The 120,213-nt window shown below is 36.2% G+C and overlaps 10 protein-coding genes, 1 non-coding gene and 1 pseudogene across 22 annotated transcripts; 5 read left to right on the top strand and 7 right to left on the bottom strand.

Annotated features, from left to right (window-relative positions):
- Positions 1-2,924: 2,924 nt before the first annotated feature.
- On the top strand, positions 2,925-3,008 carry TRNAL-CAA (transfer RNA leucine (anticodon CAA)). Its single transcript has one exon. It is a non-coding gene; the product is annotated as a tRNA-Leu (tRNA).
- Positions 3,009-14,501: 11,493 nt separating this feature from the next.
- IRX9-L (Nucleotide-diphospho-sugar transferases superfamily protein) lies at positions 14,502-17,563 on the top strand. The gene is given in 5 exon segments (XM_008220945.2): positions 14,502-15,084; positions 15,087-15,447; positions 16,376-16,625; positions 16,737-16,953; positions 17,168-17,563. Coding segments are annotated over 4 exon segments (1,230 nt in total). The 5' UTR covers positions 14,502-14,636; the 3' UTR covers positions 16,908-16,953; positions 17,168-17,563.
- Positions 17,564-18,844: 1,281 nt separating this feature from the next.
- Positions 18,845-39,875, bottom strand: LOC103319410 (symplekin). Of its 5 annotated transcripts, none has more exons than XM_008220946.3 (27): positions 39,415-39,875; positions 38,682-38,841; positions 37,843-37,935; positions 36,856-36,958; positions 36,463-36,634; positions 30,887-31,061; positions 29,485-29,613; positions 28,777-29,376; positions 28,028-28,660; positions 27,541-27,609; positions 26,860-26,973; positions 26,533-26,778; positions 25,547-25,594; positions 25,236-25,382; positions 24,519-24,671; positions 24,343-24,405; positions 23,239-23,349; positions 22,991-23,074; positions 22,848-22,895; positions 21,994-22,068; positions 21,474-21,569; positions 20,663-20,743; positions 20,524-20,595; positions 20,364-20,408; positions 20,138-20,221; positions 19,943-20,046; positions 18,845-19,459 (listed from the first exon to the last, which is right to left on the bottom strand). In XM_008220946.3, exons 1-27 carry the CDS (start codon positions 39,618-39,620, stop codon positions 19,342-19,344), a joined length of 4,029 nt encoding a protein of 1,342 aa, XP_008219168.3. In that variant the 5' UTR covers positions 39,621-39,875; the 3' UTR covers positions 18,845-19,341. The 5 variants fall into 5 exon arrangements, 3 of the variants coding, with proteins under 3 accessions (XP_008219168.3, XP_088900487.1, XP_088900488.1); XR_016123525.1 differs by having other exon boundaries at positions 19,120-19,459; positions 23,010-23,074; XR_016123524.1 differs by having other exon boundaries at positions 19,120-19,459; positions 21,994-22,117.
- A 157-nt stretch (positions 39,876-40,032) lies between these two features.
- Positions 40,033-48,186, top strand: LOC103319412 (MIF4G domain-containing protein / MA3 domain-containing protein). Its single transcript, XM_008220948.3, has 11 exons — positions 40,033-40,211; positions 40,344-40,423; positions 40,612-41,522; positions 42,524-42,623; positions 42,709-42,794; positions 43,340-43,422; positions 43,785-43,912; positions 43,992-44,093; positions 45,870-46,163; positions 46,258-46,380; positions 47,592-48,186. The coding sequence occupies exons 1-11, from the start codon at positions 40,208-40,210 to the stop codon at positions 47,970-47,972; spliced, it is 2,292 nt and encodes a 763-aa protein (XP_008219170.1). The 5' UTR covers positions 40,033-40,207; the 3' UTR covers positions 47,973-48,186.
- Positions 48,187-50,807: 2,621 nt separating this feature from the next.
- On the top strand, positions 50,808-52,358 carry LOC103319414 (ubiquitin-fold modifier-conjugating enzyme). The gene is made up of 3 exons (XM_008220949.3): positions 50,808-51,221; positions 51,336-51,397; positions 52,014-52,358. The coding sequence occupies exons 1-3, from the start codon at positions 50,889-50,891 to the stop codon at positions 52,141-52,143; spliced, it is 525 nt and encodes a 174-aa protein (XP_008219171.2). The 5' UTR covers positions 50,808-50,888; the 3' UTR covers positions 52,144-52,358.
- Positions 52,359-53,741: 1,383 nt separating this feature from the next.
- On the bottom strand, positions 53,742-58,039 carry LOC103319415 (putative disease resistance protein RGA3). The gene is made up of 2 exons (XM_008220950.3): positions 54,098-58,039; positions 53,742-53,984 (listed from the first exon to the last, which is right to left on the bottom strand). The coding sequence occupies exon 1, from the start codon at positions 57,794-57,796 to the stop codon at positions 54,098-54,100; it is 3,699 nt and encodes a 1,232-aa protein (XP_008219172.2). The 5' UTR covers positions 57,797-58,039; the 3' UTR covers positions 53,742-53,984.
- Positions 58,040-58,599: 560 nt separating this feature from the next.
- Positions 58,600-64,229, bottom strand: LOC103319416 (phosphoenolpyruvate carboxykinase (ATP) 1-like). 7 transcript variants are annotated; one of them, XM_008220952.3, is made up of 13 exons: positions 63,903-64,229; positions 63,385-63,679; positions 63,108-63,289; positions 62,138-62,291; positions 61,898-61,982; positions 60,947-61,047; positions 60,554-60,852; positions 60,251-60,424; positions 60,066-60,131; positions 59,617-59,795; positions 59,360-59,529; positions 59,007-59,175; positions 58,600-58,896 (listed from the first exon to the last, which is right to left on the bottom strand). In XM_008220952.3, the coding sequence occupies exons 2-13, from the start codon at positions 63,663-63,665 to the stop codon at positions 58,753-58,755; spliced, it is 2,004 nt and encodes a 667-aa protein (XP_008219174.2). In that variant the 5' UTR covers positions 63,666-63,679; positions 63,903-64,229; the 3' UTR covers positions 58,600-58,752. The 7 variants fall into 7 exon arrangements, with proteins under 7 accessions (XP_008219174.2, XP_008219173.2, XP_008219176.2 ...); XM_008220951.3 differs by having other exon boundaries at positions 63,906-64,042; XM_008220954.3 differs by having other exon boundaries at positions 63,774-63,915.
- A 3,651-nt stretch (positions 64,230-67,880) lies between these two features.
- On the top strand, positions 67,881-71,269 carry LOC103319417 (glutamyl-tRNA reductase 1, chloroplastic). Its single transcript, XM_008220956.2, has 3 exons — positions 67,881-68,446; positions 69,239-69,480; positions 69,757-71,269. The coding sequence occupies exons 1-3, from the start codon at positions 68,185-68,187 to the stop codon at positions 70,885-70,887; spliced, it is 1,635 nt and encodes a 544-aa protein (XP_008219178.1). The 5' UTR covers positions 67,881-68,184; the 3' UTR covers positions 70,888-71,269.
- A 4,099-nt stretch (positions 71,270-75,368) lies between these two features.
- Positions 75,369-78,370, bottom strand: LOC103319418 (Zinc finger (C3HC4-type RING finger) family protein). The gene is made up of 2 exons (XM_008220957.2): positions 77,493-78,370; positions 75,369-77,376 (listed from the first exon to the last, which is right to left on the bottom strand). The coding sequence occupies exons 1-2, from the start codon at positions 77,844-77,846 to the stop codon at positions 75,511-75,513; spliced, it is 2,220 nt and encodes a 739-aa protein (XP_008219179.2). The 5' UTR covers positions 77,847-78,370; the 3' UTR covers positions 75,369-75,510.
- A 10,401-nt stretch (positions 78,371-88,771) lies between these two features.
- Positions 88,772-94,433, bottom strand: LOC103319419 (auxin-responsive protein IAA8-like; annotated as a pseudogene). Its single transcript, XR_016123824.1, has 8 exons — positions 94,187-94,433; positions 93,965-94,028; positions 92,439-92,890; positions 92,122-92,345; positions 91,794-92,020; positions 91,509-91,646; positions 90,628-90,689; positions 88,772-89,156 (listed from the first exon to the last, which is right to left on the bottom strand). The product of XR_016123824.1 is annotated as an auxin-responsive protein IAA8-like (transcript).
- Positions 94,434-104,339: 9,906 nt separating this feature from the next.
- On the bottom strand, positions 104,340-105,434 carry LOC103319420 (uncharacterized protein At5g65660-like). The gene is made up of 3 exons (XM_089044703.1): positions 105,099-105,434; positions 104,678-104,943; positions 104,340-104,596 (listed from the first exon to the last, which is right to left on the bottom strand). The coding sequence occupies exons 2-3, from the start codon at positions 104,885-104,887 to the stop codon at positions 104,429-104,431; spliced, it is 378 nt and encodes a 125-aa protein (XP_088900829.1). The 5' UTR covers positions 104,888-104,943; positions 105,099-105,434; the 3' UTR covers positions 104,340-104,428.
- Positions 105,435-115,040: 9,606 nt separating this feature from the next.
- Positions 115,041-116,738, bottom strand: LOC103319421 (transcription factor bHLH93-like). The gene is made up of 4 exons (XM_008220962.2): positions 116,016-116,738; positions 115,753-115,920; positions 115,455-115,622; positions 115,041-115,310 (listed from the first exon to the last, which is right to left on the bottom strand). Exons 1-4 carry the CDS (start codon positions 116,655-116,657, stop codon positions 115,224-115,226), a joined length of 1,065 nt encoding a protein of 354 aa, XP_008219184.1. The 5' UTR covers positions 116,658-116,738; the 3' UTR covers positions 115,041-115,223.
- Between the last annotated feature and the right edge of the window lie 3,475 nt (positions 116,739-120,213).

The following is a 120,213-nucleotide window of genomic DNA, read 5'->3' on the forward strand; positions in this document are numbered from 1 at the left end:
ATTTATTGGTATACTTTTTCTTTTAAACAAAACATAAGCAGGGTCTTAAAATATTAGAATCTTTCAAAAAGGATTAAATGTATAAGTTAAATTTACAGTAATCTGATCTCATAATTCATTTTCTCTTGTTACAGTCTGCTTCAGATCATTTTTAGAACATGCAAAAATCTTTTCATGCATGCATCTTAATCTTTTATATATTTTTTGCTTCTTTGTTTGTTTGCTTTTTGTTTGTTTTGTTTTTTCTATTTTCAATTTAAAACACTCTCTATCATAAGTGATTGTAACTCAGCACCACTTTGCTTATAGCATCATTGTTTATGCCAAAAACTCAATCATCATGAAGAAATTACACAAAGGGTACAAGGAAACAAAAACCTTAGCATAACAGAGAGAGAGAGAGAGAGAGAGAGAGAGAGATGTAAAATGATGACAATAATTGGTAGTAGAGAAGTATGGGGTGCATTGGATGGGGTGTGGGGGGGCCCCAGATTCTAATTGAAGAAACAAAATCCAGCTATTATTGCCTGTGTCTACTTCTCAGATGACAAAAATTTGGTACAGTGGCTCTGCATTACCAGTTTCCCACTCCCCACAACCCATCATAATCCTGCCTAGCTACCTTCCTTCCATCTGCTTTTCAAAAAATAAAAACAAAAATCAAACAAGCTTGGAAACAAACATGGGGAATGCTAGCAATCTTCTCTCTAACCTTCTCCTTTGGACCTTCTCCCTTTTCCTCATGACATGTGTCACTTTCCTTCACTTAAAACGATGTAACTAATGCATCAAACAAACTAACATTTGTTTTCCAAGTTTACCCTTATTAAATGTTTTGTCATTCAATTTGTTCAAAAATAATTGTACAACTCTCTTACCATATGTAAACAATTAAATAATAAAAGATGTCAGTTAAAAAAAAAATGTCTATCTTTTTCAGAGATAAAAATTCTATTTTTTTAAACACAAAAGAATGACCTAAAAATACACTCAATAGAAAGATCACATTTTTATACAAAAAAAAGACTTCCTTCAAAAGGAAGTTCATTAATTGCATTTTTTTATACTACTAAATAAAGTTAAAGAGAATTTTCAGTGACAACTATATATATATATATATATATATATAACCCCAAATAATCAGATTCCATAGGAAGTTCATAGTTTTATTTATATTTTTTATATCCCTTGCTGCCTTTGGAGTTTGATTATTTGAAAAAAAAAATTCCTAAAATTCTAGCATACCAAATTTTAGATTAAACCAATGTCTCTCCTTACTTCCTTTGGAATCTTTCAGGCAACAAAAAATAAAAGTAACGTTTTTTCTTATTTAATTTTTAAGTCTTATTTGAATGTCTCATTGCCTTTAGAGTTTTTTTTTTAATAAAAAAAAACGTTTTTTCTTAATTAATTTTTAACAAGGTGGTAAGAAGTTTGTAAATTTTTTTGTGTGAATAAATTAAAGAAAACAGTAAAATCAATATATTTAATAAGGGTAAAATTGGAAAACTAATGATGGCTTGTTTGATGCATTAATTACATTATTTTAAGTGTAAGGAAATGGACACATGTCATGAAGAAAGTGAGAAGGTCCAAAAGAGAAGGTTGAAGAGAAGGTTGCTAGCATTCCCCAACAAACATTATGGATTAAGAACAATTCCAGTTAAATTGATTTCCATATTTTAATTCATGTCTTCAACATAGAAACATGCACGCAAAGACAAGGGAGAGATCTTGTGAGGACAGTATAGGGAAGGGAAAACCCCATTTGCTAATGATTAATTGGGATTAGAATCCTTACAAAAGCATCTTTATATTTATGAAATGAGCTTCTTCAAATCAAAATCGATTTTAGAACTCATTTGAGATTACTTTTATAGGAAGCACTTTTGTTCATAAGCGTTTTTTTTTTAAACTATAAAACGTTGAGAACTTTTTTTTACTATAAAACACTTGAAAGTACTTCCTGAAAAAAGCACATACTAAGTGCTTATTCAAAAAGCGCTTTTATGATCTATAAGCATTTTTATACTTTTTTGTCCTAAACCCTAAACCCTAAATCATGAACCACGAACAAAGCTTCCAGCAACGATCCCTTCCAACAACACCCCAATTTGCTAATGATTTGAAGTGGCGCACATAAGGCCATAAAAAATATTTGTTATCTTTTTGTCTAGGTTTTTGGTATGGCAATTTCCAGCAGCTAGTGCTTGCAGCCACTTCTCATCATCAGCTTTCCTCTTATCTTGTTTCTATAGAATAAACTTCTCTATCTATCTAGCCATCCTAGTATTACTCCACGAACATCATGCACTTTGTGGCAAGCACTTGTCTTTATAATGGGTGGTATATATATCTTAGATTTCGTAGTGGGAATTAATAACCCCCAAATTGGGTTGCAAATTACAGGTTGTGTTGCAAGCTGGAAAATCATATTCTGTCTTTTTCTTTATTTATTTTTTAAAAATTAATCTTTTAGGTCATTGTGAAACTTCATTTTCAGTACGTGCATCTTTGCTCAGATACCCACAAAATAAAACTTATTATTTTCCTGTTTTTGGGGAAGATACCGACATGATTTAACTTGGTAAAGTGTACTTTTATATGTATATTTGGCAACCACAATGCATGGTTTATTTAAACCTAACATGAAATAGTGGGATTAAAATAATGGAAAGTAATGACCAAAAACAGATCAAATTTGGACAAAATAAGTATTGATCATCCATGACGTTTGATTTCGTGGAACTTGATACTCCTAAAAAAATATGCTGATTGTGCCATTTTCATTTGTTCAAGTAAATTGGAAGAAAAGAAATAAAATCTGATAGCAATAGAAAACGAAAGTAGAATTTATGTTCGTCTGTTCCCAATCACTCGGTACTTGTACCAAAAGATGCGCAGATTATCACAAACATGACCTCGTCAGGATGGCCGAGTGGTCTAAGGCGCCAGACTCAAGTTCTGGTCCTCTAACGAGGGCGTGGGTTCAAATCCCACTTCTGACATTTCACTTGTATTTTTTGTGTTTTTTAATATACATATATTTTAGAAAGAAAAAGAGGAAAGATTAGATGGGTTCCAATCCAAGGGCATTATATCAATCATAAAATTTTACAAACAATAATGCAATAGTATTTAATTTAGGGTTTTTATCACAAATGGTCTTTAATATTTTTTACAAGTCCTTATTTGAGTTCTTTAACTTTCAAATTAATCAATATGATCCTTAATCAACTTTAAAGGGTACCCAAGACACAAAATAAAAGCTCACGCATTTTGCTTAACAAGGCTATTTGCTCTCGTTGATGGGACTCTAAATGTGAAGCCCTAAATGGAGATAATATGGTGTTATTGAGTAAAATATGTGTTGTATTTAAATGACAATATCTCTTTAAAGTTAGGATCACGTAATAATATGTAACCAATTTTATCAAAAATTTTGTCAGAATGCGATAATAAAGACTAAATTGATGTGTAGACCAAAAAATAAAATTGATTTAGAAGTTTGAAAATTAAAATGAAGACTTTTAAAAGTTCCAAGCACCACTTTGTGATAAAAATCCTTTAATTTATTCATATCTTCTCAATTAGTCTGTGTTTGAACCTCGTTGACCTTTCATGCATGTTTGTGTTATTTTATTTTATATTGATGTCAAAACTAATCAGCCGTGTTCAATTTGACTCGCATATACAATGAATAAGAACTTGAAAGTAAGTCTGCATTCTTTCTTAGTCGAGACAATATTTGATGACAGTATGAAAACATGTAAAATTTATCTGTATATAAACCACAAATTGTAAATGATGAATTCTTGACTCAGCACACATGTTATAATTTGTGTTGACTAAACATCGTGGCGCATAATAATTTATTATTCAGATGGTATGTCTAAATAAAATCATACATTTGTCAAAATCATAAGTAGCCACCTGGATGTCCAAGTAATATAATGAATAATAAAAGAATTTATATAATCCTAAGAGCATCTCAGGTAAGCCTAGGTCCATTATCTCTAGACTAGTTTTGAATTCACATTAAACATGATCCACAAAAATTATGGGTAGATAACAGAATCATAGTTTGACACATGTGTAAAATAATTTATTAAAAATAGAAAAAGAAAAATTCATGCACACATATCACACTGCTATTGACAAAAATGTATGAAGTTCTACTTACCTGATAAATAGAGAAATATTTTCTTTAAATTAATGGCTAGCTATTGGATAGCATGTCATTGACCTAAAAAAGCAGAGGCATTCCACTTCAAATAAGGCATGCATTCCACCTCGCTTTAGTGACACTTGTGGAAGGGCCTATATTATTAGGGTTTTCTTTACACTCTTAGCAGACATCTCACTGCTTGACCTTAGGGTGTTCTAGGCCTCGTTTTTAAAATGGAAGGGATTTGTAATTTAAGTGATCAAGAAGAATTCCAGATCACTTATGTAAAAAATTAAATAAAAATAAAGCCTCATTTTATAAATGTAGATTGCCAAATCAGCTCAACAAAGTTTTCAACCACATTAAGTACAATATCATTGTAGAAAACATAAGTGGGTTTTTGGCATTTGTTTTGTATTTATTTTATATAGTTGTGCTTTCCTTAAACATATATTATCTTCAATCAAAGCATGCATGGTGTTCCTCATCTTTTAAGCCTTATAAAAATGGTATTCTTTTTGCAAGGGAATCTCCTTACAAATTTATTGCTGGGATATATCAATCAAAACCATCATTGTCCAACCCATCATAGTGAAAATGGAAATTGGAATCGAACAAATTCAGGCCACGTACATTTCATAAATATATAATATGTATTTATTTTTTGGAGACCGTTGACAATTCGACACGTGTCGAGCATCTCAGACTACTTTTGTTAAGTTAAGTAGCCAATGGCATCACATTATGTGCCAAAAGAACAATTTTCCATGGATTAAGAAAAGGACTAATAAGAAACATGGCAAAATCAAACCGCCCCAATGAATTAGTGGTAGGGTTTTCATTGCATTGCACCAAAGGAATTAATTCAACAACAAAAGTTGGTTGTTTGCTTAATTAAAGAAGTTAATTGCTTAATGTGGCAAATTAAGAACATAAGTGTCTTATCAAAAACCACCCTCCCACAGAGAGAGAGAGAGAGAGAGAGAGAGAGAGAGAGAGAGAGAGAGGGCAGTTGGTGGTATAAGTGAAAGGAAATTAAAGGCTTTATTGGGGCAGTGGCCACTACATGAAATGCATGAATGCTTTTATCATAACAAGTATTGAGAGAATGAGGACCTTTTCTGCTCTAGGCAAAGAAAGGAAGGCATGCACAAGAATGGCTTTAATTTGTGTCAAACACCAATTCATATAGATTTAGGGATTCCCTTTTTTTCTTTTTTCTTTTTTCTTTTTTCTTTTTTTCTTGTAGGCCAAAATGCCCTAAACAAACAAATTATATAAAAAGGGTGTACATTTTGTACATCTCCATCGATGAGGGTAACCCACCGACTCTTCTGTTTATGCCTCCACCTGGAAAAAAAAAACTTCCCAAAAGTCGTGATTTACAGTAGAATTCTGACCTAGCTATGGCCTAATTCTTATCCATTGGCTTTGTAGCCGCAGCAACTTTTACCCTGTACTTGCATTCCTTGTCAATGTCATTGTCTTTGTTTTTGTTTTGTTTTTTTTTTTAGCTCCATCTTTTTTTTGTTAGGGTAAAATTACTGGCTTGTACTTTATTACATGGGTTTTACCCTTAATTCTGGTTAGAAAACCACTAAGCTCAAGTGTTTAATTTGTTTGGAAATGAGTTCGCAATTTACATCTTTGTGATAAATAGATGGATTGAGGAAGACAAACATATAAGGAGTGAGAAAATGGGGATCAATATTGACTCAAAAAACCTCTATTTCCTACTTCTTGACACAATGATGTAATCCACTCATTCGTATTCATTTCACTGTGGCCATTTTGAATATGTGCCCTTTGTTGTAATGATCAACATGTGGCAATATAGTGGTTTATTCTCGTGTTTCTAATAGTGATCATTAGTGGATGATTTAGAAATTTTTCAACGGAAGTGCAATATTTAAAAGGCTAAAAGCTCTAATATATATATATATATATATATATATATTTCAAATGCTCTTAATCTAACCAAAATCAAAACCAATTAATCTAATCAAAATGCATATCAAATTATCAATTAAACAGATCAATCATAATTAATCATACCTCGAGTCGTGTGTCGCACAACGTCTTCTTACTTAAACTTGCTACTGATTATACAAATACAGATAGCCTAATCAGGAAAATAACAATACAGAGAGCCTCTTGCCCGGGCTCAGCACACCAGCTGAGGGGCAATTTCCAGCTTCTTCAATAACTTTTCCGGCAAGAGGAGGTGCAAGTCCGCCATTGGTGACCATTAAAGAATGTACCAACAATGTAAGTCAAACTTATAAATAAATAATATTAATTTTATAAGAACTTTTAGAAAATATCAGCGTTTATGAAATACAATATTGTAGTCATCTATTTGCTGGAGTATAATTAGACGACTCTAAACATTATATTCATGGTATCCATATACTCTAATACCTTTACGACTGAAACCATTACATGACATATAATTGGACTGACATAGGACTTGTACCATTCGAAACATGCTCGATGTAGACACAACTAGGTGGAGCCCAATATCCAAACATCCAACAAAGAACTACCACTTGTCAACACACAACACAAAGAAAAGAACAAATTCAGTACTAGTTTGTCATTGACCAAAAAAAAAAGTATTGGTTTGTCAAAGATACATAACACCTCAGAGCAGTTCCAGCGGGAGGGCATAGCTCGGGCAAAGGCCCCCTAGGCCCCCAATCTCTTTTCCAGTGACCAAGGCTTTCCAAGGCAAGCGTTGGGTTTCACAAGTTTGGACAAGACCCAAGGCAAGACTTGTCTGAGCTACTACCTTAACAAGATGACTTAATATTGATGTCATTGTGATGTCAGCAGTCAATTTAAATAAAAATAAAAATTGAAAAAAAAAATCAAAAAATTCAGAATTTTTTTATATTATAAATACCTAGCCATATTCGTCACTTCTCACACCAAAACTCTAGACAAATTCATCTCTGTATATATCATGTGATATAATGGTTATCCTTGTGTTGCCATGGCAATGGGTGGAAAACTAACAAAAAAAATTGCTAGGGCATACACTATTGATGTGAATATTAACAACCCTTACCTCCCCTTATCTTTTGCCATGACAAATGGGTGGAAATGCTCTCACGGATCATCCTATACTCATATGATTTACATAATGGCCTCTTTTGGTCTTTAGTTTTGGTACTTTACAATTCTTCCATGTCTCTTGTGTATTTCCTCGTCCCTTTATAATAGCTCTCCATATGCGCAATCTTATAGCGAGGGCTTATAACTTTAGTAGTTAAAAGCATTTATACTTATATCTGATGTTCGAATCCTCATTTTCTAATGGACACATATATGAAAGAAGAAGGAAAGAAAAAGACCACTTACACAAGCATAAATGCATTCAAATGTATATATGTATAGCTTAAGTATTTCATTACTTAACCCCTAATTGTACATTAGTAGGAGGTGATATCTGTATAGAATTTCATGTTCATGAAATGGATATGTATATAACCATGTGGACGTCCGGATGTTATTATCATGCGGACATTATTATAAATAAGAAAGAAAACAAGGAGAGGAGAAGAAAATACATGACATTCGGTATGGTAATAACGTCCAAACGTCCTCATAAGAGAAAAATATATATATATATATGTTTGAAAAGTGAAAAATTATATAATGCATAAAGGGAAAAGCCATGGGAGCTCCAACCGTGCACTCCCCACTCTCTTGCTGCACCCACAAGCACAAACCCTATATAGCTTTCGACAGACTATACCATAATATATAGCATTGCCGTGCTGACCAGAAGCACCCTACTCAATATATAAAAATCCAAAAAACTTCGATCGTGCAACATTCAAAGATGCCAATCGTGTTTCTTTCAAGAACAGACTGCAGTGCCGTAATGGATTTTCCATAGGGGTCCCCTGCACGGTGCCCTGCTTTGCATGGACCATTTTAACTCTCTCTCTCTCTCTCTCTCTCTCTCTCTCTCTCTCTCTTACCTTCTTTTATCTATTATTATTTTCACTAAAACATCCACTAAGGGGCCTACACGTTGTAGGGTTTTTTAATTTTATAGTGGGGCATGGTACACTCAAAGGGAACAAACAGTCTTTTGTAGGGCAACGTGAGCTACAGAACCATCGAAGTTTGAAAATAAAATAAGGGGTGGGTGGGGAGGCTCTTTCTCCTTTGTCTCTTATAGATGATTATGTTTTCAGTTTCTCCAGATAAGAACCGACCCATCATCTTGGAATGTTTCAATAAACTACCAAAAATTGTTGGTCTTTGTTGGCCCACTTTGTGTTTCTCACTATAGCACACCATTTTATAATATCATGTCAATTTATAAAACGGTGATAAGAAGTTTAGTTGTGATAGAAGATGAGCCACGCACTTCTCTTTCCCACTATTCCCGATTAGGCCGTAATAAGGTCAAGTTTGGTGGATCGTATTGTTCCGAGTTTGATTATTTCAATTAAAACGAGAGGTTTTGAACTTATTAAATTAGACAATAATCTAACGTATTATGTTTTACAAGTCTTTTTTGAATAATAAGACTCATAAAAATTAGTTTGAACTTAACTGCAGTTCAGTACAAATCGAATCACCAAACTCGGTGAAATATTACCAAAAATAAATAAAGATATTGATCAAAATGTGAACAAGTAATCAAATACTACAAACCTCTTTTTTCTTTTCCCATTTATTTTTCCTTTCTAAATATATATATATAAACGCATGAATGGGAGGACACACAACATCACTGTGGCTTTGATGCACAACACGTGGATGATAGGGGGCTACAAAAAGCAGCTCAACCAAATGCCTCATAATGCTTCAAGATTGGAAAGTATCTTTGATATCTGAAATGAAAGGGAAGCAAATAATAGATGCCACTCTCTCTCTCCAACTTAATAGTGGGGTTGACATTTGTTTTTTTACCCATTTATGTGAATGTTTTTGCGGTTTGACTATTAGGGTTAGTTGGGCCTCTCCTCCAATTAAAATCGGTACGTAATTCTTAATTGAACAACGACTAATCGGGAAGTGAGAAGGGGGAGGTGGGAAAGAAGTCCAAGAAGCTATGAACTCTACGGAGTGGAGGCAAAGAGAATTTGAAACAAATAAAAAAACATTCTTTGTAATTCTTTTGGGAGAGGGTTTGCTGTGGTCAAACCCTAGCTTTTAGTGCATGAGTCAAAGCACAAAGCTTAGTCATATATATATTGTTTGTTCAAAAACGCTAACAATGTTGGGCATGCACAAGTTAGAAAATGACATGAATTGGTCTTGGCTATTTTTCACACGGAAGCATACCTCATTGGCAGTGGTGTAGCAAAATTGAGAGAGTTTGAATGGTAGAAGCCAGGAACATAAATATCTGTACGATCAGTTGGTCACGGTTGAATAACAAGAGGAATATGTAACGATCATCGCATATGCATTTTGAAAATCACATTTTTGTTTGTTTATGTGATGAACAACTTACAACGGCATATATTTGGGCATTTGTACTGCCAATTATAGAATTGGAATGAGGGAAATTAGCCAAAAACAGTACAAAAAGATGCTCGCTCTGACTTTTCAAGGGGTATAGGAGGAAATAAAGTTGCAAACACTTACTAAATGACAACAAATGCTTCATGCCATGCCAAAATACACCAATTAATAATTGGAATGAGGGAATTAGCCAAAAATAGTTTGTGGGTGGGAACTCATATCTGGGAATGGCTCTGACCAAGTCATCACAACGGATTTTTATTCACTAATCCAAAAGAAAAAAACAAATAGAAAAGAAAAGACGAGAAGAGAGGAGGGAACATAGAAGCATGCACCGAGGCACTTCTTCTTCCTCCTCTCTCTCTGTCAGCCTTTTTCTTTCGGACAAGAGAGTGGGTGATAATTGAACTCTTACCCTAGGTGTCAGATAATTGTTTTAGGATCCAAGTTATAAGTTCCCATCTCTTAAAATTCTTGATTTTGTAGCATGGTTGTACTCATACCTACTCAAACAGGAATGAACGAAATAACTTTGCAGCAAGAGAATTCATTGTGTTGAAGAATAGTGGGACAGAAGTTTATAAAAATTTATATGTGAAATAAGGATACTCACAAGCCCAGTGGCAGTTTAGCCCACTCGTAACTTGAAACTATGGGCTATGCTATGGGTTAAGAATTTTAGATGTTAGAGCTGGAATGGGCTTGTGTGAACTTTGGCCTAACCCATTTTTCAGTTGGGAGCTTGATGGACAATAAAATTAGATTTTGATAGTCATATTCCCTCAAAGCGAAATTCTGTAGTGAGAGGTGCCATATATAGACCCTTTATGTGGACTTTTATATTAGTCACATGATTATTTCATTAAACTTAAGTGAAGTTACTATTTAGATAAATCATGTGGCTAATATGAAGGTCCACATATGACACCCTTACCAAGTACTAAGAGAAAGCGAAAAGTGAGAGTACGAGAGAGCCAATGAAATTTTGTGAGGTTATTTCTACTATAATAAATATTAGCCCACCACCGTAACATATAAATATTAGGATATTAGCCCATGTGTGCATGTCTTTTCTTGTTTTAATATCAACACATTCACCTTGCCTGAAGGAGTAAATACTTCAAACCACTACACTAATGGGTCCTTTGCACAACATGAGATATTTAATGCAAAAGAAATGGTGGGAATTTCAATCAGGAAGGAATTAAAGTCAGCTTGGCTTCTATGTTCTTTTTTCTCTCTGCTACCATAACTCTACATTTTCATATTATTGAACTTGATAAGAAGGCAAGAGGAATCATAGGCTCTCCTTTCACTTCACTATTGTACATTTCATCTATTTTTTAAGAGAATGTGGAATCATTTTGCAAAAATTATGACATTGATATGCCATATATGAATGCTCGTTGTAAAATTGGATCCATACTTGCTTTGATATATTTATTTATTTAAAATTAGAGTTTATAATTGATCCCAACAAAAAATAAAATAAAATAGCCCACCCTTGTAAATATTCCTGGATCGCCATTGCCCATACCCACGATTCAAAATTCTACCTTGATTGTGTGTTGAATCTTCTCTGATTTGGTTAGATCTATCTCATAGCTTTGGGGTTCTACTTTCCTGAGGATTAGGGTTTACTTGTTGGAGGAGAAGCCAAGATTTGATTTTCACAGAGTTTGGGTGTTGGATTCCTATGACCCGTTTGATTCACGAACGGATTTGAGGGGAAATCACTTTCTATATCATTTCCCAAGGGATGAGAAATAGAAGATTTCATTTCTCACGTTTGGTAATGCCGAGAAAGTAACCGGGAGATTTCACTTTATTTCTTTTCCATATTTGTTTTGAGTATGAATGGAAAACAAAAGTTTGTATAATTTTCTAATTATACCTATATTAAATCAAATAAAAAAAGATTGCATTTAATGATATATTGTAATTCTAAATTGTTAATGGGGACAAAATGGTCATATAAAATATGTATTGAATGTTGGCTCATTTTTCCAAACTTTCCCATAAGGAGGGAAAATAAAACCCAATTTAGAAGGAGGACTTCACTTTCTCCCCTTACTTTTCCATGTGTCAGACAATCATTTCCTATGCCTGAACTCACCAAACATGGGAAAACAATTGATTTCTCATCCCCACGCCTCATTTCCTATAAACCAAACGAGGCCTAGTGGAAAGGAGATTGTACTGGATACTTCAGTATGGGAAGGAATTGAGTGGTATACTCTTTATCTCGTTTTAATAACGACATAGGTAATTTGCCGATTGCTAGGAGCCCTTTTTGATACCGATATTGATGATTATGCTTGCTCTATCTGGCTTTGGCTTCTAATGAAGCTCTCAAATCAAGAAATCGAACATGTAGTTTTCTCTTAGAGCATTGGCAGCAAGGGCCCAAGGGAAGGTTGGGGGAGGTAAACCCAAAATGTGGTTTCCAGCAACAAGAAGCTGCCAGGGCAAGCGGTGGGGCCCACATACGGCTGGCTCGAGCGAGCCCGCATGTTGCTAACGTCATCACGCCGGCTGGGTTTAAATTTTTTATAGCATTGCGAGCCAACTTTCAAAAAATTTGACGCTTCTGATGACCGCGGCTCTCTTTCACGTGTCTTCTCTGGGCCATCCGATCGACTTTTAAATATATCCAACAGCAGACATTTTTTCGCGAATAAAAAAATCGAAAAGCAACCCCAACGGCTCTCGCCACGTGGAAGCTTCGGCTCTCGATCCTTTTTTCCAAGTAATCCAACGGCATGCAATTTTTGCTCAATAAAAAATGAAAAAAATCAAATTTTTTTTTAAAAAAATACAAAAAAAAATACTGAATTTTTTTTTTCTTCTATAAATACCAACCAATACTCTTCACTTTTAACACAAACTCCTCATACATTTTCTTCTCCTTCTACTATTTTTCACTTTCTACTCAATTTTTTTTTCACTTTCAAGTTGTTTTTTCATTTATTATATTATGGGTTCTTCTAGTGAAACCGGAGGAGGGGCATGGAGCATGACGGAAGATATTAGCTTGTGTGAGGTTTGACTCCAAGTTAGTCATTGTCCCGTAACGGGCAATGAGATCAAATTCTGTCATATGTGGAAAAAAATTCATCAGGAATTTTGTGAAATGGTAATTGGTTCGACCCGTACGGATCATGCATTATCTAAGTAGGTGAAGAGATGGAGTAATTCTACCAAGAATACATCTAAATATTTGGAGGAGCTTTCAAAGATGCAAGCCATGAGAATTGAAATGGATATGAAACAACAAGAGCACGATAGGGCAATGGAAGTAGAATATGCAAAAGAAAGGGAGTATGTACGCCAAGGAAAGATCGAAAAAAATGATCGGGAAACCATGACTATGGATACAACCCATATGTCCCCCGAAACAAAACAATTTTGGAAGTTAGAACGAAGGGATGTTATGAGACGAAGACTTTTTCGTGACGATGGACCTAGCAACACGGATTGGTTAAATGATCAAAACCATTAAGTTAGTTTGCTTGCCTTTCATTTCATTGTACCATTAAGTTAGTTTGCTTGCCTTTCATTTCATTGTATTTTTTGTTTTATTTAAAAAGTAGTTGTAATTCATGTATTTTATTTTATGAGTTGTATTCATTTTTTTTTTAGTGAATGAAGAAAATATTTAACAACATTCCTTTTTATTCAAAACATTCCATGGCGGCTCTGATTTTCTCGTGAACCATGACGGCTCTGATTTTCTTCCTCCAGCAAAGCAACGGCCATACCAAGTTGCTCAACTAGTTCTCTATCGCCCTTTTGCTTGCAGTTCTTCTACGCATTCTTGCTCGCCTTTCTCATTATTGCCTCTCCAAAACCTCTTCCATGTCGTCTGACATTGAGAATGAAGAATGAAATCTAAAATCTGAGAAATGAAATCTAAAATATGATAAATGAAGATGTAGAGAAGATATGGTGTGAGAGGTATGAGCTGAGCCTCTGCTTTTATAGAAAAATTTAGGTAGATAGAGATGACACGTGTAATTTTAGAGGTGAAAATCTTATTCTGAAATTTGAAATTCATATGAAATTTGAAATTTGAAATTTATCTGAATTTGAATTTTGAAATGTATCAAATTTGAAACCAAAAATCGATTCGATATGAATAGTATTGACATGTAGGAACCAAAAATCTTATCAGAAAATATTATCCAAATTAATTGTTTAAGTAAATAAAGTTGTGAAAAAACAAAAAATGAATAGTATTTCTTTGGAAACACAATTTTTTTTTTTTTTTTTGGAGATAAGTAATGAAGTGGAAGTGCACTTAGAAAGCTCTCAAATCACCTGGGAAGAAGCCAAAGACTCTCAAGGAAAGCTCTCAAAAGCTCTTCTTTGTTACATTGGTAAAATTGGAAAGTTAGTTACTCCAGTTATACTTCAAAACCATCAGAACCCAAACATACGCAATAATTACCACATCATTACACCCTCTCTCCGACAGCAATTCAGATAAAAAGGTATATACACAAGTGCGTACGCCTTTGACCACAGCTGGGTACGTGTTGACTCCTCAATTGCGGCAGGCACCACACGTAGCTTAGAATAAAGAAACGGAGCTCCTCCCTCCTCCGCCAATCAAAACGCGCCAACACACAAACCCGTCCGCGGTAAAAAAGACCCACCCAAACCCAACTCCGCTGCTGCTCCTCGAAGTGATTAACCAAACCCACACACCCCCTGTTTCTGCAGTTTTTTTTTCAAAGCCTACAAATTCCACTGTCCTACAATCTTCTCAGTCCACCGCACCAGACCCGATTACCATTCCATTTCCATTTCCAAGCCCGACCCGACTTCATTTTCCCCAAACTTTTTTTTTCTTTCTAATTTTGTTTTTATTAATTTTTAATATTTTGGAGTTTTGAATCTGATTTAGTGGATTTGATAGAGGGATTTGGATTTCGACCATGTTACGCCTCTGAGGGTTTTTGTCGGAGATCGATCAATGGCGTCGATCCGGCGAACTCTATCGCCGGCGTTCAGAGACCGGCCGTACTTGAACGGCGTCGGGTCTCCATTTTCGGTACAATCGCCGTCGCCGAAGCTTCTGTCCAGCTCCAGATATTCACCGCCTTTTCCGTCGGCGATTCTCGCCTTCACCGTCACCATCCGGCGCTTCATTGCCGGAGTTCTTTTCCACCGACCTAATCGCAAAGGCCAGCAATGGCGTCGAGTGTTCTACAGGTGCTTGCTCTTCTTCTTCTTAGGGTTTTTGCTCGGTCTGTTACCGTTCGGCCACGTGGACGACGATGAAGAGATTCGAGGCCGGAGCTTCAATTTCGACATCAAGCCTTCGCACGTTAATGTGCAGTTCGACAACGACAACACTGATCGCGTCGTAAAACGGAGGGAGGATCTCGTCGTCGACGTGAGCCTCGGCGTGGTGGAGAGTAGAGGGAGTTGGTGCCGAGGAAGCAGCTGATTATTGTGACGCCGACGTACAACCGCGCACTGCAGGCCTATTTCTTGAACAGGTTGGGGCAGCTGCTGAGGCTTGTACCTCCGCCGCTGCTTTGGATTGTGGTAGAGAACAAAGCGGCGTCGTTTGAGACCGCCGAGATTTTGAGGAAGAGCAGCGTGATGTATAGGCATTTGGTGTGTAGCAACAACTTGACGAGCGCGAAGGACCGAGGCGTGTATCAGAGGAACACGGCGTTGGAGCACATTGAAAGGCATACACTTGATGGCATTGTGTACTTTGCTGATGATGACAATATATACTCGCTCGACTTGTTTGATCGCTTGAGAGACATTAGGTAGATATCTTCTAAATTGAGCTCATTTCACTCATTTTAATCACTTTTGCTTCTGTTTGGTGTTTGTGTTTGCTTCACTTGCTTGTTTTGGGATGGTGGTTTTCCTGGTTTCTCTGTTAAATTGGTCTGTTATTGCAATTTTAGCAATTGGAGCTATTTGGGTCTTTTTTTTTTCTTTCTATTTCATGGCTTTCTTGCAGCTCTGGTTCGAATATTTTTGTACTGAAGAATGGTAGCTGGTGCTACTCTTTCCCTTCACTAAACTTCATTTTGTTAGAATTTGCTTTAGTTGATAGATTTCATATAGCTTCCCACATTTCTTCATATCTACAAACGAACATGTACAATTTACCAGTACTATGATCGTTTAGGTAGTGGATTTTTATGATTGTGTCTTCTTGCTTTGGTCAATTTTATGATTTTTTTCCAAGGCCCTTCCCTGTTTTTTCTTCTTACCCTTCTTGTACCAATATTTTGATCTCTTTCACTAAATTAAATTGTTTATCTTGAGTAGGCTGTTGTTTGTTTGGGGTTCCTCCCCCTGGTTCATAAAAAAAAATTGTTTAGCTTGAGAGATGTGAATGTAGTTTTGTATATCACATGATTTTAATAGGCGAGTAAAGAAAGCCCACAAATTTTCTCTAAGCCCGCCTTGGTTGAAAGATGGGAAAAGTAAAGAGAGTTGCCTCTTTGGACCATTCTGTTCAAAGGAGAGTGAATACAACAACAGTTACTGAGTTACTTCTGTCTCTTGAGAAACCGTCACATATTGGTTTTCATGAGCACCATTTCTTTCATTCTACAAGTTGGCTTCTCTATGTGCTGTTAGTGTCTGAACGTGTTTGCAGAATGTTACAAATGCCAACTTCAATCTTGATGAATTTATGCTGCCCTGCCTGCCTAATTAATGCTTTGATCTGTTTTGAAGCCGTTTCGGAACTTGGCCAGTTGCTATGTTAGCACAAAGCAAAAACAAGGCTATATTAGAAGGTCCAGTATGCAATGGGACCCAAGTAATTGGATGGCACACCAATGAGAAAAGCAAGAGACTCCGTAGGTTTCATGTTGATATGTCCGGATTTGCTTTTAATAGCACAATATTGTGGGATCCAAAGAGATGGCACCGCCCCACTTATGTTCCAATTCGACAATTAGACACAGTGAAGGAGGGTTTCCAAGTACGGGTCATATCATCCCATTTGTTTGAGTAATTTGCGATGTCATCTTAATTTTTCTTGCTTCTCAATTATTTTTCATGCACTGACGTTGCTCTCCCTTTTCATCTTCAGGAAACCTCTTTTATAGAACAAGTTGTGGAAGATGAAAGACAAATGGAAGGTATGCCAACTGGTTGTTCAAAAGTAATGAACTGGCATCTGCATTTGCAAGCTCATAGTCCTGTTTATCCGAAAGGCTGGCAACTTCAGAAGAACCTAGATATCGTTCTCCCCATTAAATGATAGAACTCACTAACCGTGCAAGTTTGATTCCAATAGCGGGAGAAAGGTATGAAATTTTGATTCTCTAGAATTCAAAATTGAATTTTGAAAATAATGTACCTCATACTCAGACTCCCTTGTACCATATGTATGCAAGTAATTATCAGTAAACACAATCAATTAAATTTAAAAGGTTCATATGGTAGTTTTATCTTTACTGCCATAAACACCATTTAACCTTGTAGAATAAATGATATAATATAATTACATTTTTGTGACAGTTCTCGAATTTCATGTTGGTGGTTCTCTGCCCCTGAATGGATCATTGCTTGATTTTGGTACAATCAAAGCATTTAAGCAGCCTAGTAGAACCTGACCGGCAACGACAAACAAACAGAAGATTTACGGTTTTTGTTTGTAGATTTTTTTTTTCCTGCATGATATTCTTTTACAGAAACGAAATTTCGTTTTTGTTGTAGATTTCTTGGTGTTTGATATCGTTTCTTTGTTCTTTTCAAATTGCTTAATATTCAGAACAGTTCGTCCATCCCACCAAAATAGGGTAGGGGTTAGGTTTGTTATGGATCCCATACTTGTATTGTACCCAATCAAGCGAAAAGGCTTGTCCTAAAATAGGTTCACATAATCAAGTAAAAACCTTTCTGCTTTTGGCATTCTCTTTCCTGTTGGCATCTAAATTCAACTCTAGCATTTTGTTTGTTACTTCGTATGGGAACACAGTTATTATTTGAAGTTGATGGGTTGAATGAATCAACCGAACCTTCTTGCTTCCGGTCATTTAAAAAAAAAAAAAATGAAGTACGAGCGAGAACAAGTCCGGGTCTTACATAGTCAACATCTTGAATACATTCTGCTCACAATTGAAAAAAAAATTAATCACATGGTCTCTCTCTTTGATTTAAATTAAGTTTGTCAAACGAAGCTAATAACCCCATGTGAAATAATGGTGTGCCAAATCTCTGCTTTTTGGGTAACTTCAAAAATTCAGGTAAACAACAGTTATTGAATTAGAGTCTAATTTGCCAAATATTCAAGATAAACACAGCGCAAACCAAACATGATTAAGACAAACATGAAACAGGTCGTGTCCTGAGTGTGATAGACACGTATACAGGTACTATGCATTATTTTTCTTTAAGAAAAGGGAAAAGTTCTCTTTCAACGACCAAATTTGATTGATGGTCAAGCACGCATTAATGATAAAATGATTAATACACAATTTTTTCTTGAATTAAATTTTTTTAATAAATACATTAACGATAATAAAGCAAATCAAGAAATAATTAATAAAACAAATCAAAGTTTAATTCATTTTAATTCGACTGTAATACAGACACTTTCTAATGGTAAATATTAGTAAAAAGAATACTTTTTGTGACTTGAGTTTTAATTTTATTTTTATAAAATACAAACTAGCGCATAAAAGGATGTGGAAGAACTCAACCAACTGAGCTATGTCTAACTTATCTATTTTATTCTCATTAGGTGCCTCTCCTAAACCACCTAGTTGCAATTAATGAATCTTCACCATACACAAAACAACCTTACAGAGAACAAGCTCGGCCTCTCTCCTCTCTCACGATCTCTCTCCATTTCTTTCTCTACTCCCTTTTTCCTCCTTCTCCTTCATCTCCAACATCCACTGTGGATGACAAGGTCTCCGGCCAACAAGAGGGTCCAATGAGGAAGGGATGAGGGAGAAAAAAGAGATAGAGAGACAAAGGGAAGGGTATACGCAAACTAGCCCATATCAGCTTTGGATTAGAGGATAAGCAAGCTATCCGCTCTCCGAAAAAAAAAATATTAGTCTTATTAGTGGTGCTAGGAAGAAGGTGAATTTTTTTAGTGAGGAGGCTAAATCATTCCTTCCATTGCTTAATCCATTTTCAGTGCGCGTCTTATGGAAATAATTATGATTGGGAAAAGAAACGACAAAAGAAATCAAAAGAAATATGAACTAAAAAAAGCTCGAGGAAAATTCAACTATAATTTACAGGGACCTGTTAATGAGCTGGACCTTGCTTTCAGCAGCTAACCACCCAAAACAAAACTGTTAACTACATCTGCCCTCAGATTAGATTGGAACTTGGAAGAACCAAAATTTACAAGGACAAAATACAAATACATATAATTTTGAAAAATCAATTATGGTACATTTCACAGAGCAGTAGATGAGCGGTTAGGATGCATATCTTCAATGGCAATTCCTCTCTTTCTTTTTTTCTTTTTTCTTTTTTGCATGACTCGCAATTTCTGAAGAATTGATATTTCCATCTGCAGTCGGACTGAAACTTATCTTAGGTCACCAAACAACAGCCCCAAGCGATAAGCCGCGATGTGTGTGGCCGTTCGCACAATTATGGCTCTCTAATTATCAATGTCCCGATTTGTACTATACATAGCTGGTCAATTCCCAGAGTCCGAATGCTATTTATCACGTCGGAGTTGCTCCATGAACTGATGAATTCGTGTCTGTAGGGTGAAACGATGATGGCAAATGCGGTTGCTGTAAATGTGTTTCATTTGCAAGACCAAGAATTGCAAGTGTCGGTCTGCCAAAACACATGCAATAAGCTTTAAACAGAAGAAAGAAACTGCCATCCCCAGTGCATATGGAAAAGCAAAATAGAGGAGAACGGACTAAACAACAATTATGGTAAACACCGGAATAATACTGCAGTTAAAGTCAAAAGGGGAAGAAAAAAAAAAAGAGTGAATTCTACAGTCTAGAATGTTCTTCTCAAGAAGAAAAATACTATAAACCTGTTCAATCAAAATAATAACTCAGAAGCCTACGAATGCATTATGAATCACTGAAGCAATTGCAAATATTAAAGTCAAACAGATGTTTCACAGTTTCATAGTCAAACTTCACTTCCGACAATTTGTATAGACCGGACATGTCAGACAAAGGGGTTGAGTTTCAATGAAAAACCATAGACCATGCTCTTTCAAGTTTAATCTATAGTAGCCTAAAAAAAATTGAAAACAATCTCCGCAGAATAAAGTGGGTGGTCAATCAGATTGCACAATACCTAGGGAGTGAAGCTTTTACACTAGGCTGGCTAGCATAAGCAGCAATGGGACCTCTGAGGTTCGCATATTTGTTCAAAGCACTTTCAAGTTGTGGGGGTGGTAACTGCAAGGAAAAAACAGGCAAAGAAAGCTGTGACTAAAATCACCAACAGACAGCAAGGGAAAGTTCTCCATATAAATAGACAATGTGATACCTGTAACAATACACGGAAAGAATGTGGCTGTGTCTGAGATGCACATTTCAAGAAGCCAACCCACAGTTTTGGCATTCTCCACACCTGCAGTCAAGATTGCATATAAAATATCAGTTGTCCCCTAGCCATGCTAATTACGAGTACTGACACATCAACCTGAAAGATCACATACAAGCCAAAATAACACAGATACATAATGGTAATTCTAACCCCCCAGTACACATACCTGTTTACTCACAAGTTTGGAAAGTATTTCCATTACAAAATCAACCTGAATAGAACAAAGGCATGAAACCGTGTATTTACATAAATATGGAAATCAGGACAATAACGGAAAAAAGAAAAAAAGAATAAAACGAAAAGGAAAATGAAGGAAAGAAAGTTACCAGTGAAGGAAAAGCATCAATTGCCTGAATAACTGTCCGCATAAAGAGAAGAGGAAGAGGAGTTTGATCAACCTGAAAAACAAATCAGTTAACTAAATACTATATGAAGGACAAATATTGACAGATGATATATGCATACCATCTGATTCAGGGCCTTTGCCAAGACTTGCTGTGTGAAAACTGTGCGTTGCTCAAAACAAGCTGAGCAAGCATCTGTTATCTGCAAAAAAAAAGACAAGCATACAAAACTGTTAATAATGATACAAGGCGCATGATACAAAAGGAGCAACCATACTATCACCACCAAATCATGGCATAGCCACCAAAAAAGGCGATATAAAGTATTGTCAGGTAAAGTACATAAAAAAATTAAAAATGGAGGGTTCATTGAGTTGTGTAGAAGTACAATGAGATACGTGCCACAATAATAATATTATTTATTATTGAGTTGACAAGGCAGAAAATTAAACCCTGCCAGTGGGATGCACCTTGGCAAGACAAATTGAAGGGATGTGCCTTGATCAGAGTTATTGCAAAACTCAAGATTAGTTCAACCTCAATCTGATCCATCCCAATTTGTTTGAGCTTTTATTCCATCCGAGTTGTACTTATTACAAAAAAGTACATCCCCGATATACATTGCGAAGAAGATTAATATATAAAGTACAACATAAACCTATGTTTGGGCAGAGCTATTTTCCTAAGGTTGGAATGTGGGAAACAACAAATTGATCAAGGCCTGTATTTTCGTCCAAATTGATCAAAACGTACTACCGAATGACTATAACCATTATATTATGTGAATTTTGGGTATACAACTACTTGTGAAACATTGGATAGAATATAGGACCAGATGGCACATTGTAAGCAAATAAGTGGTAGTTCATAGATCATCCAACTGTCTACTCTATAACAGTTTATTGAACGGAAAATAATCAATAAGTGCGTGCCTTCTTAAGTGCGAGACCATCTTTCTCGGGAACAATTCCATGGATGGAAACCAAAACTTCCGCGGGTGTTAAAGCTGGACCTGTATGAGCTGAGCCCTGCAATTGATAGGATATAAACTTAGTAACTACACATACAAGTACTTCAGCAGTTCACGAAGTCAAGAGTATATGATTCTACCCATTGTTTGAATAGCTTTACTTCAGAATTTCTCAACATCCTACATATTTATATACACCTTGTATCCTTTGCAAATCTCAAATTCATAAGATAAAAAACTTAAGTCTGATTTTCCTTTATAACATCTGAATGTGATGTAATTTTTTTTTTTTATAAAAAAAATCTGAAATGTGAAAGGAAATCAATTTTTTATATATAGTTGTAGGTGTCCATATCAAGGACATATAAAACAGTGTTATACATTAATAAAAACAAAAAGTGTTATACATCTGTATATAAATACACAACACACACTGCGCAATTAGCATTTGTGTGAAATCAGACACTGAAAACTGCATGTACCTGTAGTATGTGAGCAAGTGCTGTCTGGAATTTTTCTAATGGAAGAGCGACAAGCCGAGGGAATATAGGTAAAACCTGGTCCCATTAAATGATTACACAGCCATAAGGATACATCTATATGAAACTAACATAACAGCATAAAATAATTCAGTACTGATGTTACCCTTTTTTATTTAACGCAAAATGCGTGATACCGTTTCATGGACTAATAAAACATGCTAAAGAAAGGAACACTATAACACAATAATAAAACTAGCTTCTCATGAATCAAAACAAAATTGGAATTCGTTTCTGTTTTTTTTATACTTCAGATCTTAGTAACATGCATTTTCCTCTCGCTTGTGCCACGAGGGCATAACTAAGGTTGAAATCATAATGAAGATAATATGTACCACTCTTTATATTAATAAAGTTTTTTCTTTTACTTTATCTAATTCATGTTTCTTAACTAACTTTTAATATTACGCAATGTAATTATCTTTTTAAGCATGCATACAACATGATGGAGAAAGCTTAATCTTTATTGTAACATGTTCTGTAGTGTGATGTGTTATGCATAAGTTTCTATGGTGTTAAAATGTTTTCTTCACGTTCAGGTTGGTTACTTCGTAATTTCTTCATACTTTGTTAAAAAGAAAAGGTAAAACATTAATCAATGAATGAGTCTGGGCATATATTTGGACACAATAAGTTAAAGGGTTGTCCATTGTGTTCGGGTTTAGGATAGTTTCACACAATACAAACATACTAAAACACAAAATGTTCCCCAGTTGAAACAGCTTAATTTTTGGGAACAGTGATAAAACAAGAACACTACATATCATTTGAGGAGTACTAGAGGAGGAGAAACAAACCTCATTTTTAGAAAGTGCAGACAGCATTGGAATAAGAATTGTGACATCCTACAAATATCCAACTCAGGTTTAATCATAAAAATGGTAATAAAAAAGAGATGTAACTACTGATCAAAAGAAGAAGCTTTAGTTATTTGGAAAACCTTTAATTTAGTTTCATACAAATGCTTAACGGTGGCTATCAGATCAGACGAAGGTGATGTCTCCTGGGTCAATATTTGCAGAACCTTGCCATATTAAGGAAAAAAAAAAAACATAAAAAACCATAAGCATTATATGTGGGCATCAAATCTATACATAAAAACAAAACCATATTAACAAGAAAAAAACAAACAAATAAAAGCTTCAAAATTAAAAACACTCGAAATAAAACAGGAAATACAGCACTCACCAGCATCAAAAGATTCTCACTTCCTTGCGGTGGATCAGATATAATATTTAACAATTCGGAATAAGATGACCCTAAGGCCCTTATAAGAATGGGAATATGGCGATGAAAAGCCTGCATCATTTCAAAGGTAAACAAAGGATTTAAATGCATGCCATTAGCAATTACACATGATTAGGAAACAGTTGCATGGAAAATCATTTCTCACATGAGGCATATTGTCATGGAATATAATTTCATCTACAATATGCAAGCACTTGGAAATCTAAAAAGGAAATTTAGCATGAGCTCAGGAAATTTAGCAAAGGAAAACCCAAAATCGCAGGAATACACCTCAAGTATATATTGGTTTGCATTTAGTACAAGACAGTACTGAATTGTTTATAGCTCCCAATAATTGGAAGGGCAGGCGCAGGAGCAATGATTGTATAACCTGAACATTGATTGTCTAACCTTAGTGGCATGGGATGTTCGCCTAAAAATGATTGACAACCTTAGAGGATCAACACAAGAACAAACCTAGTCCAAACACTGATATATATACTGCACAACTAATTTAATTTTTTAACCTAGAAATCAAACTACACTATTATTACAATGTATAGGTCTGCTTCTGTTAATTAACATAAGACTCAACTGAATCTGATGTAAGTCTGTAATATGTAAGGAATGGCAATGTTGCGTCCTTGCGTCAGCTTAGGGCAACATTGTTGGGCCAGAATTCTATCAACTTAAGCTTTTGAATGATCATTTCAGTCATATATACATCACATGCAGAGTTGGTTTATCTGAAGGTCTGACTCAAACCAGCCTGACTACAAGGACAATTGAAATATAATGACCCAAACCAGCACAAAGATACTAAATTCAATGACAGGTTCTTAGTTTGAATGACTGTCACACTTATTTCAGTATGGTAGACTCTTTTTACATGATAACCTCTCAGGAAGAAAATGTGGCTAACAGTTGCAGCGCCATCACAGAGTTCATGCATTAAGTAGTCCGCTTACATGGAAAGATACCATAATAGACAAAACATAACAACTCATCTAACATGCTATCAATTACTACAAATATATATGTCAACAGAATCAACGAAAGTTTCACCTGCTTTACAGCTTTCGGGGCATGTCCATAAGTATTAAATACAAGTTGAATAAGAATAGGTTTCTGCGAGTATAAAAAATAAAATAAAAAGAACCTAAGTTAGTGTCGCCTAAAAAAAAGAACCAATTATGAAAAGTCGCTAATTAATTACCAGTCATGAGAAATCAAAGGCAAACCTTTATACATAAAGCAAAAAACAAAGAAATGAGTCGTTGAACTTCAGGAAATGACATGGTTGATAGTGCTTGGTCCTTTCTTGAGGAATCATTTTCAGAATTTCCAGACTCCGAAACTTCAAAATCACTAATAGATGTTTCTTGACTTTCGAGCTGAAAATGATTGCGAAGGAGGAAGAGATGAGATTAAAGTAGATGTTAAATGCAGAAGCTATCCCCCATAAAATACTGTAGATGCTAATCTCAACTAATTCAAAAGGGTAACTTAAAAGGTGGACATTTAGTAAGGGAATCCCCATAAACTAAAGAGATAATAAAAGCAGCCATCAACTAACAAGTATAATCAGGAGAAGACCCTGCAGAAGTTACTATGTCAAGAATGCCATACAAATGAGTTACAAAGATGCCATTAGTCTTAGAAAACAAAGCCATAGAATTTGAGAGAAGACAACTCAGAAATTTTGGCATATCAGCTGACAAAATCATAAAATATTTAAGCTTAGAAGATTAAAGGACTTTCAAATGCAAAACTCTCACGATCTATCCAATTGATAAGCTGTTACTGCTATATTGCTGCTGGCATTTCCTAATGAATCATGGCCCACTAGATGAAAAGGAATTAAAAAAAAATTTATCTTCACCATGCAAGATTCTCATGGTTGGTTGCAATTGCATGGACAAGAAAGGAAATAGTAACAGCAACTGAAAGAAGCATACCATCCGTTCTGCTCTTTGCCCAGTGGGCCCCGATTGTGCATGCTCTGTACCAGATGGAGATTGTTCAACAGCAGACAGCAACATATTTGTAGCAAATTTCTCAATAATTTCTGATATGTAACTCAACTGGTAAAGTTTGTTTGCCACCTATAGAACACAAACAAAAGACCATGTATCAGAAAAATAACTGACTACAATTCTTGCTTTGCAAGACGGACTACAATTTAATTGAAAAAGGGAGCCCTGCCAACATCTTGAAATCAGTATATTAGCAAGACTTGGGGATTCTATTGAACAGTAATATCCCATACCAGCCGGATAGCTTTGGCTCTGATCTCATCTTGTGAATGAACAGCACACTGCCATGAGGAAATATTTGTTTGGGTTATGCATTTTTTAAAATGAAAGAAACACAGATTTGAGTTAAGTATTAAATAGCACAAGAAGCAGACTATAACTAGCAATAGTTTCCATACAACAGATAGGTACATCTACATAAGACTAAAAGCAAGACTGCCTAATTTCCTATTACTGTGAAAATTTTACTCATTTATGCATTAAGCTTGTGTAGTACATCCATGTGAGAATTAAGCTCAAAATTACAACACTCCAAAGAACCTCATTGTAAAACGTTACTTGGTTCTTCTACAGGAGCTACAGAGAAATAAATATTTTTTGGATCCAAATATCTCACTGTTTTTGCATATCTTTTAGTGGATAAGGATCCACAATGAAAATTGGCCATACTAGCTCCCTGCTTATGATTAATGCAGGAATCAATCGTAACTCCCTAATCTCTGGTATAACCCTCAACACTGCAAGCAGGCTAGCTAGAACCTTGAAATATTACCATTGCTGGTTTTACAAAGCAAAAGGCTAGCACATAACAGTCAGCTAGCAAATATCACTTTTACAATCTGTCTTCTTTAAACCTTCCTAGGCAGAATGCTAAATTGTCAAACATCCAACATTGTCAGCTCTACAGACAATCTAGCCTGTTCGCTTTTATTAAAGTCCTCATAATAATATTATAACCCTGTGAATGCAAGAAATGCTAGATCTGGTTCGTAAAATTCATTTGATAGCCATTAAACATCCATTCATGCAAACATGCAGAACAATTCCTCCTCCTCCTCGACGCCTGGATCAACAAAAATGAAGTTCTTTTTGGAGATTCTTAGCATTTCTATATTGCCTTGTATGTTAGAGAGAACCATATACAACAACAGATCACCATTACCTACAGATAGATCAAAGTATTTAACAATTTGATTGTTAAAAGTTCAGCCCAAGTTACCTTCAAAGTGATGTCTAAGCAGCTTTGTCGATAATGTGGCCTCCCCAAAATTAAACTCCAAACAGCACCAAGGCCCTGAGTGACACGCTCAACGTCACGAATATCTTTTCCATGTTTATCAATAACATCAGAATTGCATAGATCATCTAATAGTTTCAAAGTTGAGTCGGGCAGAATTGGAACTTCACCAAGAAGTCTACTAAACGACTTGTCTGAGGCTGGAAAGGACTCCAGCAAAGACTTAGCCTGCATTCAAAGATGTAATATATCCACTTCTTACAGAAACAAAAATAAAAACAAGGTACAAAGAGAAAAGCAGGTGCCTACCACTTCCAAGAGGAACTTCTCATATACAGCAGTAGCAAATGAACAGCTTTCAACTGAATCAGATATCCTCAAAGCATGCAGATGGTACAAGACATGCAATACTAGCTCATGGCCCTGAAATCAATTCTTACAAATCAGACTGAATAACATTAAATAACAAACTAAGCTGTTCAGTGTTAATCTGTTTTGTTTAACAGAACAGAGAATTTTGATAGTAATAAACCAGTACAATCAGAGGACAACAAATCCACCACAACACAACAGCAAGAGTTAATCTGTTTTTACCAAAGTGAATGGCTGGTAATACTGAAGAAGATCAGTATCTACAATAGGTTGAAAATGGTCTGCTGTTGAAAATAGTGATACAGACATACCTAGTTCAAAAGCATAATCGTTGAAAAAATTCTTGTGCACCCAAGACAATATGGGATGGACTAACAACGGGAATAATTTGCAAAACCAACTCTTCTTTTTTCAAATCAACGAACCAACATAAAGCTTGCTTTCATCATTATATTACTAACTACTTAGACTTACTAAAAATAATTTACCACACCATCTCAAATACCATATATCTAGCCCATAATAACAGCTATCATCCAGGTCTTACCCAGAGAAAAAACTTCAAGAAAGTAACTGGGAAAACAAACAAGATAACCTGCAATTTCAAGCAATAGATACCTTTTGCTGTTGGTAATCCACAAGGATATGCTTATGCAGCAGTACAACAATTTCATCATCCGCATCAATCTGTGAGATCAAAACATTTACAGATAATTCTGAATATGCTAAAGGTGCCAAACAAAAAAAAATTAACAGAATTCTGCACATGATAATTCAATAATTCAAAAACAGAAATCAATAATTGGAGAGTAGATCTTGGTGAACTGATGCTGAAAGAGTTCAAAGAAAATTTTGGATGATCTTCCAGTGCATTGTCTACTGGCTTAAGAGTTACAGGAAGTTGAATAGTTTTAGGACAATACTTGAAAAGAAATTTATGTGGGTGCTTATTTAGATATCAAAGCCACTCATATTGAGACAAAAAAAGTAAGGCAGTAATGCTAAGAACTCATCACTCAACAAGTATATTAATTTAATCTACTCTGAGAAGAAAACAATTACCAATTTTCATTTGAGTTCAAACAATCATAAGAGTGATCCCTACCTGAGCAACCAATCGAGCAAGTAATGCCAAGCGCATCTGACTGTAATCTGCACCATGCAAATACTTGTATGACTCAATAATTCGTTCAATTGCTAATTTTCCCACACTTCGTTCCTGTTCTTGGGTCAGCTCAACATAAATGGGAAGCTGAGGAAAATCTTGATAAGTATCTTCGGATGCAGATGTGTTTGAAAGAACTGGAGAATGCTGATCAGATTCTAAAAAGGATGAGGTATCAAGGTCCTCATCCTCATCTTTCCCTTCAATATCTGAAAGCTTCGTTGCAATCAGGTCCTCATCAACTGTTTGCACGGGAGAATCTGTGAGATCGGAAGATAAACCGAGCTTCGAAGCAGGGTCAATTTCAACAGGTCCATCCAGAACCTCCTCCTTAGGAGTTAGTTGGCCACTTCCAGAAACCAATTGGCTATCAAAAGTCTTTTCATCACTTTCCGTTTGGAGCATGGGAGTTGCTAAAGGAGTTTCGACAGTGGTCACATTGGGGAGCAGATTAAGCTTATTTAAAGACATTGAGCCATCAAAGTCAGACTGCATAGCAGTAGTATCCTCCATGAGTGTGGATGCCAGTCCAGCAGAAGCTGTTGCACTTCGTGGATCCAAGCGACGAGGATCCTGAAAATGCAACTGAGATTAATTTAAAGTATTTAAAATCCTCAAATTCTTGTAAACTGAATAATTCATAGTAGTAGATACAAGCAAATGAAGACTTGAGATTTATTGAAGTTTACCCTTCGCGGATCTCGCTTGGAATCAGTGGGAAGGCTATTCACATTGGACGCATCAGAAACTGTTAAACTGGTTACAGTTGCTGAAGAGAAAGGCACTTGTTCAGTGAGAACTGGAGACTGCACAGAAGATGTTGGGGAGCCTGCAACAACTTGTGCTGAACTACTTAAAGAACCTATCTGCCGTGGAACTGGAAAATTCCCGAGCCTTGTCAAGGGTGGGGGTATCTTAGGCAAGTGCCTCATATTAGTTATAACAATATCAGCCAACAGATCGGGATGGATATTTGAAATAAGAATTTCAAGTGATTCACCACCTCTTTCTCCCTCACCAAGCAAAGCGCCGATTACAGCAATCATTTGCTCCACAGGGGTCAACTCACCATCTAATACAGGAAGGTCAGAGGACACTCCATTGACAGAAGTGGTGTCCCGCCCAGAAGCATTCATTTGAACTGGCAAAGTTGAATAGGAGTCAGGACCATAACGAATTCGCTTGGAAGGCATCTCGTGATTATTACATGCCTCCTCATTATCCAGAGGAGTAAGTCTTCTCTTTAGCAGGTCCCCGGAAACAGGCAACTGGCTTGATTGTTGATCATCCTGATTATAGGAATTTCAATGAGGCAATGAAAAATAATAATAATATCAGTGATTGGATTCTAGACGTGAAGAATAAACAATAAGCTTTGCAACATGAAATTATTTTACCTTGCCCAACCGAGCATCACGTGAAACACGCTCAGCATTTCTTAACATTTTTTCAACTTGACGGATCACTTGATCAGCCGCATCACCAGCATTCATAGCTCGTAGAGCTCTAAGCAGTCTATCTCTTGACTGCAAATGTAACAGGGACAAACTTGTCATGCATCAGACCAGATAGAAAATACAAATACTTTAACACTTTTGCACTTTATCTTTTTTTTAACAGAATGTGACCATATCCATGCCCATTCTCGTCCTGTGCAAAAATTAACTTTCAAGATTGCAAAAGATCCACTTCCAAGGAAAAAGAAAACACGAAATTAAGGGAAGTTTTGATATTATATCAAGATATGATTTTGGCTTTATTGTGACATGATGACTAAAAAATTTAAGACGACATCAATATCACCTGTTAAATAGGCCCCAAAAGATGGTCTCCCAAAAAAAAAGGCCCAAAAGAAAGAAAACTGAAATTCACATTTACAATTTGTTTTGAAACTCTAGTTAGAAGAGATAATCTATGATATAAAAGAAGAGAAACTATGTGTAAGAAAATAAGAGAGGAGATCAATAATTTATCTCACTTTAGCTTTAGATGGATACAACAAAATGAAGGAAACGTAAATTAGAGATATTTTTAAGAGTATCCAAAAAACAAACTCCTAATTCTCATTTCTCTCCAAATCTCTCCCCTTTTGGAGTTGGAGAGAATGAAAGTGGGCAGGATAAAATACTAGGCTAAAAAATTATGTTCTCTTCTCTCTATGCTTGGCCATGTTATCTCTTCTTACCCAACCCAAACAAACTTTTCAACGGTTTTTTTATAATGTTAAGGGTGATGGGGTGATGAGATGATCAGTTATGGGATCGTATTAGGTTTTGGGCATCTACGTCTTCAGAGTTTAGGGAGTTTACCTTTTATTTAACACATTTGGATTGGAAAGCAGTAGTATCGTAGAGATAAAGTTTTTCATGTGAAATGTGGTAGGGCGGTGTCTTAGTTGTAAGGCTATGGTTGTTGTACATTTGGTGGATGTCTTGTTCACCGATTTGTGACTTGGTTCTAATTTCTCTATTTTGTTTTTAAGAATACAGAGTCGGGCTTTCTGGTTTTCTTGATAAAATTATGGTTTCTTACAAAAAAGAAAAACAAAGAAGCTATATCAATCAACTGAAACTAATTCTTTGCTGCATGATCTATAGGCTACATGATACACAAATGCAGAGCTAAAAGAATCAAATACTCCATAAATTGTAAGCCTGCAGTAATTCGTCTGGTTAAATCACACAATCCAGGATTAGAAATTCCATGGAGAAAGAAGGATCTGAAGGGACGCAATTACACTAATGACCGGTCAGAACCACAAAAACATACAAAATATTAAGAAATTATAAAAACTTTTACCTCTACAATGACTAGGTTAGTGCACCTAAGGAATCCCAAGAATGCAGTTCTTAAAGAATACTGGATGCTGGCAGCATGGCGTCCTTTCACAATCTCAAAGTTTGGATCAAAATCTAATAGTGCAGAAAGAATGGTATTGTAATGAACCGGCCTCTTCCTTGCAATGGCTGCAAGACTGTCAAGCAAAAGAAACATTTTAGAGGAAAAGCACTTACTAATAAGAAGTAAGAAGAAAAGTGACACTTTAAGCAGATCTAGACATGAAAGCTAAATAGCAAAACGCAACTAAAGGTCAGGTTGTAGAAAAATATATACATGTTTGTATATTATTTTATATTTTTATATATATTAAATATATATGTAATATACATGCGTTATACATAGGTCACCACAAGCAGAAGAAAATAAGGTTTGAGCTTGCACAAATAGCTAGACATGCTAACAAATTAGAAAACAAAAAGTTTTGCAGTAACAAATGCATGCTTTCACCAGAAAAACTAACCACTTCCAGGAAATGAACATGAAGACTAGCAAAGCTAACCCAGAAGGAGTCTTTACAAAAGCACTACAAATTATCTCAACCATGTGCATACAGAAACACAGAGAGAGAGAGAGAGACAGAGAGACAGAGGAGATGATCGAACAGGGAATGAAAAGCTGCAGTAGTGGGGGGAAGAAAACAAGGCAAAACCGGATTGTGAAGGATATAAGAGGCAAAAGATGCATTTTCTTGCTTTCTGAATGCATGTATAGTGTGGTGGACAATCATCAAGAGCAAGATACTCTGATGTCATCAGAGTGAGGTCCACAGGGTTGAGAGAAAGTAGTGCACCTATTCTTCACAGCTTAATAACAAACCAGATATCATAGAATTCTCTACACACGTAAGATGTCAATAGAAATTTTTTTCTGTACATCTAGTAACTTCCAGTGGTCCATCACGTCCTCGCTGACTTGATTGAACCATATGTCTTGATTCTACTTGTTTGCTTACAACCTACATAGATGACTTTGTTCAACCAAGGCATTGCTCCTAAAATGTCTTAAGCAGGTTAAATATGTTGTCTATTTTTTTGGTCTTACACATATAAATAAAACCTCAGTTTCCTGTGGCAATTAGATTAATGCAAACAATTGAAGCCAAAAACTTCATCTCTCATAGCATGAGGGTCATGCATACATCTGCCAGAAGCAAAATGCATCATCTAACAATCTGAAAGCTAAATGTGTGGGAATCACAGCAGACAAGAAGACTTCGTAAATGCTTGCCAGAGTAAATTAAGAACTACAGAGAAGGAAATGAAGGAAAAGCTAGGAAAAAAACTGCAACGGAACAATGAAGAACATGCAACTGAATAACTTATCAACCACACCATTAAGCCACATAATTAAGTTAGGTTCTAGATAAAAATAATACACAAGATTTTTCCATCCAGGATTAACCAAGAGGATGATACCTCTGCAGCACAGCTACCGAGAACGAAAGTATAGATTCTACTTTTGTCTTCAACAATCTATCATATGGACGTTCATAAACTTAGTTTAAATGCTAACTATGCAATGGGCATTCCACTCGTTATTCATTTTGCTTTCTATATAGGTGTCCCAGTTATATCCTTCTTACCATACTTTTGATATCATTTCCTCTTGTTAGCTTGGCAAGGGACTCCAAAAGACAGGTTCAGGTAACTTATGGGTGAAAAGCATACATAATACCAAAAGCTTCGGGCCACTTTATGAAACCAAGAAAGCATCTCCTTGGACACTCAGGGATATATAGCCCTACTAACTAAGCAAATAAGAAAAGTCGTGGACATGAAATGAGTACATATACTAGCGTAGATACACACCTTCATGATTAAGGATGAGAGGGTAAAATAGAACAAAATGTATCATGATTAAGATTCTTAGACCATATAAATTTTGTCCTTAAACATTGATCAACTGCAGCATAATACTTCATGAGCCTTTTCTGGAACAAGCAAAAACAAGTATAAATAACTGAGATTAACTAAATCTCTACTCCATGACCCCAAAAAAAAAAAAAAAAAAAAACCCTAAATCTCTACTCTTTTCACTTCATTTAGAAATCATCGTTGCTACATCAGAGGTCAATGTGATTAATTAAGTTTACACATCAGGCACACCTATTGAAGTATTTACAAGCATTGGAAAATTTATTCAACGATCCTAATTGAAGAAACGATAGCTTAACTAGGACAAGCAGCACGACAAACAAGGGCAAGCAGACACAACTCTCACTAAGTGGAACCCCTCAGCTCCACACATACTGTTGGCTAACCTAAAAGGAGACTTGGAGTGGCCCAAAAAGAAATTAGAGCAAGTCACATATGAAAGGAAAGATTGATTACTATGCATCATAATGCATCACCAAAACCAACCACCACTACCATCACTACTTCAGTCGCAACCACCTTGGCCACAAGTTGTAAGTAGTCGTGGTCTCGAGTTGACAACAGCCTCAGCTTAACTCATCCACCTAAATCTAAGTAAACAATTAGCAGATACAGCAGTACTGAGTCTTCAGGAAAAAAGTCTGGCACAAACATAAAGTCTACAATACAGCAGTACCACCATCCAGTTTCCGAATTAACAGCTACACTACTGGTAGATTAGCAAACAAATGTATTCTGATTCTAACCAAAACGGAAATATACATCCACATAGAACAATGCATCATATAAATATCTGATGATAATATCTCTATATATTTTGATGATGTTGCAATCGACGTTATTAACATGGTGTGATGTCCATAAAACTATACACTGAAACCAAGTACCACACAATAATACTACACATCATTAGATAAAACAAGTAGCACATAGGCAATCTCTCTTTAATGCTGTGTCGTAACTTGTAAGAAGGGTGAAGAAAAACAGTATCTCCAGATCACAATATGTACCAACATAGGCGTTGCTTCCTACATTTACACAGCATCCAAGAAGAGAAATTTTCATGGAGCAAAAATTCTGCAGCAATAGGCTGTTATATCACATCAACCTGACAAAAATTCTCACATTTCTATGTTAAAAAACTTTTAAGACCATCCACAAACACATGTTTGTTTGCATATTTTCTTAATACTCCCTTGTATGAGATAAACAAGTTTGTTTGAACTTTCTCATTGTCCTTAATCAGATCTCTTTTACGTGTAATAAGAACACGTTTCAAGCTATATATCCAAAACACCAACATTATTAGCACCTTACTTCCCAGACAAGATGACAACACAATATCACATCTAAGTCTAACAAATTTTTTGGCATACATGCTTCCAAGTGCAAAACCTGTCATCAAAGACATTCTTGGATTTTTCCATAGTTTTTATCTTTTGATGGCTCAAGGAATTCCACTATATAGCATGGAAACAGAAACATAACAAAATTCTCATCTATGTGATTCATGTCCCAGGTACTAAGATGATTAGAATAGACTTCATGAAAATGAATGAAAACAATCAACTGTTGAGGCTAAAGCTTGGTTGACAAAGACATGATATAGAAAATTATGGTTACCAGGATAATGATGATGAAAATCTTTTCTACACTGGATTATTTTTCCTTTTCAATATAACTGAAACTCATATGAAACGCCAACAACCAATGTCTCCACTCAACTTCAGAGGCATTTTATTGATTGTAACTGATAGGTATTACTATGAGTCGACAACTCACTCAACTTCCCTGAACTGCAACTCTAAATTGCTCAAATCCATAACCCTCAGCACAATGAAATTAACAAGCAATAAGTGAATAATCTCTGCTGTTTGACCCTTTCAGTCTTCACATATGAAATATATTGGTATTAGAACTGTTAATAAAATCATTTCAAGTTTCAAGTCTAATTAGATGGTCTAGGCGGACGTTTCAATATTAAGGAACCAGGTCCACATCACCTACATTTACAGAAACATGGGATATTACAACAATTTTTATTTGCAATACTCTAAGTAACATAATGTGTATGCATATAACTCCATGTATACAAACCAGTGTTACAAAGAACTCAATATGTGAGATGGAGAACAAACAAAAAAACATATTGAACAAGGTTAAAAAGAAATTTGGATTATTAAATGTGTTAAATGTGTACCAGCTGTTATAAAATAATCAATACATTTTTCAAATAGCTCACACATTATTAGCTGTATGTGCATACAGCCTAGAAACTTAAAACAATGGTAAAGTAAATGGTCTCCCTAACAGTTTACAAACATAAACTGCGTTGCTTGACCACCATGTTTCCCTCAGCACAAGAGATGATCATTTTATCCATCAGTTATCCAATCTTATCACTGATCAATGTTGCTCCAAAGTACCCAAAAAAATTGCAGTTTAACATGTCTAGCCCTGTAACTCCCATTATCTGAACCACCAATGCAGCAGTGTCCAATGCCATTACCTCCTCATAAGAGAGCTGGTCAGCATGCTGCAATAATATCACAAACAAGCAGTTGAACTTGTACTAAAGCTGTTCCCAAGATTCAGTGATCCCTCCATAAATTTAAAGATGGTTAAACTGATGACAAAAAGTATACCGTCTATGTGTTAAATATTTAAGGTCTTCATTCATCTGAAGATATTTAACGGAATCAGTAATGGTGAAGAAACATGATAGCATCACTTTGAATTACAACCAAATACATTCATGTTGCAACTTCTAGTGACTAGTCAACTCTTTGCATGGAAGGAAGATTTTTTTTGGGCCGCCTGGGAGAGGAGGGGAGGAGGAGAATTAAGGCTACAATGATAACCAAAGTGTGCCATTTGACGGAACAAACATATGTGTTTTATATGATTCTGTTTTAGTTTTGTTTCGGATATAAGAACTGCAAGCATGCTTGAAAACTTGGCACAAAATAGATGCATACAGTCATAATGGTAACTATGTTTGAAAAACTTATATGCATTTGTCTTCCTTTTCATCATCCAAAACTTATCGTGTTAAAACAATATATGCCTGATCCATACATTCAGTGACCCACAACCAATAGGCATACAAAAACATTGTAAATTTAAGTTGTATTCAGATAATATGTACTCCATAAACATGTATCCAGAACGAAAGATAGTACAAGCTTTTCATTCTCGATTTGCAAGGGAAATCTACAGAAAATGAAAACTAATGCAAACCCGCAGCTCTCTCATGTTACTGTGGTAAATAACACATAATAGATCCAATAAACTTGAACATTACCGCTTAGGATGAAGGTTTCAATATCCGAATGTTAATTTATTCCTACCTTGCTGATTAAGAATATGAGATTTGGCTACCAAAAGAATATAACAGGTCAAACGCAAAATCAGTCCATACACTGCACTCAATGTTCAACAATCTTTAGATGCCATAAAATTTTATCCTATTTTTTATAGGACATGTTTCATTCTACTTATTTCCCATGTATTTTTCCCTTTAAAGATCCACGTCCATGATAAGAACTCATAGAAGAGAGAAACAGATTTCCCAATCATGAGAATATTATGTAATCACAAAAAATACAGAGCAATAAACAAAATCAACAAAGAACTTACTACCAGCAAGTGAGCACTCACCAATTTACAATGGCAATTGTCACGCAACCAGGGAGGCTACCAGCCGACCGCAACAAATTTAATAGAATGCCAACAGTCCTATTTGCTTCTGACATGAGTATATATGGGTCAAGAATAGGGTGTCCACCAACCAGCCACGAAACATTAAAAGCCCTTTTACTTGCTGTTGTATCTACACAACCAAATTAACACTCAAACCAAACTTCAAAATACATGAAAGCTCAAATTCCATGAGACTGAAAAAGGCATTAGGTAAAAGACAATGCAACTTCCTAAAACCTACACTACACCATCTCAGCAAGACCGTTATTCTGGTGAGACAGTAAGACTGTTTCATGTTCAATTTATTTGAGAAAAGAAAAGAAAAAGGCCATCAAAGTTGGAATGCGGTACCTTCTACAACAGGTTTTTCAGAGCCATTGGCGTCAGAAGTGAATAGCAAAACATATGTTTCCAAGAATTTCAATGCAAGCAGCTTCGTCCCTACATAACCAGGCTACAAAATCAAATTAAAGCAAATTTCAGGTTAGAAAAATATATAGCCAAAAGTTTATTGCATTCAAAATACAAATGTTATACTTTCTTTAGCCGGCACCGATAAAGGAATGAAATGGAAATGCAAGCGGAGGTACAATTGAATTTAAATTTCAAACACATAATTCCTACTATTAAATTCATAGAGCAAAGACCACAAAAATTCAAACAGAAACGAAATCATAGATGTCTATTGTAGTAAAAGCCAGGTCTTCCGTGAGATCAACGAATATTATCCCCCTAAATGATAAACCGAGTAAGCAAATAGGCATGCTATAACAAAGGCCAAGAAGTAGACATTCAAATCCACCAATTCTAGGGCATCCTCCATCTTGGACCCCAACACAGTCACATGTCCTCTCCAGCAGTGCAGACTAGAATTCAGAACTAATCTAACATCTTGATGCACCAATTCATGAGGACTAAATTTTATGCATGATGTCCTTTCCATAAAAAACCACTAAAACATCCCTTAAAACAGCACTCCCATTCCTTCTCATGATCCATACTACCACCATATGATTAAAAGAGAATAAGAATAAGAAAAATTAACAAATAATCTAAATTTTCTTGTTCCATATGAATATTAATTCCAAACACGTAAATAAAATTTCCAGTACTTAAAGAATCTATAGCAGTGTTCTCCTTTTGAAGGTTTCTTCTACAGTAGGAGTCAAATAGAAGTATCATATAGGTTAATTCTATTTAGAGACACATATGACGATATGAGCATACTAAACTATGGTTTCTTTTATTATTCAAGCATGGATATGTGAAGGATACAGATGAGATTTTGTACATTATATTTCAGAATATGCAGACAAACATAAGCAAGTTACCACCTACCTCTAATGCAATAGTGAAAACCGCATCCTTAAACTTGGCCATCCACAACCAAAGTTCTTCAAGCCATATCTCGACTTTACCTCGCCGGTGAAACTAATTAAGACCCATAAGCATTCAAAAAATTTAGAATATGGTTCAAAAAAAGAAGAGCGAACTGTGAATTAAACTAGACTAAGAAATATACAATGCTTCCATCAGATAAGTATTTGAACATATAAAAATACGCTTAGTACGTTACAGATTACTTTTTACCTCTAGCATATAGCTAGAAGGTACTCGCAAACATGAACAATTCTTTTTATTCTAAAAGAATGCACAAAATCTGGGAAAAATTATTTCGTTAAATTTATTCTGGTAAAAATGAATTGCGTTATTTCAAAAGAGGCTTGCTCTTTGGAAGGTCTATCTCTTGTCTGGTATTAACTCGAACCTTTATGAGTGCTGAGCATCATTATCTAGGAGGAGGAAGCTCTTTTCTCTCATTATGTTTATGGAAAGTGGAATACTTTTCTTCTAATTATCAAGGGAAAGTAGGAGGGAAATTGCAAAATAAAAAAACTTATAAAAAGATTAATCAAAACGCACTTGTTCAGTATTACAACCATCTTCAATATAACATGTTAAGTACATACGTGTTTTTCTTTTCTTTTCTTTTCTTTTTTTTGGCTAATATCTGCATATGAGCTGTTGAGTCTGTTGACCTCAAAAAAAAAAAAAAAAAAGTGCATACGTCATTGCATGTTCTATGTTTGTATACGCCTGCAAATTTGTGCGCACATGTATGAGATGCGTGCGTACGGAGATGGACAAACAGACACAGAAAGAGAGAGAGAGGAGACCTGCAATGTCATCTCCTCCAAGACACTAACAAAGAAATTTGTTCCACTAACTATAGATTGCCGTGCAACAATAGAGTCATTGTCCTTCAAAAATTCCAATAAGACAGACATTAGTACAGAAGATTCCTCCATTGCTTTCAATCCAATCTCCTCAACGACCCTGCCAGTCACAAAGAATAATAGATTATAATTAAGCTTGACCTCAAAAAAGAAATTCTAGCCCTTACATATATGACAATCAAGTACGCATGCAACAAGCTTTAATAGCATAATCAGAGGCATAAACCCACAAAAATAATCATGGTGCATTGGCGCTAACAGTTCTAGTCTATTTCTTCTGAGTTATATGACCAACGCTTCTGTTGGAAAGACGACTAGTTAGCATCAGAATAAAAATACTTTGCATAATTCAATAAATTCATTGAGTAACAAAAGACAAACTAAGATTCCTCCTTAAAAAGAAAGAGGCCTATCAAATTTTGGTATAATTGAGCGAATTAACAAAATAAAGATCCAAACTTTAATTTCACTGAACTCGCACACCAAAAACTCCTAACATATAATTGTATCTGCAGAAGGTCACCTACGAAACCAAGTTCAACAGGATAAAACTTTAAATTCCATACAATTCAAGCAAAAAAAGGCCTACAAAGTCAAAAGCAACCATAACATGCTTTCGCAATCAATCGTATTGCACTTGCAAGTTGTAGAATATAGGGTTTCAAGAACTCACTCGATGAGAGATAACCGGACAAGGGTTTCGGGGGAGGACTGGAGCTCGATCAGGTAGGGGAAGAGCTCGGCAGCCACAGATGGATGGATGGATAATAAGATATCTTTGGCCTGCTTTAAAGACGAGAGCTTGACGGCCAAATCGCCATGATTGTTGACCGTGGCGAGGAGAGAAAGAGCTTGGTCGCTGGGAGATGCTCCGGCCATTCTTAGGTGACGACTGTTTAGACTTGAAGCCGGTGGTAAATCAATTTGGCGTCTTAGGGTTTTGAAAAGGGGAAGAGAGGGTTTTGGCGCGGTTGGGGTAGAGAGAGAGAGATAGAGAGAGAAAACTTACAGCCTCCACTCTACAAACAAACCCAAATTTGTGACCTAATCGACTATGGCTAATGGCTAAGCCACTCTGCAACTCCTACCTCATCAACAATGGCAGAACTCTGATACCGATTTTGAACGAGAGACGGCGAGAGGGGAAGGGAAGGGATAGAAAAAGGGGTTTGCTCCTCAAGACGGTGCGTTTCAACTTAAATGAAATAGAGAAGCCTAGTAAATCATACGACGTCGTAATAAAAAAGAAAATTAAAAATATAAATAAATAGATAAAACACGCGGGCTCTCAGACCTCGCGCAGCTGGGCCTCATAGAGACAGAAAGCGGCGCCTCACTGCGCGAACGTTAAGCGTGCGAACAGCGCGAAGGCCTCCGGAGATTTGCTGCCGCCTCGCATCGACGCGTGCTTGGAAGCTGAAATCTTAACTGGCAGTCAGTTTGTTGAGGAAATTCAGTGAGGAAGTATGGGTAAGTTTCATCTTTATCGTTATTGTTTTAATACATTCCTCATGCGTTTTCGTTTGTGTTCTAAGCCTATGGTTTGAGTATTTGAGGAAGATGGAGAAAAAAGAAGAAGATTAATTTATGCAAATTTAACAGAGAAGTCGAGACGAGAAAAGCGAAAAGAGGCTCGCTTGTCGAAGAATGCAAGAAATCATGAGTCGTGGCTCCAACATAAGGTACCGTGTAGCAGCAAAAATATGCTCTCTTTTTCTTCTGTTTTCTTTGGCAGCAAATTTTTCTTATGGATTTGTTTTTTTAGTTGAAAAGGTTGTTCTTTTGATGCTATGTTGTCAAAACTTTTTCCAGTTGAAACCTTAAGTTTGGGATCTTTTATATAAATATACTGTGAATTTAATGTGTGCAGAAAATTCAAAAGGATAAAGCTATTTTTGTCAAGTCAAAAACTGTACAGAAAACAAAAGATGAGCATACAGCTGAGGAAACAGAAGTTAAAGCCAGATCAGAGTCTCCGGAACAGAAGGATCATAAAGTATCGAAGGCGGTTGAAGAAGAAAAGGGGTCGAAGAGAACCCCAAAAACGAATTTTGAAAAGTATCTTGACATAGATAGGAATAGGGGGGAGGAGGATTTGGAATTAGAAAGGAAACTTGCTAAGAAACTCAAAGTGAAGGATGGAAAATTGAAGGGTGAAGATTTTGGTCTTAATGTGTTATTTGAAGGGATTTCAGCTGTTGATTCCCTAGGGGAAAAAGAAGCTACATATGTTGAGACATTACCTGCCAAACAATCTAAGAGTAGCTCTTCAGGCAAGAAATGTAAAAAGGATAAGCCATTGAAGGACAGGCTAGAAAATGAGCTACCTAGTGACTTAATGGTTGAAGTTCCTGAGGTGGCAGTAACTGATGGTGTTGAGGTGGAATCTGAAGATGTTTCTTCCAAGATATCATTGAGCAAGAAGCATAAGAAGAGAAAGTTGCTGGAGGGGACAGAAGAAGCCGGTGACATGTCTTTTGACGTATCTAAGAAAATGAAGTCATGTGCTACAGAGATGGCATTAGAAAAGGCTCCTGTGAAGGCACCTGAAAAATATGTTGCTCCTCACTTAAGGTCTCGTGCAGGCAATGAGCCAGAAGAGCATAGTCAGATCCGTAGACGAGTACGAGGTCTTCTGAATAGGCTGTCTGAATCTAACGTGGAATCTATTACAGGAGACCTGTCTGCTATATTCCGTTCCCTTCCTCGCAGCATCGCATCTCAGATGTTCAGTGAGGAGCTTTTAGCATCTTGTGCTGGCGGTCCTCGTGGAAATGAACAGTTAAGTTTTAATTGTTCTATTTCATGCTCATCTTTTTTCCCTTATGGTTGGGTCACATGAACTTACTAAAGCTTGATACTATCATACTGGTATCTTCAAGTGTAACTTGCTGCATGGAGATTTGTAGTTTCATTGTGTGGCTTGGAATTGGATTTGTTGAGCAGCATTATAAAATCTCCTCTTGCCAATGTGTTTTCTGGTGTAATATATGTTGGTCTTTAAATGAAAATTTTGTCGTCATTAAAATAGATTTCGTGTATGTCTTTCATAAGTTTTGCGAACGAGGACTTAAGTTGATCTGCATGTTTGCCCCTTCCTGTGTTCACAACAGGATCAAAAATTTACTTTGGGGCCGTAATGGTTAATAGAGATTATAGAAATTCCTAGGAGGAAATATATCATCCCCAGTGAATCATTGAAGAACTTTGGTTATTGGCTTTCCTGTGAAGGCAGTCAGATATGAAAGATAGATCTATAAATAAACTTTCCCAATTTATGGTATCTCTCAAATAATTTTTTTTGAATCCTTCTTTCTCAAGAGGTACTGTTGTATCCATTTATGTAAGTTATTAGTATTTCTCCTTTTTGTTGAAAGCTTTTCTTATACTGTCTGAAGAATTTTAGTAGATAAATTCTAACTATAGGAGAATCAGTTAGTTTTCCCTTCCCATTTTGCCTAACATGGAGCACAGCAAGTTATCATTACGGAGACAGCATATTTCATTTTAGTTTATTGATGAGAGCTTTTAGATTTTCACATATCAAAGTCAAACAGATTATAGCTGTCCATTGCTATTGTACATGATATACTGTTCCTTGTAAATTTGAAGATGATTGTTTATGTTTTGATCAGATCACTAAATTTTTTCCATCATAATTGGCTATAAAGCTAATCCTTTTTTCTATTATAAAAAATTTATATAAAAAAATAAAAATAAAAATAAAATTAGTGTTTCAATTTGTCCTTGTATTAACTTGTTTATGCGTTTTTGTTGTGAAGATATGCTGCTGTTTTTGCTGCTCTTGTTGCAGGCATGGCCTGTTCAGTAGGAATTGACTTCGGTGCAAAGCTTATGGCTTCACTTGCGAAAACTTTTGAGGTGGGTCAATAACTTCTTCGAGTCTAATGATCAATTATTTCAAAAGCTTTTGATTTAAAGTTATACATCTGGTTTTCTGTTTTAGGATGAATACCACAAAGAAGACAATATTTCCTTGAGAAATGTTACTCTTTTACTTTCTCATTTATGCATATTTGGAGTTTGCTCAAGGTAAGCCACATTTATCTCAAACATTTATTACAGTGATCTTTATTTGAGTTTATAAATTTTGGCAGGTTAGTTTCCACTCACTAAACCTTTCTAATGCCTAATAAAATGTTTGCTTTGATTGAAAAGGAGTCGATCTTGACGTTAGCATCGATAATTGTAGTCTAGTTCTTAAGTTCCTTTACAATCATTCATCATTTCCAGCTAGGTTTCAAACACGGCTGTGCATTACATCACAGTACAACTAAAAAGTGGCTTCTATTTACGTGAATCTAGGGGATTAACTGTCAATATAGCATGACACAGTTATATGCTTGGTTATTGATAGAAAAAAAGGGGAGAAATATTTGCAATAATTCTAGAAGCTAAATCTCTTACTGGAGCTACCCTATTAAAGACTTTTTTTTATCAAGACTATTAAAGACTTGTTCTTTGATTAGTAAATTACATTTTTCTCCAGAGTTCTGTTTCAATGAGTATATGTAACAATGTTTCCTGCGATGGAAAACCCCTTTTCTAATTGCTGTTCTTGTGGTGATGCTTTTCAGTGAATTGATATATGACTTTCTGATTGTTTTGAGCAAGCGGTTAACAGAGGTTGATGTCTCTACAATCTTGACAGTTTTACAATGTAAGCCTTTTTGAATTTCTACCATGAGCATCTATGTATGAGGCCTTGGCGTCCATATTTTTTTTTTTTACATTTTGACTTGGACATGTTAACTTTCATTGCTGACAACAAGAAGCCGGAGATGTGGCATAGTGTTATTAACTTCTTGGCAAAGAGTTGCATGTTAAGCCTGCATTCATATATGAAAATATAACTTCATATTTCTATCATGCTGTGTTTCTGCATTTTGTCTGTCTCTGTTCATGTTTTTAGTATTCTTTTGCAGAAGCATTATCTACTGTACTCTCAAATTAATTTGAAACGTCATTAAGGCTCGTGAAATTACAAATAATTTCTAACAGGAATTGTCATTAATCAAACAGGCTGTGGAATGAAAATAAGGGCTGATGATCCTCTTGCAATGAAAAATTTTATTCAGAGTGTTCAGAATAGAGTGAATGAGCTAAAAGCCTCCTGTGGAGATAACCAGGATAATACCAACAGCAAAAGAGTAAGCTGTACATCTTTACTGTGAGAACTGTTCTAAACGTTTGCATCAAAATCTGACAATTCTAATATGATACTTGCAGATGGAATTCATGCTTGAAACTATATGTGACATCAAGAACAACAAAAAAAGGTCTAAAGAAGATAATGCACAGCATACCAGGATAAAGAAATGGCTACAAAAGGTTTTAATTTCATTTACATTTTCTTTACTGTTGCTTCTTTATTTTAGCTTGGGATTGTTGTGCAAAATGTGATCGGGTGTTTTTTTTTACTAATCAAATTATATTGTGCACATAGGCTGAAGAGGCTTCTATCACAATTAAGTGCCGTGTGGAGAGAGGGTCAAAATGCTCCACCTTTGTTGATACAAAGTTTACAAACTGCAAGTTTAAGCTAGTTTAGAAACAAAGTATTCTGGCATAGCTATGGTAGTAGAGATTTTTCAGGAAAAGCATTTTGCATCAGTTGAGCGTTTTTAAGAAGTGATACCCAGAAGCTGCCCGTATCACCAAAAGCAAAGAACTCTGTTATTGTTAAAATTACAAGGCTAATATTGATTCGTTAAAATGATTCAACATAAGCTGTTCCTGGAAAAGCTGCAAATTGGTTCTTCTCCAAAAACCCATTTTCCAGCTTCCATGGGGATGGAAAAAGCAGCTTTTACAGTGCAAACAAACAGCTTAAAGAAACACACACAAAAAACAAACAAAAGAAATTATATTTCCACAAAAAGCACTCTTTGATAAGCTGTGCCAAACAAGCATTAATTAAACAATTTAGAGGTATAATCCAAATTCGGTGTTAGGGTCATTTGGATTCTTTAAGTCTAGTTAGTTGCTGGTTATGACAATTTCACTCTAAACCAGGTTATTGTAAACTTAAACCTAATCCCCTTTTTCAACTAACCTTAACCTAGTCTTTTGATACATTATACTAGTTTGTCTATGTCCTTGTGCTCTGTGATCATTCTGGCAGCAAATGTTCTCCTGATGCCAACCAATATTTTACCTAATTTAGTTTTGATGTAACCTTTCCTTTCTTTTACCAATAAACGTTGGACTTAACTGCCCTTCTTTACACCCTACAAGCTAATGAACTATGTGAGTTAGGTTGGTAATATCTACTTGACGATTGGTAGTTGTTAACCTGTGTATTCCTGTGCTTCAATCTGCACCACTCTTAGCCCATCTATATCTTTTAGGTTGTTCTAACACTCAAATTAGAGATTATATGTTTAGTTGTATAAAAAAGGTAGTTTAATTATATGAATAGCCAATGGAGAGAAAATGTGCAAAAAAATGCAAAAGCAGAGTAGTTATATTAAGTGATGTAAGGGTTATTGCCAAGCCCAACTGAGTCTCCCACCCCTTTCCATCCTGGTAAAGGTTAAATTTATTGTTATGCCCATGGTTCAAAACAAAGAGACTTTTAGCTGGCATCTTTGTCTGTCATGTGATTCTGGTAATTTAGAGAAATATGAGACAGTATTAATTACTAATTGCTGAGATATTAGGATGAGGAAAGCTATTATGAGGTTTCCCTTATCTGCTTTGGTTGTTGCCTCTCTCTTTCTCTCTCTCAGCCCTGGATATTCGTGAGGAATGTTGAAAATGTAAAACCAATTATGCATCCTTTTAGCAAAGCTTACTATAATTTCATTAGGAAAAGGTTAGAGCAAAGACCATGAACTTGATAAAGTACATTCCGGGCTAAGGTTGATGACTTTTCTTGGCCCAATGAAAATGCCAAAACTTTTATAAGCATGCCTAGATGACCTGACATAGTGCAGAGCTAATGCTCTCATGATAAGAAAAACTATGGTAGCCATGTCCTAGTGAGAGAGATATAAGTGCCATAATTTTGTTTGTTAGACACTGAACAAACATTAGTGTTAGACATTTTTGTGGCTTTCACCAGGTTTCATTGTCTTTACATTCGATAATTATTATTTTTTTCAGTTGAGGGTAGAAGACATTTTAATAAGAGGGCTCAAATGGAGCAAACTTCTTGATTCTAATAAGAAGGGCCAATGGTGGTTATCTGGGGATATGGCCTCATCAACAGACAACGTTGAAGAGGTTGCCAACACAATAGACAAAGAGGTTCTTGAAGCCCAGAAAATGCTGCAGCTTGCTGCTGAACAGAGAATGAACACCGATGCCAGAAAGGCAATCTTTTGTATAATTATGAGTGGGGAGGATTATATTGATGCATTTGAGAAGCTTCTAAGATTGGATTTGCAAGGAAAGCAGGTGGGTGCCATCTGATTTGGTTATTTATATACTCTCTTTTTTCTGTCATCTTCTATTGTCTTGAAAAATTAATTTTTCTATGTTCTATGTACAGGACAGAGAGATCATGCGAGTTATTGTGGAGTGCTGTTTGCAGGAGAAAGTGTTTAACAAGTATTACACCACCCTGGCTTCCAAATTCTGTGAGCATGACAAAAATCACAAGTTCACTTTACAGGTATTTTTTCTGTCCATTTCACAGTTAAGATAGCATATAATTGGGAATAAGGAAGATGTAGAAGGAAATTGATAGCGCTCCTGTTTAGTAATTCTGACTTATTCATAAGCCTATCACAATTTGATTGCCTTGCCAAGTATTCGTAATTTGTGTTCTATTTTACGTGGTCTTTATGTGACCAATTATTTTGGTTCTATTATCTGTAGTCTGTATGTCACTTAGCCTGCGTGTGGTATTGACCTTGCAAGGGTGAGTTTTGAATATTGCTTGTCAAGAAACTGATGTAGTGCGGATTGAGAACCTTATAACGTATCGTTGAGGGGTCCGGGTCGTAGAAGAAAACTTTATCTAAGGAGCAAAAGGGACTTGTTTTATATATTAAAAAAAACATGTGGTTGTTGGGACCTTCTGATAGCAGTGGAAAGCAACCTTTGAGGGCAGAGGTTGTGGAAACTATGTGAATAGGTTTTATTTGGGGAGCCAAGGGAAGAGAACTGAAGTTTAAAGAGCGGATCAAAATACAGGATTTGTGTAAGAACTGATTTAAATCTAAACTGTTTGAGACAAACTTTCACAACTGTTAACATGGGCAATCTCAAATGCATGTGGGCTCCACATCTAGTGCGTAATCATGGGAAAGAATATTTGTCAATGAGAATTGTAAGTAAGATTAGTTTAATGCTTTTCCTTTCTGAGTTCTCCTCTTTACTTGTCTAACAGGGTCACTCTCTACATGATTTGTGAGCACTTTTGTGGCTTATATGTAATTGTTGTGCATAAATGATTTGATGGTTAGTTCAAGTTGCATTGCCATTTTATTTCTGTTTCGTGTCACCATTTATGAGTTTTTATTTGATTTTAGAAACGTATCGATGATTGAAGCATTGAAGTAGTTGATATGTAGAGCTGCATTACTTTGTTTTGCAAATAGCAAAAACGCATATGTGGGCGCTAAAGTTCTAGAGTGGTCCACCAAGGGAAAGGAGAGTTCAAGCCTCGTGTCTCTCTTTTTCATTAGGAACCAAAATTGCGGATATGTCCTTGCAGTAAATGCTTAGTGAAAACTTTTTATTTAGACCTTAGATTGATTTTAATGTAAAATGCAGAATCCAGATTAAATATTAGCCTTCTATTATTTATAAAATTCTGAAAATTTCTGGTTTTTTAGCTTTCATCTTCTAATACTTCCTTTATCTGTTATTTCTCCACAGTTTTGCCTTTGGGACCATTTCAAAGATCTGGAGTCAATGCAGCTTACTAGGTCAATGCACCTAGCAAAGTTTGTAGCAGAGATGGTATCCTCTTTCACTCTCTCCCTTGCAGTGCTGAAGACAGTAGATCTAGCCGACATCAAGCAGCTAACAGCAAAAAGGATAATGCATTTCCGGATGCTTTTTGAGGCCATCTTTGAGTATCCTGATAGCCTAATTTGGAATATATTCACGCGTGTAGCTGTTTCCCCAGAGCTCGAAAGTCTTCGACATGGGATTGAATTTTTCGTCAAGTATATTGTGGAAACCAATAAAGCCCTCAAGGATAAGTATAAGCTTGCAAAGAAAGCCCTGAACAATGTTGAAGGAGTTCTCATGTGATTTCACTAATTACTCTCTGGCTCGACCAAATTTTGTAGTTTAGATTTTTGTTTGGTTACCCACTAAATTGGATGATAGCATGCACTTGTTTATTTACTCATTTATTCAAGTAAATATATGTGAATGAGGAAAGCATGCTTGTAAGGGAGGAACATACATGATGCTTGGTTTGCTTGTTCATTTATTTATTTTGCAAAGCTAACCACCTTCTGGATGTGTAGCGTCTTTAGCCGTTACTGTTATTTTTTGGGAAAAATTGCACAAGGGGCACACTTTTCCACTTTTTTGCAATTAGCGCCCGAACTAAATTTTCTTTCTAATCAGCTACTCGAACGGGCTGTTACAATACAAAATGGAAACAAAAATTGATATAGCAAAAATTAATACACATGTTTTACCTATAAAAAGGTATGGGACAGATGATTAGCAGGTAATTGAGCTTTATGTAGTTGTGATCCTAGTTAGCATTTTTCCGTTAAATACTCGTATTATACATGTACGTATGTATTTTTAATAATACTTTTGTTTTCCATATACATCTTAAAGACTCCGTAAAATACACCTTTTTTTATAAGCAAACAAACAATTCATGTATTATACATGTATGTATGTATTTTTCACATTCAATACACATTTTTTACAAAATTTTGAATGATACAAACAAAATTCATGTATTATCTACGTATTTTTTACATATTGTTGAAATATATATAGCCGCACGGCTCTACTATTTTCTAAAGAAAAACAAAGTAGCCATATTGTGTGAAAATAGTATAGCCGCTCCGCTATACTATTTTTTAAAAAAAAAACAAAACTGAGTATAGCCCACCGGCTATACTATTTTTAATATATAAAAAAGGACCCCCCGGCCATTAGGCGCCACATATCAACACGTCTTTTAAAAAATTTAAAACATGGAGTATAGCCGTGCGGCTGTACCCCCTTTTTTAAATAAAGAAGAACCTCTATCGATTAAAGCCACGTGTCAAAAAAAAGGTATAGCCGCACAAATATACTATTTTTTTATAAAAAAATTCGTAGTATAGCAAAACGGCTATACTATTTAATTAAAAAATTAATAATAAAAAAGGACCCTCCTAGTTGCATTAGTTTGTACCTTATGGATATTAATTTGCAACATATCCAAAGTAGATATTAATCTTCCACTGTGTGATATTTTAATATAATTTTTATAAGATATGTTATTCTTATTCAATAATATGTGAGAATTATTTATCTAAAACATGAATTTTGTGTGTCATACTGAGAATTTTGTAGAAAATTAGTGTATAAAACATTAGAAATACCTACGTACATATACAATACAACTATTGTATGTTTGCTTTTTAAAGAAAACGTGAGACATGTATAGAACACGAATGTATTGTTGAAAAGTACGTACCTACATAAGTATATATATATATATATATATATATATATATAGACTATAGCCCACTCGTCTATACTATTTATTAAAGACAGTTAAAAATAAACACAGTACGCCGCCTTTGGCTATACTTTTTTCTTTTAAAGAATAAGAAAATAGGTATAGCCGTCTGTCTGAAAATAGTATAGTCGACCGGCTATACGATTTTTTTAATATAAAAAAAGACCCCCAGCCATTAGGCTCCATGTGTCAACACATGTGTTTAAGAAAACATGGAGTATAGCCGTCCGGCTGTACTTCCTTTTTTTTTTTTTCCTTTTTTTAATAAAAAAATAGTAGTATCACCACATGGCTATGCTATTCAATTAAAAAATTAATAATAAAAAAGGACCCTCCTAGTTGCATTAGTTTTTACTGTATGGATATTAATTTGCAACATATCCAAAGTAGATATTAAACTTCCATTATATGATATTTCAATATAATTTTTATAACATATGTTATTCTTATTCAATAATATTTGAGAATTATTTGCATAATACTTGAATTTTGTGTGTCTTAATGATAATTTTGTAGAAAATATGTATAGAAAACATTAGAAATACATACGTACATATACAATTCGACTATTGTATGTTTGCTTTTTAAAGAAAACGTGAGACGTGTATAGAAAATGAATGTATTGTTGAAAAATATGTACCTACATATGTGTGTATATATATGTATGTAAAAAAACTATAGCCACTCGTCTATACTATTTATTAAAGACAAATTTTTTATTTTTATTTTTAAAAAAAACCAGTAACACAGCCCGGCTACACTATTTTTTTTTTAAATAAAAGAAAAACAGTATAGCCGCACGGCTATACTATTTTCTAAAGAGCAGCCCTTCTGTGTGAGAATAGTGTAGCTAAAAAAATTTCAAAACTGAGTATAGCCGTCCGGCTATATTTGTCACTTGTAATATATTATTTTGTATTGTTGATATTATTTGTCACTTGTAATATATTATTTTGTATTGTTGATATTATTTTTCAAAACTGAGAAGCAATTATTTTCTTCTCTCTCTCTTCTTCACATCTTTTTATTTTTTTCATCTCTTTCTCTCTTCTTCACATCTTTGCTCAATTGGATAAATCGATGGCTTCTCTTCATTGCACCTCATCTACCCAAATAGAAAATTGAGCCAATTGAACTAAAATTGTACCACTTCGGATTAGTTTAGTTACCTTACCACGTGTAAGTTTCGATTTTAAGAGATAAATCAGACTGAAACAGACCATGCCCACCCCCTACCTTTTTTAGGACTTTCTATTACATTTTTCTTTTGGAAGAATTTTAATTGACAACAAATTTTAAAAATAGAATTAATTTTAGAGTAAAATGTCGATTATACCCTCAGTCTCAGTTCATTGACAAATCACTGAACCCTTTTCCTGAAAAGCATAAAGAAGCCAGCTTTTTAATGGGCACAAAGGAGATTGAATTTGGGGTTAGGGTTTTGTTTGTGAGATAAAAAAAGAACAAAAATGGAGGGTTGGGACCCGAACACGAAGTCGACGCTAACCCAGATCCCACTGTTGACGACGAAGGCCGGGCCGAGAGATGGGGCGGCATGGACGCAGAGGCTGAAGGAGGAGTACAAGGCTTTGATCGCCTACACCCAGATGAACAAGTCCAACGATAACGATTGGTTCCGAATCTCCGCGGCCAATCCCGAGGGGACACGTTGGACCGGCAAGTGCTGGTACGTCCACAACCTCCTCAAGTACGAGTTCGATCTCCAGTTCGATATCCCTGTTACCTACCCAGCCACCGCACCTGAGCTCGAGCTCCCTGAGCTCGACGGCAAGACCCAAAAGGTCGGACATTTTTCTGATTTTCCGATTTTTCCCCTTCCTCATTTTGTTTTGTTTTGTTTCTGTTTCTGAATTATGATTTTTTCGTCAATTGATGGGTGATTTGGATTGGTTCAGATGTATAGAGGAGGGAAGATCTGCTTGACAGTGCATTTCAAGCCGCTTTGGGCCAAGAACTGGTAATTTTGCTATTATTTAGTTGTTTTTAAATTTTGTATGTTAAATAATTGTATACTTTTTGTAGTATTTGGGTTTAGAAGAGATTTCAAAATCCGGTGTGAGCGAAAGTCTGATAATTTTCTGGCTTTGTGAACTCGGCGCTTAATTGGTTTGAGCAGTTTGACGTAACTGAACAAACAAAATGCATAATTTGAATAATTCAATACATTAGTCTCTTCTTGTGAAAGTAATTTACGTGTTTCGATTTCGTAACAACTATATCTCTATTTGCCTTGCTTCGCTTCGTGGAAGAATAGTTTTTGTATTTTGTTCTGTGGAAGGAAAGTAATTGTTTAAGTTACATTGGTGCACAAGCACAAGTAGGACAACATAGTTTCTTGTTGTTTTTCAATTTGAAGTAAAATGAAAAACATTGTTCTATAAAACTTTTACATTTCATGGTAATTGCTTACCTATAAATTTCAGTCTTCCTTTAATCTAATACAAGTTACTTACTCAAATCACTTCTGGAAAGTATTAAAGCAAGCAAACACCATGACATTTTTACATCTTTCTTAATAACATTTTTTGGGGTTATCGGCTAGTAGTTCTTATGATCGTTCTTATGTCATGCAGTCCGAGGTTTGGTATAGCACATGCACTATGTTTGGGTCTTGCACCATGGCTTGCAGCAGAGATTCCCATTCTTGTGGATTCTGGTATGGTTAAGCACAAAGATGATGCTGCATCATCAGCTGAATCTTAGTTCAATGTAATATTGACGCTGTAAGAGTAAACCTCGATGACGGAAAATAAGTGTCGAGCCATAAGTAGCAATTTACCGGAACGAGGCATATATTTTATCTGCAGAGAAATACATTTTTGAGATCAAATACATACTCTTGAAGCCATTTTCATTTTTAGCTTTGAAATGCATACATGTACATTGTAAGATATGAATTCAGACCCCCTTTTTTTTCAGCTTCTTTTCAGTTGATATGTTCTTGTGCTTCTTGTTTTCTTGCAAAATTGTTTGTGTTCTATGGTTGAAGTGGTAACTCATGATGCTCGAGTTAGGCTTCAATTATGCATTTGCACCTTGTTGCATCCAGAGACGAATTTAATGTCTCTTAAACGCCAAATTTTGTATGTGGGCTCAAAAGAATTGAGCTGAGAAGTGTATGTGACCGGCTCTGGTTTCTTGGGTATAAATGCTCTTTTTTCAGCTTGAGTTTTTTGTATTGTAAATATTTCTCTGACAAAGACTTATCTAGTTCACTCACAACAATGCGCACCATTTTCAATTTGGAGGATCGATAGTATGTTAGATAAACTATCCAGGCATTGAAGTTGTTAATTCATGCAAGTCTTTTAGGCTTATGACATGTAAGTAGGAATCTGGAAACTTAGAAATAGGGAAAGTTGGAAATTGGAATTGGATCAACGACCTCATCCTAGTTGATCCAATTCCTTATTTTGAGGGTATTCCAACACTGATCCACAGTTTTCATTTGTTAAAAGTAGAAAAAATTATTGCTTCAGTGAGATGGTAGATTCAGTACTTAAAACACTGAAGCAATAAGTTTCTGAAGAATAACACTAAAAAAAATGGTAACTGAAGGATGAGAAAGCACAAAGAAATATTGAAAATAATAGTGAAGCAAGACCCATTATTCAAATGAAGCCTTTTCTTTTCAAGAATTATTTCATACCTAATTACATCCCAATTCTACCATATTGCATGATGTTTCCTATTTCAAAACAAGGAATGTGTATAATTTAGTCTGAACACCAAGTGTACTTTTTGTTTTGGGTCGAAACCTTTTGTATTTGTACTATTTTCTCTTCTCAAAGTCCAAAAAACTTGGCAGCTATTGTAACAAGAGATTTAAAATCTTGGGGAAAAATTATTCAGCAGCAGCCAGCAGAATAAGAATACGTTGATTCTTACAAGTATTAAATGTGCAAGCACACACAATAGATACAAATTACGAAGCACACGTAAATAAGAGGCCAGTCCTAATTTACAAGAGATACAAATACAAACTCTCCACAAACCCAATTGTTCTGTCATCTTTACCATGCTTTAGCTTGTTTACCAAAATTCATTGCCTGCCGGAAAACTGCAATGAACAGTAAGTAAATGAAATCAGGGGATTGCTAACCGTGATTAAAATGGATGGTAACAAATATAATTCCTAAGAAAAAAAATGCAAATTGAAATTAATGGATGGCCATTTCCTTGAAATTCAGGAGGAAAAACATAATCCACCCCAAAAGGGGCATAGAAAATAAAAGAAACAGAAAAACGAAACGTATTGAACTTGTTAATCTGACGGACAGCCAGATTTTGGTTAATGGTACCTGATATTGTAGAAGATGCATTGGACTTGAGACGAAACAACAAACATGAGAACACAGGGCCAATGGTTCAGGTCACAAGCAGAATTGCAGAAGTCATGGCCTTAAAGATTCTTAAAACCCTCAGGTGCAAATTTACAAGATGGACATTAACTGTGACCCATTTTGACTCGATCACAATTCCGTCCGATCATGATCCCAAATGGCTTCTTATGCTATGTACAATCAGCCATCAGTTCTTCAAAACTGCAAGAAAATAAAAGAAAAGAAAGAAGCACTGTTAGATTCTGAATAACAGCATCTGAAGCATAATTATTAGTCATGATATTCAACTACATTAGCATTGCGAAATTACTTACCTAAGGATTTTGTGACGTGGACGCAATGGGTTGCCCCTGCGGCAATGCCGATGATTCAACATAGATATAAGGGACATGAGATATCTTCTCCCAGCCCTCGCCTTTTCCTCTCTCACAATGGTGCTCAAGATCAGGACAATCTCTGATGGACAGGTGTTGCAGTGCACTTAGACGTCCTAAACCTTCTGGCAACGATTTTATATTTGGACAGTCGGAGATTGCCAAGGATCGAAGTGAAACAAGATGCTCCACCCAGTTGGGCAGCTCCATGAGTTTCGGGCAGCTACGAAGTTCCAGGATTTGCAATTTCTTCAGGTGTTGGAGTCCCTCTGGCAGAGATGCGAGCTCTGGACAGCTTAAAATTGTCATGCTTCTAAGTTCCACAAGGCAATGGAAATTATCTGGCAGATGAACTAGGTTTGAACAAAACATGATTGTGAGGTTCTCAAGAGCTGTGAGGTGTTTCATCCCCATTGGCAAAGATGTTAAGCGGGGACAATTCTCAATTGAGAATGATCGAAGTGAGCACAAGCCTTCCATGCCCTCCTCTGGCAAACGGATTAAACTAGGACACTCAATAATATCCAAGTTCTCCAGTGAAGTGAGGCTTTTTAATCCATGTGGCAAAGTTTTCAGTTCGTCACACCATCCAATTTTCAGTGATTTCAGAGCAGCGAGGTTTGCCAGATTTTCAGGTATTGAGCCAAGCTTGGGGCAAGAGGTAACTGTTAATGACATCAAACGCGAATTGTTTTGCAACAATTTTTTTGGTAGAAAGAATAAGTCCTGAAAGAAGTCCATAACGAGGGTGGAGAGTGTGTTTAGCTCAGACGCTGACCTCACTATCAATTGGTTGCACTTTTGCAGTTCCAAATATTGGAGACATGGAAACCATGGCATAGTTATCAACAATGGACATTTTGTGATAATTAGTTTGTCCAGGCAAATAAATGCTTCTGCGGAATCCACACTGCTCCAAGTTTTCAATTCAGGAAGGTCTCTGAGGGTCAGTTCTTTCAGTGACGAGAATGGTCTGTCACCTTCACCTGAAAACTCAACACCAATGTTTACGACGGAATCCATTCCTTGGATGTTAAGGATCTTGAGGGCTGGAAGTTGCCCAAGCGTAGGAAGACTCTCACAGTTTTTGCAGTTAATTAAGTTCACCTGGGTGAGACTTTCAAGGCCAGACATATTCATCCAAATTGGAAAGGCTGCTCCTGAATAACCTTTTATGTTCAACATTCTTATAGAGGGTTTTGGTTTAAAAGAATCCAATACGTCCTCTTCACATCTTTGATTGCGCAAGGGATTTTCTCTGCTGGATGTGTAACTAGCTGACTTACCCTCATCATCATTTCCCCATAACAGCTCCAATGAGTAGAAGTTTGTTGTTGCCATCCACATCTTAAGGTCAGAGGTATCGTGATGCCAAGCATTCTCCAGGTGTGTGATTTTTAACTTACCTCGGAGTTCTTTCAGTCTCAGAAGCTGCCTAAGGCCATCTTTGATATTGCCAACAATAAATACTGGCAAAGTCCGAAGTTGGCATAACTTTCCGATTGATGGGGGCATGTTAGCAAGTCTTGCACAATTATCTATGTTCAGATGTCTCAGATTTATCAACCTTGACGTACCACTTGGTAACTCCCTGAGCTCACTGCAACTTGAAAGATTCAGTGTCTGCAAATTGCAGAGATCACAGATTGTTTCTGGCATGGTCTCGATGAGAGTATAGGAGAGATTCAGATATCTTAAATGTATCAACCCCCCAATCGATCTGTGCAGTGTTTCAATGCCATATCCACTCAGATTTAGCACTCTGAGGTGCTTAAAAGTTGAGACTACTGCAGGAAGGACTTGTGCAGAATCCTCTCTTGGTGACAGTAAATTGAGGGTACGCAGTTTCTTTGCTTTACACAAGGCTTTCGGGATCAAACAAGAGCTAGGATTGTAAACAACTGATGCATGGCGTATCTTTGAGAAACCATCCGTTTGACTTTTTTGGCCATAAGAATGCACGTTGTCATGCCCCAGAGTCATAAATTCGTTTCCAACGACAGAGTTTGCAAGATCATGAATAAGGTCATGCATTTTAAACTCTGTGATAACTTCGTCATCAGATTTTCTTATGCCTTGAAAAAAGGACATCATCAATAAGTTGTTAAAATACTCGTTCCCAAGTTCCTCCAGAGGCCCTTGAGAATGAATTAAGTATCCCCCACTACAATCGAAGTCTTGTTGATCAGTATGAATTAAGTCTTGTGCTATCCATTGATGGATCAACTTTTCTTTATTAATCTCATAATTTTTAGGGAACACTGAACAATATGCAAAGCAAGGTTTCAGATGTGATGGCAAATGATTGTAACTCAACCTTAAGATGGCCAAAATTCTCTTCTCAGCTTCCTCAATAGTCCACAGCTCGCTTCTTTGCACATGTAACCACTCGCTTTCTTCTCTTTTAAACCGCAGTATGCTTCCAAGAATTTTGGCCACCAAGGGAACACCTTTGCACTTGTCCATTATTTGTTCACCAATGGTCAGTAGGCTCTGAAATTCATCTTCTCCTCCGTCTGCAAAGGCTCGTTGCTTGAACAAATTCCAACAATCATCTTTGCTCAGCGCTTCCAAATGGTAAGGGGGAAATGCACTAGTTATTGCTGCAACTGCCTCGCTCCTTGTGGTCAGTATAATTCTACTTCCATCTGGTGTGCCCTTCAGTGGATCAATTAGTTTATCCCATTCATCTTGATCATCGTTCCACACATCATCTAGCACAAGTAAGTATCTTGTTCTCCCCAATGATTCCCTCACTTGAGATTGGAGGACCCCAATCTGCAAGGAGTCACGGGTTTCCTTCGTGACATAACCCAACATTTCATTGATGATCTTTTTTGGGTTGAAATTTTTATTGACGGATACCCACATTTCAAGTTCAAAATGCTTCCTGACCCTGGGATCATTATACACTAACTGAGCAAGTGTTGTCTTCCCCATGCCTCCAAATCCAACAATCGGAATTACTGGGACTTGAGGACCACTTCCTGACAGTAACATCTCAACAATCTTCTTCACATCCTCATCTCTGCCAAAAACCTTAGATTCATCAACAAAGGGTCCGGTTTCGCGTCTCTCCATGGTATCTGACCGCTTATATGGCGAACATTGTTTGAATTGGAAGCAAGACATTTGCTTGGTGAGATCTTCCAGATCTTCCCGAATCTCCTTCAGCTTACGCGACATTTTAAAGTGAACTGGAATTGTTGCAAGCTTTAAGGTAGTCTTCTTTACCTTATATGTTGTCCGTTGTCGAATCTGTCTCAGTCTGAGACCAAACAACTCCTTGGTGTTTGGATATCGACCTAACTTTCTAAATAGTTTGTGAATCGAGTCGACGGTATCGCCGTCGGTCACTTTCATTAACTGTCTACGCAGAAGGTGGGTGGAAATCTCATCCAACAGGTCGTCTGCATCGCAGGCCACTTCTTTGAGCTTCACCAGCCAACCTCTCACCTTCTTATCTTTCATCTGCTGCTCCTCTGCATCTTCTATCACGCCTTGAATAACTGGTAACATGTTCCCCAGCTTCTCCGTCTCCTTCTTGAAATCTCGGCGATTTTGCACTTCACCAGCAACAGAGGAAGTTAGCCTTCCAAACAGCAGCTCTAGAAGCGGAGCTACAATCACAGCTTCCATGGCAAGTCGTGAATGGACACAGCTCTTGAGATCAACAGGTGTGGATGAACAGTCAGTCACAGTTTAACCAACAGAGATGATAGTATACCACAACAAAATGATCACTATCTCAGTAGCTTCAGATCTTCTTTTGTTTTTGGGTAGGGTTTCAATAATGCTAGCTCTTTCATATATTCTTTTGTTTTTGTTTTTGTTTTTGAACGATTATTCTTTCTCACTCACCTCCTTTTTAGTTCAATATTTTAGCCCTATCATTTGCGGTTTAGAAAATAGGCTATTTTCTTAAGGCTTCCAGTCAAGTCAACAGTCTTCTCCCGCGTTGTTGTGGACCACGGGGCAATTGCCCTGCAAGACCTAGGAGCTTTCCAATTCCAACCCCTTTGGGTTTCTTCGAAATGAGTTGTTTAAATGTCCACATCAATTTTCCTCTATCTTCAAGCCACTCATCAGATTATAGTCCTTGATGCCAGTGGGGTGAGGGATAGCTTTTTCACCTCCACCAACGTGGACAGAGGTTCGAAACGCCAGGCACCCGAATATTTGTGTAAACTTTTTTCTCCAATCGCTTGTACTAAAACAAAAAAAGTCTAGCCCTCGATACCAAAATTCCCAAAATAAACATAAGTTCTTAGTTATTCAGTAACTTATATCCAATTACCAACATGAAATTTAGAGTCTCAAAGTAAAAACAATTTTGTTGGAATAAAACTGGTTGAAGTAGGAAGGAGGTTTAGGGTGCTCAGTAGCATTCAGTTTGGTACTCAACACACGACCAAAAGAGAACAGAGAAAACTTAATGACACTTTTCTTTCTTTACACAAAGTGATGAAGTTATTGGCTGATTATTGTAGCAATTTATACATAAAAACTTTGGGAAAGATTTAATCATTACACATCACATATGTAGGTTCATATTTCATTTCATTTTGTTTCACCTTCACCAATATTTCATTTCATTAAAAATTTGGACCCGCTGCAAGAATTTCCTCTGTGAGCTTGTTGTCCTTTCCAATCTTGTGATTCAAGAATACCTCAAAGTTCTTCTTGAACAGACCACCCAGCTGAAGCAGTGTGTCTTTGTAGGCTTTTTTGTCTGACCACTGCCATTGGAAAAATTCACTCAAACCTAGTTAATACAAATTAAATGCCAGCCAAAAATGTGTAGTAGCAATCAAATAAGAAGGAACCAAATAAAAATGATTGAACTGACAGTGTTTGTTGGATCCAGAATTTCTGAAGGTACACCCTCAATCTCAGTAGGGATCTCGAGACCAAATACTTCAGTCTTGGTGTAGCTTGCATTTAAAAGCTTCCCCGAGTGAATAGCATCAATAATCTTCCTGGTATAGGCTAATTTGATACGGTTACCTGTTCCATACCTGCAGAAAAACTAAATGTTAGATAATCAAAGTCCATCCGACTAGCTCTTAGTCTAGTGGTATTTCTCATTCCAACATTGGAAGATGTCCCAAGTTTGAATCCCCACCTCCCTTATTGATAAAAAGAAAATCGAAGAGCATCATCAAATGCATCAGTATATTTCTGTTTCTATTAATTTCATACCTTCCTGCAGACCAGCCTGTATTAACAAGCCATCCAGTGGCGCCGTGCTTCTGCATCTTTTCAGACAACATTGCTGCATACCTTGTGGGATGCATCATTATAAACGCTGCACCAAAGCACGCTGAGAATGTAGCTTGCGGCTCCTTAATACCATCCTCTGTTCCAGCCACCTGTTTTTGCATTTGGGAGTTCCATCAATAATATGCAATGCATGCAACTAGTAAATATTTCAAATGGAAAGAAGATTGGATAAGTACCAAAGCAGTGTAGCCGCTGATGAAATGGTACATAGTTTGTGCCAAGCTCAACTTGCTCACAGGTGGGAGCACACCAAATGCATCACATGCCAGAAGGATGACATTTTTCGGATGGGGGCCAACACATGGTATTTTCGCATTTGGTATGTATTCTATAGGATATGCTGCCCGAGTGTTCTCTGCAACAATTTTTGTCAAGGTCAAAACAAAAATCAGCAAGAAACAAAACATGGTTTTGTATATTAGTTGTACAGAAAAATGTTGTGTGTGAATTATGTTTCATGTCATTCTTTCTGTAAAATCTGATCTACTTATTGTTGATTGTGCTACGGATTGCTACAATAAATATCCACGAACAAACACCACAACATTTTCAAGTTTACTAAATGATAGTTTGCTTAAACACACAAAAAGTAATCAGTTTATTAAAAAATATGCAGGAACCTTACCAGTAACAGATTTTTCGGAGTAATCCACCTCTCGAGTATGCTCATCGAACACAATATTCTCCACAACTGCCAAACATATGCCATCGTAGTTGATAAGAATACAAATAGCAATTCAATCATGACACAAACCCGAAAAAATAACACTCATTTTGAAAGTAGAAAGTTGAGTTATGTCATGGTGTTACCAGTCCCAAATTTGATAGCATTCCAAATATCTGGCTCCTTGTCCTTTGACAAATCAATGCATTTGGCATAGCAACCACCTTCAATGTTTGACACACCATTGTTGCTCCAGCAGTGCTCATCATCTCCAATTAAATACCTATTATGATCTGTAGACAGAGTCGTCTTCCCAGTGCCTATGGCAAACATATGAATCATCAGTTGCAAAGATACAAAAGAAACTGGAACAAAAAATAAAGCAAAATATCGGTTGGCTGGTGATTGATCACGGTGCATACAGCCATGAAAATGCAATAAAACTCTACCTGATAAGCCAAAGAAAAGGGCAACATCCCCATCTTTCCCCATATTGCAGCCGGAGTGTAGGGACAAGATTTGAAGCTTAGGCATGAGATAGTGCATGACACTGAACAGGCCTTTCTTCATTTCCCCAGCATACTGGGTACCAAGGATGACCATTTCCCTCCTAGAAAGATTGAGGTCTACGCTAGTGGAGGAAGTCATGTAGTGGGTGTAACGGTTACACGGGAACTGCCCGGCATTGTAGATTGTGAAGTCCGGAGTACCAAATTCCAACAGCTCTTCAGGAGTAGGGCGGATGCACCTGTCACGTGCCAGCAGGTTATTGCATGGACACTAAGCTAAGAGCCTAATATGTTTAAGCTCATACACGCAGGAATATCAGCTTCATTACTTACATGTTATGCATAAAGAGGGAGTGGTAAGCTCTTGCGGATACAATCCGAACTTTGATTCGGTGTTCTGGATCCCAGTTGAGAAACTGATCATTCACATATACCTGAGTTCCAGAATTATCAGAACAGCGGTCACCACTCATTACAGATTAAATTGGAAGAAACAGAGAACTATCAAAATTCTTTTCTTATTTTTTATTAAAAGATTATTAAAATTCTTGATCCAATATTTATTTTGCTTCCTGACTTGCAAGAAAAGACAGGATTGATCTTATATGGGTAATAAAAGCGATAGTTTAAACTACAAAGGCAAAGAGAAGTTTCTCATACATACACTACCAAAATAATATGGATATGAGACTACTAATCTACAAGTCAATGCCCTTACATGATTATAGCTTGTTGTCTCTTACTGAATAATTAATTTAAATACTGTACAAGCAAAACACTTGGACGTATAGTTTATTATGACAGGAGTGGAACGCTGTCACAAAGGACAAGAAAATGTCCACGAAGTTCTCTAGAATAGTCAGACCCACCACTAAGGCTTAAAAATACTTTGGTCAACTTTTTCTTTATAATATCATTTAGCCCACGTCAAGTTCATGGAAAAAGCAAACAAAGTTGGTGGGAGGATATCATATTCTTCTTCTAGCATCATCAATCATCATGTACACCTTTGCATATCCCTTAGATTCAGGAATGATAACAGGATAAGCATCCACCAAGCTAAACTTTGCAAACAGTCATTGCCAGCTGATTAACACGTTTGCTTCATGATGTTAGGCCCATTTTTAAGCAAACTAATTAAAATACGTATACCAGTTGTTTATCTAATTTATGAAATAGATGACCGAACTCAGGTGCATTGAGTGGACACACTATCTTGACCTACTGACCTAAACCACGTGTGAAAACTTGAATGAGAGATATATATCAACATGTGGTACGTACCTTGTCCAAGGAATTCAAGTAATCTACAGCTCTTTCTCTGTTCACTAAGAAAGTGTGCTCGTCCATTTCAATGTTGGGTGAGCCCCTAATTAAGATTAACGAAAATGTATAGCTTAATCAACTTAAGGGAACATATTTTCAACTGGGCATCAAATCAAACCACTACTAGAAAAAGGACCAAAAGTCACGGATATAATGGCCACAAAAAGAAGGTAGCAGTAGCAGTAGAAAAGCACTTACTTTCCCCACCAAAGCTCATTTTCGGTTTCTTCATCTTTCACCACTCGTTTGTCTCTCGGTGAACGACCAGTCTTTGCTCCAGACAATGTGGCCAAGGCACCAGTTGCTGTTATAAAAGAACCTTTCTCGTACTTGATAGCTTGCTCGTACAATTCTGTAAAATAACTCTATTTTTTAATCAAATTTTGGATATATTTAAACCCAATTCCATTCTTTCAAATAAAAACAGAGGTTTTGTCAAATTATCTTTCATCCAATACTCTATATTTTTGTCATCAATTATTATGACCTATAGTCGTTTCAAACTACTTTATTCTTACTTATAGTCCATATATTATTTTTTTCTTGGCAAATTTCGATGACTATGATTCAATTAAGAAAATACGTAAGCAAACTTATGGTATGTTTACTTATCAGTAGTGGGTATTAGAATGATTCTAATTCCTTACTTTCCCATGCGTTTACTTACACATGCGAAATATAAAAAAAATTATGGGTAGTTTCATGGTAAAATCTGTAATTAAATGCCCTTCAAACTAGAAATCAAATCAACTAGGGAGCGTAGTTTATCCAATTTCAGTTCCTTATTCCCAAATTCTTAAGTTACCTGATTCATGACTCCGTAAGTAAACATGCTTATGCGTAAATGTTATTTTATTTTTCAAATTCTTAAAATACCCCTAATTTGATATGCTTTATAGGCTGTATTGTATTTTGATTGTCTTATTTATTGTGCTGAATTTGTTTAACATATTGTTTGTCATCAATTTTGCATAGATGTTGAGTCAATTGTTTTCCTTTTTTTAACAAATTTGGGTCACTTTTTTCTCCTCCTTTTATCAAATTGTTTTAAATTTCAAATTGATGGATCAGTTTTTTTCCTTTTATTCTTACCAGTCTAGAATACTTCATAAATATTAGAAGAAAATAGTAAATTACTGTGATGAATGGCATGTAATTGAAAAATTACCAGCAGGAGAGAGATTGTAGAGGATGTGGGTAAACTTGAGGGCGCTATCACTGACGCCAAAGAGGGAAGCGTCGTACAGATGATGCTCCACATGCGTCGCCTTCTGGCCCTCCGATTTACTCGCTGGGTCCCCCTTCACCACCTTGGGCCCCGTCTCCCTCGTCAGCGACGCCAAAGACGCACTACAGCATCACAAACAACCAAACCCACGTTAACATTAAAAACGCACCGTTTCGATCTCAGCATTCTAACTTACTATGCACGCGCGCGTACGTACCTGATCGACTGCAGCTGCTGCTTCTGCCGGTCCTCTTCAGAAATGGCGGCAAAAGCTCCCTGCGTCCCGTTGATGGGCGTGGTGGGCTGCGACGACTTCTTCTTCTGAAGCGAATGAAGCTCGTCGATGGTCTTCGCCTTCACCGGCGTCCCGCTGTCGTCGTGACAAACCTCCGACGTGGCCTCATGGTGAGTTTGGATCTTCGGTAGCCCCTGGCGTCCCATGCTTCCTGTCCTCGTGAAGCGAAACCCTCCATTTTCTGCTCCCTTGTTCTGAGCCATGTTTGATCAAGTCCCTGCAAATAACACATATTAAACATGCATATTAGCACATGAACCAATGCAAATCATAAACAAGTTGTTATGTCGAAAACAATGATTGGTTGATACCGGATATCAATCGTAACCCTAATTTTATTGATCAAATTTGAGAATGTCTCTGTAGATTGATACCCGTAACCAGATAATATTTACCCTTTTATCTTTTTATATGTGAAGGATATGGTAACAAAGAAAGACAACCTTGGACTAGAAATTGTGAGAGAAGCCAACAAGAAAAAGCTTGTGAGTGTCAACGTGAGGATGAAAGAGAGCTTGAGAATATGAGAGACTTGAAAATGATCTATATAAAAAGGCTTTGAGTAGTCCCGGGATTCATGATTTATGGATTAACTTGGGTTAGTTTTGCTTAACCATGGTTGAGACTCCCAAAAACTAAAAGAAAGAGACATGTCAGCAAGAATCATAATCGGGAGAGGAAGAAATTTCCAAAACGGAAATTAAATGTGAAACGCTTGCGATATGGGCGAGCAGGTCAAGTTGTGACAAAAGTGGCACGCGTTTTCTATTGTTGCAGTTGTTGGGCAAGGATAAGAACGTAACCGCTGTTACACCTGTATCTGTTCATGCATTATTCTGATGCATCTCTATCTTGTGCAGCTAAATTGGGCTTTGCTCAATTCTTGATTTTTTGCCAATTGAGCACCATAGAATGTGACCAAAGTTATTGCACTAAAGCCTAAAGGCTCCTTTACTTGTGTTGGGTGGGGTGATTTCAGATGGTTGACATATGGTCAAAGTGGCTTCTACAGGGTTCGTAAATATCGGTGTGGTACTAGCCTAGCCTCTCCGATACCAAAGTCGTAATGAAAACCAGGAACGTATCTATGAACAGTGTTTTGAGTAGAAGAAGATACACTTTTGTCGCGCGCATAATTACATATTGATCTAATCACAAGTTTCAAGTGACAAAGAATTACCCGTGATGTATCACAAGATCACTCTCTATAGTTTTCTGTTTCTTTTCTTGTTTTTACAAATAATCACAGGGCTGCTCTAGTTTTGGGCTCATCCTCATCTCTTTTTCTTTTCTTTTTGCCCATCTTTTTGTGTCTTCATTTTCAGATGGTTCATGTCCTTGTCATGAGCGCACTGACGTCATGAGGAATAGTAATGGCGAAGAAAGCAACCTCAGACCTTAAACTTAGATGAAAATTGCAAGATGTCCACACTCAAAGTTCCGACTAAAAATCAGGGTCCAAATCCAAACAGAGATTCTCAATGGGCTATATTCTTGCATCAGTCCAACAGAGAGTTTGGATGGGATAGGGCTATTCTTCTTTTGTTACAATGGAGGACCAAGCCCTAATTGAGAGGCTACAAATAGTAGAGGGGCCTCATCAAGAGTTTGGCAACCCGAACCACTGTATCCTAGGAAGTCAGCCATTGAAGTATTTCCACCTTTTGTTTGTTTAAACCTTTTTTTTTTCTGTTGAATTTAAGTCTGCAATTATAACATATTTGATTGGGATAGAATCGGACTGATTTCAACTTGCGGGATTTTTTTTTATTTTTAATACAAACGATTTTGGGAAAATGGAGAGTCGAACGCAGAATCTTGAGTGTATGGATAACTACTTGAACTATGCCATTTACTGCCGAACTTCTTAACATAGCTTAACTTGCAATGCTAGTATGATTTTACTTGTAGACAACGAAAGGATTAATTTTTCTTCACACACGTAGACACATATAGGTAGAAGACTTGAATAACACATGGCTTTGATTTCATGTTAAAATTGGAAGATCTAACTCAAAACCAATTGGCAAAATGTTTTAAAAACTAATGAAAAGTTTCCATTCCTCCAGCGTGGAATAATATACTCCCAGCAGCACTATAAGCTAGACAAAGGTAGATGATGACTATTGTTTTGGTCAGGCTTGTTATGATCAGATTATACACTCGAACCCTTCATTGCTTAACCCGAAAAATATTGTGGTCCATCTTAATCACATTCGATTCTCTATTCTTAAGGAGGAGAGAGATTGGCCAATTGTGCATAGAACTTCTAAAATCGTGCGTGCCTTTGTATTCACTTTGAAGATATGCAGAGTTTTTAACACCAATGTCCTTATTGGTGGGAAAGTAGCCTTTTGCACTAAAATCAACCCCTTTTCTTGAAGTGTGTTGTTAAAAAATACAGATACGGATACCAAGTTTGTATCAAGTTGTACTGTTATCTTGGAAAGCACCCAAGATCATGTTCTAAAACTAGAATGAAGATGAATTCAAGCTAGGGATTTTCCTCTTCTTCATTTTGGTGATGAAAACATGAGAACTGTGGAGCACGAGTCGGATTAGCTGATCGACATGTGTTTTAGCTTGCATTTTTTGTTTCGTAAAACACAATGCAGATATGCAAATGGCTGAAATGAAATTCAAGCTAGGCAGAGAGGCTGTCCCCATTTGGAAAAACCCTATTAATTCTTCATTATGTTGACAAAAACATTACGGCAAGATTGTCGGATTAGATCTTTTAAGTCAGGCTTTGGAAGAATACAGTTCACATTTTATTCCTCCTAAAGTACTTCTGTGCAATATTGCTCATAGGTTTGGTACTTTATTAATTTTGTTCTGTATAGTTTATTATTAATCCTCACTATTTTTCTATCACGTTGATTAATATTCTATAACGGAATGCAATGTTCAATCACTCGCGACCAATGACGTTAAGTAACTTGAAATAAAAAACAAAGGGAGAACTAGAGGGTTTTACACGCATTTAAAGTATTCATTTTGAATTATTGTCCACGCAAAATACACGATCATGGTACTTTTTTAAAAGAAATTTATTTTCTCAATTTCGGATGCAATATAGACTTTTGAATATGTTAGTGCACATCGAAAAACCTATCCACATTTTTTTATTTTTTTTTTGATATAAATGATATTGGGAGAGGGGGATCAAATCTAAAACCTCATATGCATGGGTAAATTCTCAGGCACATACTAATTTCTAGTTTTTTTTTTTTCCTCTCAAAGATATAGCTCAAATGCTCCTTTTTTTTTTTTTTTTTTACTTAAAAAATATGGACAATATCGGGGTTGCAAATTTGTCAAAGAATCCATATAATATCAGGCCAAAAAAGAGAATAAAAATATTTTGCTGCTAGAGGTAAACATGTCCAAATTGCAATCGCATGATATTACAGAAGAGCATATAAATGATAGAATGGTAGAAAAAGTCACACGTAGTGATTAAATTATGAAAACCACAAAGTTGCATATCCAAAAGTGTGAGCATATTTGTTCTCCACGTACGACTTTGTAATCAAAGTTGTGGCAAACAGAGGCCTGAAATCTCACAAACCAATCTCTTTCACATATCTTCACACCCCACCTCTTCCTACCTTATCCCTTTCTTGTATGTTGGATATCTTTCATCTTTTTTAGGGTTTCATTTCCATGCTTGCTGCCGCCTGCTGTGGTCCTAGTCTCTTCCTGGCCGTTGGATTCTCTTGTGCTGATCACAGCACTATATAATCCAACGGATGGCTAGCTGTGCTAAATTCTTCATATTGTTTTTGAAAAAGGGCATCATGCAAATCAGTGTGAAAGAATCAGTGGAACATTTTTAGTTTGATACCCATTTTTGGTTTTAGCAGAAGTTAGTTTGTCAGTATACTAGCATTTGGAGAATGCCTATTGATTAAGACTATATCTATGAAGAACATGCGTGATAACACAGTATAATACTATTTGGTTATACTCAATTAATCACGTTGTATGCGTGATAATTGTCTCACATAATAAAATATGATTGGTTAGAATAAAATAAGTATTATCGTGACATGCAAGCTCTTCCCATTCATAAAATGTCATTTTAAAGAAAACAGTGAGATAATCACAACTTTCAATACTTTACGTTAATAAAAGTATCTTTTCTTTTTTGCACCTTTTTAAGTTTAGTTGCTAGTGAAATTCTTATTTGACTACAAAAATAAAAACTGAACAATTTTAACCATTTAATAACATAACATTGGATTGTCCCACACAATTAAGCATTCCATTTACAACAAAAACAAAATACTAGAAAAAAAAAAACCACATATATATTTTTGTTGCCATCAAAATCTAATGATTTTCAAATCCCAATGTAGGGCCCATGGAAGATGAAGAGAGTGTGGATAAAACGTGTGTTCCATCCGCCAATCAGAACCCAAAGAAATCCCAAACACCCCACCCTCCCAAAATCCCCAACTCATATCCCAATTGTCATCAACTCCTCAGAGTCTCAAAAAGACTCACAGAGAACGAGAGGGGGTCAATTCTTTCGTACCCACCAAAACACCCTCCAACTTTTCCCACTTTTTCCAAAAACCCAAAAAGAAAAAAAAAATAAAACCAAACCCAACGGCCAGTTTTCGTTGAGCAGCCCCATTAGCGCACAGCCCATTCCTCTATTCTCTTCTCTTCTTCAATTCTGAGGGTTTTTTTGGAAACGCTCTGTCGTTTGGGCTAATGGCGGTGTCGACCAGTTTCGCCGGAGCAAAATTAGAGGCTCTGTTGTTGAAATCTTCTTCGTCGGCAGCGACAACGTCGTCGAGGGCCTCCAATGGTTCTTGCTCGTTGTCTGGGTCTTTGAGACCCGTCAGGAGCAGAAGGGCTGTGATTCAGAGGGGAGTGAGGTGCGAAGTGGCTGCTTCTGATGCTGCTGTCCAGACCGGTCAGAGTGTTTCCAATATTTCGGCTCTTGAGCAGCTCAAGACCTCTGCTGCTGATAGTACGTTTCTATTTTCCCATTAATACCTTCTACTTTATTTGTTTTTCTTTTCAATTTATGAACTTTTTGGTGGATTCTTTGATGGGTTTGTGCTGGAATTGGATTTTCTGCTTGCAATTGTTGGTTTGGTTAATGCATATTGCATATTGCAATTGTTGGTTTGGATTTTCTGATTGATTTTCTACATTGCATTTTAATTTTTAAGTTACTGTCACTTTTTGAATGAGTGAATAAATATAAACCACAACTATATCTGTTTGAATTTTCGTAGAGTTTCTGGGTTTAGAATTGCTGGATAAGAAAGTGCAGTTTGGGATTTTTCTATTTGGCCCAAGTATCTTTATGGTATGAAATTTAGAGTATAACAGAAAACACAGCAGATACTATCTTTCCCATCCAGAGTTGGTCTTGTATCACATATGTATTGATGAGTTTATCACCTGTAGGGAAAAAACTGGAAGGGAAACTTGATGATATGGTTCAAGTGTCATGACTTCCACTGTTTCATAAGTTAGAGATATATTGTCATTTACCCCATCCCTGGTCTGTTCAGAAGCTTTTTATGACACTTGTTTGATTGCATTTAGAGGATAATCTTCACTTTTTAAACCCCATGGCAAATTTGTTGCCAGCATTCACTAGAACATAAAATTAGGTTTAATTACATTTGTGCAACCCACCAATTTGTGAATTCATAATTCAAGGTTGTTTAACAATGCGTATGTTCTTTTGGATATTGAAATTATTTGTATAATATTGTCTGACTGAAATTTCTAAAACTAATCTTCTCAGGATATACAAAGGAAAGAAGCAGCATTGTGGTCATTGGGCTTAGTATTCACACAACACCTGTTGAAATGCGTGAAAAACTAGCCATCCCAGAAGCAGAATGGCCTCGAGCCATAGGGGAGCTGTGTGGCTTAAATCATATAGAAGAAGCTGCTGTTCTCAGCACCTGCAACCGAATGGAGATATATGTTGTTGCTCTATCTCAGCATCGTGGTGTCAAAGAAGTGACTGAGTGGATGTCAAAGGTACTCGTCTTCTCTTTATAATGTGTTTCTGGGACAATAGTGTAATGGATCTTATGAGGGACTCTTTTGCATGTGTTTCTTGACATGGATCAATCATTGTATTTTACATTTGAGCAATTAATTTCTTTTCCTTTGAAAGAAGAATTACACTCTTTTCATGTGTAGTTTACATTTGACCTTGTATGCTCTTTACTTTCACCTGCTTATTAAAAAAGTATCCTGAATTGATCATGATCATTTCTTGATCTAAAACATTCTATTTGCTTTTATTTGCAGACAAGTGGGGTCCCTGTTTCTGAGCTATGCCAGCACCGATTTTTGCTCTATAATAAAGATGCCACACAGCATCTCTTTGAAGTATCAGCAGGTCTTGACTCTCTTGTCCTGGGAGAAGGTCAAATTCTTGCTCAGGTGAAACAAGTTGTTAAAGTTGGGCAAGGAATTGTTGGCTTCGGCAGGAACATTAGTGGGCTGTTCAAGCATGCAATCACTGTAGGAAAGCGGGTTAGAACTGAGACTAACATTGCTGCTGGGGCAGTTTCTGTCAGCTCTGCTGCTGTTGAACTTGCCTTGATGAAGCTTCCTGCATCCTCACATGCTAGTGCGAGAATGTTGGTGATTGGTGCTGGGAAGATGGGGAAGCTTGTGATCAAACACTTGGTGGCAAAAGGTTGCACAAAGATGGTGGTTGTGAATAGAACTGAGGAGAGAGTGACTGCAGTCCGTGAGGAGTTGAATGGTGTTGAGATAATCTACAAGCCTCTCACAGAAATGCTTACCTGTGCAGCTGAGGCAGATGTGATTTTTACAAGCACGGCATCAGAAACCCCATTATTTTTCAAAGAGGATGTAAAGGACCTTCCTGTTGTGGGTCCAGAGACTGGCGGTTCGAGGTTTTTTGTTGATATTTCTGTCCCTAGGAATGTGGGCTCATGTGTCGCTGATGTTGATGGTGTGCGAGTTTACAATGTTGATGACCTTAAGGAGGTTGTGGCTGCTAACAAAGAGGATCGCCACCGGAAAGCAGTGGAAGCTCAGGAAATTATTACTGAAGAATCAAAACAATTTGAAGCATGGAGGGATTCATTGGAGACAGTCCCTACCATCAAGAAATTAAGAGCTTATGCTGAAAGAATCAGAGCTGCAGAGCTTGAGAAATGTTTATCAAAAATGGGTGATGACATCTCAAAGAAAACTAGAAGAGCTGTCGATGATCTTAGCCGAGGTATTGTGAACAAGCTCCTTCATGGTCCAATGCAGCACTTAAGATGCGATGGGAGTGATAGCCGAACTCTGAGTGAAACCCTTGAGAATATGCATGCTCTTAATAGAATGTTCAGTCTTGAGACAGAAATTTCGGTCTTGGAACAGAAGATTCGAGCTAAGGTGGAACAAACCCAGAAGTAAGTTCGATGTCAAATTTCTTCAATGATACATCTACTTCCTCAAATTTGAATAAGGGGAAAACATCCTCACAGTCATTTTAGTGTTCGCTCTGGTGTAATCTTCAACTCCATAGATAAACAGTGTTGGTCCCGGCTTGGGGATCTTCCAATTCATTCTTTGGTGTAAACCACTTTAACCTGATTCTTATCTGGGAGTTCTGAAATATGTCTACCACATGTTCCTAAGTGGCTGTTCGGCTTTGTATCGAAATAATGAGGTGAAATTATTCATGTTGGTACGATTGTCGTATTGTTTATGGTGTGTCGTCTGTGTCTGTAATACTGTTAATTCTTGTAATTAAAGGATATTTGCATATTTGAGATGAATAAATTGTAATTGATCATTTTTGTTGAGATTTTTGCTTTCTTTTGTAGATGTGGTTTCGTGCTGTGTAACGGCTAAGAAACACATCAAAGATTTTCATAACTTGTTGTCTTGCATATGTGAAAGTAATATATGTAGCATACAAAACAACAAAGAAGTTTTACGCGATGATATATATACAATACAAGTAGGTTGAACTTTTCTGAGCATCCATGACTTCACATTAATAAGAAATAACTGCTCAAGTTCAATAGTAAACTGCCAAGAACGCTCCAAAACCCGAAGAGAAATCCTAATCCCAAGCTCAGATAGAACCAAACGTCTTCAAACAAATTACTTTGAATTGACCGATTGAATTGTCGCAGACAAGTCCAAACCAACTGCAACAATCTCCTTCACCAGCCCAGGACAGAAAGCCGATTTGAAGGATCTTCAAGATCGTGCTTGAACACCAAAAGAGCTTGTCTCTCATTTTCTTTGCATCGCGCACTTGGATTTCCAATGCATAAGCAAATGGTAAACAAGGTTGCAATGCAGAAAAAACCAAACAAGCAATACACTAGCTATTTGGATTCCATTGCACTCAGATTTTCAAGTTGCTGACAGAGTAAGTAACACAAGCAATACACTAGTTATTTGTGAAGGGAATAATCACAAGCAATATTGCTCAGTTTTCCATAAAAAGAAATCAAAGATCATCATTGGTGGTGAAATGCTTTCCAGTTCATGGAGTGTTTCACATGCAGTACTTCCTTAAACTGCAAATCCTTTTTCAACTTGTATTTCTATGCGTGGCCTCAAAATGAAAAAAAACAATGGGGATGTCAAAATGTCATGCTCAGATATTATTTCGGCTATTAGTAGACAATGACCAAACGTCCTTGGGTTAGTGACTCAGAAGACTAAAGCTAGATTGGACCTAAAATTTAATTATGGCTTGAATTTTAAAAAGCATATGCATGCATGCAAGAATATGCAAGTACCCCATGAACTGGCAGGCATTTTCTTTCGTTTTGGATTTTTTGGGTTTTTTTTTTCTTTTGATAGTGATGGTTTCGTTGCTTGCTTGGTTTGGGAATTGGCAAATGGAAATTTTTCTTGTTTTCTATTCGGTAGAGTTCATTATTGGTATTTTGTTTTGTCATAATTCTTTGGGTAGAGTTGGGGATTAGGTTTTTGTGCAGGGCCGGTCCTGAGATTACAACTCAACTAGATACACACTTGTGTTACTTTCCTGCACGCTTAACTATATATATAATACTTATAATAGTAATATACATAATATACACATATAAAAAATTAAGTACCCCTGTGCAGTGGCACCACTTGCACACCCTCAGGGTCGCCTTTATTTTTGTGATGTTGTTAAAGTTGATTATGCATAAACAAGTGATTCATGGAATTTGGATCTATATATTAGTTTATAATTAGTGCAATTAATTAATTTGTGAAAATGTTTTTTTTTTTTTTGGTCAATTGGTAGGGAGGGGGAGGGGTAATATTTGGGGAAAAATGATTTTAATAGTTTTAGAATTATTTCCATAGCTTAGAATTATAGTCATGTTTCCACCATCCATACATAGGATGGTGCTCCAGCTCCTAGTCCAACACCCTACCAAATCTAGGACATGACTTAGTCCAAGTCAAGTCTATCTTAGGAGTGTGTGCAATCTTTATGGTTTATTTGGAGAAATTTTTATGGGCAATGATTTCTCCAATCTTATTTTATCCACTTACACTCCTTTTTTAATTATAAAAAAGGAGTGTAAGTGGATAAAATAGGAGAAAAAAGAGTGGGGAAATCACCATTCATTTTTATTTATGATACGAACAATTTTTAGGCGTGAAATTACTTGAATGGGTTTTGTGAATACAAGTTCAAACCTCATGTGCGTTAGTGTGAAAACAAGTGTAAAAATAACGGAATGGGTGTTAGTGTAATTTCTGAAATTTACCATTTATGTTTTGTCAATTTCATTTTGAATCACATATTTTGATATTATAATTAATAATAATTCTTTAGATAGGCTACAACAGGGCTGTCAAAGGGCCAATTCACCATCGGGTATTGCAATACCATCCCAGCCTTCGCTATCCATCCCTGTTCCCTTCCCCGCTCCCATCCCTGGTAAAAAATTTCGAGGAATCCACGTCCTCAACGAGGGTTACCTTCTAAACACGCTCGAATCCCAGGTTCTTTATTTAAAAAAATATTTGTATTACATTATAACTGTTAAGACAAGATTTATGTATTGGCATGTTCCTAGTCCGAAACCCTAGTGATCGCTTGAGCCTATATCCAATCGCCACAGAGAGAACAAGACAAGCGAGGCCATGGAAGCGTATATGAAGGCAGGTAACAGAAACTAAACAAACCCTAATGGCTGTCGCTGGACTAGAAGCCAAACCCTAGACGTGTTTACTCTCCTCCTCACAATAAACGAGAGAGCGACTCTTTCAGCTCCGCCTCTGTTTCTTTTAATATACAAATACACACATTAGACATGTGCACAGTGCAGTGGACGAAATAATTTTCTTTATTTTCTTACTTTTCACATGTAATTTCATAACATATTTATCCCAAAACGTGGGAGGTTTTGATAACAGTTATTTTCTTTTGCTAATTCTATTTACAGGTTTATTTCCTTCCTACAATTGGTTTTGTAGCTTTATTTAATAAAATAGCATGCATTATATATAACGGATAAAACTTGGCTTCTTAAAATCGAGGAGGAACTTATCCTCACAACAACAAATGAAGTTTTGACATTTGTTAAATTTCTTTTACTTTTTTTCCTTTTGAATTCCTTTTACTTTTTTTCCTTTGGAATTTGACGAGTGTAAAAATCTCATTTATTGTGAGAATGAACTCCTCCTATATTTTAAGCAGCCAATTGTATTCATATTACATTAAATACTAAATTTTAAGAAGAAGAAAATGTTTTGCATTGAGCGATGTATGTTTTACCCTACTAGCGTATCTTAGTATGCTGTGCATTTCCTCAATTAAAGATAAATAAATAAATTATGAAAAATTATACAGCAGAAGGGTTTTTTTTTTCACATTGAAAATGATCGAACCATTAACCTATTCTAATCGGACCACTTTGAAATTTTTTTCTCCTTCTTTCATGTTACATAAGATTTTCTTTAGCGAAATTAGAACTGAAATGTCGACAGAATATTTACAAACTTTTAAGTGTGGATTTCTTGATTTCTTACAGGACATAAATTTGTATGGCCTGAACTAGTTGGAAGCTTTGCTGCGGAAGCCAAAAAAAAAAATATCAGTATCACCACTGAGAAGTGAAGAACCCTTTGGTTACAGTTGCGGAAATACCACCAGGCCGTGTGGGAGTTGCAGATTTTTGCTGCAACCGTGTGTATCTTGTGCTCGATAAAGGGGGCATAGTGATCAGAATAACTTCAGTGGGTTAGAGTGCAAGCCTTTCTGGAATAACACTAATAATTTTGAACATATTGTTCAATAAAAAGAGCCTTTTGGGGAGATTTTGAGCGTGAAATTTTTTCAGTGAAGCTAGCTAGTCATTTGCCATGTTCGATCACAGTTGAGCTCCTTATGCACCCTAGATAGTGGTTTTGAGGAGTTGGTATTGGACTGGGTTTTGGGAGTGGGCCTGAGCGTAGATATGGAGGGTTTAGGGGGGGAAGAAGATGGTGAGAGAATATGAGGCAAAGAGAGAAACGGAGAGTCGTTTCAAAAATGACTAGGGCTAACTTTTAGACTACTTTTTCGAACGGAAAGTTTTTATCGAATGAGGCGTCGTTCGATTTCTCGGTTTGAGTTGATGAGGACAGAAGAGAGCCTGATGATGAAATACAAAAAGGAAAAATTAGGGTACAAGACCTTCATGTCTCCTAGAAAGCTAGAAGGATCTAAAGTAATTTGTCCTTGAAATATTGAAAAGTTATGGTTTTTATTTAAAGTTAATGATTTGTTCATCATTTTGAATCCATCATTCACCCTACTTTATTCACTAATTCAGTCCTTTGCTAACCCACCTATCATTCTGCCCCTTTCGGTTGATCATGCAAATGAAAATGTCTCAAAATAAAAGGACTGAAAAAGAAAAGCAACCAAACCAAAAACACAAGCATCCACCCAATCAATGAGGGTCGCGCCCGTCTACTACCACCTTGTCCCTATTATATAATAATCATATTATCCAATTTTTAAAATTACAAAAAATAAAAATAAAGAGGAAAAATGCTGTTTTATTTTCCCTTCAGAAATAAATATTAAAACCTAGCATTTTCAAAGCCGTGCAAGTCGCTGACTCTATTCAACGACTTCTTCATCATAGCCACTTTAGCCAGCTTCTCAGCCGCTCTCCACGCTGATGTCGGCGTAAGCGGCTCCCCGTTTTCGTCCACGGCTATCTCCCTCTCGCTGCTGCCGCCACCTCTCCGCCGTTGGATCATCATCAGCATCTGCTGCTGCTCCTCCGTGATCTTATGCTGTCTCCTCCAATGCAGCTCCGCCAGCTCAGCTTCCAAGCCGCGTACGTGCTCCTCAGCCGATGCAGACTTGGACTTGAGGAGCAAAGCCCGAGCCGATGCAAGCAAATGATGCGCGCTAGAGTAGTCGTTATGCTCAACCAATCTCCGTGACTCGGCTACGGCACGTGTGGTTATAAAAAGACCTCTTAATCGTTCGATCTTTGGACCGGAAGCTGATCGAACGGCATCAGCGAGAGGTACTAACAGCGCCTGCTCTCTCCCATACACAATCTCCTGAGTAGCCGGGTCTTTATAAAGGCAACGGACTGACATAACATGGTGGCTCCCGCGAGCCAAGGCTCGGGGAACACGCAGCTCAACCAGCAGCTCCCTCTCTTCCTCGGCATACAAGTCGCCGAGCCGCACCGAAGCTGAACCGTGCACAGCAGGCCCTCCATTGCACGAATAGATGGCTGCAATCTCAGCTGGAGCCGAGCCGGAATCGAAGCCGAGCTGAATTCTCAAGTCTTGCACAACCACACTCAAAATTCCCCCAACGCATTTGGCAAACGCGTCCTCAGCCGGCTCCTGGCTGTAGCCGCCGGTTTCACCGAACCCAAAAGCATGAACCGGGATCTCAATATGAGCGAATCGGGTAGCCGACACGTGGCCGGATCCCTGACGTTGATGGGCTGAATTTTTCACCCTCTCATCCTGACCGTCCGATAAGAGCATGATACTGGCAACCGGATTTCTGTCCCTCCGATCTTCAAGCACTTTAGTCGCCTTCCTCAATGCATCGCCAACACTGGTCCCCTGACCGCACACAAGCCGGTCAACGATTCTCCTGGCCGAACGTTGACCGTGAGCCGTCATTCTCTTTAACGGCAGCAGCCGCTTCGTGGTAGCTGAGAATGCGACAATCGAAAGCCGGTCGTTGGAGCCGAGCGACGAAATGACCAAACGCATGGCGCGTTTCAGCATCTGGAGCTTCGCGCCGGTCATGCTTCCGCTGACGTCAAGCACCGTCACCAAATCGATCGAAACACGACACGAAGTGTTAAAAACTGGGGGCGGAGGAGCCTTGACCCGCAACGCCACGACGTAGGTGTCGAAGCCCCGACCCGACGAGAGTAAAGCGGACTCGGGTAATATCCTGACCTGGACATTATTAGTTCTGATATCTCGGCCGTTGATTTGCGCGTCGGAAGATGAAGGGTTCGGATTGACGAAAAAGCCCTGGAACTCCTCGACGTCGTCGTTTTCGGGGAATGGGTCTGTGGCGTCTTCGTCTTCGTCTTCATCGTCGGCTTCTGGTATAGGGATGATCCGAGATGTGGGAGAGAAAAGAGACTCGTCGTCGTCGTACAATGGCTTCGATGAGGCTCTGGGTGAGGAGGCCTCCACTATTATCTTCTTCTCCACTTCCCTGGGCTTGGGTTTGGTGGGCTCCACGACGTCGTTTCGGGATTGGTTGAGGTTTTTGTGGATGGAGAGGAGAGGGACGTCTTTCCAGGTGCAGTTGCAGACTGGACAGACGAGGCTGTCATCGCTGCGCACACGAGCAGCTATGCAAGGGAAATGGAAGGCGTGACCACACTCTGCTGTGTATATGGCTGTGCCCTGCCCTGTCTTCACGCTGTTCAAGCAAATCCCACAGTTGCTCTGCAAAAGTCCCCACAGAAAACGAAAATTCAAAAACCCAATAAGCCAAACAAATAAATAAATAAAATCATTGGGTAGCAAATAAAATAAATGGGTGAATTAAGAGAGTTGCATACTCGAAATTTGAAGCTGTTTCTGAAGAGGGAGAGCTTGAGAGGGGATCGGGGAGAAGTTGGGTTTGAGCTGGAGAGAAAGGAAGTTCTTGTACTCTTGGGAGTGCTACTGCTGGTTTTGCATTCAAGCAGCCTGGGGCTTTCATGGTCATCAATGGAGCTCTGGGTTGAGATCACAGGCTGAGATTGCAATCTCGGAGTTGAAGGGTTGCTGCTGCCACTGGAGAAGAAACCAAGCCTCGTACAGCTTCTGGGACTTGGGCTTGGGCTTCTCTGCTGCTTCTCTGATACTCTGGTTTGATCTGCTGGATCTCGAGGGATTGTAGTGCAGAAGGCTCGTCTCCAACCAGTACCCATTTTTCAATTCAACCCCAAAAAGACCATAAAAAGAAGAAGAAAGAAGCACACTAGATGGGTAGGCTCTGCTTTCTCTTTCTGATATTATCAAAATCTATGGCCTCTACCTTCGTTGAGGAAGAAGAAGAAGGAAGAAGAAGATAAAAGAGAAAAGTGGAGAAGACAAAAGGGGAGGATGGAATTTAGAGCATGGGATCAAATGAAAAGAAAAAAGCAATGAAGACAAACTAGTGGGGTGGGAAGGATTTAATAAGAAAGAAAGAATACAGAGGATGAGGAAGTATAGAGTCTACACAGATCAGACTCAGACCATCAGACCAGACCCCTCTCCCTCTTTTGCCTTTTTATTTGTTTTTTTCTTTCTTTTCCATTGATAGCACCAAAAAGATCTCTGCAACCAAAAGACTAGAGATCTACTGCTTCTTTACGTGATCAGAGGTTTAATGAAACTGAATATTTATTTAATATTCATTGGAAAAGGTAATTAGGATTTTACCCTCGGTAACCACCACCCACCTCACCTCTATTATCCTCCTCATCCATGGCTTTATATCCTCCATGCTCCTTTATGTACAGACCTGTCTCACGCGCCTGCTTCCATTGTGGCAGCAGCAAGCTTGGGTCACGTGATCCTCGTGGAAATGACACTTCCTACTGTAGGTGGGATGGTAAAAAAGTCAAAAATGGAGTATGGAAAGAGAACAGGTGGGGATGGATGATGAAAAAGAGTACATGGTAAGAAATATTACATGCAATGAATTTGGATTATATACTTAAACAACAACTCATCTAGTTAAATTTTTCTGGATTTGACAAGATCTAGAGTTGTAATAGATGTCAAAGTTCCAAAGGTTACTTTCATACTTTAGGTTTAGACTTATCCAAACCTAACTTTAAATAGTTTCATTCCTTTCTAGCTCGTCGCTTTATGAATCATTTCATTTATTCTTTGCACATTATTTGTCGTTATTGAATCATAAGATAAAATTTTAATTAATTTGAAAACAAAGAAATATCTAGACTTTCATGTAAGGTATACCACGACAATCTAACATATGATATCATGAGAATTATATGTGGTTATTGGGTACCTTTATATTTCTTTGTGACGGAATGTGCTCTCAATCATCTTCCCTTATCCTTAAAGGTATGTAGCCGATATACATGTCTTTTTCTCTCTTTGTTCTTTACCTACTGCTCTAAAGGTTAGTTAATTTCAACCTTCTTTACATGCGTACAAGATAATATCTTTTATCTTTCCTTTTCTAATTTCTCTCATTTATTCAAATTTTAAATTATATTTATAATCAACGTACAAGTCAATATTCATAATTCGATTCTCAGAACACATCAATGGCTCGTTCATGCACGATTGACTTTAACAGGTCTAGGGATGTTGATCTCGTTAACATTTAAGGATGCAAGGTATTCCCAATTAAATACACGAAGACTCGTAAAAAAATTATCTCACTTATCATTACGTTATTGACCCGAAATAGAATTGCAAGAAAGTCTTTCTACCCTCCCTTTATACCACAATCCCATAAAGCTGCATTATTGACAATTTATAGAGCAAAAGCTTCCAAAACCCAAGCACTCCCAGTAAACTGTAAATTACTTGTGTACTTTTCCTCTTTTTGGGTAAACAATGTGGACTTAGCAAACCAAGGCAATGAAATGACAATATTTTATATATATTTATAGAGTGCTGCGAGTGCAATAGTACTAGAGTACCTTCCCCAAAAACCAAAAAAAAAGAGCATCACAGAGTGGCACAGTGTGATTTTGACAGCAAGGAGTGACTGTGTCATGAATGGTCAATAATTTCGACCCTCACGTGGGGCCCTTTATGGGTCTGTGAATAACCTAACGCCGTTAGCTACAAAACCCTAGCCTTCTTCCTTCCAGTGCTGACGTTTTTCTTCAGGTCCAAAGCTGAAAGAATTTCTGTGAATGTCAACTCCTTGAAGAATAAAGTATTAAAGCCTAATCTTAACCTAATCATTCTTAATTACCAACTTTAATTTAATATTTTTCAAATCAAGTTAGGCAAAGTAAAAAATGGCTTTATCCATTTGTTTAGTTATATTTGGATTAGAAAGTTTTTTCTTGTGGATGACTTCCGTGTGGGAGATGAGTCTGTGTGTTTTGTTTGGCAGTTTTGGATTGATAGGCTACAATTGTACGTAGGTCATTTTGATTTTAGTGATACTTTAACTATTTTTGTTCTGCTTCTGCTTTTGCTTTTGTTTTCTGAGACTACACTCAACCTCCGAGTCTTGGACAATTTCTTCTTGTTGTTATTAATTAATTAATTGACTAAATTGCTTATTAATTGGGCAAACAGCTTGGAATATGATCTTTTTGAAAGTTTCAAATGGCATGCTGTGGTTTTACACTTTGTCAAATTTAAGCTCCAATGAAAATATTTGATTCTTTGGATGGATAATTAGATAATGTCGGTCGATGAAACAATGCATGTAGTGTTATGTATAGCTTTCTCTCTGAAAATAAAAAAAATATTGAATAATGTCATGATATATCATGTAACATACTTATCTAATATTGCTAATTCATGCATGAAGCCAAAATACAATCATTAACAAAGTATGCTCTTCTTTTTCCAGATTCTCAATTTGTACATATAGGAATACATATTATACACCCCAATAAGATAATTGCATGTGTTCAAGAACAAGACATATTTACTCCTAGCTCTATATGCACGAAAATAACACGATTCTAATCACCCATTGATTTAGAATCAAACGACATCATTACCTAAGCCAACATTGGTAGCCATGCCAACATGCTTCTAATCACCCATTTGATATAAAATAATTTATCCATGACCGCACGTAACTATTTACATTTTAAACACAATTACAGTAACGTAGAATATTATTGAGTTGAAAATAAGTGTGACTAATAATATCATTAACTAGGAGGGCATTTTTGTGTTGTGAGCATTCCCACCAAGTTTTTTTTTTTTTAATGCCAACATTACCATCAAGTTAATTACCATTAAATAAATGTAATTTTATCATACGATAATTACCGTTGAGTACAAATTTCAAAATAATTTGTTATTAAAGGATGGTGGTCAGGTCATTGGGCAGTGGGCTCTTTAGTTCTTCTTACGTATGCTGCAGTCAACAACTTAATGCATGCATGTCAGCTGATGATCGTGAGTACCGAGGTTGTTATGTTTTAGTGGTCTTCAAAGCTAAGCTAATTTCTTCCGGCGTGGGCCCCATTTACTTGCCAACATGGCACTAGCATACCATGTGGGATTACTCATCGTCGTCATGTCATCATCGCCTATATGTGTTTAGCCCTTTCTCCACGTGGCACAATGTAATCTAGCCCAACTCAGTCAAAGCTGTTGACCGCACATTCATGATGATGATGAATAAGTAAGAACTAACAAATCATGAAAGGAATGGTTTTGTTTGTCTCGAGAGATACTTCTAAATCCAGTTTCTTTTTCTTTCCCTTTACTAATTATTTTTTATTTTATTTTTCTAAGCAAGTCCCATGTTCTTTTTCATTTTGAATTGAGTTTCTTTGCAAATCCAAACAAAGACGTTTCTATCAAAAGAAATATAATACACAAACAAGAGGACCTACTAATTAATGGATTTCACATATCCCCAATAAAATAACACAGCTAATGTAGTTATACAACTCTTACTTTTGTTTGTTGTAATTTGAAGCCTTAATTTGTTGTTTTTTCATAATTATTATCATGATTAATTCTAACTCGCATCACATCATATGATCGGGTGAGGAATAAAGTGGTATTTTTTGGACCAGAAAAGATGGTATGATTATACTAAACACAAATTAGGGGATAAAGATTTCTTATTACTTGAAAATGACTCATAATAACATTTTATATTATACACTAATTAACATGTATATATGTAATGTTGAAAAGTTGCCTACGAAAGTAGTAGTAAACCACAACTTGTCCTCTTACCAATCAATCTTCCGACACCAAAAATTAGTATATTCAACATCTTTTTTATTCAAGAAAAAGGATGTGCAAGAATCAAACTTGGACTCATTGTGGGTAAGGTATAAACCTTACCACAAAAAGTTTCAGTGATATTGTTGCATCACTACTAGAATATTTGACTTTAGATACGATTTTTATTAGTGCTCTTTGCTATAAAAGACATAAATTATCGTCCTCCTTCATGTCAATGGCCACGATGCATCCATATTGTAGTGACTGATTTCCTCTATAGGGGTTTCCGCTGCTCATAGAGCTCAAATTAATCCATCATTTGTGGCAAATGTTTAAAGCATGATCCGTCATTTGTGTTTCCATCAACATATATTTTAGATATATGTCACACGAACATGATTTTCAAATCATACCAAATAATGTATTTTTTAAATAGAAAAAGCTAAAAGCATATCATGCACTTGGTTCAACCCCTGATTTCAAATTAGAATTAGGTATACCACCAATCAAATAAAATGCACAAGTATCCTAACACAAGATGATAACCAAAACCCTTCTCTCCCAAGTCTGGAGACTCACACGTTGGAGAGCTTTTAGATCCTTCAAACCTAAATAACTTGGGAAAATAGAACATAGGGTCCGCCTACTATGTACTAGATGGCCAATTACTACCTTTCATAATAACGCATCACGAGTTCACCTGTGGACAAAACACAAGAAGCCCATTTGCTAATGACTCAAATCCAAAAGCTCTTACATGTTTGTGCTCGTATTAGCCTCACAAGAAAATCCACAACGAATGAGAACGAGGAGGCTCCTCCAACATGAAGAATATCAAATGGACCATTGACCCACGGGTCACCCTCACCTATAAAAGGAGATCACTTTTTCACCATCCGATTGATAACATCACCATGTAGATCAACGCCATCATACATCTCCACATCGCTTGACACCTCCACGCATGGCTGCACTATCACATTGTCGCTCGGTATCACTATGCCTCTCGACACCTTGCACCTTGCCCCTCATGTCACTAATTGATCGGCAAAAATGGTGCAACGCGTACTATACCAAAGGCTTCAACGCCTCACATAACTATTTAAGTGATTACGGACTCTGATAAGGCTGAATGGTGTCACAGTCCCACATCGATTGGGTGAGGAAAAGTAAAGTGTCTTATATGTGCAAAGTCCGTCTCCTTTAGTAAGACGTATTTTGAGCTTGAAGACCCAAAAACAATATCTTGCTAAGCTGAAAATATTACCACTTGTAGCTCTAGTCAAAACAAGTAGGTGATGAATTGAAAAAGTGAGTGGCATGAAGTAAGTACATATAATTAAATTACTAGGCAACTTGAGCTAATACATATCTTGAACGAGTTTAGTTAGGAGTTTAGAAAAATGACCACATAGCACATGACATAATTGGACACCCCATATGCAAAAAGATCCCATCATTTTGCAAACTCCAAGTTGCGGATTTGTTGCCTGCAACTTGTTAATCAAGAGATCCCATCACATTGCATTCAACAAAACCCTTTGAATTAGTCCATTGTACCTGTCTAATTATAATGTCTCATTGCAAATCGGGGTTAAGTGAGACCATGATCAAATCCCGATCACATCTCAGAGAGATGGTTGGTTGCTCCTTTAAATAATTAAAGCCGCTGCTCCAACTAAAGTATTATTATTTTCTGGAGGAGTAATGCTACACTTACCACATTATTATCCCACATTTCTATACCACATAATGTGGCATGTCCATATCATATGAAAGATCAATTAAATGAATGAAGTGTATTTTAATAAATAAAATTAGAAAAACAAAAACTAGTATTTTACATGATGTGGTATGTACACATCAACTGCCACATCATGTGGCATAAAATTATGGTATAAAAAATATGGTAAGACTAGTATTATTCAGGATGTGATTATGGGATAAGAAAACACATTAATTAAGCTCTTTAAATTACCAAATTTTTTTAGATTTGATTATGTCATTAGGATTGAGGAGGATACGGAGTTTTTCTTTTCCTCATCAAATACCAGAGAACTTTATTAAATACTAGAAGAAATACAAGAGGGAAACATACAGTCTTACTCAGACGTCGTGAATAAAATCAGGGGCACACTTAATTCGTAATTACTTGGACAAGACTTGATTATGATACTATTAAATAAGTCGACAACTTAATATTAAAGGCAACAATTAGCAGAGAAAATGAGGTGGTTATTGTCTTATTGAAAGGACTTTTAAAATAGAGATTAGCAGTTGATTTTGGAATATGTAGTTAGTGTTGAAAGTGATAGTAATTGGTTGGTAAGGTTACAGAGGCACATGGGTGCTGTATTTAAGTGAAGCCCTAATTTTAAAGTGGAAGCAATTAAGAGGAAGACTTTAATATGGGCTCAAAATAAATAATTGCATGAGCATCACCTTCCTATTGGCTGTTAAGATGCTGCCATTTAATTATTGGGGCACATGCCTCAACGAATCATATAAATCTTAACTGCGAGAATAATCCTTTTTTTTCTTAAAGAAAAGTTTAAGGGAAGATTGGCTACTCGCACAATCAGCGCTAGGACAGATTCATAACCTCGAGTCGGAAGAACTTTATGCATGGCATCCAATTGCTAGCTGCTATCGGTATGAATTTATGTAGGAAATTACAGATCTCGCATCAATGAGGATTGCTGGCTGCGGGACTCAAATACTAGTGGAGCTACACACAATGCAGGGACCTTATCAACTGAAGCAACCTTCATTGACCGAGAATAATCCCTTAACAACCATATGTATCATTCATATTTTTAATTAATTAACTAATGATCTTAAAAATAAGTCATGACACAAATTTTTTAGGGTCAGTTGGTTGAGCTCTTACACCTCGACTCATGTGGAGAAATGATATTATTATCATAGTCAGCATACAACAAATTCAGTGAATACATGATTGGTTTTGAGATTGAAGCTTGGAGCTGTACGAAATAAAATATCACCATTACCACATAAATGATATATTACATGTCATTTTGGAGGATTATGTTGGTGAGTATAGAAGTTGAATTTTAATAGACACAACTCAGTGGGGAAATTATTGTTGTTTGAAAAATCTACACTAGGAAGTAGGGAACATATCAAGTTCAATGGTGTGACAAATGTTTGTTTTTCTAGGGGAAAATGATAAATATATTAATCAATGGAAACTTCAGCTTGGAGTGAAGGAAGAAGCCAACCAGAGTTTTCCCCTTTTGAGAAGAAAAAATAGTGTTTTTTTTTTCCCTCTTTCGGTGTTGGGATAAGATTAAATTTTGGATGAGTTTGAATTGATGCCGCACACATCTGAAAACATAACCAAAATGAATCTCATTAGGTCATGATATGCCTTATACGGCTGAAAATTTTGGGGAATCTCATAGGCCGCATGAAGGCATAATGCCATCATACTCTAATAGCCTACAATGAATATCAAGCTTCCTCATTTATGCTAAGCTCAGAAGCTTGTCTAATCTAGTATATAAAGCTTTGCAATACATGTATGCCACCAAATATTTTGTCCAATTTGTCATCTTCCAAAATAAGAAGAAGTTAATGACGGAAACCAAATCGGTTGAACCTAAATTCGTATGTATCACTAATAAAACTGAGTCATGTGGTGCCTATTTCTATCAGAAAAGTGTTACGTTCGGTCGAGCCTAAATTCGTGTGCATCAGCATCACCGATAAAACTAACTGAATGCAGCATTTCTAGCATGCATTCTATATGCTAGGGGACCACCCCAGCAATAGGGGTGGTCGTACGGATGCATGCCATACATGATAGGATGGTGCATGTAAAGAAAAAGAACCACGTACACAACACACACTGACAGAAAACTTGTGATTGTTGGAGATTCCGTAGCTAGCTGGTATGTTGTATGTTGTGGCTGAAACCAGTTTTAATTTTCTGTACCCAGATGGACAGATCGGAATGCGACCCACTGCTTATTTGGTTCTCAATAGTTAATTGTTCTGTACTTATTTGCTAGGTTGCTAGAAGAACACGTTCTTCCCTTATTGAACAATCACTTCCTTCCTCAGTTTTGGTTAGTATGTTTTTGTTTGTTTTGGAGATCGAACCAAACAAGTGTTTAATTGCATGGCTTCATTTGGGGAATTAATTGGGAGCTTTATAGATAGGAGAACCCTATCAAGAACCCTCATGATCATCAAAACTTCAAACTTCTACATCAATAATTTTGAGATATTGAAATTTGAACCAAACTAATCGGCCAATTTACGTTTTTTATTTTTGTTAAATTCAATTGAAATAGTCCAATTCAGTCTGAGCCACAAAACATAGAGATTAATAACGAGTTTTTATTTTTAGAAAGTGGAGTTTCATCATTAAATAAGATGTTCATTTCTTAAACCTTAGTGTTAGATTAGATTTTGATTTTTGCAATCTTATCAAAGGATGAAAAGTCAAATTTTCCTGATTTTTATATTTCCGATTCAAGTAAGGGAACTGTTAGAAGGCAAGAGTTCAACTTGGTGCGTAAGAAGCAACTGTTCTACCACTAGCTAGAAGTATTGAAACCCACCGAACAATGGGATATCTGCAAGAAAAGAATGTCATGGAAAACAACAGGCATGACATTCTGATGATAAACGATGTGTCTGTGTTTCCTCTATTGTCAATTTCACAAAGGGCGCTTCTGTTTGGTGTCTACCCCTTTTATTGTTAATTTCATTGTACCCCCCATCTGAAAGTTAAACAAGAAGACAGGTTATGACCCTTCGTGAATAGACAATTAAAGACAAGTGACGTTTGAAGAAATTATTTTCATTTACCCCCTTTATACCCTACACATTCGCCTTACTGCATTGCACCACCACGTGCCATCCAGACATGGTGTTTCTAATCCACCTAAATTATAAACTCATTTTGCACCACGACGTGTTATAATTTTGAAAGAGCAGCACGCAGTAGGCTGCTCTCTACTTGGATTTTGGACCCGCCCACAATTTTCTTTTAAAAGTAAGCAAATATTATATGAACTACCAAGTTGACACACACACACATATATATATATATATATATCATTATCATTATGTATGCAAAGCCATGAAACGTGCCTTACTTGAAGGCTTCTCAAATAATTATGTGAATATTTTTGTCAAATTAATGAAAATAATCATGCATGAGATAGTCAAAAGCACCCACTATCAAAGTTGATGGTGGGAATTAAATTAAAAATCATGATAATTGAGACTAAAATATTTTAAAATAGAATTCGTCTCTCTTTGTTGAACTTAATTTCTCCAACTAACATTTGCTAACCACTCCAACTCCCCCCATATAATATATTTTATAGGAACAGGAGGACCAAAAGAATATATTTGCATGCATATTCACATGATGTTACATCTCAAATTCATTTGTTTAGTCAACACTACTCTTTTCTATCTAGATCAGATGAGATCAGCTGAAATCTTGGATTTCATGTTGTCATGCATACCAAAATTTCCAAGCTCCTTTCATGTTGTCACCTTTGCTTTTTTGACTATAACGACATTGACAAGTCGAGTTTTTCTGTTCTTGCTAAAATGGGTTGCATTAGTAATTGAAGGAATGGGCATAGATTTGGAGGCAGGTAATGGGTTTTGATTTCCCTGCAGATGCGAATTCAGTGGCAGAGGGAAAGCCAAAATATTCTCAGAAAAAGGACAAATTGAATATGTCCATTTGCAAGCGATATCAAGGGAGGGGACAATCAAACTTAGGATCTCATAAGGATAAATATTTTTAACCACTCGAACTACAATTGAGTACTTCAAACAATATTACATATAGCCCATGAAAAATATTTGCCTGAAATTAATTAGAAATTAATTCATGTGCATGATATTAATTTTTTATTTCAAGTTGTCACTAAAAAATCAAGTGTCACATCATTATATGAATCATTTATGGATCAAGTGTGGGTTTGCCAAACAAATATATTTTGTGGGCTTGTTTCTGGTGTACCAGCCAGAAGTCCAGATAAATGATCTTTTAATTTGGTCATGACTCATCATTATATATAGAAAGTAGCCATTTAATTGAGAGGATAGAAGAAGAACAAAGATCTACTCGGCTGAAACGAATTTCAACAAGGCAAAGATTATGTCGATAAGAGATATTCTAAGATAATACAAGAAATGGAATAAGGGGCCCAGTTCATCAATGATACGACTTATTTGTTGACTCGATGCATGCATCACCCATAAGCTTTGTTGACTGAAAATTTTAGCACGTAAAAAAGTTATACCACGTGATCGTACTATCCTATAAAATAATTCCTCTGAAATGCTTCTCTTGTGCACCTATCTGTCTTTCTATTTTCTTTTTCAACCAACACATGAGTTTGAGAATTTACGTAGCCCCTCTAGGCCCAGGAGCATTCATGGCTAGTTGTTTGGTTTTGGGCCATTGTCCCCCTTTGCACCATACGATACAGAATATATACATTTAAAAATAAATGAATGCAGCTCTGACGATGAAGATGCCCTTAAGTGAAGTGAACTTTGATTGAAGGAACTCCTAACAAACAAGACCTCCCAACCAACAGCTCTGTTCTTATGCAAAGCACAAAGTTACAAAAACTATAGACCCTGCAAACTGCTTAATAATTAGGTCATCTAACCCCCGTCATTATCGGCCAGTTCCGGAATTCAGCCTTGTAATATCACCTGCTCCCAGATGAGATTTTCTAAATGCATCTTCATTTCTACCATTTGAAACCTTAAATTTAACATAAATACAGCATTCTGAGAACCAAGTCAAAAATTGAATAATATAAGTGGGGTCTCGGATAGGTGATGGAACACACGAGGCCCAAAGAACAGAATGAGAAATCAGCCAGAATGACAGATAACTTGGGAGTCTTGAAGATCCTAGACCACACACACATACATAACCAGGTTCACAAACAATTGGCTCTTTACAAACTTAAGGATCCTGTGTGAGAACAGGAACCTGTGAACATAGAACTGCAGAGGTTACTTCCAGATACAGAGGTTTTGAGTTTCAGTAGTTTTAAGAACGTTGACAAGTTAGAAATAGAAATCACAAAAACATGAATCCATGGCAAACAAAAAAATACACAGATGTAGTAATAATATAGTAAAGCAGCCACCGGTGATGTCCCATCCAGCCCCACACAACAAATCCTTGCACTCCAGATTATCTGGTTGCTGCGGTTGTAGGCCTTGCCTTCATTCCAAATTCATAGACTGCTAGATGGAAGGCATCACAATGCATATTACTGGCTAGTTCCTGTTCCTGCACTTCTCCATGGACCTTGGAGCTGCATATAAAACCAAAGCAAATAAATACATAGACAAATAAACAAACGGACAGATATATAAACAAATAAAATCTCTTAAGAATCAACCTTGATTATAACTAGAGTTAAGCCAAGAAGGAATATGCATATGCTGAGTTTGAAACTTTGAACTCACCAACGTAACCAGAATAAAGATTTTGTGGAACGAAACTATAGTAAGTTTGAACATGGGCCATATGACAACGAGAATATTTAGTATTAATTTTGTAATTTAGGAAAAATGATCCCCCCATTCTAGAATCAGATCTCAACTACGATCCAATATGCATGTAAATTTCACCGTCTCATTGTGGGATGTTAAGCAAAGAAACCCTAACAGTTTATCATTCATAACGATGACATAAGGAACTTCGACATGTCAGAAATTGATTTTAGCAAACTTCAGGACCTGAATTATGAATTGAATGAGAGCAAAAGGTCTAGAAAAACATTTTCACACAGCAATACATACATTTCTTTACTATGGCTCCCTTAGTTTTATTTTGATTCTTTATTTTTTTTAATTTATATAATTGGAGGTAATTATCAAACTTAGACTAAGCAAAGTTACTTGCAAATGTGAGTTAGCCTCATTAGAAAAACTGCTGCTAGCTAGCCATGTAGGCTACATCCAACCCGAACTCGTTAGTGGGCCCCACCCAACTCAACCCTCATAATACGAGCCTGAGCCAGATGCAATCCACTTACCCTGTCTAAGGCAGGCTTCCAGCTCTCCCAACTACAAAGAGAAGACAGCCTAGCGCGACTGCTACTAGGCAAGAAGAGCTAACAGCTAATACATTCCTATCACAAGGCATGGTCTGGCCCAACCCACAGGCAACCCTTACATAACCCCCTACTTCCCAATTCCTTCAAAAAAACACAAACAACTGAAAAGAAGTGCAAATTGTTGTGACTTGTGATTTCCTCATACTGTAGTAATAGGAGAGTGCTAGCTATCTTCCCTCTTGCCATCCCCATTCATTTTGTGCCACGTGTATTACACTCACACATAAATCTATGTATTTAATGCAAAGTACTAATCTTTTGCTTGTAAAGAGAACAAAGAATTTTGGAACATATTAAATACATAGATTTATGTGTGATTGGAATACACGTGGCACAAAATCAATGAGGAAGGAAAAAAAGGGAAGGCAAGAGGGGAAGGTTGCTAGCATTTCCCAGTAATGTAAAACTTCAGTTCTGATTATTTGTTATTACTAATGGCAAACATCATAATCAGCACCTAACTAGTTCTATTATCGCAATCCTGACAAGGTAAAGTTCAAAAGTTAGATAAAACTACAACTCCTTGATAATATATGTTATCTATGGGATTATATAGCTGGAGTAAAAGCAATAGAGTACGTATCTCAATTGTGGGAGGAAAAGCTGTTTTAATCCTGTAATAGATCATAATTAAAGGAATCAACGGAACATATAATATACGCACCTAGGCCAATGGCGTCTGAACTCTTCATAATCCTCATCCTTTTGCAGGTATCAATGAACATGCTGCCAAAGTCCAAATTTTCAATCAGATTTTAAAATTAAAATATAAAATGCCTTGGAACATATTCAAAATTCAGAACACTACATATTAACTTCACTGAAGCAATATGACCTGATGCAAAATAGCAATTAAATGGACATCGACACATAGTAACATAACAGCCTATGGAAGAAAATTAAAGCACACCAACCATGATACCCATATTTTGAGACATCAGAGGTTAATCCTAATAAAAGAAAACAGATCACATCTCTCTCTCTCTCTCTCTCTCTCTCTGAACAAGAGTCTCCTTTGTGTCCATACACATGACTAATATCAAATTCTATGGTTTACACATTACAATATCACATTTGTCTTCATCACTCGCAGGTTCATCAAATTTTCACATGTTTTTCAAGTTCAAGCCATCCAAGTTAATATGAAGATGATGGCCGTGATCTAAGGTTAAATAGAATTACTTAAATGCAAACTTCGATGTCACTGAGGTCTTTGGCAATTCTTTACATAATGTACTTTCACTAAATGACCTGCAACGCTATATATGAAGCTCATACACACAACCCATGCAAGATACCTAACAACCATCCATGAAAAATCACCACTTCATGGACTTTGCAGAATTTCTAAATCAATTCAACTTGTATATTATAGCCAAAATAGCACATAGCCAGCTCTTCTTCTTAATACTAATTGTAACTCTGATATCGGCCCATGCAAAAGACGTGACAGTTTTTAAGCTTTTGTATCAATAGTAAGTCAATTGTGTACATAGAAAAAAGCAATTAGTAGAGAAACATATGTGCAAGTAAATGACAACTTACTTCCAAGGGACATCACCCACAAGCATCCAGTCACCATCTTTGTCCTCGTAAGTTAGAACATATTCTGAGCCATGAAGCAAATCTTTCAGCTTGCTTTCGCTAATCTCTCTGCCCGGGCTCCATGAGATCCATATTGACCTGAAATCATACCAACAGAGCAGTAACTGGATCCATGCAAATGCAGCAACTTTGGAAATTAAAACTCAGAATTCAGCATAAATTACATAACTATAAACAAATAAACTAAGGCATTTGTATAACAATAGAATATTTGCAATAACTCACCTATGGTAAAACAACTGAACATCTTTTCCAGAGCAGAAGAAAGTTCCTGGTATGCAGAGTAATTTTTCAAATCTATTTTCCTCAAATAAGGAGCACCATCCAAGCTGACCTTGACAAACAGAGCACCAGGCCCTGATTTTCCCTCTACTTCCTCAGTGTTCTTTGATGTAGTGGCCAGAGTTTGCCTCCTAAATGATCTTATAGGTGGCCAACCCACAACCTGTGCCCTAACATACAAGGAAGCTGAGACTCCATTTTCTTTGTTAAGGCAGAAGCTATGGCTAAAAACATTATTCAATGCTACAGATAAACTTTTTGAATCACTTACTTGGTAGCAGGTGCACTGCTAGTACTATTTCCAGATCCATTATGATTCGGTCTGGTTTCATTGACAGCATGGGGCCTCTCTTGTACTATCTTTGCTGGTGCAACCTCTTTTGTTTTGGCTGGTTGAGTCGCAAGGTTTTCAAGTCCAGAACCAGTTTTCAATCCCAAGTTTGGAGAAGTCCTGGGTGACAGCAACAAGTTTACCTCTGAATTAGCATATTTCCCCTGCATCACAAATATGGCCGTTGTAAAGCCTGACGTGATCCTAAAATAAATAAACAGATCCAATTCTCTTTCATACAAAGCAGTTGTTTTTACCTCCGAGAACCCATCCATAGCATCAGAGAAACCTCTCTTGTTGCCTGAAACAACTGTTTTCTGCAATGAAGAGTAGTTGCCATCCTTTATAGGATGCAATGGGAATAGGGGTTTCTCATCAAGTTGAGTGGAGATTAGCCTCAGTTCAGAGTCTCTCTCAGGAGACTGGGATCCAGGAAGCCCAAGTCTAAGGTCTGTAGCCTTCAGATTCAGACTACTTTTACTTCCACCAGAGACAGTAGAGACTTTCGAACTGTCTACCGAAGAGCAATCGGATAATCCCATGTAATTTCGCTCCTTCAATTCCGAGCTATTGTGGCATACACTCTCCATAGAAACCGAGGAAGACAATAATGTAACATCACTGTGACCCTCCTCCTCCTCCCCAACACCAAGCAGCGGTGGTGACATCACAATGAACAATGAACAACCCTCCAAATTATATTTGAAGCCTGCTAAATGTTAAAGCTTCAGAAAACACCAATCAGAATCTTAAAAAATGGACGAAGCAAAAAATAATGCATTCAACAACAGCTGTCTACCCTTAATGAGAAAACAAATCCAGTAGAGGCAGCCAAAAGATTCAACTTGAAACTTCCCTGACTTAATCAAGTGTCCCTTAAAATAAAAATAATCTTGTTTTGTGCCTTAGAACCATGTTACAAGCAAAACGCCAAAAAAAAAATTAATTACAACGGAAATTTCAGCATATTCTCAGATCACAATTAACCAGTGGATACAATAAAATAAATACAAATCGTGAAGCTTGAGGTTTTGTCAATCTTTACATCCCTGGTAAAAGGATTACATATTTAATAAATAGACTGATATATAAGACTGAAATATTACCACTTCAGCAAAGAATTTATTTCAGGTCAGAGAACTGGAGGAAATTAAAGACTAATCTGCTAATCAAGTTGCAATCATCACATCTATACAGATTCAAAGGCCAAATCACAGTCATATGAGAGGAAAACATAAATTTAAAATAAACAAATAAAAAAGGATGGTGGGTTTTACAGATTTCAGGACCAAAGGATTTTAGAACTTAAATGAAGATGGCTTCAAATTTATGAGCCTTGACTCTGTGTTCCATAAATAAAAGGGTTCTGTTGGAAAAAAAAACACAAAATATTCAAGCAAAAACCTGCCTAGCAAAAGAGACACAAAATGAACCACTTCTAATGTAAAATTAAATGCATGTAAATAAAAAAAATTAATACGCGTTACTTTTATGGGAGCCAAACAAAAATTTCAAAGAAAAACAGAGAGAGACCCAGAAATAAAGACCAAGAAATTCACCACACGGAAAAGAAAATAAAAATCAGAGCATACACAAAAATAAAATAAAACCAAATATTTATGCTTTGCTGAAAAGTGATGACAGAGAAACTAAACAAAATTATAACCATTAAAACTAAATCCGTGCATTTTGTGAGACAAGGGAGAACAAGAAAAAAAGCCATGAAATCTGGAAACTAAACTACTCACTGTGCAAAAAGAGTAAGATTAAAACCCAATGTTACCTTCAGTTCCTTCCCTTCAAAGTCCGAGCTACCAAAAACCAGGGCAGGAGAAAGGAAGAGAGAGCTGAAACCAAAACAAAAAAGAAGAAAAACCACTGTCACTGAAAGTGAAGATTACCCAGAAACCAAAAAATTTCAAAACGAAAAAAGAAAACAGAAACAAATCTGATTGAATATTGCAAGTGAAGTAGAGGAGCTGATAGGAGACTAAGGGGAGTTTACCTGAAAAGATTGGGTGGATCAGTGGCTGAAGAAAATGAGAAACGACTGGAAAAACAAAAAAGAAAGCAAGCAAATTTGTGATTGAAGAAGAGGTCTTTGATTTAGCTGACAAGAAGCTGAGAGTCAGACAGAGAGAGAGAGAGAGAGAGCTAAGGACCCTCCATACGGCACAAAGATACAGAAGCTTAATTTGCTGTCCGAAGTGAACCTCTATGCATTAAAATAACCATTCAGACCAACAACAAAAAATGCATTAAAATAGCCACTTTAATAAAACAAAGTGTCTCCCAAAAAAAGTTAAAAAGTTTTTTTTTTTTTTCTCCTCCTTTTTCTTGGGCCCCTTTTGGTTTGTTTTTCTATATTTCTTGGTTCAGTTTGGTTTTATATTTTATTCCTCTTTTCACTCACCAAATCTGTATCTTGTTCCTGTTTATTGTTTATAAATTATGTTAGTACGAATAAAATGGTATAAGTGTGTAATTTTCCCATGGATAAGTTTTTTTTCAATAAACATAAGAACAGAATCGAATTTGGAACCTCAATATTAGAAAGACAAGTTTTTTTATTATATATGGAACGAAGATTCGAATTTGAAATACCTTCCAGTAGTACATAAAATAAATATAACTATAAAATAAGAATGATTTTTTTAACACAAGTAATAGTCTAAACAATAATGGTTTATGAGGGTTCAAACCTATGACCATTGGTCTGTAAATCAAAGTTATTTTTCAATAGACTAAACCTCTTTGGCGTTGATAAGATTGTTTTAATTCTATAACATATGATTCACTATGTTGTTGTTATGAGGCCTCAAGCTAAACACAAAATATATGAGATTGTTTTGAGTGAATGTGTTTTAAAAATACTGACTTTTCTTTTTTCTTCATTGTTTGACTTAAAAAGTTTATTTTATAGAAAGAATATAATATTTGTTAAAAAGGATTTAAAGTTAAAGGCAAAATGACAACAACAAAATCGTTAGTTAGTATGTGATTGTCTCAAGTGATTGTAACTTCAATGCTAGAGCAATTCTTATTTGACTCTACCCATTCTCCACTTATAAATTATCAGAAAAAAGAAAAAAAAAGTTATGTTGTCTTTATCTATTGCATTCAGAAAAAGTTAAATCAAATCGTTATAAATTAGTTTTGCATCAATTAGCATTTAATTTAGTAATTTTTGTTTTGCAATGTCGAAAGATATCTTAAATTCGAATTTCAACCCGCAATCCTGAAGCTGAATCCAGATACATGATGGGATGAGAATTTGGTAAGCCATCAGATCATAGCATCCTATCATCGTATGGTCCTAAATAAAGCAATATTCCGTGAGGAGGAGCCACATTGTTTTTTGACAATTACACAGCAGCAACTGCGACTGCATACACGGATATGGATTACCTGAAATCGATTTTGGATTTTTTTAGTGCATTTCACGACTGGCACAAGCACTTTTGTGGATAGTATATTTGGACGCCCACTATGTCCCTACCCAGGGGCAAATTCTTCTTTTCACCTCCTTTTCCCATCAATCAAAAACTCAAAAACTAAGGACGTGTCCCATATCCACTGCCCTAAATGGTCGTTTTCCCATCTTTGTTCTAGATAACTTCTTTCTTATGGGAATCTTTTTGTTTTTTGTTTTTTTTTTTTAATATTTATTTTATTTATGTCCTGCCCTAAAACCATATGGGAATCATACTGTCCTACAATTTCTGGGCAGTGATTCCTGTTCTTTCATTAAACGTGAAAAAGACAGTTTTGCCCAATAAATTATGTTACGGCTTTTATTTTTTGTGAATGGGGGATGTAATCATACTGCCTTCCAATTTCGAAATACGGGAGGCCACCCACCCTTCCTAGAGATATAAAAAAATAAAAAATAAAAATCCATAATTTAATCATTAGTTATAAATAAAAAAAATGTGGAAGTGTTATTGCCATAAGTCGTCGTCATGTGTTCCTCATCTTCTGTTTGTAAAAACATGAAAAATAAGTATATAAAAAGAAATTAGGTGTCATATCGGGATTTGAACTTGAGAATTAGTCTACTAATTAAGATTTTTTTATTCTTTATAATGTACATAGGACCTTCTTAGAATGCCAATGACAATTTCTTATTTTATTAAAATTTTCCACGTCATTGTCTTATCCTTCATAGTTCATATCATAACTCTTGTCAAATTACGCATACATTGCGTACACACTTTACACATCATGTGCAAGTCGATTTTATGTTTGTGATCTTTCTAACTATACACAAACAAAACTAAGAAGGTAATTACCACTAAACATGGCAACATCGTGATTATGAAATACAAAGGAAATCACAATCACATTTCATGTGTAGCCAAACATTTCATAATTCAACCACCGCACTCATTACTCTCCCTATTCTAAACAGGGAAGAGATTCCCCTTCTGATTGAACCATGTTACATGCAAATCCCTATTTCAGTCCCAAAAACACCCCCCAACACAACACTCACATGCATGACTTTGAATGGATCCCACACACTGCATCTCACATGCGCTCTATGCACCCAACCGGGGCCCACCATGCATTAGAAGGGCAAATTAGGAAAAATTCCATCATGATTTCCTATATTTGGTACATACAACTTGATGCCTTTGTGAAGGTGGTTTGGCATTGGAGAGGGAATTGTATTCAATAATTTTGTATTTGCATATGCGTCGAGAATATTGGTAAAAACAAATATTTTTATTAATAGCATCTGAGGTTTTGACTTTTTTCTCAAAAGTCTTTAAAATTTCAAAAACTATATTAACACCTTATGAATTTCCAAATTGTTTTCGTAAAACTCAATTTGTTAATTTCCATCCAAAATTAACATAAAATATTAGATTCATAGTGTTGATGTACAAAATTGATTAAACTTTGAAGTTCTCTAGCCTTCAGTTGAGGGCGTCCTACGACATGTGGGGACTGATATGTAAGGAAAGAGCGAAAAAGGTGAAACCCTAAACATCAATGTGATATTGGCTGAAGACTGTCCAGATTCTTAAGTTAGCATAAGTGTTGCGTATAGAGATATTTTGATAAAGTAACAATGCATGTGTGAAAATAGTATTATCTGGTGCATTAGGATGAGTCCTATTTGTGGCACCATGTGCCATTTAAGTGGCTCGACAGGTGGGCTTGCCTAGGGCTAGTCCCCCTGCCTAAGACAGGTATATCCCCTGGTTGTTAGGTTAGTTAATGAATAACTTTGGTCGGGTGCCATTTTCCTTGTCTTGTCCTTGCCCAAGGGGCATGGTCAAGTATGGTATAAACACTTATTATGCTCTTGAGGTCTAGTCATTGATGTTAATTTTGTCACTTGAAGAAGCTTTATAAAAAAAATTACATGAGCACTTTTCCGATGAAAAATTAATAGAATGAGTGTTGTAAAAACAATTTGAAACCTCATGGAATACTAGTGTAATTTCTGAATCTTCATGGAATGCTAGCGTAATTTCCGAAACCTCAAGTAATTTTATGAACAACAAAAACCTTAAGCATGTCAATATAAAGAACTGACAAAATAAAACAATGAGCTGAAGTGAATTATTTAAAAAGTAAATAATTTTTAAAAAAAATAAAAAAGAGGAAGAGGGGTATTGATTGAGTGTAAGTTACGTAGGGAGCAATGCATGTAGTGAGATTAAGAGGGGGACAAAGAAAAACAGGCCCAAACGATATGATGTGTTGGGGGACAAGAAAGCGGCTTTTATTTTTGGCCTGCCGGCCTCAGAACGCGACACATAACTTCCTTTCTTCACCACCGATTCCTCAACCTGCTGTTTTTCTCCCACGCGCACCCTCTGCCGCATGCAACTCACCGTCCAATCAATTGCGAGAGTGGTGAGTGAACGGCTGTGATGCTTTTCATCAGAACTGATGAGGACGATGTTAGACTCAGTGAAATTGTATCCGCTCGTTAACAATTCAATACTTGAGTCATGTTAGGAGAGAATGAGAATTAAACCTAGAACTTTGAGTGCATGGATAAATGCTTTTAACTACTTAAGTTATTTAAGCTTACTCTTATTAGTTCGTGTTTGGATTTAAGTAATTTTCACATGACAAAATCCGTTGCAATGTATAAGGTGGGTCCTATGATTGAAGGGAAACTAATGAATCACGGGGTTTTGATGGGGTTAGAGAGTGTGATACACATGCGCGCTTGTATTTTTGTGTCACATTAGTAAATGGAGAACAAAAACAAGAGAGAGAGAGAGAAGAGAGGGTGTATGGATTGTGGATATTTTAATATGTTTAGGAGAGGGGAGATCTCTCCTTACAATCATTAACTGCCAGCACCACCTTTGCACGCTTTGTTCCTAAACCCATTATGCAATTTCGCATTTTTTATTTATTTGTTTATTTTATTATGAAAATAGATTAATAAGTAAAGGGGAATGCTAGTAATATTCTTTCTAACCTTCTTCTTTGGACTTTCTCTCTTTTTTGTTTGACATGTGTCATTCTCCTTATACTTAAAACAATCTCATTAATATATTATACAAGTTAACTTTTATTTTCTAAGTTTACCCTTATTAAATGTATTCAATTTATCCAAAATAATTTCACAATTTTCTTACCATCTTATTAATTTTTTAAAGAAAATTTATGCTTTTTTCAAAAAAGAGGAAATGTCCCTTTTTATTAAAACACAAAGCACTCTTCTTCTTTTTTCTATCTAAACCCTTTATGTTAAAAAAAAAATGGACATTTTCTCTTAAAAGCATATATTTTCTTTATAAAAAAATAATTGACGTTAGAAAAAAAAAATAATAAGATGGTAAGAAAATTGGGAAATTTTTTTGGATAAATTGAATAATTTAATAATAGTAAACTTAGAAAACAAAAGTTAACTTGTATAATATATTAATGACATTGTTTTAAGTGTAAGGAAAATGACACATGTCAATCTAAAATGAAAGAATATTAGATAGAAGATTACTAGCTTTCCTCATAAGTAAATAATTGAATTCTCATCATGCATGAGAACAGCATCATAAATCATGATCATCATGGGCAGCATACCAATTCCCAAGCTTGTCTTGCATACGCCATCAAGACGCCACCATCTGCGGCTGACTGGCTGGCCACTGAAACATTTGCACTGGCCAAGGTATTGGTTTTATATTTGCAGCTAGCTAGCTAGGCCAACAGTGGCTATGCCTACGAATAGAATAGCCAGCGGGGCCTGCAACTTACATTAACTACTCCCTCAAATTTCACGGCAATGTACCATGGGAAGCAGACATTGTCACCCTATGCATTGCCTTATTGTGATTTGAATTTTTTTTTATAAAAGCAATGGACGGACTATCAAGGAACTTGTAACTCAAATGGTTACCGAGCATTTATTTATGTACCGGACATTTTAGTTTTGATTCACCCTTTTCTGAATTTCGCTTGTATAAATAAATAAAAAGCAATGGATGGACTGATATTATCTGGCTATAAGCGGCTGCAGGTATATAGAATTGTCCAAGAAATTAAATTGTTGGTGTGTGTAATAGATTATGGAAAATAATAATAATAATGCTAGTATATACTAAGGTTGGGGCATACTCCACACAAAAGAATGGTGCTCAGAATTGGATTCCTAGTTGGGTTTGGTTTTTTCAAGGTGGATTTGGATCCCGACTTATTTGGTTCGTACGAATATCCTGTGCTAGAGATGATACCATCTCTCATGAATCAGTCAATGGGCGAAAGTTCTCATGGTGGAGAGGTCTATGCTAAGTGTTATGATGAGAGGGGTCAGCCAAATAAGCGAAATAGCAAACAAGGTAACAAGGGGAAATCAAAATTTAAGGGATAGATCGAGTTGCTTCGAGTGTGGTTCTAAAGATCATTGAAAAAAAAAAGTTGTCCGATATGAAAGGAGAAAATGAACAAGAAGAAAGCTGGATACTCAAATACATAACATGTTCCTAAAGATAGTGACTGTAGACCTTTGGCGATTTCTATGGGTAATGCTACTTCTCAGGCTTGGATTTTGTTTTTTGGAAAAATATGAGGAAAAGGATGGTGGTGATGTTAAAAGGATCATTTAGATTGCAAGATTCTTGGTTTCTGTACAATGAGGACCATGATGCATGATGGGATTTTAGGTCACTGGATAATGCGAGGTATGTTTCTTCACTAGAGAAAAATCTTATTTCCTTGGTACTCTAGATCGAAGTGGGTACACATAAGAAAAATTTATGGTTATGAAGGGTTCATTTGTGTTTATGAGCGGAGAGATTCAATCTAATAATTTGTACAAGCTTTCGAAGGTTATAGTGGTGAGTGTAGGAATAGCTTCTAGTGAGAAGGATGATCTTTACGTATTAGTTTAGTGATGCTTCTTTTTTCAATATTGAAAAATTTCTCAATATGTAATTCACAATATTCATTAATAAAAAGAATAAGGGTAATAAATAGAAAAAGAAAAAGTGAAAGTAAAAAAATATACATGTGCAATTGTAATTGCAAGTAAAATAAATCGAACAAACGAGAAAGTGCATCAGACATTGTTTTCTGGACGGATATTGCGGGATGCTGCCATTTACATGGTGCACGGCCGGTCTCCGGCCACAAGCGATGGTCCCAGTTTGGTGCAAAGCAATGAAACCACTTTGACAAATGAGAATCTCAGGAGGCCTTGTGGGCCTGCAAACTATATATAATCGTTTTCCAGCTGACTTGGACTGATCCAACTCAACAACACATTAGTTTCTTATGGGAGTGACTTTACAATATCTCTAAAATAGCCCTCACTTTATTTATTTATTATTATTTAGTATAAACGATAGTCTAAACTCTAAGGGGGAGGGGAGTCTCTCTCTCTCACACACACACTATTAAGGTGATATGGAGGTTCAAACATAAGGTCATTAGTCAGCAAATCAAAGTTATTTTCCACCGAACTAGACTATATTGACATAGCCCTCACTTTATATATCTATCTACTACCATAAATCTAACATAATTACCCCGATTAAACAAAAAGGGCTGTATAAATAAACCCAAACATTTTTAGATGACCACTCGAGGTATTTCCCCACGAGCAAAGATTTCGTGCCAGCAAAAGTAATCATTTTTTCTGTAGCAATTATAAGACTAAAACAGTAAGATTTTTGCAATTTAATTGCAACAACTCAATAATTTAAATTCCCTTTAAGATTACAATTATTCATAAGCTCCCCATTATGTTATATTTATGTATATTTGGGTAAATATTGGATATGATGGTTTTGAGGTTTTTGGGTGCTTGATGTAGAATGAAGCGGTTTAGTGATTGTGTTTTGGAGTCATGGTGGCACCTTGAGGCTAGCCACACCATCCCATGCTTGGGTGTGTGGGGAAATTGAGAACCTTATCAAAAAGTTCATCAAGCCCTTTTTAGTAATTTTGAAAAAATATATATAATTTGTCATTAGAAAAATACTGGGTGTCCATAGAAGTTTTTTGGGCGTGGTAGAAGAAAGGACTTGTTTCCATGTTTCAAAATGGGCAGGCACTCCATTGAAAACCAAATGTGAGCCACGTGACATGCCTGCGACTCTTGCAATAAGTTCAAAGGTCACGGCCCTTGGTCATGGACCCTGGACCCTTTGTTTTCTTTTTCTTTTTGGTCGAAGGAAGGACCCTGGACCCTTTTCCACCGGAAGAGGCTTAGCCCACGTGTGCTGTATGAGAGATTCTGAAAGCTACTTCTAAAGATATAATGCCGGCAGTAGCCACAACATGAACACATCACAATTTTCAATGATTCCTTTCCATGAAAATGAGGAAGCACCAACTTCAAATTTTTTTTTTTTTTTAAACTTTTAATTTTTTAATTATTCTAATTTTTCAACATTCTTAATGTTCTTCCTTTATATATAAGCTAGCCTCTCAATGCCAATGCAAATACATCGGGTCTATATTTGTAGGATGCACGAACTCTATAAGGGTGGAACTAGGTATTCATATTATGGTAAATTAGCGTATTTATGAATTTTTTTAGAAGAAGCACAATATCAAATTATCAATTAATCTAACAAAAATCAAACAAAAATAATATCAATTAATCTCATCAAAACACATATCAAATTATCAGTTAAACAAACAAATCAAAACAATGTCATGGAGTAGAGTGGATCCAGGACTCCTCTTATTGCTCATGTTCCATGGAGTGGAGGGTAAGGCTTCATATTGTTTTTATTTTTTGAGAGTTTGGTCCAAAATGACCTTTTTTTTAATACCAAAACTTAAATAAATAAATAAAGGCGATGCACGCAACAACACATTTGCCAAAACATAAGCTTCACTTAGGCATTTCCTCAAACAGTTGGTGTGCACGTCTAAGAAAGAGTAGAGGGGCAAACTCCGTCACCTCCGAAACGTTCTAAAAAATATTGTCTATTAAAATTTGTTGCTTTGACAAAAATTGATCACAACAGTACAAATTAAAATTTTCTAAGCATTCCAAACTCCTAGGCAGCTACAAGGTTCTTGGATCGATGTACAAACCTTACCTTAGTTTTTTACTTCTAGAACTCTTACGTAGTAAGCATCATGTTCCAGATGATGTATTACACTTTTTTTTCTTCAACTTCGTCATTAATTGGACAATCGATCTGGATAATCTCTTGATGTTATACAACCTACATAGTGGTTCGTAAAGTACAGATATTAGAGATATTGTAGTGTAAACAATCACATTGAATCTAATAACACAGAAAATTATAATTGGTCAAAGTCTTAGAGATTCAAATCTCTTATTGGTGTCTGTTAACCAAAAGGTTTGTCCATAATGGCTTGATTGTTATTGGACTTTCTACATGGTTTGGGTCCAATATGAAATGGATCATTTTAAGTTGGTCGTCTAAGAGATATCTGCTTAGGTTTTGTCTTGTCCTCCTCCATAATCCTTTTTGTTTTGCAAATACGTGGTAAGGAGTTGTCGGTAGCCACGGCATTTGGTTAGGGAGAAACCTATATCTTTGTTTGGGTGGAGGTCGCCATTTGGAATCATGCGAGAGAGTCACACTGTTTGTATTTGGTTGTGAGTGTGATTAACTGTTCATTGATTAGAGAGGCATTAGGTGCATTTGAGGCTTTGGGTTGTGAGGTTGCCAAATGCGTCATAAACAATCCAATTTGTTGATACTAGATTTGTCTGCTCCTAGTACTCTAGAGACATGTTCCAGTTACCTGTGAGGAACCTCGTTATTTTCTTGTTCTTGCGCACTTTAGTTTCTATATTATTCTACTGATTAGTTTGAGTTGTTTCCGTAAGGCTTGGTGCTTCTACCACAACAACATATATATATAGTGCGATGACAAGAATAGTAGTAGTGTAATATATTGCCATTTATGTGGTAAGGTATTAGTAAATCAGGTAGCTAAAAGTGTTTATTCAATGTGCTTGAGGTCTTGTGTTCGATTTCCCATCTTTAATATCGCTTGTATCAAATGAAACATAACAATAATCATTCACGTGCCTGCATAGACCTCTATTAAATGAGCTAAAAAGTGAGCAAAATTGTTGAAATAGCCTCAAAATAAAATCCTATTAACCTGAAACCCCATAAGTTGCAAGGAAACTATAGTTTAAATAGTCAAAAGCATTTAAGCCTACACTTGAGATCTGTGTGAAATTTTCCTCTCTACCTTATATTTGGCTTTAAAAAAAAAAAAAAAAAACTTCCTTTTAAGTTTTGTTCATCAATATTAGGGGCTATGGTAGCAAAATTGGGCCTTTGTAAGAATTGTAAATTTAGACCTTCCCCGGAGTATCTAATACCTTGGGATCCATTCTAATACCGGGGTTTAATGCCTTGACGATTGTCCATTCCATTCTATTCTAGAATATATAGATGCGGCTGTGTTTAGATGAGACAGTAATTATTCATAACAATTATGGAGGAGGAGATAATAAAGTGCTGCTGCCACCCCAACTTGGTTTGGTTGGGAATCTTATGCTTGTGATTTTGAAGCACAATGATGAGTTTCCAGATAATCCATTAAAATGAATCGAATGCTGCAAATAATTCACAATGATGATTTTTTGTTGCTTTCTTCTTCTTTTTCTTTCCGGATTAAAATTGAAATCTGACCAAAGGGCTTTGGCTGTTATATAATCAGAGAGAAAAAAAAAAACAGGATTGTGTTCAACATCTATATATGTAGCTTGCACTATTTTCTTGACAAATAATATTGTACAACAATATATATACTCTTTTATTTCCTTTTCTCAGATATATACAGTAGCGGCATCACAGAAATAGGCAGGCTTCTGAACAATAACAGTGAGCTTCTCACTAACTGGAGGCTCGCATGGACAAGCAATTGCAATGAACTTTGGCACCTGATCTCCTGGCATCAGCACTGGCAGGCTCTGTTGCTGATTTTGCTTTGCCATCTATCGCACAAGGAAACAAAAACCAATCAGATCACAACCCTTCATTTAAATAATAAAAAAAAACCAAATTAATTTATGTACCATGTTAGGAAGTGCAGGTTTCTGATCCAACTCTGGTTGAATTTGATCTGCAGGGTTGTCTTCCACAGAGGAAAAAATGAGAGCTCGAATCCTGTCCCAATGGAGGCAACACAAGAAGAAGGCACTGATGCTAAGCAAGAGGAACAGAAGAAGAGCCAAGCCAACAGGAAAAGCTAGATTAGGCCGAGTTGGAACTTCATAATTCTCCATAGTTGTTCTTCTTCTTTTCTTCTTTTTCTGCCTTTCTCATCTGATTTTTTGATGACCTGAAAAAGCATTAAGAGAGAAATGATAATTTAAGAGGAGGGTTTTCTATATATAGGCAAGTGTTTTGTTTTGGAGATTTATTTTAATGGAGATGAGATTAGATGATTTGTGTGAGTGGGGTTGGTATTGTATGATAGTGGAGAAGTGCTCGTACGCTTCATGAGTACTCTATGGCGTGATTCAGTACGGAAAGGGACTGCGTTTTGGTTTGTGTTAACTTCATTTTTGGGAGGTCTTTGAGGGGAAGAAAAGTTGGGGCCCTTGGTTTTGAAAAAGCACATGCAGTAATATCATGGATGAAAAAGAAAAGAAAAGAGGCAAAGGAGTTTGGATTGAGCGCGGTGTAGGGAAGAAGAAAGTGTGAGTTGTTGAATTAAAAAGAGAAAGGTAATTGGGTTTTGAGCAAAACCAGTAAAGTGAGTGCTAGTGCATGATGATTAATCAAGATATATGACTGTTTCTAGCCATAAACTCTAAGTGGAAGTGTATGATGACTAATCAAGACATGCCTGCTGCTAAGTAGGCTTTAGAAAGATAAGTTATTATTAACCACTACACCACCAACCAGCACTTCGTTTTGTGATATTTTTAATGTTGAAAAATATTCCAAATTCGAATCACCATCCTACTATTATTTTTTCTGAAAAAACAAACACATAGTTACATAACTTGGTCCGTAAATATAGTTCAAATAATTATGTTTATCACGAAATACATATGTTTTGATGGTATATAAAAATAGAAAAATAATGAAATTGAGGAATTTTCCATATCGATGCTTCTCCTTGTGACAGCAAATATATAAGATTACATTGGGTTGAGTACGAGAAAATTAATTAAGCCTAATTACACTAAAGTACGACTCTATGCCTGCAATAAAAATCTTGTTTCCAGTCATAACAGATCACATCATGTGCCAATTGATAATAGCTACTAGTCATAACATGATTGATCATACACATCAGCCGTTTTATGTCACTTATTTGGTATGAAAATATGATATTTTAAACATTATTTATATATATTTATAATACAAACGAGATTTAATCTAAATTATAAGAAGATGATTCAAACTCAGATGCAAAAGTAAAGAGCACATTCAGTATGACAACTTGACTAAATCCGTGTCTACAAAAAGGTAAATACACATTTATTTGCATAGAAAATTTTCCTTCAGAATTCAACTGTTTTTTTCACTCTTAACTAGAGATTTACATGTAAACTAATTAGTCTTGTCTCCCATATTTTCAATGATTGCTATTCTGTAATAAAGGATAAGTATTTCATCCAAATTGATCAATATCATTTGTTGCCAGCTAGCTAGGTCATCGAGATGATTGATTATGATCAGACTACATACAGGCACGTAAGGTAGAGGCAACTTTTAATCCCTTAAATGTTGAAAACGAAGGGGATAGAATTTGATTTGATGGCTATCTAGCCAGCTACAAAAAGAACAAGGAAATATGAACACGATATACACTAGCTTTTACCCCGTTAAGATTTTTTTTTTACCGCCTAGTTTACTTTGCTTGATTGTACATGTCACCTTCGTTTTCCCTATTTACTATAGATTTTCTTGCATTATTTTACTGTCACCTTAGGGCTAATTGTTTCTGTTTCGTAATCATGCTGTTAAGCACGGGTGCTTATAAAGCTAATTACAGTTTTTTACTGGAATATATGTCAACTCACATTAGCACTTGGAGCAACATTAACCAATAAATTACTTTCTACGAGCTGCTTCTGTTCAGTAACGTTCGGAGTATTTATCCTTTAAATATATTATCATATTTGCAAAAAATTAGATAAATATAAGATCCCTTCTAATTATTTTTCTTTTCCCCCAAAGTAATGCCCAAAGAGGTGTAGGGTCCCTTTTAAGTATGACAAGTTAAATAATGGTGAAATAGATAATCCATGGACAAGATATAGTGCGGCTCATTTTGGGGTTATCCAATAAAAAGATGGATTGAATGATTGGACTGTAAAAATATTAGGTCCTTGTCTGTCCCAACTTCAATTAATTGAGCTCTACTACTCCCACTTCCACTTATGACACAGGGCTACCACTTTTATAATTTAGATTAGAATCTAAGTCCGTTGGAAGTTGCTTGCCACAAAGTCCAAATAAAAGATGATATTGGACCCATAGGATTTGGACCTAATTAATTATACAGTTGAAACCATTATGGAGGTTCCTAATAAGTCCCCTAGATTATTTTGCTTGCGAGATTGACAAGTGGCTCGAATATCAGGAAGAAGCTTTAAATCAGATTGAGGTTCAATTTCAAAAAAGAAGCTAGTTGGTGACCGCTTAGATTAGGGTGACTCGGTTTAGTTTGGTTCGAGTTTAGGCCAAAACTGCATACCTAATTGAAAAGCCTCGATGGAGGACTTTTTGACACCCACACCAAACCACCGCGCCAGAAGACCTTGATAATGGCCGATTAATCGAAAAGTTTGGGTTAGATTCGGTTTCCAGTTTTTTATGAAAACATAGATGAGATAAAGACGGCGTGCATCGTGGTAGCGAGATCTAAACTCCATATCTGCGTGGCTAGAGAGAGAGAGAGAGAGAGAGAGAGAGAGAGAGAGACAAAGAGATCTGAACTGAAACGGTGCAAGATAATGAGTGTTTAACCCTAACATTTATATATATATATTTTTAAGTTTTGGTGCAACTGATATTAGTTATACATACTTAACACAAGATAACTTGTTACCTTGGTGGTTGGCGCTGAGAATGTATGTTGGAGATTAGGGGTTTGAGTTCGACTAACTCCAATTTTTAAATATATTAACATTTATGCAAACCGGTTTGGTTTAGATGAACCGATGGTTTGCAGTTCTTCATGTTGCAAACTGGACCAGAATAGCTGATTTGGTTTGGTTTAACACTGAAAAACAGAAAATTAGACCAAACTAGACCGATTGTTTGATCCGGCTGGTTTCACCGATTTGTTGATCCAAATGCCCATCTCTAGCTTAGATGGTTACCTCACTTAATAATCCTAATTGAGCTCTTTTGGTTGTGGCCCATACTTGCTTGGGTCATGTAAAGTTCTTAGATGTGAGTCTCATTTGTAAAACCCACATAAATTCAACTCATGTGCATTGAACATGTTCTAGTTGGATTTGGATACATGAGTTATTCTATAGTGAGTATCTTAGATAAGGTCATATATCTTAACGGTTGAATCAAATTAACCAATTTGATCCAACAGCTTAGATGAGGCCCTCATTATGGAATTCTTGTTGGGTACATCAATGGATTTATTTGAAAGATTTCAATAGTAATACATGGATTTTTAACATTGGCTTTGTCTAAAACTTGAAATTTTATTGCTACAAAATTGAAAGTGATGAATAATGGATTTATTTGAAAGATTGTCAATAGTAATACATGGATTTTTAACATTGGCTTTGTCTAAAACTTGAAATTTTAATTGCTACAAAATTGAAAGTGATGAATTTTGAATTTTTCCTAAGGGTATTGAATTGTTTACTTGCAAACTTTTTTTTTAATAGATAAATTGGAATATATATATTTTTGAAATAAGAAAATATTACACAAGTAGATCTAACTGGAGTGTGGGCATATATGGCAACCCAGAAGCCTCTGCTATTTCGCCCTATACGCCCTTTCAACATCGTGGCCAGGAAGGGTTTGTCAGCCACACTTGGTTAGTTTCACGATAGGAATGATGTAAAGATTAAGGATGAGCACCATGTAGTAGATACCAAATATGTTGAATAAGTGTCTGAAAATGCCAAGGAGGTGGGATCTGATGATTTAGGGTTTGGATTACAACTTTAGAATCGCCTTCAAAATTGGCAGAGGAGGACTCTAACTTTAAGACTTTGCATTTTTATGTTTCCAGTTCTTAAAGAAATATTATTAGCTTGCAAATAAATATCAAGAAAATGATTTGATGTTCATAAAGTAAAAGAAACATAGTTGATATTCGTAGCTTCATAATTTTAGGAATCATTTGGTTTATATTCCATCGGGATTGTGATTTTGGTAAACACAATGTGTAGCTTTGCTATTGAGAAGGTCGCAAATTAACTAGAACGAAAACTTGATTTGTCATTCAATTGGACTGAGGTTCTTTTTTCTTATAATTCACATTATTTTGGATTAGGTTTTGTCAAACATAAAAATTGGATACAATAGTATTTCATTTACCCTCCAATACTCCATTCTTAAACCTTATACCCTATCAACCAGGGACGGATGCATTAAGGGATAAATAGGGTGACTTGACCCCATGAATCTCGGAAAACTTACATGGCAGCTTAAATGTTGATCTCATGGAAATTGGTGGGCAACCCTCAATTACCCACCAAAGCTCAGCAAAATGCCCCAACTGAAGGGCCTCTGAGCTCTCCTCTGCCACCCTTAAAGGCATAATAGTTCTTAGATTTGGTCTAATTCTCTGATAATATTATGTGAAACAAACAATTCGATGGAGAAATTGAATTGTTTCATTCATCCATAACACACATCACATAATGCACGGCAAAGTAGAAATGACAGTCAAATTTCCCATAATGTGCAAGAAATTCATGAAAGGGTGTTGCTGATAAAATGAAAAATACAAAAAATGTTTATATTAAGTTGAAGCTGAGATTGGATGGTATGAAACAAAGCAAGTCAAGTTAGATTAGGAGAGTACTCAACAAATCATCTGCCAACAACCTAAACAGTAGCTCTCAAGAGGAACTTTAATAAAAAAGAAGAAGGAAACGTAGTTTTCACAACATAAAGTTTTTACTATGAAGAGTAGAATACTTTACTTGTTTAGAGTATTTTTTATTCTACGAAAAACTTATGAACTTCTACGCGTTGACTGCTTGAGGCAAAACTCCTGCATCTGCCTTTGCCATAAACCACTTAAAATCTATAACTGTTGTAAACTGGATTGCAACCTCAATTTCAAGCATGCACCTTTAGACGCTGACAATTCTCTTAGAAACCGGTACTTATCTTTTAGTATCCTCCAATACCTTGATTAAATCTTCAGAATTGAAGCAACATGCCATTGAATATCACAAATTATCCATTACATGGAAGAAAGCATTTAATTGATATTAATTCATACTTGTTCGCATATCTGCATCCTTCCTAACTAATCTCTTTAAACTAGTCATGTCACATCATATGCATTTTATATATGCCAACGAAAATGAATTTGGTGTTGGACTATAGTCACGTACATTGTGAGGAATGGATTGAGCATGGCCCTTCGTTTTAGAACATTAATAAAAACAAGTCTCATTCATAGGTCTTTCGTTTGCCCTATTTACTCTACATTCTCTTGCACACTGTGAGCTACACAATTACAAATCAACTCTCCTCAGTTTTGATATTGCTTTTGCTTTGTAATCATGTTGTTAAGCACAGGTGCTTATAAAGCTAATTACAGAAACCCTTGTAAAAGTTTTTGATGTAGTGCACTATGACTTAGCAACATTTACTTCTTTTTTATATATACAGGAATATGTCAAACCCACTTTAGCACCTGGAACAAAGTGAAGTGACCGATAAATTACTTTTGCCTACGAGCTGCTTTTATTTATTCAATGACGATAAATTTAGTATCGTTTTTGCAAAAAATTAGATAAATATGAGATTCCTTCTAGCTATGAAGATGAGGTACACTTTTTTGTTTCTTCTTTCAAGTATGACAAGTTAAATAATGGTGAAATAGATAATCCATGGACAGGACATAGTGCGGCTCCTATTTGGGGTTATCCAACAAAAATTAGATTGAATGTGTCTACTTTTTACTTTATTTTGTTAGTTTATGTTATAAAATTTGAACTTTTGTGATTGTTTTTTCTTGGATGTTTGGTTAACTTTTCCTTAGCATTAAATAAATGAGTAACACAAAAGTAAAAACCATACTGTGGTGGATGCTAGAGTCATGTCATTCTGCACAATTCTGGGAAGAAGGAAAAATTGGCAAATATCCTACTTCCTGGTGGAAAGGAGTTTCAACATTTCTCCATGATTGGGCTTTTGTTTTTTCCATAAAAGTGAGTCTTAGCTAGTTTCTTGGTAATCACAAAAGAGGTTCTCACACAGGTTTTCCATTTTTAAAAAAATAAATAAATTTAATAGTTTACCGTGAACATAAAAATTGTGATTGCTTTTGCAAAATAGAAATTAATACAATTCACCTTTAAACCAAAAGAAGGGGGAAAAAAACCTATCTCCAATTTATTTTATAGAACCAAGTTTCTACTAGCACTTCTGCTATTCAATCATAGAATCAATCCGATCAAGCTGAAAAAAGCCCTATTTCGTACTTTTTGGGCCTAAATATATTGGACTGCTTTTGTAAAGAAACTTTCATATTGCATTAAGCAAATTGTAAGCATATTTGGACTGCAACATGCTTGTAACAATGTGTGGTTTTATAACAGGAATTCAACGGTTCACAATCCCCCATGTATTTGATATTTAGAAAATTCACATACGAAATCGTACCCATCATTATAGTAGAGCCTTTGCTTCCAGATGAATCAGTGTAGTATCCTTTATTGGACATACAAAGCGTATGTGTTGGTGTTCAAAGAAAGATTTAGGGAAATATCTTGGCACCTTCCTAGATACTCTCTGGAAATGTCTGAGCTCCTTCCTTTTATTGCAAGCTTTATGGTTTGAAGCACATAAAGGTGCATAATTGGGCCTTCCTCTTCTTTTGGTCTTATCAAAAGATTCTTGCCCTTTAAAATTGGCAAAGTGAGTTGAAGATCATGTCAATGCAAATCAAACCTCCCTCTGATACCGTAAAGGAGAAAAATAAGGCATGGTGGGAAAGGACAGATTTAACAATTGAAAGAAAATATCAGCACAATAATTTTACACAAATTACTTTTTTTCATTCTTTTTAGGCACTAATGGATATTCCCTTTGTTGTGTGAACGGCCCCAATAGGAGTCCATTACTTGTCCAAATTATGGATCGATATTCTCCCCATCTTAATCACCTAAGTCCAATTATTGAGTTGAGTTAGGTTCAATGGATCTCTAGGTATGGGGTTTTATCACAAATGTCTCGGTGTAATTAGGAGTGGGACACCTATATTTAAACTGTAAATTATTATTGTATTCTCCGATGTGCGACTTACACATCATGACTTGTATCGAGCCACTTACACCGACACCCTTAAACTAGTATAAGATAAATTTTTCCTGGACTGTTGCACTATGGATATTCCCTTGCAAAATTGGTTGAATTTTTCTCAGATCTTCACAGCCATACATCATTAATATCCATATAAATCTCTAATTGCTACTTGAATTTTGGCATCATTGAACAATGTACTTTCAAATGTTTGAACCTTCTATCCATATAAACTGTCAATTTGCACCAAGAGGCATGCATATTGAAGTATCATCTGGGCTTTAGAGGAAACAGACCCTACAGATGGAAGTTTCAAAGCCCTACCATCTGTGGTCTTCACAGAAAACAACATGTAGATGTGGTTAAGATTGTTTCCCCTCAAGGGTACCATGAAGGGCCATGAATTTATGATTTTAGTTTGCATTTGGGAACTTGAAAATAGGGCTGCCAAATCTATCAATTATTAGTAGATTTGGAAGAACTGTAGTAGGCATTTCTGCCAGAGTGTGAACTACGCTTAGCTGAAGATCTTTCAAGCCAATCCCGTGAGCAAAAATTAATGGTTGTATTGAAGGTTTTGGTTGTTAACCTATTGTAGAAGGTGACTCTTGAATCTCGAACTTAGTAAACTTGCTCTTATTTTGAGATATATGAATGAAAAATGCGGGCACTGATAGTATACTTGCCTTTGGTACTACCTAATCTACAAGATATATATTCTATTGAGGGATCCCTAAAATATTTTTATTTGTCGGACACCCTTTATGATTTTTTTACATCGATTTAAGCCGTCTATTTTTCAAGTTCACATTCATAAATCATCCTTACAAAATTATGCAATTTGAAAATCATTAAAGCATCTATTTGGGATCAACAAAATAGTTGAACACAGTTTTTCAAGAAAATACTATAATAACAACTATTGAATTCAGTGGTCAAATGGTTTTAGATTCAAGTGATTTTTTGCAAGGATGATCTTTGAGGGAATATCTAAAAACTAGATAATTTGTATCATTGAATTACAATGTGTGGTGGGCCCTACAAAGGTGTCCCTCAAATAAAAATAAACTTATTTGAGGAATCCTTCAATTGAAGCTATGAATATTTCAAAATCTTATATTTTTATTGGTTTACCATGAAATTTTTGTGCTCATTATGTGATTGTGATTTCTTTATAAAATTTATGTACATGTGTTTAGAAATAAGCAAAGTTCTATACAAGATGATTAGGAGACAATAAGTCTGAAGAAGCTCTAAAACAAGAATCTTAAATTGGTTCATAAGTAGACTTTTGATTTGAAGAGGCAATTATGGGCTAGATTCAAAAATTTCTTGACAAAGCATATATGCAAGATGCATCACATTAGGTTTGTGGTCGAGGAATTAGACGAGCCAATCTCTGCACAAGAATTGGACTTCATTCATTAGGTAACATATGTGTGTACACGCCCAGAAGATCAGTGCACTATATCGATTTCATTGATGTATTTCGTTAAGCAGGCCTCCTTCGAAATTGGTTTCCGAATAACGAGAACATGGTAATTTGGTCGATTCAAGATGCGAAAATTTGGTTACGACATTCTTGGACTTATTCATAATGATCTTGCTTACCAAGCTTGTCTCACGCATATGGGATCGCCCTATTAGCGAGATCACTGGCACTGCCAATGCTAAAAAGGATACAGACCAATCATAAAGAAATTACTAAAAACATTTTCTATTTTAGATACAAACCGTTTCTATTTTTTCTGGAATGTGCTACTAATCTTTTAGTATCCTCCAATAACTTAATTAAGTAGCATTGGATATCACATATTATCCCGTACATGGAAGAAAGCATTTAATTGACACTAAGACATACTTGTTCTCATATCTATATAGTCACTATGTCTTTAAACAAGTCATATCACATAATATGCATTTTATTTCTGCCAATGAAAATGAATTTGGTGTTGGATATAGTCACGGACATTGTGAGGATGGGATTGAGCATGTGGCCTAGGCTATTTTCTTAGAAAGCTTGTAATTAATTAATTTTTTTACAAAATTAATAAAAACAAGTCTCAACAAGCAAATTTGTAAAAGGTGACTTTTGAATCTTGAACTTAGAAAATTTGCTCTGTTTTTGAGATATATGGATGAAAAATGCAGGCTCTGTTTTTGTAAAAATACACATAGCAAACTTGCTTTTAATACTGTCTTGTCTACTCCACAAGATAAATCTGGGCACTGATGTAGAAACAAAATAATTATATATATACTACTTACAGGTCAAAATCTATATTTTCATTTTGTTTACCATGAATTTCTGTGCTCATTATGCGGTTGTGCTTTCTTTGTAAAATTTATGTGCATGGGTTTAAAGATAAGAAAACTTCTGCAAAAGTTAGTGGCTGTGAAAACTTGAATTGAACCTTTAATTGGTCACAGATGGGAGGCAAAAGTCTATTTCCTTCCTACCCCTTCTTTCCCAATGCAACAAAAAGAAAAGGCCAAAGAAAATTAAACAATAAGAATAATTTGTCTACATCCGCTCTTTATATGCAAAATATAACGACATGAGATTCAGCTGGCAGGCAACTACATCCATAGAAAGCTTTTCTTTTACAGCATCAATCCTTTTCTCTATCCAATTTTATTTGTAATCAATCAACAACCAACATATCACCAAAGGGAAGTTGGTTGTGTCAATTCACTTCAACATGGCTCTTCTAGTTTGAGTATTTTCATTGGGCACTTCAGTTTTTATTTTATTTTTTGTGTAAGTGATATTGTACTTAAATTAATCTCAACTACGGAGAAGGGGATTCGAACTCGAGTGTAGAGTGATGAACACCGTTGCTTTAGCCAATTTGGCTAAGCCCATGTATGCAAAAGAAATCTTGGGCACTTAAATTTAAATTTAAATGTAAAGGACACTCTTTTTCTCCTCTTGGGAGTGTAGGAATACAAAATACATTGAAGAAAATTGTACTCCATGAAAATTATTTATTAAAGAAAGACAACTACAACCTCTCAATTGCAACCCTCATTGAGAATCCAAGATTTGGGAAAGAAAAAGAAAAAGAAAAAAGAAGCCATTTCCTCAAAAACTTCATCACAGAGTTCATCTTACTTTCCCTATCCCATTTGTTCTTGCAATTACAAACATCTTCCTCCATATCCTGCATTTCTAAACAGTGCTTGCTTTATGTCTTCAGAAGTTACTGTTGTTCTCTGATCAAAATCCTGTTTCCATGACATCAATGAACACAAGAGAACATTAATTCAACACTTCTCCAACTAAACAAAGAGATTATATATGTTGGTGGAAAGCAGAAAAATCCAATGCCATTGTGGGCATCTCTGAAAGCAAAAAAGCCAATTGCATACCTCTGAGCAAGAAGCTTGCATTGCAAAATCATTGAAGCAACTAATAACACACTGTTGAATCTCAAGACCTAAAGCTTCCAAGGTAGACACAGTAGATAATAACAGCCCTGGCTTTCCTGCACAGCAAATGTCAATTCTGGTGTCCACATTCCTCCTTTGCACATCAAACTGCAAACAAATCAAACAGAAATTAATGTCCCATTCAGATTTTGGGGGTTTTATATATATATATAATTATTTTTAATTTGAGCTTTTATTTGAGGGTCTAAAAGTGAAGTGGTTGAAGCAGAGTACATACCTTTGGTGAGTTTCTCACTAACATTTCATTTGGTTTCACATCCTTGAAAAGGCTCATCACATTTAACTGATCTGCATCTGTTTCAATTTCTTGTTGCAAATTGTTGATTCTCTCCAGGAGCTCCTTCATGTAATCTATGGTGTCTCCAAGAATAGATGTTCTGTCCATCTACCAAATTGACCAAATTAGCCTTCATACTCAACACTAATCATATTGTACATACATGCATTCTGCAAATTTGGGCAGAAGAGTGATTTAATTACCTTACTTATCTTGGGCACAATTGATCTTAGCATCGAAAGGCGGTCGTTTAATCTCTTTCTTCTTCTTCTCTCAGCCATTAGATTCTTTGAAGGCTGCCCCTGCAACTTCTTGCTATTACCCCTGTTATTTCTCTCCTCACACATCCCCATGTTGAAAACTGGGACTTGATCAGGGGACTGAATTGGCTCCATTTTGCAGGCTGCTTCAGCTTGGGTCTCCAAGTTGTGTATTTCATCCCCAAGCAAACCCAACTCTTCTTCTTCAAGCATGGACCATGGATTGTCTTCTTGGACCGGAAACGGCGGCGTATCGAGTGTGTTGTAGGATGAGTCAGTGAGCTGCTGTTGAGCTGAGAGGCCATCTTCACCAGCACCAAAGCCTAAGGGATAGTAGACTTCATTGAAGGTGGTGGTGTTGTTGTTGTAGCAGTTGCTTAAGTTTGGCTCAAATGGAGGTGAGAATTCTTGGGTGCAAGAAGAGTTTGGGAAGAAAGTTGGAGGGTTTTGATCAAGGTAACCAAAATTACCCCAACTGCCACTACTGGACAAGAACTCATTCATTTCTGTTGGAATGGTTTCCCATGTACTGTCTCTTCTTAGAGCTAAAAGCTCCTCTAAGAAACTATGCTCACTGAGCTCCATTTCTTTCTTCTTTTTTTTCTCTCTCTATTTCTCTTGGGAATGTTTATGCTGCTAATTAGGTAAGTGCCCTGATAACAAGAAGATGCACCAAGTGGAACATTTATATAGGAGCAAGCAGAAAAGGCTAGTTCCATTATTATAATACATTACAGTGTACATTATGTTTCTTTATTAGGACCCTAATGCCTAAGATTTATTCTTTTATTTTATTTTATTTTTGTCTGAAGCCTAACATTAATATGGAATCTACCTTTTCCCCTCTCTCTCTCTCTCCGTGTTTCTCATCTTGTTCACACTCTTGCTTATGCCTATAGGGTAGAGAAAAACTTGAATAGGGTTTGTGTCATGCGGCGGTGTTGAGTGACAAAACAACACAATTCAGATATAATACGTTATTTAAAAAATAAAAAATTATTTAAACACGTGTCATTTTTTAACTCTTTTATTTTGGCACTCAAAAAAAACTGCCTTGTACTGAAAACTATTAGCTGTGGAAGGGGAGAGATTTAAAGTCTTTTTCACCGAAATCTCTGCAATCAAACAAACAAAATATTTAATTGTTATGCTCGGAAAATTTTGACCCTCACTTTCTGTCTGAACCGTGAAGGATGGGGTTAGCATCAAAGACTCTGTCAGGTTCCTTGTATGCTTGAGCTCAGTGATATTAATTGGGCATCAACATCCACCACCCTCCTCTTTCTCTCCTCTCTCTCTGCTCTCTCTTTTCTCTCTTTGTGAGAAAAATGGCTGAATTGGGTCCCATGCATCAATGCCTCCAAAATTTGGCTGAGCTAACAAATTTCAAATGAGTTGGTGGGCCTCGTTTTACTTATAATTATTCATCTAATTTAGTTTTAAGAATCTATTTCGTTTGAGATTGTTTCTTTATGAAGTACATCTTTTAATAAAAGCGTTTTTATTATAAATATTTTGCATTTTTATTATTAAAAAATTTAAGTATTTTTTTTTTTGGAAAAGCCAAGTGCTTTCTAAAAAAGCATATAACAAGTGCTTCTCAAAAAATCACTTACATGACCCATGAACTCTTCTAAATTTTTCTGTCAAACGATATAAAAAACGCTTTTAGTTGCCATATGACCATTCTAGACGCACTTCCCACATACCCATTCTAGAAGCACTTCCCCGTGCCCATTCTCTTCCTTTTTTAGTTTCAGGATTAGGTATAATGTTAAGGTTTTTGCCTTCTTGCCTCACCTATATATGTACTTCTTTGACATTTTCAAGTTAAGTGTTCAATACTATTTAGTTAAAATTTGAAATTTATAACACATGACATATTTTAACTGAACAATACATGTCATCGAACATGGAAATTCTTCAATGAAATATTTTTTCTCGGGTAGTCATCGGTACTATTAGAATACAAATGTAATTAAATCGTAAATACCTTTGCATATTAGTATATTGGTACTAACCTAAAGACTTATTTTGGCATTATCTTTGTGGGGTTTTTTTAAGTATTTCATGAATAATAATATACATAGCCTTCCTTTGGGGCTATATATAGTTATTTATTTGTGTGGCTGTTTTGGCTTATACGATCAATGCATTATTTGGCAGTCGACATATGGGGCATTTTTTGTGCATGTAGGGTTTTCTTCTTGTTTTTTTTTTTTTTCTTTTTTGGGGCGTGGGCGTCGTTGAATTACCAAAGAGGACAAAGTGTTGGTGTTCATTTTCATTGTTGTTACTATTATGACCCTTTGTTTGTATTAGCAAATTTCCTGGTAGGTAATCTGGGAATCTGAATAAAAACTATGATTTGAAGGTGGCGACATACAGCCCCATCCAAAATGGCGGTGGTACAGGTTTGACTTCGCAGCTTTTTTGAGATTTTGTTTCTATGTCTAAAGTCTAATAATAATAATGGATTGTTGCCACAACACGTCTTGTGTAAAAACACACACGGCCGCAAAAGGATAACTACTCCATCAGTCGATTCAATGATCTAAATTCACAGTTAAACACGTTACGATGAAAATCAATCAAATTATTTGTCTAAATTCAGAGCCTAAATATTTTATGTTGTGAGGCACTCAATCCGGTAATAGAATCCTTCCCTATTTCATAAGGAAACTAGTCTTTTTAGCTACATGATATATATGCATTCATAAATAAGAGTTGCCCATCATTACTTAGCAAACTTATGATGCGGGACATAATTTTATGTTATCGAATTGTGAATCTAAACAACACATTTAGACAAATGATATCGCGACGATGGAAATCTAGATTGGGCTCTAGCTCATTACCATGTTTAATCTAAACCATGTGTGGCTATTTCTCAGTGGAGTGCTAGTAATTTTGCATATAGCTAGTACTGCTTAGAGTAGGCCATGTAGGGGTACATCTTGATCTTGCTGTTTTTATGGCATTATAAAAATATATAGCGTGCAAATGACTCACTAGTGTAGTGGTTTGAAGTATTTATTCCTTCAGACAAGGTCTTGAATTGAGTCATAGCATCTGTGAAGTGTGCGTGAGTTTAGTATACTATCGCCTTCAGAATATTTTAAAAGGAATTAGTTATATAAACAAGGGATAAGCCTATAAATCTAGTTGAACCCGCCCACGGCTGAGTTGTATGGAAATGTGAGGTAGCTAGCTAGCAACTAGAATTTATTCTGGTTTCTTTACCCAGGGCAGACAAATTCTTGTACCAGTGTTCCTAAACTAATTATGTTTGGAAAAAAGAAAGTTGATTAAACCAGCTCTCTATCTAATCAGACCATTTTGGTCTCTTAATGAAGTGATTATATATGAACCCAAAAAGCTATGAGGAACCTCAGTCACATGCTTCATGAAACAAAACAAGCAATTGAACAGATCAATTCTAGACACGTGGAGAGGAGCCTAGGCTACCTATTTTCCTAGTGATTATGCACCTGGTGCATTAATTATGATTAGTTATGAAATTAAGAAGAAAAAATGTGTAAGTAATTATCTTTGGAACCCTCTAGATTATATATAAAAATATTCAGGTGGGCACGGTTTGTATGTAATAGAAAAGGACAATAGAGAAAGATGATTTTTTATTTTTTTATTTTTTTATTTTTTTAAATGTGTGTGTGGTAGTGTTGACTCTCTTGGATTCAATTTTCTAAGCAGCCTCGCGGCTATTCTATGCACCGAATGATGAAACATGCAACAAATGATGAAACTTGTTAGAAATTATGAACCATTTTCATCATGGTGAAAGGCAATTTACGCTTTAATATACGTTTTTGCTCTCCATGTTTCCGAATTCTAATCCTGGGTTCTTCTATTATATAATTGGATTTAAATGGTCAAAAGTAAAATGATGAAAATAAATTACTATGTAAGGGCAACTGATCAAGGGTAATATGATGTGCAAAATTGAAGTTTCACTCTTAATGATAAATGTTGTAAAATTCAACAGCATTGGGTGTTTTTAAGTGTGATTTTATCTCAAAAGATCATAGTAAATTTATATTTAAGATTGGATGGTCCCTTATCATATATGAGATAATTGTATTTGATTCACACAATTTCAACCATTTCAATCATTAGACAA

The sequence above is a fragment of the Prunus mume genome, linkage group LG2, assembly GCF_029339155.1.
Source record: "Prunus mume cultivar Tortuosa linkage group LG2, ASM2933915v1, whole genome shotgun sequence".
NCBI classification, from domain to species: Eukaryota; Viridiplantae; Streptophyta; class Magnoliopsida; order Rosales; family Rosaceae; genus Prunus; species Prunus mume.

Bases quoted from the DNA above. Each gene is read 5' to 3' on its own strand.
- LOC103319412 (XM_008220948.3), top strand. The intron at 43,913-43,991 runs GTAAGCTGTACA...TGATACTTGCAG, and splicing joins ATAATACCAACAGCAAAAGA to ATGGAATTCATGCTTGAAAC. The intron at 46,381-47,591 runs GTATTTTTTCTG...ATTTCTCCACAG, and splicing joins ATCACAAGTTCACTTTACAG to TTTTGCCTTTGGGACCATTT.
- LOC103319418 (XM_008220957.2), bottom strand. From the start codon at position 77,846: ATGGGTACTGGTTGGAGACGAGCCTTCTGCACTACAATCCCTCGAGAT. The intron at 77,377-77,492 runs GTATGCAACTCT...GGACTTTTGCAG, and splicing joins GAAACAGCTTCAAATTTCGA to AGCAACTGTGGGATTTGCTT.
- LOC103319414 (XM_008220949.3), top strand. From the start codon at position 50,889: ATGGAGGGTTGGGACCCGAACACGAAGTCGACGCTAACCCAGATCCCA. The intron at 51,222-51,335 runs GTCGGACATTTT...GGATTGGTTCAG, and splicing joins TCGACGGCAAGACCCAAAAG to ATGTATAGAGGAGGGAAGAT. The intron at 51,398-52,013 runs GTAATTTTGCTA...TATGTCATGCAG, and splicing joins CCGCTTTGGGCCAAGAACTG to TCCGAGGTTTGGTATAGCAC.
- LOC103319410 (XM_008220946.3), bottom strand. From the start codon at position 39,620: ATGGCCGGAGCATCTCCCAGCGACCAAGCTCTTTCTCTCCTCGCCACG. The intron at 25,595-26,532 runs GTAACTTGGGCT...TCCTCATGGCAG, and splicing joins GCTTAGACATCACTTTGAAG to TGTGCTGTTCATTCACAAGA. The intron at 21,570-21,993 runs GTACATGCAGTT...TATCAATTGCAG, and splicing joins CACTTGCTCACATACTACAG to GGCTCAGCTCATACAGGTCC.
- LOC103319417 (XM_008220956.2), top strand. From the start codon at position 68,185: ATGGCGGTGTCGACCAGTTTCGCCGGAGCAAAATTAGAGGCTCTGTTG. The intron at 68,447-69,238 runs GTACGTTTCTAT...TAATCTTCTCAG, and splicing joins CAAGACCTCTGCTGCTGATA to GATATACAAAGGAAAGAAGC. The intron at 69,481-69,756 runs GTACTCGTCTTC...TTTTATTTGCAG, and splicing joins TGACTGAGTGGATGTCAAAG to ACAAGTGGGGTCCCTGTTTC.
- LOC103319421 (XM_008220962.2), bottom strand. From the start codon at position 116,657: ATGGAGCTCAGTGAGCATAGTTTCTTAGAGGAGCTTTTAGCTCTAAGA. The intron at 115,921-116,015 runs GTAATTAAATCA...TCAATTTGGTAG, and splicing joins TTGTGCCCAAGATAAGTAAG to ATGGACAGAACATCTATTCT. The intron at 115,623-115,752 runs GTATGTACTCTG...ATTTGTTTGCAG, and splicing joins TAGTGAGAAACTCACCAAAG to TTTGATGTGCAAAGGAGGAA.
- LOC103319420 (XM_089044703.1), bottom strand. From the start codon at position 104,887: ATGGAGAATTATGAAGTTCCAACTCGGCCTAATCTAGCTTTTCCTGTT. The intron at 104,597-104,677 runs GTACATAAATTA...CTTGTGCGATAG, and splicing joins AACCTGCACTTCCTAACATG to ATGGCAAAGCAAAATCAGCA.
- LOC103319415 (XM_008220950.3), bottom strand. From the start codon at position 57,796: ATGGAAGCTGTGATTGTAGCTCCGCTTCTAGAGCTGCTGTTTGGAAGG.
- LOC103319416 (XM_089045146.1), bottom strand. From the start codon at position 63,665: ATGGCTCAGAACAAGGGAGCAGAAAATGGAGGGTTTCGCTTCACGAGG. The intron at 61,983-62,137 runs GTAAGTGCTTTT...AATCTTAATTAG, and splicing joins AATGAGCTTTGGTGGGGAAA to GGGCTCACCCAACATTGAAA. The intron at 59,796-60,065 runs GTAAGGTTCCTG...AAATTGTTGCAG, and splicing joins CTCCGAAAAATCTGTTACTG to AGAACACTCGGGCAGCATAT.